The sequence below is a fragment of the Pseudonaja textilis genome, chromosome 5, assembly GCF_049901715.1.
Source record: "Pseudonaja textilis isolate UNSWEBS1 chromosome 5, rPseTex1.2, whole genome shotgun sequence".
NCBI classification, from domain to species: domain Eukaryota; kingdom Metazoa; phylum Chordata; class Lepidosauria; order Squamata; family Elapidae; genus Pseudonaja; species Pseudonaja textilis.
Genome location: NC_141994.1, coordinates 73,718,315 through 73,837,430, shown reverse-complemented (window position 1 = coordinate 73,837,430; position 119,116 = coordinate 73,718,315). Strand labels below are relative to the sequence as shown.

Sequence of the window (119,116 nt, the reverse complement as noted above, 5' to 3'; positions counted from 1 at the left end):
GGTTGTTAAGTCAGTCACACAGTCGTTAAGTGAATCTGGCTCCCCCCCTTGACTTTGCTTTCCAGACGGTCGCAAAAAAGGGAATCGCATGACCCCCGCGACCGCCATACAAACATCTGGAGTTTAATCTCAGGGATGCTGCAACGGTCGTAAGTGTGAAAAATGGCTTTTTCTCCCCAGTATCATTGTAATATTAGTCACTAAACAAATGGTTGTAAGTCAAGTGTCAGGATTCCAGCAATCGCCCTAATTAAATAATGATTCTGGAACCAAACTCCAACCAACTTCGAAGGATTTATTAGGAGCAACATGTCAGCATTGACCTAAACAAAGCCAACTCTGCCCTACGTCATTTACAGTCCTCTGTGACCCTGTTTCCCCGCCTCCCTCCTGGGTGTGTCATAAATCAGATTCTCCAATTGAGCGCCTTCATGGGCTGGGTGTCAACAATCACATTCTCCAATTAAATATATTCTGGTAGTCTAGTTACAATCTTTTAAAGGTAAGAATTGGTGTGATGACCTGGGGCATGACACAAAAATAACAAAGTTACCAAAATAGAATAAATTCCCTTTATTGCCTCCAACTTGAGCCCCAATGTCCAATTATCCTCGGCTGGATATCAAACTCTTAAACAAAAACGGTCTACAAAGAGAGAAAAATACAGTCCAAAACCAAAGTAAAGATAATTAGAAATTTTAAAAACCAACCAAAACGACTGGAGGAATTAACACGGCAGGCCAGGATGATAAATTGCAGACTTCCACAAGATAATGCAGCACCCACAGTTGGGAGGACGCCAAAACCCAGATAAGCCTTGACCAAGATAATGCACGCTTTGCTTCTAGCAAGGAGCTGTGTGCAAACTCCCCACTTATATCCTGTTCTCCGGGCTGCAACTCATGAAAGGGATCAGGGCCCTTTTCTCTCCCCGTAACCCATGTTGCTCCCTTCTCCGTTCCTTCCTGTGTGCCCTAGGATGAAGACAGGGTGGGCCTGGGTCTTCCTCTGAATGCCCAGCCGGACTGGGCCCTTCCCCAGTTTCCTCCACAGCCACCAGAGCCCCACTCCCACTCCCTGTCAGCTGCTTGACCTCCCCCTCAGAATCGGACTCCAACAAGGGCGTGACAGTTGCAATGTACTTCCGCTTCCAAACTGCTGCACTGCTCTTCCAGATTTCCTTCCTCCCCCACCTCTCTTTTTTTTATTATGGCAACTACTAAAACCGGCCTAGGGATGGTTTAGGAGTCGACATCAAGGACTAACTGAAATTCACTTTTAAAAAAAGGTGAATGTGGAGTAGCTTCGGTCACAAAATGGTGGCTGCCATTTTGTCTTTTTTTTGCCTGTTATGGACACACCCGGCAGAAGGGAGCCCGGGGTCCATGTTTTACCAGGGTCTTTTTGACTCAAAACTACTGAACAGTAATGGCCACCCTCACCCCACCCCCATCCAACAATGTGGACTAGTCTCTTGGCTGCCGGAGTCAATTTTAGAAAACAGGTCTGATTTTTTTGTTTTGTTTTACTCCCAGAAATAGAAGCAGGCTAAGTAGAAATAGTGCTGGTTTTTTTCCCCTCAGAAATTATTTTTCCCCCCCTCAGAAATGATTTTTTTTTCAGGAAAGAGAGAGCGGCTTTTTCATCCCCCCCCCCATAAGGCCCCTGATAGACTGCTCCTGTACATGGAGGCTCTCCCGAGCGGTTCCCCAATTAGAAGCCCCAGATAAATCTCTATGGAGTGGCCTGAAAAACAGCTTCCCTCCTTGCATTCCCGCTTCAAACGACCCCCAATTCTCCCAATATTACTCCAATCCTGCCCATTGCTTATCCCCAACCCATCTCTCCGGGGCAAGTCCTCGACTTATGACTGCTTGTTCCAAGTTACAATGACCCTGGGGGGAGGGGGGGTAAAAGCGTCTCATTTAGGACTGTTCTTCACCCTGACGACCTTCCTTGGCAGCTTTCCCCCGCAATGATGAGATCCAAATTCCGATTCTGGGTCCGAACCGACTTGTAGTTACAACCGTGTCCCGAAGTCGCGCGATTTCCCCTTTGGCGACCGTCCAACAAGCCCAAATCAACCAGGGTTGGTGGTGGTGAAGTCAGATTTCCCTTAATCGCCGGGCTTATCAACCACAGGGATTCATTTACTCAACTTGGCGAGAAAGGTCCTTAAAATGGGACTAAACCTGCGAAACCCCCTGTCTCGCTTAGCAACCAATATTTGGGGCCGGAATGGCGGTCGTAAACTGAGGGTTACCTCCGCAATCCTCCTGCGAGACGGTGTGGCAAGAAACGTCATCAAGTCTCCCTTAACAACCGCAATTCTGGGCTCCGTTGCTGTCATAAGCCAGAAAAAAAAAAAGAGTTTCAAGCAGCGAAAATTGGAATTATTTTTTCCCTCCCCGTTTCTTGGCTTCCTGAGATCAGACGGGAAGAGCCAAACAGGGGCTGAAATGAAGATTATGGACAGCGTCATCCATTGTTGATCCAGCAGGTTGCATTCCCTGTCTCTCCCCCCACCCAAGACCTCCCTCCATTTTCTGGGATAATGTTACTGCAATCCTCCAGCAATGCTTCCTGCTCCCTTGGCGAGGCTGATGGCAGATGCCACTGGGTAAGACGCATGGAGCCAGGGAGGGGAGAAGGGGAGGTGGGGAACTGACCGCCTTCCGGATTATGGTTTTCTCCTAAGCCATGGTTTGCTTTATAAGCGGGCGGGGTGTGTGTGTTTCCAACTGCCAGCATGGAGAAGGCAGGAAAGACATCCCTCCAAGCGGAGAGGGTTGGGGGATGTATGGCGATGCCCGAGGTTTGGGTGATGCCAAGGCAGGCCTCCCAGATGCTTCTCTGGTTGGGTTTGGTCCAGCGGTGGGATTCAAATTATTTAACCACCGGGTCCTCCGCCCTAATGATTTCTTCCAACCACCAGTTCACCAAACTGCTCCGAAAGTTGACAACCGGTTCTTGTGAACCGGTGCGAACCAGCCGAATCCCACCACTGCTCCCAACCCGTTTAATCTATTAAATCTAGCTCACCCTCAATGCCTTCTTATCTCCCGTTCTTTTCCCCTTAACAGTCAGTTGGCCAGTTTCTTGCAAGAGAGCTTAAGCTGGCCATAAATATCCATACAGGAAGTCCTCGGCTTACAACTGTTTACTTAGTGACCTTTCGGACGTTGTGGGAGCTTTGTTGCTGGCAGCTTTCAAGAAGAGACTGGACTGCCATGGTGTCGGGTCTCCTGCCTGTGCAAGTGGTTGGACTAGATGACCTACAAGGTCCCTTCCAACCAGGGGTGGGATTCAAATTATTTAACCACCGGGTCCTCCGCCCTAATGATTTCTTCCAACCACCAGTTCACCAAACTGCTCCGAAAGTTGACAACCGGTTCTTGTGAACCGGTGCGAACCAGCCGAATCCCACCACTGCTCCCAACCCTTTGAATATATTAAATCTAGCTCACCCTCAATGCCTTCTTATCTCCCGTTCGTTTCCCCTTAACAGTCAGTTGGCCAGTTTCTTGCAAGAGAGCTTAAGCTGGCCATAAATATCCATACAGGAAGTCCTCGGCTTACAACTGTTTACTTAGTGACCTTTCAGGCGTCATGGGAGCTTTGTCGCTGGCAGCTTTCAAGAAGAGACTGGACTGCCATGGTGTCGGGTCTCCTGCCTGTGCAAGGGGTTGGACTAGATGACCTACAAGGTCCTTTCCAACCAGGGGTGGGATTCAAATAATTTAACCACCGGGTTCTCCGCCCTAATGATTTCTTCCAACCACCAGTTCACCAAACTGCTCAGAAAGTTGACAACCGGTTCTGTGGAACCGGTGCGAACTGTCTGTATCCCATCACTGGTTTGGCCTCCTTGGTTGGTTGACAGTGATGGGAAATGAAGAATTTCCTGGTGCCTTTTCGGAATCAATGTTTTTATTCAAAAAGGAGGAGGTGAATTGTTCCTCCTATCAGGAAATTCCTCCTTGTTTCTAGGTTGTTTCTCCCCTGGGTGAGTTTCCATCTGTTGCTTCTTCTCCTGCCTTCAGGGGCTTTGGAAAATGGAGTGACCCCCCCCTCCCTTCATTGGGGCAGCCCCTCCATCTCCCGGGTTAGGCGGTCCCTCCTGGAATTCCAGTTTTGGGGTGGCTAAGCGGAGCGGCTCAGGAGGAGGTTATCTCCGCTGCTCCATTTGGGGCGTCTCCTGCCTGGGCCCTGGGCCTGTGGGGGTGGGGTGGGGTGGGGTTATTAAAAAGGTCCCATCTGACTGCTTCCTCCTGGGGGAGCCTCCCCCGTCTCCTCTCTGCAAAACGGAGCGTGATAAATATTTCACGACTGCAAGACGATCGCCGGGAAGAGAGAAAGCTAAGATGTTGATCTCCTTTGGTGACAGCTGGGTGGCTGCAGCATCGCATCTCAAAGAGAGAGAGAGAGAGGCGGGGGGGAGGGAGGGGGAGAAAGATTGTGTGTGTGTGTGAGAGAGAGAGAGATTAGAGAGAGAGAGATGAAAGATGAGATGAGATGTGATCAGACAGACAGACAGACAGACAGACAGACAGACAGACAGACAGATAGATAGATAGATAGATAGATAGGGTAAATAGATAGGTAGGTGGTGGTAGGTGGTAGGTAGGTAAGGTATAGATAGATAGATAGATAGATAGATAGATAGATAGATAGATAGATAGATAGATAGATAGATAGATAGATAGATGACAGATGGATAGATAGATTTGATAGTAGATAGATAGATAGATAGATAGATAGATAGATAGATAGATAGATAGATAGATAGATAGATAGATGATAGATGGATGCATGGATAGATGATTGATAGTAGATAGATAGATATAGATAGATAGATAGATAGATAGATGGTTGGATGGATAGATGATTGATAGTAGATAGATAGATAGATAGATAGATAGATAGATAGATAGATATAGATAGATAGATAGATAGATAGATATGATAGATAGATAGAGATAGGTGATAGACAGACATAATAGAGAAATGAAAGTGAGAGATGAGAAAAGAGAGAAAGATGATAGAATAGATGGATAGACAGCAAGAGAGAGATGAGACAGAGAAAAGATAGATAGATAGATAGATAGATAGATAGATAGATGATAGATAGATAGATAGATGATAGATAGATAAATAGATGACAGATAAATAGAGAGATAAATATAACAGAGAGATGGGAGGAGGGGGAAATAGGGGGAAATGGGGCAAATTCACATGTTCCAGCCATCTGTCAAGTAAGTTTTCATTTCGATCCCTGCTCTTGAAAAGGAGCTGAGGTAGACTGGATGGCCTCGCGGGCCCCTTCTGGCTCTATGGTTCTATGCTGTGTCCATTGCAGGAGGCTTTGTACAAGGAACCTTTATCCCGGTTTGTGCGAGAAATGTTATCCCGGTGTGTGCAAGAGACCTTTATCCCGGTTTGTGTAAGAAACATTTATTCTGGTTTGTGCAAGAAACCTTTATCCCAGTTTGGGCAACTTTTTCTAAATCCAAGCCTCTTAGCTACTGGTTTGGGGAAGGGGCCAGAGCTTGGGGCCAGATGGCATGGCTAACCTCCCCCCCCCTCTCTTTTCCCAGCGACACCCCTCCCTCCGGACTGCTGGCATCCATCTCAGCCTCATCCATAAATGATGGCTAACCGATCTGCCGCTCTCATTTTCCAGCTAGGCAAAAGGTTACCCGGCGTAATCCGAACTGGTGGCACCGAGCCTTGCTGGACTATCATGGCACGGTCTCGATTTCCTGGCTGGTTTGAGTGGGAGAGGGAGGGCTAGGCCGCCCCACCCTGAGCCCGGCATTTCAGCAGCTGCCAGCCTCGGCCAGGAAGAGACTGGCAGGCCCCGGTCAGGGGTCTTCGGGGGTGGGGTGGGGTGGGTATTAAAAAGGGCCCAGGGAAGTTAACCCCCACACACACACACACTGGGGTCGGTTTTGTGGGCTGAAGCGGTCTTCCAGGACTGGAGGGGCTACCCCAAAGAAGGGGGGGGGGGTCAAGCTATTCTCCAAAGCCCCTGAAGGCAAAGACAAGAAACAATGGATGGAAACTCATCAAAGAGGAAAGAGGAACCTGGAATTATGGAGGAATTTCCTGACTGTGAGGACAATTAATCTGTGGAACTGCTTGCCACTAGAAGTTGGGGGTTCTCTATCAGTGGAGGTTTTAAAGAAGAGACTGGACAGCCACTTGTCTGAGATGGTATAGGGCTTTCCTGCCTGAGCAGGGGGTTGGACTAGAAGACCTCCAAGGTCCCTTCCTACTGTTATTCTGCTATTCTTTTTCCTTCCTTCCTTCCTTCCTTCCTTCCTTCCTTCCTTCCTTCCTTCCTTCCTTCCTTCTTTTCCTTCCTTCCTTCTTTCCTTCCTTCCTTTCTTCCTTCCTTCATTCTTTCCTTCCTTCCTTTTCCTCCCTCCCTCCCTCCCTTCCTTCCTTCCTTTCTTCCTTTCCTTCTTTTCCTTCCTTCCTTCCTTTCTTTCCTTCCTTCCTTCCTTCCTTCTTTCTTTCCTTCCTTCCTTCCTTCCTTCATTTATGAAGGAAAGGAAAGAAGGAAGGAAGGAAGGAAGAAGGGAGGGAGGAAGGAAGGAAGGGAAGGAGAGAGGAAGGGCAGAAGGAAAGGAAGAAAAGAAGGTAAGAAGGAGGAAGGAAGGAAGGAAGGAAGGAAGGGAGGGAGGGAGGGAGGAAAGAATGAAGGAAGGAAAGAAGGAAGGGAGGGAGGGAGGGAGGGAGGAAGGGAGGGAGGAAGGGAGGAAGGAAATAGAATAGCAGAATAACAGAGTTGGAAGGGACCTTAGAGGTCTTCTAGTCCAACCCCCTGCTCAGGCAGGAGACCCTAGACCATCCCAGACAAGTGACTGCCCAGTCTCTTCTTAAACACCTCCAGTGATGAAGCTCCCACAACGTCTGGTGGCAATGAGTTCCACTGGTGAATTGTTCTCACTGTCAGAAAATTCCTCCTTGGTCCTCGACTTGTAACAGGTCATTTAGTGACTGTTACAAAAGCATTGGGAAAAAAGCAACTTAGGACCATTTTTCACACTTAACGACCGTTGCCGCATCCCTATGGTCGTGCGATCGAAATTCAGATACTGGGCCACTGACTCATATTTATGACAGTCGCAGGATCCCCGGGTGTGTGTGTGTGTCGCGTGATCGCCCCCCCTTTGGCGACCTTCTGACTAGCAAAGTCAACGGGGGAGCCAGATTCACTTACCCACCGTGTGACTCACTTAACAACTGCAGTGATTCACTTGGCGACCGTAGCAAGAAAGGTCATTAAACGGAGCAAAAATCCACCTATCAGCGCTTTCGGGCTCCGTTGCGGTCGTAAGTCGAGGACTACCTGTATGTGGCCCCATTTCAAGTCACCGTCCTCTCCTCTCGATGACCCCCAGGTGGCTTCACCTGACCCCACCTCCCTAAGTCCCCATAAGCCACTTCCAGACCACCTGCCGCTCGTCATTAGGACGCCGGATTGAGCAAGGAACCAGGTCAATCTCTTATCGAGCACCCCGTGTGCCTGCACACACACACACACAGCACACACACACAGCACACACACACACACAGAGCACACGGCTGTCGTTTTTTGCAGAAGACTAATTGGCACCTTTTCCCACAAACCCTGTCTAACTACTTGCAACGGATTACTGTCCAACTGATGGCAGGAAATACGACTTCAGCCACAGATTGGTCAATGTCTGGAATCCTCTACCTGACTCTGTGGTTTTTTTCCCCAAACCCCAAAATCTTTAACCTTAGACGGTCTACTATCGACCTCACCCCTTTCCTAATTTTAGCCAGTGCATAAGCGCACCAACCTGCCTTCCGTCCCTGTCCTATTATTTCCTTTTATTTTTCTTATACGTACCCATTTCATATATTTATAACTATGTATATACTTATACCTGTTATCTTGTAAGCGATTGACAAAAATAAATAAAATAAAATAAAATAAATACTTAGTAAAAGACTGTGTTACTATTCTTCTCATCCTTCCTAGTACCTATTTCTTCCCACTTAGGACTATAACCGTGTTGCTTGTATCTCTATGATTTATATTGTTTTATTTGTTTTCCTAGTATGATTTGATTGCATACTAGTAACCTATGAATATCACTAAGTGTTGTATCTTAGGATTCTGGATGAATGTATTTTATTTTTTATTTTTATGTGCACTGAGAGTTTCTGCACCAAAGACAAATTTCCTTGTGTGTCCAATCGCACTTGGCCAATAAAGTATTCTATTCTACTCTACTCCACTCCATTCCATTCCATTCATTTTCTATTATATTCTCAATATTCTATTCTATTCTATTCTATTCTATTCTATTCTATTCTATTCTATTCTATTCTATTCTATTCTATTCCATTCCATTCCATTCCATTTCTGTATTTTATTCTGTATTCTATTCTATTCTAGTTTTATTTCTATTCTATTCTACTCTATTCTCATTTTTTTATTTTCTCTTCTCTCTTCTCTTTTCTATTCACTATTCCATTCTGTTAGTCTATTCTATTCTATTCTATTCTATTCTATTCTATTCTATTCTATTCTATTCTATTCTATTCTACATTCCATATTCTATTCTATTCTGTTCTATTCTATTCTATTCCTACTCTATTCTATTCTCATTTTTTTCTCTTCTCTTCTCTTCCTATATTCTATTCTATTCTCTCTTCTATTTTCTATTCTATTCTTTATTCTGTTCTATCCTAGTTTTATTCCTTCTATTTCTATTCTATTCTATTTTCATTCTATTCTATTCTCACTCTATTCTATTCTTATTGTATTCTATTCTAAATCTATTCTATTCTCATTCAATTCTAGTTTTATTTCTATTCTCATTCTATTCTCATTCTATTCTAGTTTTATTTCTATTCTCATTCTATAGAGGTCCCAGTGTGGCCATAGAAATCGCAAAAATATCCCGGAAGGAAAAGAGGTTTTATTCTTGCCTTAGAAAATGCAGTGGGTAAATTTACAAAGGCACCAGGACTGGCTCAGAATTACAGGGGTACAGAGTTGGAAGGGACTTTAGAGGTCCCCTAGTCCAACCCCTGGCTCAAGCAGGAGACCCTGTACAATTCTGGAGAAAAGGCTGTCCAGACTTCTCCTTAAAAACCTCCTTCCTTCTCCTTCCTTCTTCCTTTTCTTTCCTTCTCTGCTTCCTCCTTCCTCCCCTTCTCCTTTCTTCTTCCCTTCCTCTTCTTCGCTTCCCTTATTCTTCCTTCTTCTCCTCCTTCCCTTTTTCCTCCTTTTTCCTCCTTTCTTCTCTTTCCTTGTTATCTTCCTTCTTCTCTGCCCCCTCCTCCTCTCCACAAACCCCACTCCCTTCTAGCACTGATGATGTTACCTAGTTGGGTCATGAAACGTCTGCAAGAAAACCACCAAGCTCAGTGACCCCCAAGAGTTATCCTCCTCCTCCTCCTCCTCCTCCTCCTCCTCCCTCCTCCTCCTCCTCCTCCTCCTCCTCCTCCTCCTCCTCCTCCTCCTCCTCCTCTTCACTAAAAGAGATGTTTTTGAAATATAAAAATTAAAATCTTTTTTACCAAAAATTGAAATATATAAACAAACAAACGAGATGAGCTGAACCAATGGTTGCTTTCGTGGTGTGGAGACAATAACTTGGTCCTTCAACACCAATAAGACCAAGGAGCTGATACTGTACTATATAGAAGGAACAGATCAAACATCCAGCCCTTTGCTTCTCAAGGGAGACCGAGGGGAGCAAGTGGCCAGTTTTAAGTTCCTGGGTGTTACCCTAAAAGAGGACCTGACCTGGGGGGGCTCACATTGCAGCCCTGGTCAAAAGGGCCCAGTGGAGATTAGACTACCTGGGACTTCTCAGGAAACAACAACCGAATGGAAAACTGCTGGTGACCTTCTACCGCTACACCACAGAGAGTATCTTAACTCACTGCACCTGTGTGTAGGGTTTGCCAATTGCACAGTGGCAGATAGGACAGCACTCCAGAGGGTGAACATCATTGCCCAGAGGATCCTGGGTTGCCCTCTCCCCTCTTTGGAAGAGCTTTAAGAAAGTTTAAAACATTCTCACCCTGCCTTAAGAAAGTTCAAAACATTCTCAAAGATCCATCTCATCCTTTTTTTTTTTTTGAACTATTACCATCTGGAAGCCGGTACAGAATAATAATAAAAACAAGGACAAATAGGTTGAAAAACAGCTTCTATCCCAACTCTATTGAATTCTACTGTATAGTGCAATATTAATGTAATATCATGGGGTTTTCGGTTCAATGTGTGAAGCGTGAAGGATGTGTCTTCGTGTTTGTTTTCATGGTCATGATGTGCACTGAAGATGGTGTTTGATTTCGTTGTACGAGGTGCAAGTGACCATAAAGTAAACTAAACTAAACTAAAATAAAAACAAGGACAAACAGGCTGAAAAGCAGCTTCTATCCCAGGGCAGTAACTCTATTGGATTCAACTGCATGGTACAATATTAATGCAATATTAGGGGTTTTCAATTCAATTATACAGAACGTGAAGGATGCGTGTTTGGGTTTGTTTTCATAGTCATCAATTGCACACTGAAGATGGTATCTAATTTCGTTGTACCAGGTGCAATGACAATAAAATAAAATAAATGAACAAAAATTGGAGATTAAATTGCACAATTTAATGGGGTGGTGGTGCAAAAATCAGCCCTGTAATTGCACCACAGCTAGTCCTCAGCTTTATGACCACAACTGAAACGAACGTTTATGCTGCTCAGTGAGAAATTTGTTCAGGGAGATTTTACGACTTTTCTAGCTGCAGGCCTTAAATCACTCACACTATCGTGAAATGAATCCGGTTTTCTCCGTTGACTTCGCTCATCAGAAGGCCGCAAAAGGGGATCGGGTGATCTGGGACACTGCAAACCATCATAAATGTTGAGTCACTTGCCAAACTTCTGAATGTAAATCACGTGACCCTCGGGGGATGCTGCAATGGTTATGGGTGTGAAAAACGGTCCTAAAAAGTCCCTTTTTTTTTTCCAGTGCTGTTGTAACTTTGAACGGTCACTAAGCAAACTATAAATTACAAATTTCTCACTTAGCAGCATAAAATTCGAAGACTACCTGTATTATTTCTGCCCCCACCCATTCCAGTGGTCGCCAACCAGTGGACCGGGGATCACTGGTGGTGCGTGAGAAAAATTTGGTGGTCCACAGAGAAATGTCAACCCCAAAGCAATTAATCCAGGCTGTGCGGGAACACAAGGCTGCACCGCCCACATGGCCCATGGGAACACAAAGCTTGCGTCACTTGCATTGTGAACAACACAGAGTGAGGGGAGGGGGGGAAAGGGTGGAAGGGGAGGACTTGCCCCACGTGCCCACGCGCCTCACCTGGCCACCGGGCTGCTTCTTTCTGCTTCTTCCTTCTTCTGCTTTTGGCTGCACGCAAGGAAAGCAGCCAAAGTCTTTCTTTCTCTCCCCCAAACTCCGCCAGAAATGAGTCTTTGGGACCCTGCAGGGCCTCCTGCTCCAAGAGGCTGCAAAGACTCATTTCTGGCGGAGTTTGGGGGGAGAGAAAGAAAGACTTCTGCAGCTTCTGCTGCTTTCCTTGCATGCAGCCAAAAGTCTCTCCCCCTCTTTCTCTCTCTCTCTCTCTCTCCCCCTGAGAATGGAGCTGGAGACGGTATCCTGCGATCCCAAATAAAGAACGATCGATCGGTAGGAAAACGGGGTGGGGGATTTTCCTGCAGACTTTTTTGGGGGATTTTCCCAGGGTCTCTGATCCGCGGGATTTTAAATTATGACTTTGGGGGTCCCTGAGGTCCAAAAGGTTGCCGACCCCGCCCTCTTCTGTTTTTTTAATGACTTAGCCCGCTGTTTGCAACATTGAGTTTGGGAATAAAAAATGCTCGGTTGAAAGAAACTCTGCCAAACCTCTGACTTTTATTTATGAATTATTATTATTTTTTGCAGGGAACCTTTCCTGATAGATATTTTGTGGTTGCTTCCAATTCATCCGACCACTTTGGGGTATGAGCTGCTGTCCCAAAAGCTGAGCTACTTTATAAAGTCTTCGTGAGTAAGGCCACACCTGGAATCCAGTTTTGGTCCCCACATTAGGAAAAAGACAAAAAAAGATATTGAGACTTTGGAAAAAAGGGCAGAGCAGAGCAAGGAAGATGATTAAAAGCCTGGAGACTAAAACATGCAGGAAGAACGGTTGCAGGAATTGAGGGTGTCCAGTTTAATGAAAACAAGGACCATAGAAGTCCTCCAATATTTGAAGGGCTGCCCCCCCAAAAGAAGGGGGTCAACCTTTTTTTTCCAAAGCACCTGAAAGCAGGACAAGAAGCAACCAATGGAAACTAATCCAGGTGAGAAGCAACCTGGAACTAAGGAGAAACTAACCAGTGGAACTCCTTCCCACCAGAAGTTGTGGCTTCATCACTGGAGGTTTTTTTTTTTTAGGAAGAGACTGGACAACCAATTGTTTTGACATGGTATCACGTCTCCTGCTGGAGCAGGGGGTTGGACTAGATGACCTCTAGGGCCCCTTCCAAGTCTTAACCTGTTATTCTTTCATCTCAGATCAATTCATCAGTGGAAACTGCTTGTCTCCAGAAATTGTTGAGCGCACCAACACTGGAAGTTTTTAAAGAAGAGATTTGTTCTGAAATGATTATAAGGTCTCCTGTTGGATCAGGGGGTTGGACTAGACGACCTCTGAGGTCCCTTCCAGCTCTATTCGGATTGAGTCTTGGAAGCCTCTGAATAACCTGGGTTAGCCAGGAAATAGGATGCTGGCTACCAGATCATTCTTGATTTGTGCTCCGTGTATGCCACCTGTCGACCAGTCAGAATATTGCCGGCATTAGTCGACTGGAGAAATTGAGCGTTTGCTTTTAACCAGCCTTGCTGGACTCCACAATCCAGCCGGGCTTGTAATTTCAATGTATTCACAGCCATTCATTGAACGACCGTTCAAAAGAACGACGCCACTCCTAGCGTGTTCCGGGATTTGAGGGGCAGCCACGAGGAGGAGAGACGGTCAACCCAAGTACCAACGCTCAGGATTTCACTGTGTCTGCAGCTTCTCCCAAAGACGGACAACCCTTGTGGTCTGCCCACCTGGCGTAAGATCGATCAGAATAGAGCTGGAAGGGACCCTGGGAGGTCTTCTAGCCCAGCCCCCTGCTCAAGCAGAAGACCCAAGACTATTCCAGACAAGTGGCTGCCCAGTCTTTGGTGGAAAATCTTCAGGGATGGAACCCCCACTAACTTCTGGAGGCAAACTGTTCCGTTTATCCATCTATCTGTTTAATGTATCATTCTTTCTCTCTCACCTACGTCTGTCTGTTTCGATCTGTCTATCCATCCTGTCTTTCTTTCTCTCTACAATTATATCTATCTCGCCATCTATTGTATCTATCTATCTATCTATCTATCTATCTATCTATCTATCTATCTGTTATCTATCCTATATCTATCTATCTATCTATCTGTTATCTATCTATCCTATATCATCTATCCTCTATCTATCTATCCTATATCTATATTAACCTACATCGATATTATCTATCCTCTATCTCTATCTATCTATCTATCTATCTATCTATCTATCTATCTATCTATCTATCCCTATCTTGCTCTCACTCTCTATCTATATCCATCTATCATCTATCTATCCCTCTCTCTCTCCATCTGTATAATTCTATCTATCTATCTATCTATCTATCTATCTATCTATCTATCTATCTATCTATCTATCTATCTATCTATCTATCTATCTATCTATCTATCTATCTATCTATCTATCCCTATCTTGCTCTCGCTCTCTATCTATATCCATCTATCATCCATCTATCCCTCTCTCTCTCCATCTATCGATATCTATCTATCTATCTATCTATCTATCTATCTATCTATCTATCTATCTATCTATCTATCTATCTATCTCTATCCTATATCTATATTATCTATCCTCTATCTATCTATCTATCTATCTATCTATCTATCTATCTATCCACCCACCCACCCAATATCTATCACCTACCTCTCTCTCTCCATCTGTCCATCCGTCTATTTCTATCTTATACAATCATAAGAGATCTAGGGCTCGAAGGGACCTTGGAGGTCTTCTAGTCCAACCCCCTGCTCAGGCAGGAAAGCCCTATACTATCTCAGACAAGTGGCTGTCCAGTCTCTTCTTAAAAACCTCCAGTGATGGAGAACCCCCAACTTCTGGTGGCAAGCAGTTCCACAGATTAATTGTTCTCACAGTCAGGAAATTCCTCCTTAGTTCCAGGTTGCTTCTCTCCTTGTTGAGTTTCCATCCGTTGCTTCTTGTCCTGCCTTCTGGGGCTTTGGAGAATAGGTTGACACACACACACCCCCTTCTTTGGGGCAGCCCCTCAAATATTGGAGGACTTCTATCATGTCCTTTCTTAGTCCTTCTTTTCTCTGGAAAATAATTTTTCTTAGCTTGCTTTGTGTTTTGTTGAAAGGAATCGGCTGTTCACACAACCGATTTAAGGTAAAAAAAACAACCCCCCCAAATGAATTGCATTAAAGCTCATAACTTGCATAATCCCAGAATTTGCAGAGGGGGCCTCTCTATGGATTACTGCTACCTTAAGATGATTGTTGGAATCCATTTTGACCTGGTTTTGCTATTTTTCTGCAGAAAGCTGGCTTGTTAAGCCTCCGCGAGATCTTTTTAAGCCTGTTTTCACAGCCAAAGGTTTCTTTCTCATAAATCGTGTTTATTTAGTTCTGCCTGCTTCGAACGGAAAGTCAGCTCCTCTCTCGCAGGCCTGGGTGGCTTCTAATAATTTAATTTATTTTTTTTTTTTGCCAAAAATGGTATTAGGCTGCAGAAAAGGTATTCTTTTACACCTGCTTTTTGGCAATGCACGAAGCCCACCGATCAAGAACCCCCCCTCCCAAAATACACCCACGTCTCAAACACTGAACCACGGTGGGAGCTGATAGTAAATCCGGTGTAGCTGTGCTTGTACGTGTATTTTAGGAAAACTGCAGTCCTCCACTTACGACCAGAATCGGAACCAGGATTTCCACGGTGAAGCGAAGCAGCTGTTCATTGACTTCTCCCATGTGTTAATGCTCGTTTTGCCCCAGTTGTTAAGGGAGTCACGCGGGTCGTTAAACAAACCCAGCTTCCCCCCCTCATGAACACTGCTTATCAGAAATCAGATGGGCAGGTCACAAATGTTGAGCCGGAAGGGACCCTGGAGGTCTTCTAGTCCAACCCCGATCACGTGACCCTGTCCCAACCATTGTAGATATGTGTTGGTTACTATGCACCCCAGATTTTTGATTCTGTGACCATTACGATGAGCCAACAGTCAGTAAGTGAGGACCTTGTCATAAGTCTCCTTTTTTTTTTTTTCAGGACCATGGTCGCAGAGCAAACCGTTATAAACCGAGGACTCCCTGCATTCCAGACCTTCAACCCCTTTTAAAATAAAATAAAATAAAAATAAAATAAAATACAGAAAAGTGCTCTGGGTTTTATTCCGGGCTCGCAGTAATTACTAGCAGTCCAACCCAACGGCCAAGGTATATACATATTTTATTTTTTAAAAAGTTTACAGTTTCTTTAATTATACACAACTATTCTGAGAGGTTATAATCCTTAGAAGAGGCATTCGCCACGGGGGTGGGGTGTGTGTTTCTGCCCACCTACCCACCCAAACCCTCTCAACGCCGCCGCCAACAGCATCATCTCAATGCCAAATAGGTAGGGAAGAAGGAGGGAGGGGGGGGCAGAGGAGAATTGGGGCAGCCAAGGGGAGGGCCGGGCATCCCGTTTTGACCTCTTCAAGTATTCACACAATGTACCAAATACACTCCGGGAAATTAAAGCAAAAAAACTTTAAAAGAATAATAATCATCGTTGTCATCATCCTGGCAATTTTTAAGGGTGGCCCGCCCACCTCCTCCCTACTCCCGCATGCATGCAAGAAAGCGACCGTCCCAGATCCCAAACCGGAAGGTGCAACGATGCGGTGACTGCCCTTTCGTTCCCGAATCTGAGCTTTTGGACGCCAGCGTTTTAGGACACCCAAAACTGACATGTTTTCTATCTGTCTCGCCCAAGTCTCCTCCTCGCTCCGAAAGACACCAACTAACCAACCAACCAACCAACCGTCCAGGAGAACTTAAACTGAACTTCTCAGAAGGACCCACCGCTGCTCCGAACCACGACATCACAAAAACCTCCAACCTGAATGAAAGGGGGACCAAGAGACCCAGGGGGGTCGTCTGGTCAGTGTGTAAGATACGTCCAGGGTGGCTCGAGGTTTGCTCGACAGATAGTTCGGGAGGAGACGGCGAAAGGAGGGATGGAAGTTTGGCGACCTCCAGAGAAAAATCAGTCACGCCATTCGAAGGGGATGTGGGAAGCGTCCCAGACGGATGGGGCGCGGCGTTCCGAGGGATTCGCTCCACCGACGTAAAGTCTGGATTGTCGTATCTCCACGGGCCGTCCGAAAGAGGGACGTCGTCAGCTCCACCAAGGGTGGGCCGTTTGGGATGATGGCATCGCCAAACGAAGACCGTGGGTCATACGTCGAGTGGAGATTCAACCACCCAGAGAAAGAAGGAACTGGAGAATGTAGCAACTCGATCAAAGGTGGCAAGGAGAGCGGCGAAGAGCTTCGGAAGGGTTCCCTCACCACTTCCAGCTTCTTCTCACCCACATTTGACCAAACGCAATCACTAGGGTCAACTCAACGCTACGTCAAGGGACATTAGAAAAGTTTGGAATGGGGTGTGTGCGTGTGTGTGTAGATGTGTGTGATACCTACGTTGAACAACTAAATTTCAGAAAGGATCACGTTCAACCTTCATTCTCCAGAAGCACCTTCCTTCGCAAATCAAAAAAGTTGGCCGTGCTAATTTCAAAGGGGGGAATTTGGTGCCGAGGTGGGACATCGTTGGAAACGTGGTTAGTTTTCGCTCCTTAATTAAAACCAGAATTGTAGTTTCGCTTGGCCCGGAGGTAGAAGACGCGGGGTGGGGGGAAGGGATATTAATTTATGAGCGGTCCAAAATCTCAAAATATCAGACTTTATTGTTTCGAGGGGGGTGGAAAAAAATGAAAGAAGTTTTGCCTTCGTAAAGGGAAATTAGAACACTAGCTGTATTAATATATCTATCTATTTCTATATTATGTACAATCTTGGGGGGGAGGAGAATGGTTTGTTTTGCTCGAAAGTGGTAGTCCTATCATGATAGATAGCTTGGCACTCACCAAAAAAAAATAATAATATATCTAGAGGTCATTGCACAGGTCAACCAATTTAGCAGCACATTTAAGGCAGACCAAGCCCATCGTGCACTCCTCAACCGCCGGCTGGGGAGGATGGGGATGGGGGTGGCAATTGCAGGAGGGTGGAGAGGTTAGGGACACGTAAACCAAGTCGGTGTTTTCTCCATTTGGGCCGCTTTTAAGAGGGGCGGACATCAACTCCCAGAATCCCCCAGCCAGCAGAGCTGGCTGGGGGATTCTGGGAGTTGAAGTCCGCCCTCTTAAAAGCGGCCCAAATGGAGGAAACTCTGATTTGAAACATCCTTATCTTTCATCAAGATCCAAAATGACAAAAAAACTACAGTCTCCTATTCCAGTATCAGTTCAGCTGCTTACCACAATCCAATTCCACTGCTTCCCCATTTTCAAGGGGGGGGGGGAAGAAAGAAAAAAAAGAGAGAGAGAACTATGAATAATGTTTGTGGGTTGTTGTGTCTTTTTTTTCCTCGCTCTATGCCCAAACGAGACGCGATCAGCCTTTTTTTTTTTTTTGCTTTATTCGAAGAAAAATCGCCGTGCCGATTCCAAAGTCTACTTGACAGATCTTTTCACACGAGGAAGAAAGGAAGGAAGGAAGGAAGGAAATGAAGGAATCGTGGTTGGAAGATTGGACACACACACACACAGACACACACACACAGACCTACGCACCGACAAGCTCCCCAACATCGAACTCCAATGGCATTTAAGAAGGAACAGGTAGAAAGGTGGGAAGGAAGGACGCAGTTCTCTTGAAAGTCAACCTTCTTCTTGATTCACCCAAGTTCTGATGACACTACTAGAAGATGCACCAACCCCCCGAAGTCTCGACTCAACATCCTGTCCCCCCCATCCCAAATCTCTAGAAATCCAGAGGAACCAACATCCATCTCAAGGGGACACGCTTGCCAGAGTGCAAACTCCATCTCAAGAGGACATGCTTGCTATCAACCAGAGACAACCATCATCACTGCTGGATCTGAGGCGCCTTCCGCCTTCCCCGTCGAAAGGGGAAAGGCGGTACTGAGCCGTCAGGAAGCCAATCGGTCAAGGAAAGAGAGATCTGGAACCTCTCGGACACCCGCTTCGATATTCATCCACCCCGCTTCCTTAAAAGGAGCTGCAAGTTCCTGCCACACACATGGTGGGACTTTCTCAGAACGTCCAGCTCACGGCGGGCGCGGCGAAAACAGAGAGCGGAAGGAAAGGCGAGGGACGGCAGTGTGAGGTGGCGAGGAGAGAAAATTACCAACCAAGTGTCGTTTTTTTTCTCCAACAGCTCGGAGCACTTTGGTCAAATCCAGGGGTTTCCCCAAACTTGGCCACTTTTAAGACTTATGGACTTCAACTCCCAGAATTCTCCAGCGAGCATAGCTTGCTCTCTTGGGATCCCTTCCTCTGCACTCTCTCTCTCCGCTTTAGGAGGTTAAGAGAAAAAAGAAACGGACCCGGCTGGCTGGAGAATTCTGGGAGTTGAAGTCCCACAAGTCTTAAAGTGGCCAAGTTTGGAGACCTCTGGTCAAATCCACTTGGGAGCAGAAAGCTCTTCCAGATGTTCAGTGTTTGCAGAAGTTGCCAAGAGAAGGAGAGCGAGTCGAGTGTGTGTAGAATTCCCTACTGCTGGTGCTTTGGATAAAGAGGACCAGAACGGATTGAGTCCAAAGTACTCCGAGTTAAAAAAAACCACCTCACCACAAGTTTGGACAAAGACCGGCTCACTTCCTCGTTCCCTCGAACAAAAGAGAAAGACGACCAAGGCTCCCGAGAGAAAAAGAACGGCTACGTTTTAGACTTTCCACGCTGGCCTTCAAACTTGTCTCCTCCCCACCCTGGCCAAAAAATTAAAAAAAAAAGAACCATTCCCCTCCTCAACCTCCATCACCAGTCTAAGCCGACCGAAAGTCCATTAAGGGAATTTAAAAAAAAAAAAACTGGAGGGGGGGGAAAAGCATGTTATATACTCAGAATCACAGCTGCTTCGTAAAAAAAAAAAAAAACCAAAAAATCGGACACGTCAAGAAACTCCGTGCATTCCATTGGTGGCTCTTCGTTGGGGGGGGGGTTTGTGTGTGTGTGTGTGTGTGTGTGTGTTTTGAAAGACCACAAAAAAAAAAAAAAAGAATGGGAAAAAAAAAAAACCACAACTCCCATTGGAAAAAGGGTTATCATCATCAACCAGCAGCCGAGTTTGGAAAAAAACGAAGCAGCACTGTTGACTTCACGGCCTTACAATTTTTCCACCGATTCAATCGCACGCGTTTAAATCCCCCCCCACCCCGCCAGCTTTCCCCTCCGCTGCCCCCCACCACCCCACACCCCGATTTTTATTTTATTTTTTTTTTTTTTCTACTTTTTACATTCTCACAAGTGCTGTTCCACGTTTGCATCCAAAGGTGTTATGTCGCTGTCTTTGGAACGCTCGACTTAGAAGAAAAAAAAAAAAAAAGAAGGAAGGAAGGAAAAAAAAAAGAAAAAAACGGAGGGCAATTGAAAAACGAGGAAGGAGGCATTATCCAGATTCTCTCCAGAGCAAAGCAGCAGATATTTTTTTTTTGGAGTTGGGTTTGTGTGGAGGGAACAGAAGGAGAAGGGGAGTTTGAACTTAGCTGAAATGGAATTACGAAGAGATGCAGGCATGCACCCAGGTTCATATTGCTACCAAGTGGAATGTCGGAAATGCACCGCGATGCCTTTTTGTTTTTCGAGGTGGGGGCGGGGGATGGGATTGGGCTCTGAGAAATGACCAAAAAAAAAAAAAAAATCAAGATCTAGAGGGTGATATATATATATGTATATATATCTGAATGCTATTATTCATAAAAACCTTGTTTAGTAATAAAAAAATTGCTTTGTTTAAATATGAATGTTATAAGTCTGCTTCTCAGCGCATGGTTAGGAAATCACAGTCTCTCCGAAAAGCAGGAACGCGGCTCCTACTACAACTCCATATCTTGGGCCTCGTCCTCTGAAAAGTCAGACATGGAGCTCTCGGAAGAACTGTCCCCGGTGCCTTCTTCCTGCTCTTTGAGGGCTTCCTCTGTTGCATATTTCTGAATGTATTCTGGAGGGAGGGAAGGGAAGAAAACACAACAGAGGTAACGATCAACTCCAACGGTCCGAGATCAAAAACACATCAATCCATCCATCTTTTTTTTATCGTCCACCTCTCAATCTATCATCTCTATCAATTTCTCTCTCTCTCCCCCTAAGTATCTGTCTTCTCTACTTATCTACCTACCATATCTCTTTGTCTGTCTGTCTGTCTGTCTCTATCTACATCTACTGCATCTATCTACTGTATCTATCGTATCTCTCTCTCTCTATCCATCCAAACTTCTATCTATCTCTTATCTATTCCCTCTATCATCTCTCTCTTTACCTACCTATCTACCTAACCAACCAACCCATCCATCCGTCATCTCTCTACCAACCTACCATCACTATCATCATCTATCATCTCTCTATCATCATCTATCATCTCTCTCTATCAATTTCTAAGTATCTGTCCTCTCTACTTATCTACCTGCCTACCTACCCTATCTCTTTGTCTGTCTGTCTATCTCTATCTACATCTACTGTATCTATCATATCTCTCTATCCATCCACCTAAACTTCTATCTATCTCTTATCTATTCCCTCTCTATCATCTCTCCCTCCCTCTGTCATCTCTCTTTACCTACCTAACCACCAACCAACCCATCCGTCTTCTCTCTACCCACCTACCTACCCATCGCTATCATCTCTCTATCATTTATCATCATCTCTCTATCATCAATCAATCAATCAATCATCTATCTTGGCCTTTCTTTCTTTCTTTCTTTCTTTCTTTCTTTCTTTCTTTCTTTCTTTCTTTCTTTCTTTCTTTCTTATCTATCTATCCATCCATCCCTCTTGGCCTCTCTCTCTCTCTCTCTGTTTTTTCTGTCATCTGTCTATCTATGTATCTATGTATCTATCTACCTACCTACCTACCTACCTCTATCTATCTATCTATCTATCTATCTATCTATCTATCTATCTATCTATCTATCTATCTATCTATCTATCTTTCTACTTACCTATCCATCCATTTGTCATCTCTCTACCTCCCTTTCTCCCTCTTCCATCTATGATCTCTCTCTCTCTCTCTCTCTCTCTCTCAAATTTATGGGCTGCCCATCTGGGCGGGTTTACAATATCAAAAGATAAAACTATATACACAGAATATGACAAAAACATAAAAATGCCAAACACAATAAGCTGAAATGCACTTTCTGACCGACAGTCAACGGGGGGGCGGAGGGAGAGGAGAGCTGGATTCGTCTAACGACCCTGCAATTTGCTTAACGACTGGCAGCGATTCGCTTCAATGGTCGTGGCAAGAACGTTAAGTCGTTAAAAAAATGGGGGCGAGCTCACCCCTGTTGCCTTGCATCGTGACGGAGGTCTGGGCCTCGGGCTGAGGTCGTAAGTCGAGGACTACCCGCCATTCGGTCATAAACCGAGGACCACCTGCCAGTGTTCCCCCCCCCCCCAAAGGGGTCCTTACCTTTAATTTTCTGCTTGTATTCTTCTGGTCGGTGAAGGTACATGGCTGCGGCGTCGCCATTAAGCGGGTCTATGGGGTTGGGATAGGCCAACAACTGAGGCAGGAACGACTCAAATATATTGGTGAGATCTGGAAAGGCCGACACAAAAACGAAGCTTTAGGCTCTTGACGGTTTGGCGATTTGGTTCTGAGGGCCCAGAAAGGGCTCGAAACATTCAGAAACGCACAGCGGGGACGGGAACTCCCTTCAAATATTTGACTTCATGTATCTTTTTTCTTCTTCTTCTACCCCCTTTTGCTTTTTTGAACCTCTTTTGGCGTTTTTTTTCCCCTTCTCTTTCTCTAACTTTCTCCCTCTTTGTTGGTGCTTGTATTTCATTCTAGTGTTAGGAATAACAAGGTTACCTAACGTAGTTTGGGTAAAGTAATATATATAAACTATGATAGTAAGTTTAAGTGTGTGTCGCTTTAAACTGCAAAGCATGTTAATTTTGGGTGCGGTTGTGAAACCGCCATAAGAGGGAGCAAGAGAACCTGCTGGATTGCTGACACTTGCTGGTTTGCTGGATTGATGGTTTGCTAACTGCGTGTTCCCTGCTGCTGAAGGAAGAAAGGAGGTTTGACTTCTTCATATCTCTACTGCGAGGAGATATATTACTGGACTGATATTTGTAAGTTTACTGACCTCTTTTTCAACACTGGACTTTGCAACTGAATAATCCCTGGACGGACTGAACTAGTGAATAATATATGGACGGTTTGACTATGCTAAAACTCTTACCTGGAATAAACTATTTAACTAGCACGGTGTATCTGTTTTACTGAGTGTAAGCTACAAAAAGGTTTATCTCACATATTTTTGCCTGCCTGCCTGACTGCCGTGCAGATTCTGCTAGGGTGGATCCCTAACATCTACGATCAACTTTAAAAAAAAAAGGGTGGGGGAAGAAACTCACAAAAAGGATCTGGAAAACAAAATGGCTTCCAGTGTCCCTTTCCCATCTTGAATTTCCAGGAGAGGGAAGGTGGGAGGTTGTTTCCCTTGATTATTGTGAGGGGAGTAGCCACAACGATGCAAACTCAGCTCTTGACTAGGTTTCCCCCAAAATAAGACCCAGTCTTTATTTTTATTTATTTTTTTGGCCATCAAAAAAGCCACCAGGTCTTATTTTCGGGGGATGTCTTCCACTGACTAACCTCACTTGCGCGCATCGACCCCGGCCTTCTTTTCGCTGTCAGGAATTTCTTCTTCTGTGGCTGGCAAGGCTTTCCTGAAGGCCTCTGCAGCTTTCAGGATCGATCCAGAGCTTGGTTATCAACTACAGAGGCCTTCAGGGGACCCTGGCCAGCCTTGCCGGCTGCAGAAGAAATGGGCCGGCAAAGCAGGCGTCGGGGTGTGCGAGGTCTGGCTATACCTGTCCAAAGGTAAGTAGTAGGGCAGCTCCACCCCCCCAATCCCCCCACCTTAGCTTAATATTTACCTGTCCACTCTGGAGTGGGTGGGATCTTAATTAGGGCTTATTTTGTAGGGTAGGGCTTATATCGGACACACCTGTAAAAACTCAAGCTAGGGCTTACTTTCAGGGTAGGTTGTATTTTGGGGAAAACGGGGTACTGCACCTTGCGTGCCACATGAAAAAAAAAGGTCATTTTTTTTTTATCCCATTGTTGTGGTTGCCATCTTAACTTTTTTTGACCTCCCTCGCTTCCCTGCCACGTCTTACAAATCAGCCACCATTTTCTCGTTTTAAAAAACTCACCGTAGAGAGCTGTCCAAGTCTGATTAATTACATCTAGACATACGGTTCCTGACCTGGAATAAACAAACAAGGATAGTTGAGTGACAGTTCAACCCTGCCCCATGCCCAACGGCAGTTAAGAGCAGCAGCTGACCTGATCTTAAGTTTAAATCCTGCCTCAGTAATGGCACAGACTACGGCAACGGTCTTTAAACGGGGAAAGCTTAAGACTTGTGGACTTCCAACTCCCAGAATTCCTGAGCTAACCTGACTGGAGGAGGAATTCTAGGAGTTTAAGTCCACAAGTCTTAAACCTGCCAAGTTTGAAGAGCCCTGGAATAGATAAAGAGAGGTAGGATAGAGAGAAAGATAGAATGATAGATGGGGGGGGGGGAGAGAGAAAATAAATAGATAGAATAGAGAAAGAGAGGTAGAATAGATAGAGAGAAAGAGACAGAATAGACAGATCAAGGGTCTTCAAAGTTGGTAAGTTTAAGACTTTGTGGGCTTCCAACTCCCAGAATTCCTGAGCTAACATGACTGGGGGAGGAATGCTGGGAATTGAAGTCCACAAGTCTTAAAGCTGTGAAGTTTGAAGAGCCCGGGAATAGATAAAGAGAGATAGGATAGATAGAGAGATAGAATAGATAGAGGGAGAGAAAGATAGAATAGATATAGATAGAATAGATAGAGGTGAAATAGAGAGAATAGAGAGAATAGATAGATAGATAGATAGATCAAGAAGTCTTCAAACTTGGCAAGTTTAAGACTTGTGGACTTCAACTCCCAGAATTCCTGAGCTAACCTGACTGGAGGAGGAATTCTGGGAGTTGAAGTCCACAAGTCTTAAAAGCTGTCAAGTCTGAAGAGCCTTGGAATAGATAAAGAGAGGTAGAATAGAGGGAAAAAGAGATAAGATAGAATAGATAGATAGAGGAAGAGAGAGATAGATAGAATAGATACATAGAGGTGGAATAGAGAGAGAATATATAGACAGACAGATAGAATAGATCCTGGGTCTTCAAACTTGGCCAGTTTAAGACTTGTAGACTTTAACTCCCAGAATTCCTGAGCTAACATGACTGGAGGAGGAATTCTGGGAGTTGAAGTCCACAAGTCTTAAAGCTGTCAAGTTTGAAGAGCCCTGGACTCGGGTATGAATGTGGACCGCAATGCCGATTGTACAGAAGTATTTCTTCTATTTTGAAGCCGAAAGGCCCTTGGTGGGACTGTTGAGCAAGAGGCTCAAAGTCAACATCTCTCAACCTTGGCGAGGTGAAGATGGGTGGACTTCAACTCCCAGAATTCCCCGGCAGGATGAGGCCATGCCGGGCCCCATATTACACGAGACTGGAAGTTGGAAGACCAGCTTAGCTCCTTTGCTTCTCCTTAAAAGATAAAAAGTTGAGAATTCTGGTGCTTAAAACCTCTTTTTTTAAGTCAGTGCTTCTCAACCGTGGGGAGCTTAAGATGGGTTGGACTTCAACTCCCAGAATGCCCCAGCCTAACCAGCCACTGTATCAAAATGGCTCGTTGTAGGCCCAGCCGATCAGAAAGGAACCTGTTTCCTTTCCGAGTCCTCCAAAAACTGTCTCCCATCACAGCTAAGCTGCAATTTTAATTTGTTAAAAAAAAATAACAATTTTTTGTTTTGTTTTAAATAAAGTATCTGGAAATAAAGATCATCAAGAGGAAGGGAAGTTGTTACAGCTCCGCTCGATGCCAAATTCCCCTTCGTGTCCGAGAAAGCAAAGGGAAGCCGCGGGCCCTGGAGACTTTACGGCCTTTAAATCCACTCAAGGTGAGTTAATCCGTGGCGACAGCTGGCATTTTAAAAATAAACCCCTAAGCCAAGTCATTTCTGGTATCGGTCTTAAGGCTAGCAAAGTTTATCTGAAGCCAGGATGATCGCCGGGCCCCGTATTTCAGGAGAGTGGAAGTTATAACAGAATAACAGAGTTGGAAGGGGCCTTAGAGATCTTCCAATCCAACCCCGGCTCGAGCACTGGGAGACCAATTTAGCGCCTTTGTTTTTCCTTCAAGAAAAAAAAAAGAGTTGAGAATTCTGGCGCTTAAAACCTCTTTTTTGAAGTCAGTGTTTCTCAAACCATGGGGAGGAGTTTAAGAGGGGTGGACTTCAAAACTCCCAGAATCCCCCCAGCCAAGGGTGGGGGGGGAATTCTGGGAGTTGAGGTCCAGCTATCTTTAAAAAAAAAGTCCCCGAGGTCAAAAAATACGCTGAGAAGAAAAAAACGCTCATTTGTAGGCCTGGAGAAAAGGGTGGGAACCAAACCTCCCCTCAGTCCCACCTCCTACAAAAAAGGCCGTTGCGAGGCAAACGAGAGTCACTTACGCTTCGTCAATGTTGGGATGAAAAATTTTATTCATGAATCCTGCGAGGAGAGGAAGAAAAAACGAAACAAAACGGGGGGGACGTTAGAAATGGCTTCACGTCAAGCAAAACATTCAACATTTGATTCAAAAGGAGATATTAAGTTTTTAAGGGTGAACATTAGGGGTGAGGTGGGGAGAAATCCTCTTGAATCCAATTAAATCATGGGTATCCCAGCTTGATAACTTGTGGACTTCAACTCCCTCGGGATAAAAGAGTTGGAAGGGACCCTTAGAGGTCTGCTAGTCCAGCCCCCTGCCCAAGCAGGAGACCCTTACAGAATTAGGGATTCGCACACTTGGAAGGGACCCTTAGAGGTCTGCTAGTCCAACCCCCTGCCCAGGCAGGAGACCCTTACAGAATTAGGGATTCGCACAGTTGGAAGGGACCCTTAGAGGTCTGCTAGTCCAGCCCTCTGTTCAGGCAGGAGACTCTTACAGAATTAGGGATTCGCACAGTTGGAAGGGACCCTTAGAGGTCTGCTAGTCCAACCCCCTGCCCGGGCAGGAGACCCTTACAGAATTAGGGATTCACACAGTTGGAAGGGACCCTTAGAGGTCTGCTAGTCCAACCCCCTGCTCGGGCAGGACACCCTTACAGAATTAGGGATTCGCACGGTTGGAAGGGACCCTTAGAGGTCTGCTAGTCCAGCCCCCTGTTCGGGCAGGAGACCCTTACAGAATTAGGGATTCGCACGGTTGGAAGGGACCCTTAGAGGTCTGCTAGTCCAACCCCCTTGCTCTGGCAGGAAACTCTATATACCATTTCAAACAAATGGTTGCCCAATCTCTCATGAAAAACGTCCGGTGTCGGAGCACCCCAACTTCTGGAGGCAAACCATTCCACCGGTTCATTGTTCTGCTAATTAATTAAACTGTAATTAATTGTTCTAACTCATGCTGACTGGGGAATTCTGGGAGGCGAAGTCCACAAGTTGCCGTACTGAGAGACCCCTGCTCTAAGTGGTCCTCTTACCTTTTTCGACGGCCACCCTCCTCAATTCTGGAGTCAAATCTTATCCGAGGTTTGGTCCACCTCCACTTTGTGAAACCACGCCCTTGCGGGAAGCCCTCGACTTACAACCATTTGTTTAGCGACGGTCTGGAGTTACGCCAGACGGCTGAAGAAGCGATTTCCAACCAAGTCCTCGTGCTTACAACGATCGCGCCCCCCTCCACGGTCACGTGGTCCAAATTTAGGCGCTTGGCAACAGGCAGGTACTGATGACAGGTGGCGGAGTCCTGTGGGATCCTATGATCTCCCTTTTGCAACCCATTCAGCTTCCGGCCGGCGAAGTCAACGGGGAAAGGCAGGTCCCGGGGGCAAGGAAGGTCGTAACGTGGGCTGAAAACTCACTTAAAGCAACGGCTTTCCTCGGCGGTGGAAATTAGGGGCTCAGTCCCCCCTAAAAACAACTGGCAGCAGATTCCAGAGCGGAATTGCTGGGTTAAGAGCTGTGGTGGCCCAGGGGTTAAAAGGCAGCACTGCGGGCTGACTCTGCTGACTGCCAGCAGTTCGATCCTCATCGGCTCAAGGTTGACTCGGCCTTTCGTCCTTCCGAGGTCGGTAAAAATGAGGAGCCACATTGTTTTGGGGGCAAGAGGCTGATTCTGTGAACCGCTAAGAGAGGGCTGTAAAAGGACTGTGAAGCGGTATATAAGTCTAAAGGCTGGTGCTAAGTGGGGAGGGAGGGAGGGAGGAAGAGAGGAAGGAAGGAAGGAAGGAAGGAAGGAAGGGAGGGAGGAAGGAAGGAAGGAGGGAGGGAGGGAGGGAGGGAGAAAGGAAGGGAGGGAGGAAGGAAGGGAGGGAGAAAGGAAGGAAGGAAGGGAGGGAGGGAGGGAGGAAGGAAGGACGGAAAAGAGGGAAGGAAGGAAGGAAGGGAGGGAGGGAGGGAGGGAGGGAGGGAGGGGAGGAAGGGAGGGAGGAAGGAAGGAAGGAAGGAAGGAAAGAAGGAAGGAAGGAAGGAAGGAAAATGAAGGGAGGGAAGGAGGGAGAACCATGGTGCACTATTGCAGGCTAACTCGCTATCTCACTGCCAGTTCAATCCTGACCAGCTGAAGGTTGACCCAGCCTTCTGTCCTTCCGAGGTGGATAAAACGAGGACCCAGATTGTTGCGGGGCAAGAGGCTGACTCTGTAAACCGCTTAGAGGGGACTGGGAAGCACTGGGAAGCGGCATATGTCTCAGGGCTGTCGCTATTAAAGAGAAAACTGCTCAGAAAGCAGATTCCAGCATTAATGACTGAATACTTCTAAGGAAGTTGGGTTTTTTTGGTGGGTTGGTTGGCTTGTTTGTTTTGAAAGAAAAAGCGAATTATCTGACATCTCCAACAGAGAAGGAAGCAACGCTCCAGTTGGTTGAGTCAGGCACTCGTGAGGATGAGGCCAGACTTCGAAGCTCAGCAGATGGCCAAATATCTAAAATATCTTAAAACACGGAGCGAAGAGCGCGCTCCAAAGACTTGGGATAGCGTGGCAAGGTACCCAGATCGGATCTCTTATACCTGAATTAATTTTTTTTAAAAAAAAATCTGAAATGGTTTGGTGTAGTGGTGACGGGGCTCGGCTAGAAAGCAGGAGATGGTGAGTTCTAGTACTCGCCTTAGGCACCAAAGCTGGTTGGGTAACTTTGGGTTGGTCACCAGGAGAGGGCGAGTTCTAGTCCGGCCTTAGAGATGAGAGTCAACTGGTGAACTTAGGTCAATCACCAGCAGACTGGGAGTTCTAGTCCCGCCTTAGGCAGGAAAGCCGGCTGGGTGACTTTGGGCCAATCACTAGGAGACGGGAGTTCTAGTCCCGCCTTAGGCAGGAAAGCCGGCTGGGTGACTTTGGGCCAATCACCAGGAGACGGGGAGTTCTAGTCCCACCTTAGGCAGGAAAGCAGGCTGGGTGACTTTGGGCCAATCACCAGGAGACGGGAGTTCTAGTCCCACCTTAGGCAGGAAAGCAGGCTGGGTGACTTTGGGCCAATCACCAGGAGACGGGGAGTTCTAGTCCCGCCTTGGGCAGGAAAGCAGGCTGGGTGACTTTGGGCCAATCACCAGGAGACGGGGAGTTCTAGTCCCACCTTAGGCAGGAAAGCAGGCTGGGTGACTTTGGGCCAATCACCAGGAGACGGGGAGTTCTAGTCCCGCCTTGGGCATGAAAGCAGGCTGGGTGACTTTGGGCCAATCACCAGGAGACGGTGAGTTCTAGTCCCGCCTTGGGCATGAAAGCAGGCTGGGTGACTTTGGGCCAATCACCAGGAGACGGGGAGTTCTAGTCCCGCCTTGGGCATGAAAGCAGGCTGGGTGACTTTGGGCCAATCACCAGGAGACAAGGAGTTCTAGTACCATCTTAGGCACCAAAGCTGTATGGCTGACGATGGGTCAATGGCCAGGAGAGGGTGAGTTCTAGTAGCCCTGAAAGCTGGCTGGATGATGACTCTGGGCCAATCACCAGGAAGCAGTGAGTTCTAGTCCAATTTAGGCACGAAAGCTGGCTGGTTGATCTTGGGCCAATCACTAGGAAATAGTGAGTTCTAGTTCTGCCTTAGGCATGAAAGCTGGCTGGATGACAATTGGCCCAATCACCAAGAGACGGTGAGTTCTAGACCAGTCTTAGGCATGAAAGCGGACTGGGTGACTTTGAACCAATCACCAGGAGACAGTGAGTTCTAGTTCTATCTTAAGCATCAAAGCCATTTGGATGACTTTGGGCCAATCACCAGGAGACAGGGAGTTCTAGTCCTGCCTTGGGCATGAAAGCTGTCTGGATGACAACTGGCCCAATCACCAAGAGACGGTGAGTTCTAGACCAGTCTTAGGCATGAAAGCGGACTGGGAGACTTTGGGCCAATCACCAGGAGACGGTGAGTTCTAGTCCCAATTTAGGCCCGTAAGCTGGCTGGTTGATCTTGGGCCAATCACTAGGAAATAGTGAGTTCTAGTCCTGCCTTAAGTCATGAAAGGTGGCTGGGTGACATTAGCCCAATCACTGGGGCTGGAGGACCCCTGATGGTCCGTAAGAAAATTTTGGTGGTCCGCAGAGGAATGTCCCACCCAAAGCAATTAATCCAGGCTGCACGGGAACACAAGGCTGCGCCGTCCACGTGGCCCGCGGGAACACAAGGTTTGCATCGCTTGCATTGTGAACAACACAAGGGAGTGAGGGGAGGGGGGGTGGAAGGGCAGAGGGGAGGAACTTGCCCCCACTCACCCCATGCGCCGGTCCTGACCACCGAGCTGCTTCTTCCAGCTTTTCTTTCTTTCTTTCTTCTGCTTTTGGCTGCACGCAAGGGAAGCAGCCAACGCAAGCGACTCAAACCTTGTGTTCCCATGAGTTTGACACCGCTGCTCTAGAGTAGCCTTTCTCCATCTCCACGCACCCGTGTGGACTTCAACTCCCAGAATGCCTCAGCTGAGCATGCCCGGAAACGCAGCCGGCTATCCTGATTCCAGTTCAAATGTTTTAAGGGTATGATGTACTACAGGTCATATAATATCTTAAGCCGCTTCTTAAGCAGATAAGGAAAACTTCTTCACGTCTCCGCAGATTAGGGTTCGGTTTGGTTGATTGACGGGAGGGTTGTCCTATAAGCCTCTCAAAATTATTTGCCAGGATTTGAATAGGCTGAATTCGAACCGAACCGCAGCGGGAGCTGCTGCCGTTGGGTCAAGATTTGGAGATTGGGGCAAATTTTGGAAGTTTGCATCCTTGCAAGGCTAAAAGGTTTATTTTATTTACAAAGTCTGCACTACTATTACTATTAATCTTCTCATCCCTCCTTATCACCCATCCCCTCCCACTTGTGACTGTATGACGGTAACTTTGTCGCTTGTATCCTTACAATTTATATTGACTGATTCCAAGTATGATTTCATTGCTTATTGTACCCTGTGATTATTATTAAATGTTGTACCTTCTTGATACACTGACGAACGTATCTTTTCTTTTATGTACACTGAGAGCATTTGCACCAAAGACAAATTCCTTGTGTGTCCAATTCTTTCTATTTTCTATTCTATCCTTATACTTTCCTTATTCTATTCTATTCTATTCTATTCTATTCTATTCTATTCTATTCTATTTCTATTCTATTCTAGTCTAGTCTAGTCTATCCTATCCTATCCTATTCCATTCCTATTCTATATTTTATTCTGTATTTTATTCTCTTTCTATTCTATTCTTTTTAAAAAAGCGAACCAGGAGAGTGTGGGAATTCAATGCAGCTAGTCCTCGACTTACGACCAGAATTGAGCTCCCCAATTTTATTTTATTTTTTGCGCCACGGTCCTCAAGCAAATCTCTGCGGTCACCAAGTGAATTAAACGGTTAAGCAAATCCAGCTGAACCTGGCTTGTCGGAAACCGGCTGGGAAGGCGGCGATTGGCTATCATTCGGACCCAGGGCCCTGCAACCATCGTAAATACAGACTGTAAAGTCCTCGACTTTATGACACCTGAGCCCCAAATTTCCGTTGCTAAGCGAGACAGTTCTTTCCCAAGGTCAGCATTGCCCCATTTTACGGCCTTTCTTGCCCCAGTTGTGAAGCGAATCCGTGCAGTTGTTCAAGTGAGGAAGGCGGTCGTTAAGCGAATCCTGACTTCGTTTGTCAGGAGGACGCAAAGGGGGATTACGTGACCCCCCCGCAAACCGTCGTAAATACGAGTCAGTGGATGAGCGTCTGAATTTTGATTGTGTGATGGTCCCGGGAGGCTCCAACCGTCGTTAAGGGTGAAAAACGGTCCTAAGTTGCTTTTTGCAACACCGTTGTGATTTCAAAAGGGTCTTTAAACAAACTGTTTTAAGTCGAGGACTGCCCGTAAGCTGGAAGACTGAAGCTACCCAAAGATTGATATTGAGCAATCTGACATCGTCAACGTTCTCCAGACCGGCTTAAGTTTGCTGGGGACAGAAAAGCTTGTCCTTGCTCAGGTTTAAAACTGAAAAAAATCCACACATTCTTAAGTCAAAAATTATTCCTTTCAATCAACGTTCGGTAAGCTTAAGATGGGCGGAGTTCAACGCCCAGAATTCCTCAACCAACATGAAAAAAAACATTGCTTTTAAAAAAATAGAGAATAAAGCAGAATTAACAAGAGTTGGAAGGGAGGAGGTCTTCTAGTCCAACCCCTTGCTCAAGCGGGAAACCCGACGCCATTTCAGACGAGGGTCGGTCCAATCTCTCCTTCAAAACTACCAGTGTTGGAGCATCCACAACTTCTGGTGGCAAGGAGTTCCACTGTTGTCCTCACTGTCAGGAAGCGTCGTAGTTCTCTCCTTCGTTAGTTTCCATCTGTTGCTTCTTGTCCAGACCTTCAGGTGCTTTGGGAAATAGGTTGACCCCCAAATCTTCTTTGGGGCAGCCCCACCAAATACAGGAACAATGCCATCATGTCACTCCTAGTCCTTTTTTTCATGAAACCTACTCAGTTCCAGCAACTTTTCTTCATAGGTTTCAGCCTCCAGTCCCTTCATCATCCTGGTTGCTCTTCTCTGCAGTCTTTCCAGAGTCTCAACACCTTTCTTACGTCGTGGTGACCAAAACTGAACGCAGTTTCCCACATGTGGCCTTATAAAGTGGTATTATTATCACTTCCCATGGTCTTGATTCTATCCCTCTGTTAATGCAGCCTAGGATGGCAATAGCCTATGTGGCCACTGCAGCACATATTTAAAGTGATAAGCATTTTAAAAGGTTTTAAGAGGGTTCCTCACAAGCGGAACTTTAAACTTGCTCTTGGCGGCCTTTCGAATTTTGTCTTAGATGGATTATTTAAATATATATATATGGATCTTTGGTTGTTTGGGTTTTCTCCTGCGTAAGATTCGAAGTATCTAGGCGACGTTTCGATAAAGTCTCATTCATCATCTTCAGGCTTGTGTCTTCGGCTCTGTGCTTCTCAGAGTGAGAAGCATTCACTCTGAGAAGCATTCACTCTGAGAAGCACAAAGCCGAAGACACAAGCCTGAAGAAGATGAATGAGACTTCATCGAAACATTGCCTAGATACTTTGAATCTTACGCGGGAGAAAACCCGAACAACCAAAGATCCACATACAAATACCCGCGAGAACCTCAGAAAACACACACACACACACACACACACACACACACATATATATGACAGTTTTTCATCTCTTACCTATAGATGGGGATTTGAAAGGGTATTTGTCAGGAAGGTCCACGCGAACTTTCCACACGCCACCTTCATACGGTGCTGCAATTGGAAGATTTTCAAAAAAAAAAAGATTAATTGTGCATTTCCTTCATGCTTCCAAATATAAGATTATTGAATCGGACATGCAAGACAGACGCTTAATTCTAACAAGCGGGTTGGAAAAAAAAAGAGCTTCCGTGACTAGTTTAGTATTTTTCTTTTTAGAGAGAGATTTTAGCTGCCTGCTCCTAAATACATTCATGTGGTGTTTCTCAACCTTGGCCACTTTTAAGATGGGTGGACTTCAACTCCCAGAATTCCGCAGCCGGCTGGCTGCGGAATTCTGGGAGTTGAAGTCCACCCATCTTAAAAGTGGCCAAGGTTGAGAAAACATGGCACTAACCACATATAAATTGCAAATTTTATAATTAAGAATTACTCTAAATAAATGTAAAGCACCACGACAGTAATACGGCACGAGAATATTAAAACAGTAATGCCCGAAACACCTTGTCTGCATGGCAAAGATAATCCTGGAAAGACGCTTCTAGATTATCGATTTTGGAAGCCCTAAATCAAGTTTAAAAAACAACAACCCACTATTCTCAATTTCCTAAGCACTGCATTTGTACTTTCCTGCTTGAATAAGGGGTTGGACTAGAAGACCTTCAAGGCCCCTATTATTCCATAAATCCATGTCCGTTTAATTTTGCTTCTTCGGTTTTGCTGATTTGAAACCTTGCTGTGAAAGAATCTAACAGGCCACTAGTTTTTTTGGCCGTGTGTGTCTGTGTCTGTGTGTGTCTGTCGGTATGGATGGATGGATGGACAGACAGAGAGATGTAAAAGCTATGCATTTTTCCACTTGGATTTGAAGAAGCTTTTGCAAAAAGGTTTTTTAAAGTACCGTTTCCCCCAAAATACGACCTACCCTGAAAGTAAGTCCTAGCTTGATTTTTGCACGTGCATCCGATATAAGCCCTACCCCACAAAATAAGCCCTAATTAAGACCCCACCCACTCCAGAGTGGAGGGGTAAAAATTAAGCTAGGGTGGGGATTGGGAGGTGGTGGAACTGCCCTACTACTTTCCTTTGGACAGGTGTAGCCAGGCCTCGCACACCCCGACACCTGCCTGGCCGGCCCATTTCTTCTGCAGCTGGCAAGGCTTCCCTGAAGGCCCCTGGAGCTGATAAGAAAGCTCTGGATCGATCCTGAAGGCTGCAGAGGCCTTCAGGAAAACCTTGCCGGCCACAGAAGAAGAAATTCCTGAAGGCCTCTGACAGCGAAAAGGAGGCCGGGGGCGACGCACGCAAGTGAGGTGAGTCAGTGGAGGACGTCCCCCCAAAATAAGACCTGGTGCCTTTTATATATAAAAAACTTACATCTTGAAAAAAACCTTTTTGCAAAAGCTTCTTCAAATCCAAGTGGAAAGACGGCATAGTTTAAACCCTTAAACAAGGGCTTTTCTATGGAGAAGATCAGAGGAGCCTTTCCAGTCAAATTAGATTTCCAAGGCTGCAGAACACCCGGGTTCAAGAATGTTGATAGCAACTGGCAGCCAGAGAAGGCAATGCCCACTTCAAGGGATCTGAGGCTTAACCCAGTATAAAATACCTCCTCTGTCTTAAAAGGCACAGGGGACCTGAGCATTAAACGTCTTTCCAAATTGTCTTCTTATTTTCCCCAATTCTTCTCGCCACCCTCCAGAGATCAATCGCCAAGAAAAAGGGTTTCCTCCCAAACGTCTGAACGCGACTCGGGAGTATACCTACTTCCTTGTGGTCCATAAAACTTCACTACAAATTCGTTGAGTCCTCCTAGGATGGTGACTTCGTGTTTGCTCTCGATACTGGAGGCGTCAGAGTCAAGGAAAACATGGGATGCGCACGCTCATTCAGAAACCCATTCACTTAAGAAAAGCCAGCAAGTCGAGGAATGGCCAAGAATTGAATTCATTCAGATAGCTTCTGAGTCAGCCTGAAATAATTACATAAATCCAATAATATTTTAAAATATCTGTCTGTACTATTTGTAGTTCGGGGTTGAACTGTGGCGTCCTTGGTGCTCTTGGCTGTTTTCTTGCAGACGTTTCATTACCAAACTAGGTAATATCATCAGTGCTAGAAGGGAGTAGGGTTTGCTCTCTGTAGATCATATCAACTATCTATCTATCTATCTATCTATCTATCTATCTATCTATCTATCTATCTATCTATCTCTAATCATATTATCTTTCCCTTTATCTTTCACCTATCATATTATCTATTTATCTACCTATCTATATAATACTATATCTAATCATCTCTCTCTATCATCTATATTATCTAATCATATTATCTATCTGTATACTATCTAATCATATTATCTCTCTCCCTTTATCTATCATCCATCATTATCTAGTCATATCTATCTGTATAATTCTCTATCTATCTATCTATCTATCTATCTATCTATCTATCTATCTATCTATCTATCTATCCCTATCTTGCTCTCTCTCTCTATCTATCCCTCTCTCTCCATCTGTATAATTCATTCTTTCTTTCTATCTATCTATCTATCTATCTATCTATCTATCTATCTATCTATCTATCTATCTATCTACTATCTATCTATCTATCCCCTATCTTGCTCTCGCTCTCTATCTATATCCATCTATCATCCATCTATCCCTCTCTCTCTCCATCTATCGATATCTATCTATCTATCTATCTACTATCTATCTATCCATATTATCTCTCTCCCTTTATCTATCATCATTCTATCTATCTATCTATCATCTATCTATCTATCTATCTATCTATCTATCTATCTATCTATCTATTTATCTATCTACTATCTATCATCTAATTATCTATATCGCTCTATCCATCTATCATCTCCATCCATCTATTCTCTCTCATTCTATCATTATCATTTCTATCATCTATTCTCTCTCTCTCATTATATCCATCCATCATTGTCTGTCTCTGTCCATCCATCCATCCATCCATCCATCCATCCATCCATCCAAGTTGTCTGTCTGTCTGTCTGTCCATCACTTATCATCTCTGGGGCCAGAGTCAGACCCTACCCTAGTTAGTGACAAAAACAACAGGGAATGTTCCGAATTCCACCCAGAGAGCAGCACATCTCTGCACAACTTCTTGCTTCTCTTCCATTACAGCATCTCATCCTGGAACCGACACCAAGGGAGGAGTTAAAGTGCTGCTTTAACTCTTCCAAGACTTGGTGGGGCAAATTATAAGCTTTGAGTCACAGGAGAAGACAAGGAGAGTTGGAGGGTCGGTAGAACTTTTGGCAAAGATCGGATGCCTCACTGCTCACGGGTTTTCGGAGACACCACCCAAGCCTTTTCCCAAAGCCAGAGAAAGATGCTGCTGGCATTGTTTATCTGAAACCTACCCCACCTTCATCGAGAGGCCATCCCAACGAGAGACGGGAGAGTCGGAAAAATTCCACGTTGCCATGAAATTTCTGCTTGCAGAAGGAATGCACAGAAGAAGCCAACCAGGGTAGACTTCGCTAAAGCAAAATGAACGGGGCGTAGAGAAGAGACAGAGAACGAAGAAGACGGAGTAGTTCAACCGCTCTCCACAGAAGACTCAACCAGGGTCCAGAAACCACTGAGCCAAGAAAGGGGTCGAAGCCACCGTCCTTGGAAATGGATCGTCAGGGCAGGAATATCAGTTTCCCATCAAACTCACCATCCTCCCTAACTCCCAAATCCTGGTTTGAGACAATCCTGGCCTCGTTCACGCAGTTGAGAGAGCAATGTTTCTCAAACTTGGCAACTTCCAAGAGGGATAAGCTTCAACTCCCAGAATTCCCCAGCCAGCGTGACCATTGCGGGGAATTCTGGGAATTGAAGGCCACACGCCATGAAACCTGTTAGCTGAGGAATTCTGGGAGCTGAAAGCCATATATCTGAAAACATGTTGGTTGGGGGAAATCTGGGAATTAAAAGCCACCTGTCTTAAAATGCTGGCTGGGGAATTCTGGGAGTTGAAGGCCACAGACCTTAAAACGTTCTGGCTGGGGAATTCTGGGAATTAAAGACCACACATCTTAAAACATGCTGGTTGGAGAATTCTGGTAATTGAAGGTCATGTATCTTAAAACATTCCGGTTAGGGAATTCTGGGAATTAAAGGCCACCTCTTTTAAAACATTCTGGCTTGGGAATTCTGGGAATTAAAGGCCACCTTTCTTAAAATGCTGGCTGGGGAATTCTGGGAATTAAATAAAGGCCACACATCTTAAAGCATGCTGGTTGGAGAATTCTGGGAATTGAAAGTCATGTATCTTAAAACATCCCAGTTAGGGAATTCTGGGAATTAAAGGCCACCTCTTTTAAAACATTCTGGCTGGAGAATTCTGGGAGGTGAAGGCCACATATTGTAAAGCACACTGGCTGGGGAATTCTGGGAGTTAAGGGCACACATCTTAAAACATGCTGGCTGGGGAATTCTGGGAATTGAAGTCCACCCCTCTTAAAACTGGCTGGCTGGAGAATTCTGGGAGTCGAAGTCCACCCATCTCTAGCCTGCTGGCTGGGGAATTCTGGGAATTGAAGTCCACCCATCTCAAAGCCTGCTGGCTGGGGAATTCTGGGAGTTAAAGTCCACCTATCTTAAAGCTTGCTGGCTGGGGAATTCTGGGAGCGGAAGTCCACCCATCTCAAAGCCTGCTGCCTGGGGAATTCTGGGAATTGAAGTCCACCCCTCTTAAAACTTGCTGGCTGGGGAATTCTGGGAATTGAAGTCCACCCTTCTTAAAGCCTGCTGGCTGGGGAATTCTGGGAGTTAAAGTCCACCCATCTTAAAGCCTGCTGGCTGGGGAATTCTGGGAGTCGAAGTCCAGCCATTTTAAAGCCCGCTGGCTGTTTAATTGTGGGAGTTGATGTCCACAATGTTACCAAGGTTGAAAAACACTACAGTAAATAAGTCCGGTAAATTGAATTTGGCATTCTACCCTGGATTGGGGGTGATATATTGGACAACTGCAGAAAAGCTAAGATGACATGCACTATTGCTCACTGGAGGAGGGTGCAGAATCGAGCATTTCAAAGGGAGCTGGCTGGCTTCCAACTTACTCCAAGCCATTCCAACTATTTTAAGAAGCTCCCCCCCCTCACCTGCCGGTATTTCTTACCTTGATATTCATTTTCCTGGGGCCTCCCCTATTAATTTTCCCAACCAATCCGTCTTCTAATTCCAGCGAACCCTTCGCTGCCCGATTAAAAAAAGAGTTTTCTTTTGCAAAAAGAGCTATCAGACTTCGCAGAGGTCATGCGGAAAAACAGAACCGGAAAATACAAAAACGCTTGCAAATCTCTACTCTCTCTCTCTCTCTCACCCCCTCCCCATTACCCACAGGAAAAAGTGATGTAAAAAGCCCAGTTGCAAAAGGAAAAAGAAAAAAGAAAAAAGAAAAGAGAGAAAGAAAACAAGCGTGTGAGTCTGAAATATTCATTTGGCCTCAAATAACCTGCTGAAAGAAACATCTCCCGAAGCCCGGATTGTGCCAAATCTGAAACCAAGCCCTAGACAATAGACGTGTTATTTTCAGAGAGGGCAGCTGCCGATTTCAGTTTTCTTGAGACAATTTAAGAGGGAGGGAGAGAGGGGGAGAACGCAGAAGTGCCTTTTTTTTTTTTTAAGTGCCGTAAAAGACTGGTCCAAACTGGTTTTCAAGGACAGGATTGAAAACAACAAAGGCAAAAAAGGAGACAAACAACGACAAACAACTTCCTTTTTATGCCTAAAGTTCTTCACAGAAATTTAACCTGGAAACAGAGAATTTAACCTGGATCAGAATGAGCAAACCCCCTTCTTGCACTGATGACGTTAACTAGCTGGGTCATGAAACGTCTGCAAGAAAACTATCACGCTCAGACAAGCACCAAGAACCTCAGAGTCTTCCTCCTCCTCCTCCTCTCCTTTTTCTTTTCCACTTCCTAAATCCCTTCTAGCACTGATGATATTACCTAGCAGGGTCATGAAACGTCTGCAAGAAAACAAGTAAGCTCAGGGAGCGCCCAGGACCCCACGGTCCTCCTCCTCTTCCCTCCTTCCTCCCTTTTGTTCCATGTTCCTTTTCCTCTTCTCCTCCTCCCCACAAATCCCACTCCCTTTCCAGCACTGATGACGTTATCTAGCTGGGTCATGAAACGTCTGCAAGAAAACAAGTGAGCTCAGGGAGCACCCCAAACCCCACAGCTCCTCTTCCAACACCACCGCTCCACTAACTCCCACACCCTTCTCATACGGATGGTGTTCCCTAGCTGGGTCATGAAACGTCTGCAAAAAAAAAAAAGCAACAACCCAGCTCAAACAGAGCAACAAGGACCCAACAATTTCCCTCCTCTTCCTCCACACAGAAAAAGCACCGCGGCTCTTTGGGGTTCCAATTCTGACCCTCCCCGACTTTCAGTCAGGAATGTGCAAACTGCTATCCCCCCCAAAAAAAAAAAACCAACGGACACCACGTTGCTATTCCAATCTCTTTCCGTTCGACAAAAACGCCAGGCTTTACACCTTTAGTTTAATTGAACTCGGAGGCAGGGATTTTAGTCAACCCACGATTTCAGAACCGACATCCAGCTGGCCAGGTGCCATACAGGTTGGAAGCTGCACCTCCCATTAAAACATTCACAGAGAAAAGATCAGTTGGAATAGAGCTGGAAGGAACCTTGGAGGTCTTCTAGTCCAACCCTTGCTCAAACAGCAGACTCTATGCCCGTGATGGTGAACCTATGGCATGCGTATGACATGCAGAGCCATTTGTGTCGGCACGTAAGCTGCAGACAAACTTACCTCACTGCGCATGTTCACACCTCACAGTTGATTTGCGGCTGGTTTGAGGCCTTTTTCGGCCTCCTCAGAGGCTGGAGGAAGGCTTTGTAGGCCGAAACTAGGCCCGCTTCGTCACTTCCTGGAAGTGACGAAACGGGCCTAATTTTCAGCCCGCCAAGCCTGCAGAAGCCTGCCTCAAGCCTCTGGGAGGCCGAAAAAGGCCTCAAACCCACCGAAAATCAGCTGTGAGGCGCAGTGCAGGTAAGGGGTGGCGGAGGGTAGGTGAGTGGGTGTGGATTGCGCACGCATGCGTAGGGGGCGGGGGCGCATTGCCTTCACGAGAGCGTGAGCACACTTTTTGGCACAGGAACCTAAAAAAGTTAGCCACCACTGCCCTATGCCATTTCAGACAAATGGCTGTCCAGTCTCCTCTTAAAAACCTCCAATGATGGAGTGCTCACAATTTCTAGTGGCAAGCAGTTCCACTGGTTAACAGTCCTTCCTATTAGGAAACACCTCATTTCTAGATTGGTTCTCTCCTTGAGTAGTTTCTTTTTCTTGCTTTCTAGTGCATTGGAAAATAGGTTGACCCCCTCTTCTTTGGGGCAGACCCCCAAATACTGGAAGGCTGCTATCCTGTCCCCCCCAGTCCTTCTTTTCTCTCAACTAGCCAAGCCCAATTCCTGCAACCGTTCTTCATATATGTGCATCTCCAGGCCTTGAATCCTCTTAGTTGTTCTTCTCTGCCCTTTTTCCATTTCTCTAAATGCTAGAGCCCACTGTAACTACATAGCCAAAAAGGCATTAAGAGTTGCTAACCTAATCCTACGTAGCTTCTTCTCTGGTAACATCACACTACTGACTAGAGGATACAAAACATTTGCTAGACCAATACTTGAATACAGCTCATCAGTCTGGAACCCACATTACGTATCGGATATTAGCACAGTGGAGAAAGTCCAGAAATATTTCACAAGAAGAGTTCTCCACTCCTCTACTCGTTGCAGAATACCTTATGCCACCAGACTTGAAATTCTAGACCTAGAAAACCTTGAATTACGCCGTCTTTGGTCCAATCTAAGTATAGTATATAAAATCATACATTGCAATGTCCTACCTGTCAATGAATACTTCAGCTTCAACCATAACAACACAAGAGCACACAATAGATACAAACTCAAGGTTAATTGTACCAAACTTGATTGCAGGAAATACGACTTCAGCCACAGAGTGGTCAATGTCTGGAATCCTCTACCTGACTCTGTGGTTTCTTCCCCAAAAAACTTTAACCTTAGACTGTCTACTATTGACCTCACCCCTTTCCTAAGAGGTCTGTAGGGGTCGTGCATAAGCGCACCAACATCCCTACCGTCCCTGTCCTGTTGTTTCTTTTTTATTTTTCTTATATGCACCCATTTCATGTATTCATAACTATGTATATACTTATACCTATTATCTTGTAAGCAATTGACAAATCAAAATAAATAAAATAAATAAAAAGACTCAACCTTTTTTTTTCTAATGTGGCGAAATCTTGCAGACCCACCGAAAGTCAGAAGCGGTCTAACAGAAACACAGAAAAACGACAGCAGAAAACGCCTAGTGCAGTGGCGGCTCTTCCGGGTGATCTCTCGTGTGCCAGAGGAAATGGCTCCGCGTGCCACTTCCAGCACACATGCCATAGGTTCACCAACACGGGCCTAGTGCAATGGGTACCTCGTTACTCCACTGCTTTAAAAACTTTGGTCAACTTTGGTTCTCGACGCATTTCGACGTGAAAAATGTTGTGTTTAGTACAGTTAGTCCTCGACTTACAACAGTTCGTTTAGCGATGGTTCAAGTTACAACAGCACTGAAAAAAGCGACCTTATGACCTTTTCCACCCTTACAACCATTTCAGCATTTCAGGGTCACATGATTAAAATTCAGACATTTGGCAAACTGGCTCATAATTACCGGGGGGGGGGTCACATGACCTCCTCTGGCAACCTTTCCGACGAGCAAAAGTCAACGAGGGAAGCCGGATTCACTTAACAACCAGCTTAACTAACTTATCAACTACAGCAAAGGTCCTCAAATTTGGCAACTTTAAGACTTGTGGACTTCAACTCCGAGCATCCCTGAGCTAACTTGACTGGAGGAGGAATTCTGGGAACTGAAGTCCACAAGGCTTAAAGCTGTCAAGTTTGAAAACCCCTGGAATAGATAGATACAGGAAGAGAGGTAGAATAGATAGACAGGAAGATAGAATAGATAGAGGGAGAGAAAGAATATATAGATAGATAGAATAGATAGATAAAGAGGTGGAATAGATAGATAGAGAGAATAGGCAGATAGAGAGAATAGATCAAGGGTCTTCAAACTTGTCAACTTTAAGACTTGTGGACTTCCAACTCCCAGAATTCCCAAGCTAACATGACTGGAGGAAGAATTCTGGGAGTTGAAGTCCACAAGTCTTAAAGCTGTCAAGTTTGAAGACCCCTGGAATAGACTGATAGAGAAAGAGAGGTAGAATAGATAAGAGAGATAGAAAGAGAGATAAAATAGATAGATAGAGGGAGTGGGAGAGAAAGATAGAATAGATATAGATAGAATAGATAAAGAGGTGGGATAGAGAGAGAGAGAGAATAGATAGATAGATAGATAGATAGGACAGACAGACAGACAGACAGACAAAATCAAGGATCTTCAAACTTGGCAAGTTTAAGACTTGTGGACTTCAACTCCCAGAATTCCTGAGCTAACCCGACTGGAGGAGGAATGCTGGGAGTTGAAGTCCACAAGTCTTAAAGCTGTCCTCCACTGTTTCTTGTATCCAACTCCATATTTTAGTCCAGTATTTAAAAGGCTGGTTTTTGAAAGCCTCACATGAGCTCTGGCTAATTGCTTATGCAAAATGTCCTTTCCAACCATCACAACGAAACCCACAAAACAGATTTTTCCATAAGGCACCACAACAGCAATATGCACACACGCCCTGTGGCAAGATGACAAATCTGGCCGTGTCGGCGTGTCTAAGGATTAAAATAAAAAAAACAAAACAAAACAGTAGGCTCAGTTCCCAATACCCGAAGTTTAATTCAAAGGGAATAAAAAGTCCAGCTGGAAGTCGGTTCTGGAACTTTTCCAGATACCTTATGGCCCAGAAATGGGACACGGCAGGCTCCTATGTCAAATGTTTACTCAGGCCGCTGCAGCCGTGGCAATTTCCAGTAAGGAAGCACGGCTTTAGGTTTGATGCCGCCGCATCGAAGTGAAAAACAGGAAGTCTGAATAATTAAGATGAGGTTTGCAGCAAGGTTCCCGCGGGCTTTTCTCCCTTTGTTGTTCCAATTTAAGTCCTCGGCTTAAAATTTAGTTTTTGCTAAACCTGGGAAAAATTGTCCTGCCTCTCATCTCGCTCCCAATTTGGCCGTTTTAAGATGCATGGATTTCAACTCCAAGGATTCTCCAGCCGGCCTTATTTAGATGGGTGGACTTCAAACCTGCCGGCTGGGGAATTCTGGGAGTTGGAAGTCCACCTCTTTTGAAGTTGAGATCCATTTTCTAAGGCAGAGAGGCCCGATCTTTAAGAGGAGTGGATTTTAACTCCCAGAATTTCCCAGCCACAGCATGTTGAAGTCCACACATCTTCAAACACTGGCTGAGGAATTCTGGGAGTTGAAGTCCAGCCTTCTAAAAGTTGCTGCTCTGTTTCTAACTCAATGTGGTCCAATGTTGCCAATTTTGGGTGGACTTCAATTCCCAGAATTCCCCAGCCGCAGCATGTTGAAGTCCACACATCTTAAAAGGCTGGCTAGGAATCCTGGGAGTTGAAGTCCAGCCTTCTAAAAGTTGCTATCCATTTTCTAAGTCAATGGGGTGCAATCTTGGCAACTTTGAGTGGACTTCGACTCCCAGAATTCCCCAGCCAGACTTTTTAAGATGGGCGGACTTCGACTCCCAGAATTCCCCAGCCAACCTGTTGAAGTCCACCCATTTTAAAAGGCTGACTAGAGAATTCTGGGAATTGAAATCCATCTTTCTGAAAGTTGCTACCCGTATTCTAAGTCCGTGTGATTCCCAATCTTGACAACTTTTAAGAGGGATGGACTTGCAACTCCCAGAATTCCCCAGCCAGCCTTTAAAAATAGGGGGACTTCAACATGCTGGCTGGGAGAATTCTCTTAAAGTTGCTGTCCACTTTCTAAGCCGGTATGGACCAATTTTGGTTACTTTAAAAGGAGTGGACTTCAACTCCCAGAATCCCCTGGCCAGCCTTTAAAGAGGAGTGGAGATCAACATGCTGGCTGGGGGAATTCTGGGAGTTGAAGTCTACCCCTCTTAAAATTGCTATCCACTTTCAAATTCAACATGATCCCAATATTGGCTATTCTTTAAGAGCAGTGGACTTCAACTCCCAGAATTCCCAGCCAGCGTTTTAAGATGGATGGGGTACAACATGCTGGCTGAGGAATTCTGGGAGTTGAAGTCCACAAAGTCTTAAAGTTGCCAAGGTTGGAGGCCCCGGGTCTAAAACAGAGTTTCTCAATGTTAAGATGGGTGGACTTCAACTCCCAGAATTCCCCAGCCAGCACTTCGAAGGTCACCCAGCTTAAGACAGTGTGGTCCCAATCTTGGCTACTTTGAAGAGCGGTGGACTTTGACTCCCAGAATTCCCTGACCAGATGAAAGGACTTCAATATGCTGGCAAGTGGAATTCTGGGAGTTGAAGTCCACCCCTCTTAAAGTTGCTATCCACTTTCTCAGTCAGCATGGGCCTAATCTTGGCAACGTTTTAAGAGGCGTGGACTTCAACTCCCAGAATTCCCCAGCCAGCCTTAAAAACAGGGGGACTTCAACATGCTGGCTGGGGGAATTCTGGGAGTTGAAGTCCACGCCTCTTAAAGTTGCTGTCCACTTTCTAAGCCGGTATGGACCAATTTTGGTTATTTTAAAAGGAGTGGACTTCAACTCCCAGAATTCCCTGGCCAGCCTTTTACGGTGGGTGGAGTTCAACATGCAGCCTGGGGGACTTCTGGGAGTTGTGGTCCACACCTCTTAAAGTTGGTAACCACTTTCGAACTCCATGTGATCCCAATCTCGGCTACTTTTAAGAGGGCTGGATTTCAACTCCCAGAATTCCCCAGCCAGCCTTTAAAGAGGAGTAGAAATCAACTTGCTGGCTCAGGAATTCTGGGAGTTGAAGTCCGCCAGTCATAAAAGGCCCAAACGTTCCCCACCTCTGATATACAAAATCGCACCTGTGAATACTTAAGCTCTTTTACTACAGGTAGTCCTCCAACTTAACGACCATTCATTTAGTGACTGTTTGAAACTAGAACAGCACTGGAAAAAAATGACTTTACGATGTTTTTTTCACACTTATGACCACTGCAACAAACTGCCCCCCCCATGGTCATGTGACCAAAACACAGCTGCTGGGCCTGCATTTAGGACGGTTGCACTGTCCGCAGCTCGTGTGACCAGAGTCAACGGGGAAGCCAGATTGGCTTAATGACCCCGAACGATTCACTTAACAACCCTGCGGCGAGAAAGGCGGTAAAATGGGGGTAAAATGGTCTCGCTTAACAACGGGGATTTGGAGCTCAACGGTCATCGTAACGCAGAGGACTACCTGTACAATACCTGTACAATGCAAATGCAGTCTCCATACAGCTGAGGCTGCTCTTCCAACCTGGATGGCGTAACCACCATGAGGTAAACAAACCTTGTTTTGTTTCATCATGTTACTTGCCGGCCAAGCAGGTCTTTCCGGCTGCGGAAGAACCCAGGACAAGAGTGGAAACTTTACAAAACTCATTTTAGCAATAGGAGTGAAGAAAGGGTGAGCGCACCACCGTTTCTACGGTTTCAACATTCCTTCCAGTGGAAGGAAACTTTAACCCGGGTGGTCCTCGACTTACAACAGTTCAGCGTTACGACCTCGCTGGGAAAAAAAAAAAGCGACGTTCTCAGGATTTCTTACATATCCTCGTCATTGAAGCTCCAAAAGTTCTCAGTACTCTTCAATAACTTCATTTACGACTCGGATGAGAGAATAGAAGGGGAACTTATCAAATTTGCAGAGGATTGTAAGCTGGCAGGAATAGCCAACACTCAAGAAGATAGGCTGAAGATCTAAATGGATCTTGACAGACTTGAACCCTGGGCCGTATCTAACAAAATGAAATTCAATGTAGAGAAAAATAAAGTCCTACACTTAGGCAAGGAAAACCCAAAAGGATGCATATAGACCGGGTGAAACCAGGCTCAATAGCAGGAACTGGGAGAGGGATCTTGGAGTCTTAGTGGACAACCAGCTAAATAGGAGCCAGCCGTGTGCAGCAGCAGCCAAAAAAGCCAACACAATCCTAAGTTGCATTAACAGAGGGATACAATCGAGATCAAGGGAGGCACTAATACTGCTCTATAAAGCCTTAGGAAGGCCACACCTAGAGTCCTGCATCCAGTTTTGGTCACCACACTAAAAAAAAAGATGTTGAGACTCTAAGAAAAAGTACAGAGAAGAGCAACCAGGATGATTAAAGGACTGGAGATTAAAACATACGATGAACAGTTGCAGGAACTGGGCCTGGCTAGTCTAGTAAAGAGAAGGACCAGGGGGGACATGATAGCAGTCTTCCAATATTTGAGGGGCTGCCACACAGAGTAAGGAATCAAGCTATTCTCCAAAGCACCTGAAGGCACCAGACAAGGAATAATGGATGGAAACTGAACAAGGAGAGATTCAACCTGGAAACAAGGAGAAACTTTCTGACACTGAGAACAATCAACCCATGGAACAGAAGTTGCCCTCGGAAGTTGTGGGAGCTTCATCACTGGAGACTTTCAAGAAGAGACTGGACTGCCATTTGTCAGAAATGGTGTAGGGTCTCCCGCTTGGGCAGAGGGGGGTTGGACTAGATGACCTACAAGCTCCCTTCCAGCTCTGATTATCTGTTAGGATAGGCTAAGAAAACTCAAGTTTTTGATGGGAAAGTGTTGAAAATCCCCCCCCGCCCGCTGGAAAGCTGCTATCATGTTCCCCTTCGTCCTTCTGTTCACTGAACTAGACACACCCAGTTCCTGTTCTTCATATGTTTTAGCCTCCAGTCATCCTAATCCTCTTGCTTGCTCTTCTCGGTGCTCTTTCCAGCTTCTTGGAGGAGAAGCGAAACATCTTCCAAGGAAAAAAAACCCCCCCAAAAAGTCCACTTGCCTCTTGGGAAAAAAATAATCACATCTGGGACCACCCTGGCCTGGATGACTTGAGAATCTCCCAAGAATATTTCCCTCAATCGTACTTTGATATAATTTTCTATGCGGGGCGGGACTCAAATTTCTTAACAACCTGTTCTGTGGGCGTGGCCTCATTTGTGGGTGTGGCTTGGTGGTCAAGTGACTGGCTGGCTGTGGCTTGTATGTAAATATTATAAATTTTATTTAAAAAAGAGCAACTTTTACCCAAAATCAGACAAAGCAGGCAGGCAGATTGAGTCGCTCGCAGAATCACAGATTCACTCAGAGATCTACTTTTCTGCAATCTGCTGCCCGAGTCTGCACTGAAAAGTAGAAGCTTCAGTCCTAAGGAAGGTTCGGATCTGCTTTTAGATTAGCTAGAAAGCAAGGAATCAAATTGTTTCCTGCTTTCTAGCTACTCCAAATCTCTCGGCACAGAGGAACAGCTGATGCTCAGGGGGAAAAAAATGGAAAAATAGCAACTTACTAAACGCAGGCAAGTTTGATGGCGTGCATGCCAGGTAAGGAGTGGGTGGGTGGGGCGGGGAGAGGCGGGGCCAGCCAGCGCCGCGATTTGCTGGTTCTCCAAACTGGGCAGAATCATAACAACCGGTTCTATAGAGCTGGTCCGACCAGGTAGAATCCCAGCCCTGTTTCTACGGGAATTAATCAGAACTTTAGTCAGAGCTTCTGCAAGGTAATGTGTTGTAATACATAAGAATGTAGTTTTTAAATGGGAATTGAAACTGATATATTTCTTTTTTTCTTTAATTGGATTTTTTTAAAAGGATTATTGTTAATTTATAATAAAACAAAGAATATAGTTAAAATGATTTATGAAGACCCTAGTGAAAAGACTAATATCAGTTTCTATAATTAAGTGAATAGATCAATATATTTGAAATAATAAATAATTTAGAAAGTAACTGAGGGAAAAGAACACTATGCGGAATCTTGCTTAAAATATATACTGTATATGCCCATGTGACATACAGTAGTTAGGAGATTATTGTTGTTAAACTAGAATGTGATAATTATATAGTGATTGTATTACACATTTTGATTATGGATTAAAAAGGAATAAATTGAAGGATGTATAAGATAAAAGGGTGGCACACTCTAAATTGTAATTAAAGGGGGAAATGTTTGGAATTAATAGATTTAAGCTGAAATTTACTGAACAATGAAACAAAAGTATGTGATAAAATTGCAAATATGACAGATAAAAGTATAAAGGAATAATGAATTTAGAATAAAAAATTAGAATGTTTAAACTATAAAACAAGATATGAGCATATTTAAAGAAAAAGGAATTAAGTTAAGATATAAATTGGAGATGGATTTAAGCTTGGCTAGTCTAGTGAAGAGAAGGACCAGGGGAGACATGATAGCAGTCTTCCAGTATTTGAGGGGCTGCCACAGAGAGGAGGAGGAAGGGGTCAAGCTATTTTCCAAGGCACTTGAAGGCCAGACAAGGAATAATGGATGGAAACTGACCAAGGAGAGATTCAACCTGGAAATAAGGAGAAATTTTCTGACAGTGAGAAGAATCAACCCATGGAACAGAAGTTGCCCTTGGAAGTGGTGGGAGCTTCATCACTTGAGACCTTCAAGAAGAGATTGGACTGCCATCTGTCAGAAATGGTGTAGGATCTTCTGCTTGGGCAGCGGGTTGGACTAGATGACCTACAAGGTTCCTTCCAACTCTGATTATCTGTTAATAAGTGTAAAGAAAATAAGAATATTGGAGAAAATTTATGGGAAAATGGAAGTAATGATATGATACAGAACTGAATGTGAAAGATAAATATATATTAAGGTCTTGTTTGTACTGAAGTGTAAAAACCTGTTCGCAGAAAGAGATGTTTTTAAAATATAAAAATAAAAAAATTACACACACACACCGAAGAAAGAAAGAACTTCAGAGATGAAGAAGCTTTTTGGTGGTGAAGCGAAAAGTCTTCCAAGGAAAAAGACAACACCAAACAAACCAGAAAGTCCAGTTTGCCACTTGAGAAAAGGAAAGAAAAGGAAGAAAAGAAAAGAGAAGCGCACCTTTGGGACAACCGAAAAACAAGCTTGCACAGGAAGTCTTGAGAACAACCTCGGTCACACGCAGTCACGCTCAAAAGAGCCGTGAATAACCAGAAGGGAATGAAGAGAATGAGCAACGTTGCCCCAGGATGACCGGAGTTGTCAACAAACCCAAAAGGATGCCAAAGTATTTGAGAAAAGGAGAACGCAGGGAGTCCTCCGCTTACAGCCGTTCGCTTAGTGACCGTCTGGAGTTTCAACGGCGCTGGGGGAAAAAAAGGGACTTTACGACCGTTGTTCACGCTTACAACCCTCCCAGGCATGCGATCGAAATTCAGGCGCTTGGCAAATGACTTGTATTTATGATGGTGGTGGCGGCGTCCTGGGAGGGGGTGTGTGCGGCCTTCAATGGGGAAGCCGGATCCACTTAATGACCGTGTGACTAACTTAACAGCCAAGGTCGTTCGCTTAACAACTGGGACGAGAAAGGTTGCAAAACGGGGCAAAAACCCACTTAACCAAGGTCTCGCTTAGCAGCAGAGAAGTTGGGCTCGATTGTGGTGGTTAAGTCGAAGACGACCTGTAATGGTGGGAGCAGCGGCAGAGCCCTGGGTTCAAATGCTGGCCGACTGCAGCCTTCCCAACTGGCGGTCCGACAAGCTGAGCTAAGTCGGGTTTGTTTAACAACCACACAACTCGCTTAACAACCAAGCAGGACCTCTTCTCCAAATCAGCTGAAGGCAGGAAAAGAAGCAACGGGTGGAAACTACTCAAGGAGAGAGACCAACCTGGAACTGAGGAGGAATTGCCGGACAGTGAGAACAATTAACCAGTGGAACTACTTACTACCAGAAGTTGTGGATGCTCCATCACTGGAGGAAAAGAGATTGGATAACCGTCTGAAATGGTAAAGGGTTTCCTGCCTGAGCAGGGGGCTGGACTAGAAGACCTCTAAGACTGTTATTCTATTCTATTCTACTCTACTCTCCTTTCCATATTCTCTTCTCTTCTCTCTTATTCTCTTCTCCATTCCATATTCTCTTCGCTCTTCTTTCTCATTCTATTCTCCATTCCATATTTTCTTCTCTCTTATTCTCTTCTCCATTCCAAATTCCCATCTCTTCTCTCTTCTCATTCTATTCTCCATTCCATATTTTCTTCTCTTCTCTTCTCTCTTCTTATTCTCTTCTCCATTCCAAATTCCCTTTTCTCTTATTCTATTCTCCATTCCATTCTCTTCTCTCTTCTCTTCTCTCTTATTCTATTCTCCATTCCATATTTTCTTCTCTCTTCTCTTCTCTCTTCTTATTCTAGTCTCCATTCCATATTCTAACCTATTCCATTCCTATTCCTATTCCATTCCATTCTCTCCAAGGTCTCTCCTTCTGTTATTCTATTATCTGCTCCATAAACCAAGGACCAGAAGGAACGTTCATCAATGTAGCTGAAGGTACGGTTTCGGTGGAGCCACGGGGGTTGACTGATGAACCCCCACAGGGGAACGCTCCCAATCCTTTCCAAAGGACCTCCTTGGGGAAACTGAGGCTGGGCGAGGATGTTCTTCCTCCATGCCACCTGCTGTACCAACACAACGAGGCGGGAAGTTGACAGCACCTGAGACAAAGCCACATATTACCGAAGGTCAGGTCCAAGCTCAGCCTGAGCGCCTCCTCCTTTTTCCTTCCTCCTGGGTAGACCTACGACGAGACATAGGAATGTTTTCCAACGTGTTCCAAGCCATTAGGGCAGGAAGCCAAGTCTTCACGCCGCCAACTAAAATGTTCCTTCCAGGTGAACTTGCCTTCCTTCCAGGTGAGCGTGCCTTCACTGAACTATCATCTACCAAGCTTTGGTGTCAACAGAACGGAAATTAATTTTCTACGCTGGCCTTCCAACGTGTTGGCTTCCCAGTCTAGCCTGCAGTTTGGAGATTTCCCGCCGGAGATTAACCAGGGCGGGAGCCTACTTGACATGCCATGATTAGTAAGGTCAACTGAGTACATCCAAGTAGGTGGCCATTCGCTTGGCTTCAAGCAGAGGATTTAATCTCTCTCCCTCCGTCCCTTCCTCCCTCCTGTACTGGATCATCTCAGACTGGTTTCTTTTTGTCAAACTTGGGAACTTGGAGAGGTGGTGACTTCAACTCCCAGAATTCCCCAGCCACCATCGCTAACCCAGGAGGAATACTCCATTACACGGAGTAATCTGGGTTAAGCTGAAGCCCACACATCATAAAGTTGTGTCAAGCACTGATGCTGTTACCTACTTGGGTTATGAAACGTCTGCAAGGAAACAACCAAGTTCAGAGAGCACCAAGGGCCCCCTTTCTCATTTCCTTCCTTCCTCCCTCCCTTCCTCCCTTCCTTCCTTCTCCTTTCTCTTCTTCCTCCTCTCCACAAACCCCATTCCCTTTTAAACACTGATGATGTTCCCAAGTTGGGTCATGAAATGTCTGCAAGAGAACAAATCAACCAAGCACAGAGCACCAAGGACTTCCACAATCCTCTCTTCCTTCTCTTTCCAAACTCTTCCAGCACTGATGAAGTTCCCTAGTTGGGTCATGAAACGTCTGCAAGAAAACCACCCAGCTCAGAGAGCAGTAAGGACCCCACGGCCTTTCTCCTCCTCTCTTTCCTCTTCCTTCTCCGTCTCCAGAAACCCGACCCCTTTATAGCATTGATGATGTTCCCTAGTTGGGTCATGAAACGTCTGCAAGGAAACCCACCCAGCTCAGAGAGCATCAGCCACGAAATCTCAGTTTCTGATGGGGAGGTATTAAAAAGAAAAGCTACGTAACCCATCTCTCTGGCCCTGCGCAGGAAGACACTTTGCAAAGAGGACTGGAAACTTGTTATTTTAAAAACACAAATTGAGACTCTTCCTATCCAGGTTAGTTCCATGCCAAAAGGAAAAGAAGTAATATTACTGGATTTTTTTTTTTTTTTTAAAAAATAGGATTACAATTTTAAGACAGGCAGTCCCGCACGTATCCTTTTAGTGACCGTTCGAAGTTACAACGGCAGTGAAAAAAAATGACTTATGACCACTGTTCACACTTATGACTGCTGCAGCATCCCCATGATCGCGTGATCAAAATTTGGACACTTGGCAACAGGCTCCTATTTACAATGTTTGCTGTGTCCCAGGATTCGCACGACGACTAAACTGCAGTGATTTAAGGACTGCCGCAATTAAAAAAATATCACAAAATGTGGCGTGAATGGCATAGAAAGTCGTAAAATGGGGGCAAAACTCAGCAACTGTCTTGCTTAGGAATGGAACTTTCGGACTCAATTGTGTTCCTAATTCGAGGACTACTTGTACACAGACTGAAAGACTCTTAATTCTTCCTTCTCTACCCATCTCTTAATGCCAACAACTAGCCTTATTCTGACACGTGAGCATCCTCTTATTGATGTCACAATTTTATGACACTAACCCACACACTTTTGCGTAGCCTGGTGAAGGACAACAACTTTGGAAATCAGAAGAGTTTAAAAATATTAATCTGCTGCAATTAGAAAACGCTGGGCTTTTCGCAATTGGTTAGAAAGAGAAACCCCACCGGCCAAATCTAGCTGTAGAACATAGAATAGTAAAGAGTTGGAAGGGACCTCAGAGGTCCTCTAGTCCAGCCCCCTGCTCAAGCAGGAGACCCTATGCCATTTCAGACAAACGGCTGTCCAGTCCCTTCTTAAAAACCTCCAGTGTTGGAGCACCTACAACTTCTGGTGGCAAGCTGTTCCGCTGGATAATTGTCCTCAGATATTTCAGATAATCAGAATTGGAAGGGACCTTGTAGGTCATCTAGTCCAACCCCCCGCCCACCATTTCTGACAGATGCTAGTCCAATTTCTTCTTGAGAAGTCTCCAGTTATGGCACTCCCACCACTTCCAAAGGCAACTTCTGTCTATTGGTTGATTGTTCTCACTGACGGAAAGTTTCTCCTTATTTCCAGGTTGAAGCTCTCCTTGACCAGTTTCCATCCATTGTTCCTTGTCTGGCCTTCGGGTCCTTTAGAAAATAGCTTGACCCCTTTCTCCTCTCTGGGGCAGCCCTTCAAATATTGGAAGATGCTCTCCTGTCTCCCCTGGTCCTTCTCTTCCCTAGACTAGCCAGGCCCAGTTCCTGCAACCATTCACCATATATTTTAGTCTCAAGATCTTTGATCATCTTAGATAGATTCAGATTAACAGAGTCAGAAGGGACCTTGTAGGTCATCTAGTCCAACCCCCTGCCCAACCAGGAGACCCTACTCCATCCATGACAAATGACAGTCCAATCTCTTCTTGAAAGCCTCAAGTGGTGAAGCTCCCACAACTTCCAAGGGCAGCTTCTGTTCCACGGGTTGATTGTTCTCCCCGTCAGAAAATTCCTCCTTATTTCCAGGTTGAATCTCTCCTTGATCAGTTTCCATCCGTTATTCCTTCGGGTGCCTTGCAAAATAACTTGATCCCTTCCTCTCTGGGGCATCCCCTCAAATACTGGAAGATGGTATCCTGTCTCCCCTGGTCTTTCTCTTCCCTGTTAGTTCCAGGTTGCTTCTCTCCTTGGTTAGTTTCCATCCATTGTTTCTTGATTCTGCCCTCTGATGCTTTTGGAAAGTAAGTTGATTCCCTCTTCTTTTGGGGTAACCCTTCAGATATAGGAACACTGCTAACATGTACCCCACAGTCCTCCTTTTCTCTAGACTAGCCAAATCCTGCAACGTGTTCTTTAACCTCCAGTCTCCTGATCATTTCAGTCGCTCTTCTCTGCACTCTTTCCAGAGTCTCAACATCGTGTTTGTTATATTCCGGTGACCAGAACCGGATGCAATATTCCAAGTGTGGCCTTACTAAGGCTTTGTAAAGCGGCACGACAACTTCACCTGATCTTGATTCTATCCCTCTGTTAATTCTATCCCGCTTCTGTTCATGAAAAAAACTAGCTTTATTTAAATCGAAGCCTTCCCCCCCGCAAATTCTCCCTCATCGGTAGCGAAAATCCCCTGGGCGCTGCCATGCCTGCCAGAACTTTCTCCCGATTTAATATGGACTCAGGGGGATTAGCAGGTAGGAGTTTACGAGCTATTGTTATTTGCAGAAAGTCACTATACATGGTTAACTAATGAACCATGCTCTCATCGTTTAACCTGGTTTTTCTGAGTTTATTTGAGACAGTGTACCAGGCAAAATAGAATAGAATAGGAATAGGAAGAAGAACAGAACAGAATAGAATAGGCAGAATAGAATAGAATGGAAAATGCAGAACAGAATAGAATGAGAATAGAATAGAAAATGCAGAATAGAATGGAAAATGCAGAACAGAATAGAATGAGAATAGAATAGAACATGCAGAATAGAATGGAAAATGCAGAATAGAATGGAATAGAATGAGAATAGAATAGAAAATTCAGAATAGAATGAAAAATACAGAATAGAATAGAATAGAATAGAAAATGCAGAATAGAATAGAATGGAAAATGTAGAATAGAATAGAAAATGCAGAATAGAATAGAATGGAAAATGCAGAACAGAATAGAATGAGAATAGAATAGAAAATGCAGAATAGAATAGAAAATGCAGAATAGAATGGAAAATGCAGAATAGAATAGAATGAGAATAGAATAGAATAGAAAATTCAGAATAGAATAGAATGGGAAATGCAGAATAGAATAGAATGAGAGTAGAATAGACTTTGTCCGAGAATTTAGCTGCTCAATCTGCCCTAATCTTTTTAGTTCTACCCCATTTCCTGGCCTTCTTCCAAGGACAGAATTTCTACCTTGAAAGCCTACTACGAAGTCTTCAAAATATATATATATATATCTATGTATTTTTCAGCTGCAAACTATACAGTTGCACGCTATCGCACACAGAAAACCCCCAACACGCTTGTCAAATTAAGGCGCTTCCCAATAGGGCCCGCGGAGGGGTTTGTCCCTTTAAAATCTAGGCTGTTTCAGAAAACTGTGAGAAACTTTTGTTGGCTTAGACAAGTGCCTCTCCCTTTTCCCAAGCCTCAGTTTTACCACCTGAAAAATGGGAACACTGACCTATTTTGCAGAGTTACCGCAAGGGAAGCCTAGACGCAAAAGCCATGCAGCCCAGGAGAAACTCTGTAATTAATGATGATGAATGGCTTCGCACAGGTTCTCCTCCCCTTGCCGCTCCAACTTAAAAGAGAAAATATTTTGCTTTCCTGGTTTGTAACGCAAATTCACAGGAAAATACAAGGAAGACCAAAGCAACATGGAAAGCAAACAGGTCTTTTTGCGGGGGGCGCTGGGATGGTTGCGGCACAAAACAACTTTGACCCTAGCATACAGCTAGAAGATTGGGAGAGAATTTGGACCAAGAACTGCAAATTAACGTTATCAACAGCATATAAAGAAAATTCAATCAAGATGTTTAGATGGCATTTGGCACCGGCGAGATTGGCCAAAATATACCCTAATATGAAACCGCAATGCTGGAAATGTAAGCTCACAGATGGAACATACTATCATATTGTGGTGGCAATGCCCCAAAGTTAAAAAAATACTGGGGAAAAATTGAAAAAAATGGATAAGAGAAATTATAGGGTACGATATTGAATTTAAGCCAGAAGCTTTTGCTGGGGATGATTAAAGGAAACCCAAAGAAACATATCCAATACATCGTTCAACATATATTAACAGCGGTAAGAATTGCTTATGCCCAAAGCTGGAAAATAGATGTACCTTCAGAAAATATGATAATAAATAAAATACTTGATTGTGCTGCCGAGATGGACAGACTGATGAGAAAAGTAAAAGGTAAAGAAGAGTCTATGAGGTTTGAGAAATGTTTTATATATATATATATATGGTTAGATAAGAGAAATAAGGTTTGATTCGGAGAAGAATTGTAAATATTGTATTTAAGTATATAAGTAACCGCTTGACAAAAAACTGTAGTTTGAAACTAAATAAAATTTTAAACAAAACAACTTTGACCCACAATTATACACATTTTTTTTTTACAATACAAAGTCTTCAGTTTACAACAGTTCATTTAGTGACCTCAAGTGACGAGCACTGAAAAAAAATGACTTGCAACCTCAAGTTATGACAATTGAGCCCAAATTTTACACTGATTAGAGAGTTCGATCCCAGGCAGAGGCAGTTATTTCTCTCTCTGGTCACAATGAGAATATAACTGCTGAACAAAACTCCGTGCTGTTGACAGGAAGGGCATCCGGCCAGGAAACACTCTGCTAGCTCCATTCTGTTGCCCAGACTCCCCCCTGCAAGGGATTAAGGAGATGATGATGAAACATTTGTTAAACTGAGTTTTGCTCCATTTTGACGACCTTCCTTGCCACAGTTGTTAAGTGAATCACTGCAGCTGTTGATAACATGGCTATTAAATGAATCTGGCTTCCCCCTGGGCTTTGCTTGTCGGAAGGTCGCAAAACGGGGTTGCGTGACCCCCGAGGACATTGTGACCGTTGTAAATGTGAGTCAGTTGCCAAGTGTTTTGATCACGTGACCACGGTCGTGGGGAAAACAGTCGAAAGTTCCTTTTTCCAGTGCCATAGTAACTTTGAACGGTCACTTAAATGAACTGTTGTAAGTCGAAGACTGTCTGCAATGAGGCCTACCCTAGGAAACTTTTAAATATTACTAGTAGTGGGCTAGGTGTCAGAAACCAATAGGGCTTATTTATCAGGGAGTCGATTTAAAAATAACTCACAGCCATCTCTCCAAGTCATGCCGAATGCACTTCAAGCGTTTACACAAGCGCTTAGGTGGTGCCCTCTTTTCCCTATCTCATGTTGCCCGGGGGCTCACGAGTTGTATCCTGACACTACTAGGCAGCTTAGGATCACGTGGCGTGAATTCCCAAGCCTTTAAACACAACACTTACAATCCTGAAAATCAAGTTGAAGTCCGCCGAAACAAGCCTGCTGGAAAACATCAGACGGGCTTGAGAGAAAAAGACATCCTGAAATAAGTTAAGAATTATTTCAGGAGAAAGAGAGGGAGGGAGGGGGAGAGAGAGACAGAGAGAGAGAGATGTCTTATATATATATGTATTTTCCCACGTCATTGTAGTTGTGCTTTTAACGTTGTAGCAATGTTTCGGCAGAATCTCATCTGCCATCATCAGGCTTCTGTATTGTGTCCGTCCGTGAGTCAGACTTTTACAGTTGTTTGTCTGACTCACAGACGAACAGTCTGACTCACAGACGAACACAATACAGAAGCCTGATGACGGCAGATGAGATTCTGACGAAACGTTGCTACAACTTTAACAGCACAACTACAATGACGTGGGAAAATACCCGAACAAAGCCGAATGCCATACATGTAAGTACCCGCGAAAACTTGAGAATAGAGATAGATAGATAGATATTGATATTGATATTTGTTTTCTGAGGTTCTCGCGGGTATTTGTATGTGGATCTTTGGTTATTCGGGTTTTCTCCTGCGTAAGATTGGAAGTATCTAGGCGACATTTCGATGAAGTCTCATTCATCTTCTTCAGGCTTGTGTCTTTGGCTTTGTGCTTCTCAGAGTGAATGCTCTGAGAGTGAATGCTTCTCAGTGAATGCTTCTCACTCTGAGAAGCACAGAGCCGAAGACACAAGCCTGAAGATGATGAATGAGACTTCATCGAAACGTCGCCTAGATACTTCCAATCTTACGCGGAGAAAACCCAATAACCAAAGATCCATATATTATATTATATTATATTATATTATATTATATTATATTATATTATTATATTATATTATATATATATATATATATATGCCTCTTATATATGCATAGGAGCCTCTGTGGCGCAGCGGTTAGAGTGCAGTACTGCAAGCTACTTCTGCAGCCAGCTGCCTACAATTTGGCAGTTCAAATCCCACCAGGCTCAAGGTAGACTCGGCCTTCCATCCTTCCGAGGTGGGTAAAATGAGGACCCAAATTATTGGGGGCAATATGCTGGCTTAGAAAGGGCTGGAAAGCACTATAAAGCGGTATGTAAGTCTAAGTGCTATTGCTATATATATATATATAGATCCTGATATATATGACATCTCTCTCTCTCCCAATAGATAGGTAGGTAGGTAGGTAGGTAATGGATGGAATGAATAGGTAGATAGATGGAATGAATAGAGATAGATAAGATAGATAATGGATGGAGATAGATATGGATGGAGAGATAAATAGATATGGAGACAGAGGGGGAGGGAGGATGGGGATAAAGAGATATGAAAAGATAGATGGAGAAATAGATATGGAGACAGAGAGAGAGAGGATGGAGATAGATAAAGGGATATGGATGGATAGGTAGGTAGGTAGATAATGGATGGAATGAATAGATATAGATTAGATAATGGATGGAGATAGATAAATAGGGATGGACAGATAGATATGGAAACATAGATACGACAGATAGATAGATAGATAGATAGATAGATAGAAGAGGAAATATAAAGAGATATGGATGGGGAGAGAGAAAGAGAGAGAAGAGAGAGATTGAGATTCTAAAGGAGTATTTTTGAACGTCAGATACGAGGAGGTGAGTGGACTTCAACTCCCAGAATTGAGCATTGCTATCTGGGGAATTCTGGGAGCTGAAGTCGACCCATCTTCAGGCTGCCAAGGTAAAGCCACATTGTTTGAAGAGGTTGGGAAGTCCTCCGGAGATTCTGGCCATCCGCTCTTGGGAGACCCTAACCCTAACCCCTCTGATACGGAGAGGGGCTTCTCCCCCTCCGAAGCCATCCATCCGCCAGCTCACCTGCCAAAATACCCCGTAGTATCTTGAACACAAGCCGGCTGCCTCCCCCACATAATGATTGGGGGTGGGGGGTGTTGGAGGCCAAAATCCAGCCGCAAATCTACAACTTCCACTTAAGTCAATTGCAAGCGGCTAAACAAACCAGAGGCAGGAAGCAGTCACAACCCTTAGTAGTTTTGATGGGGAAAGTGGGAAAATTGTATCGTCCTGCACTGCGCTGGCCGGATTTGACACCCGAGACTTGTGCTCAAGGCTCATTTTTTAAAAAAATTCTTGCTCGCATGTTGGAGAGGTTGGCTTCCGAGGGACACAGGAGGTCCTCGACTTACGACTACAGTTTTTGAGCCCCAAAAATTGACGCTGCTCAGCAGGGACAGTTAAGCTTGGCCCCATTCTACAGCCTTCCTTGCCACGGTTGTTAAGTGAATCCCTGCAGTCGTCATGGATGTTAAGTGAATCAGGGGGGGCACACACTGACTTGGCTCGACGGAAGGACGCAAAAGGGGAAAATCACGTGATGCCAAGCCTACGAATTTTGAGCATGTGACCGCAGAGGGAAAAAACGGCCGTTAAGTCACTTTTTTCAGCACCGTTGTAACTTCAAACAGTCACTACCTGAACTACAGTTATATTGCTAGCTTTCAGTCATTACATACAATTGGTGGCTTTTACAATTTGCGCGTACAGGAGGTACCCTGGAAGTGATAGGCAGGTAGATAGGTAGATAAATAGACAGACAGGATAAATGACAGGTAGGTAGGTAGGTAGGTAGGTAGGTAAATACACTGCTCAAAAAAATAAAGGGAACACTTAAACAACACAATGTAACTCCAAGTCAATCCCACTTCTGTGAAATCAAACTGTCCAGTTAGGTAGCAACACTGATTGACAATCATTTTCACATGCTGTTGTGCAAATGGAATAGACAACAGGTGGAAAGCAGAGGCAGTTAGCAAGACATCCCCAATAAAGGAGTGGTTCTGCAGGTGGTGACCACAGACTACTTTTCAGTTCCTATGCTTTCTGGCTGATGGTTTGGTCACTTTTGAATGCTGGAGGTGCTTTCACTCTAGTGGTAGCATGAGACGGAGTCTACAACCTACACAAGTGGCTCAGGTAGTGCAGCTCATCCAGGATGGCACATCAGTGCGAGCTGTGGCAAGAAGGTTTGCTGTGTCTGTCAGCGTAGTGTCCAGAGCATGGAGGCGCTACCAGGAGACAGGCCAGTACATCAGGAGACGTGGAGGAGGCCGTAGGAGGGCAACAACCCAGCATCAGGACCGCTAACTCTGCCTTTGTGCAAGGAAGGACAGAAGGAGCACTGCCAGAGCACTGCAAAATGACCTCCAGCAGGCCACAAATATGCATGTGGCTGCTCAAACCGTCAGAAACAGACTCCATGAGGGTGGTATGAGGGCCCGACGTCCACAGGTGGGGGTTGTGCTTACAGCCCAACACTGTGCAGGGCATTTGGTATTTGCCAGAGAACACCAAGATTGGCAAATTTGCCACTGGCGCCCTGTGCTCTTCACAGATGAAAGCAGGTTCACACTGAGCACATGTGACAGACATGACAGGGTCAGGAGATGCCGCGGAGAACGTTCTGCTGCCTGCAACATTCTCCAGCATGACCAGTTGGCAGTGGGTCAGTAATGGTGTGGGGTGGCATTTCTTTAGGGGGGCGCACAGCCCTCCATGTGCTCGCCAGAGGTAGCCTGATTGCCATTAGGTACCAAGATGAGATCTTCAGACCCCTTGGGAGACCATATGCTGGTGCGGTTGGCCCTGGGTTCCTCCTAATGCAGGACAATGCTAGACCTCATGTGGCTGGAGTGTGTCAGCAGTTCCTGCAAGACGAAGGCATTGATGCTATGGACTGGCCCCACCTGTTCCCCAGACCTGAATCCAATTGAGCACATCTGGGACATCATGTCTCGCTCCATCCACTAACGCCACGTTGCACCATAGACTGTCCAGGAGTTGGGGGATGCTTTAGTCCAGGTGTGGGAGGAGATCCCTCAGGAGACCATCTGCCACCTCATCAGGAGCACGCCCAGGCGTTGAAGGGAGGTAATACAGGCACGTGGAGGCCACACACACTACTGAGCCTCATTTTGACTTGTTTTAAGGACATTACATCAAAGTTGGATCAGCCTGTAGTGTTTTTTTCCACTTTAATTTTGAGTGTAACTCCAAATCCAGACCTCTTTGGGTTGCTAAATTTGACTTCCACTGATAATTTTTGTGTGATTTTGTTGTCAGCACATTCAACTATGTAATGAGCAAAGTATTTAATAAGAATATTTCATTCATTCAGATCTAGGATGTCTTATTTTTGTGTTCCCTTTATTTTTTTGAGCAGTGTAGTAGATAGATGATAAATGATGATAGGGATAGACAAATAGACAGACATGAAAAATGATAGATAGGTAGGTACTGTAAGATAGATAGCTAGATAGCTAGAGGATAAATGGTAGGTAGGTAGCTAGATAGGTAAATGATAAAAGTTGATATAGATGATAGACAGATATGGATGGTTGGATAGACAGATGATAAATGACAAGTAGGTAGGTAGATGATAAAAGATAGACAGACAGACAGACGTGATAAATGAGAGATAGGTAGGTATGTACCGTAGATAGAATTGATAGAGATGATAGTAGGTAGGTAGATAAGTAGCTAGATAGGTAGGTAAATGATAAAAGATGATAGATGATAGGTGATAGATAGATATGGGTGGGTGGATAGACAGACAGACTGACATGATAAATGACAGATAGGTTGGTAGGTAGATGATAAAAGATAGACATATGGATGTGATAAATGAGAAGTAGGTAGGTAGGTACCATAGACAGACAGAATTGATAGAGATGATAAATGATAGGTAGGTAGGTAGCTAGATAGGAAGTACTGTAGATAAATTATAAAAGATGATAGATAGATAGATAGATAGATAGATAGATAGATAGATAGATAGATAGATAGACAGACAGACAGACAATAAATGATAGTTAGGTAGATGATAAACAACCATTAGCAAACTGTTGTGACTTGAGGAGCACCTGTAAACCGACACAACCTGAGAATTCGGAAGAGGTTAAAAATAAAAGAAAAAAGGAAGCCTAGATAAAAAACATGTTCTAGGTCAGATCTCTGAGAAAATGCGTAGAGAGATCAAAGCCCGTTTCTAAAATAAGCCACCATCTAAACCCACCAGGATTTTAAGCACCTTGAACAACGTGGAACTTTTGATACACACAACGCACACTTGTCAACTGACAAAGACATAGTAACCAGCGGGAGGGTTGTGTGTGCCAGCATCTGAGATAAACATAGCAAGAAAAGAGACCAGTAACATAACCAAGGTTTGCTTGTACGGTAGCCTAAGACACCTCGCTTGTTCATTTTGTGCGACCTGCAGAATTCAAAACCATCCCAAATTGATAAATAGGACTTTCATGCTAAAAATGTCATTGTCCCTTGGCAAATTTTCAGCCTCCAGAGCCGAGTTTCTTAACTTTAAAACGGGTGGACTTCAACTCCCAGAGTTCCACTAGCCAGCCATGTTTCTTTGAGGAAGAAATACTTGCCCGGGGTTCTGAGATACGGTTTCACTCCGGCTGCAGAACCTTTTCCGTCTTGAACAAAATGTGCTTTGCTTAGATCTCTGAGAGATCAGCCGCCCGGGTGTTTCCATAAAAAACCACACTGGTGCAGGCAACGGGCGTGCTAATTCTCCCACGGACACTGGGCTGCTTGCAAAGGAAGCAAAGAAACCCTCAATCTGCCCACTTTCCAAGTCAGTGTGATCTCATCGTGGCAACTTTTCAAGAGGGGTGGACTTCAACTCCCAGAATTCCCTTAGCCAACATGTTGATTTCTACTCATCTTTAAAAGCTGGCTGGGGAATTCTGGGAGTTGAAGTCCACTGCTTTTAAAACGTTGCCAAGTTTGGGATCATGCTGACTGAGAAAGTAGATAGCAACTTTAAGAGGCGTGGACTTCAACTCCCAGAATTCCCCCAGCCAGCATATTGAAGTCCCCCTGTTTTTAAAGGCTGGCTGGGGAATTCTGGGAGTTGAAGTCCACTGCTCTTAAAATGTTGCCAAGATTAGGACCATGCTGACTGAGAAAGTGGATAGCAACTTTAAGAGGCGTGGACTTCAACTCCCAGAATTCCCCCAGCCAGCATGTTGAAGTCCCCCTGTTTTTAAAGGCTGGCTGGGGAATTCTGGGAGTTGAAGTCCACTGCTCTTAAAACGTTGCCAAGATTGGGACCATGCTGACTGAGAAAGTGGATAGCAACTTTAAAAGGGGTGGACTTCAACTCCCAGAATTCCACTTGCCAGCATATTGAAGTCCTTTCATCTGGTCAGGGAATTCTGGGAGTCGAAGTCCACCGCTCTTCAAAGTAGCCAAAATTGGGACTACACTGTCTTAGAAAGTGGATAGCAAGCGTAACAGGGTTGGATTTCAACTCCCAGAATTCCCCAGCCAGACTTTTAAGCTGGGTGACCTTCGAAGTGCCGGCTGGGGAATTCTGGGAGTTGAAGTCCACCCATCTTAACATTGAGGAAACTCTGTTTTAGACCCGGGGCCTCCAACCTTGGCAACTTTAAGACTTTGTGGACTTCAACTCCCAGAATTCCTCAGCCAGCAGGTTGTACCCCATCCATCTTAAAAGGCTGGCTGGGAATTCTGGGAGTTGAAGTCCACTGCTCTTAAAGAACAGCCAATATTGGGATCACGCTGACTTTGAAAGTGGATAGCAATTTTAAGAGGGGTAGACTTCAACTCCCAGAATTCCCCCAGCCAGCATGTTGATCTCTACTCATCTTTAAAGGCTGGCCAGGGGATTCTGGGAGTTGAAGTCCTCCCTTCTTAATAGTAGCCAAGATTGGGACCGTGCTGACTGAGAAAGTGGATAGATAGCAAGTATAAGACTTGTGGATTTCAACTCCCACAATTCCCCAGCCAGCCTTTTTTAAGCTGAGCGACCTTCGACGTGGTGACTGGGGAATTCTGGGAGTTGAAGTCCACAAATCTTAAAAAGAGCCAAGGTTGGAGGCCTCTGGTTTAGACTAACTCCACCACAAAAGTCTGTGAAGTTAATTCTGGCACCGGAGCATTCAATCTTGCCATGGGCTGACATTTCTCCTGGTCTGGAAATTTCTCCCATTGCTAATTAGGGAGAGTCCCCCCCCACCCAAAAAAAAGAAAAGAAAAGCTTGGAAGAAAATATTCTCCCGGCGCTTTTCAGATTAATGATCAACCGGAGATCCCAAATTACCGCCAGTGCAAACAATGGCGCAGCTCATACAATCAGCCCGGTCTTCGTAGGGGGCACCCACCATCGGGGGTGTCTGGTTTTTTTCTCCTTTCAGATTTTTTTCTCCCCTCTAGCCCCCCCCCAGGGGCTCAACTCTCTCACCCCACGGAGGGCCAAAGATGACCAGCCCACTGAGCTCAGCCCCAAGCATCACACGTACACACATTGTCTCCTGGAGGAGGGAAAGCAGGCCTCGCCAGGAGCCACTTCAGTATTGCAGCCATTGGGGGCAGGTGGGGGGAATTTTAAAAAAGCCACCACCCCGCTGTCCTAGCAAGCAGGACAAGAGGAAAACCACGTCAAGGATTTTCTCCTGTATGGATGGACCTTTCAGGGAGCTTGGGGGGGAGGCCTGGCTGCCATTTTCAACGTGCCTTATGCTGTCCCCCCACCCGCCCCCCACTCCTCTGTTAAGACAGAAATCAGCAAACTCTAGAGAGAACGTTGCTAAGGACTGCATTGTGGGGTCCTGGGTGCTCTCTGAGCTGAGTTGATTACTTGCAGACGTTTCATGACCCAACTAGGTAACAGCATCAATGCTAGAAAGAGGTGGGGTTTGCTGAGAGGGAGGAGGAGGAGGAAGAGGGACTATGGGATCTTGGGTGCTCTCTGAGCTGAGCTGCTTGCTTGCAGACGTTTCATGACCCAATTAGGTGACAGCATCAGTGCTCGAGAGGAGGAGGAGGAGGAAGAGGAGGAGGAGGAGGAAGAGGAGGAGGAGGAGAATTGTGGGGTCCTGGCTGCTCTCTGTGCTGGGGGATTTTCTTGCAGACGTTTCATGACCCATGAAGGTAACATCATCAGTGCTAGAAGGGAGAGGGGTTGCTCTCTCTTTATATACTTGAATCAAGTAGTAAACAATACCCTAAAAACCATTTCCTAAGCTATCAACTCAGACAATGAAGCTAACAATAAACAATAGCCTAATCAAGGGGGAACCTCTAACAAACTCCCAACAAATAAGCCACTTGTATATAAACAGGACAAACCCTTCCCTCCCTCCCAGCACTGATGATGTTCCCTAGTTGGGTCACAAAACGTCTGCAAGAAAACCACCAAGCCCAGAGAGCACCAAGGACCCCACAGTCCTCCTTCCTCCTCCTTTTTCTTGTCTTTCTCCATCACTCCTTTTCCTTTCTACAAACTCCACTCCCTTCTAGCACTGATGATGTTCCCTAGTTGGGTCACGAAACGTCTGCAAGAAAACCACCAAGCTCAGAGAGCACCAGGGACCCCATAGTTTCCTAGTGTGATTTGATTGCCTCTTGTATCCTATGACTGTTATTATTAAGTGTCGTATCTTATGATTCTTGACTCTCAACGAATGTATCCTTTCATTTATGTCCACTAAGAGCATTTGCACCAAGACAAACTCCTTGTGTGTCCAATCACACTTGGCCAATAAAAGAATTCTATTCTATTCTATTTTTATATTCTATTCTATTCTTATTCCTATTCTATTCCATATTTTATTCTGTTCTCCATTCCATAGAATAGATCTATCCTTGTTCCTATTCTATTCTCTTATCCCTATTCTATTCTATTCTATTCTATTCTATTCTATTCTATTCTACTCTACTCTCCCATTCCATATTCTATTCTTTTCTTTTCTATTCTATCCTTATTCCTATTCTATTTTTATTTCTATTCTATTCTATTCTAATTCCTATTCTATTCTATTCTATTCTATTCTATTCTATTCTATTCTATTCTAATTCCGATTCTATTATTTCTATTCTACTCTACTCTACTCTACCTTTCCATATTCTATTCTATTCTTTTCTATTCTATCCTTATTCCTATTCTATTCTATTCGTATTTCTATTTTATTCTATTTTCTATTTTTTTATTCCAGACCAAATCTGCCATCCGTTGTGAGGCTCTTTCCAGTTACGGGTTAAAGACTGGGTGCCAATCATGGCACTCTTGGGATAGATAGGAAGAAGAGGCTGGCTGGAGAATTCCTGGAGCTGAAGTTCACACCTCTTAAACTTGCCAAAAATCGAGAAAGACAGATAAGGAAGAAAAGACAAGATAAGGGGAAAGAGTTGGAAACAGGCTCCTGAGATCATGAAATGACAAGGGACGTTATTGGCAAGAGAACCCCTTCCAGTTCTCCTACTGAAGGTTAAAAATAAGCATTGAAGCAACGCTCCCCAGTTTAATCAATAAGCTGCAAAGTCCAAACTACTCCATTTGGAGCTTCTTGTCACACCTTTGCCCAACTTGGCACCCTTTAGATGTGTCGGGACTGCATCTCCCAGAATTCCCTGCGGCACCCTTGAAGAGATTGGGAAAACTCTGCTAAAGGCTTCTTGGCTGCCATTAAAACGTTCCTAAGTCTCTCTTTTTTTTTTGTTCCAGGTATAAGTCCTCGATCTATGACTACACGACGGAGCCCAAAATATCCCACGGCCAGGCCAGGCGGTTGTTGAAATGGGTTCTCTCTCCCATTTTACGACCTCTCTTGCCACCCGTTGCTAAGGGAAACGCTGCCGTCGATCAGTCAGTAACCCCAAAAGTTGTTAAGTGAACCTGGCTTCCCCAGGAGGTTGTAAAAGAGGATCACGTGACCAACCCGGGACCATCATAAATGCAAGTTCGGTGGCCAAGTGCCTGAATTTTGATCACGTGACAGCGGCCGTTAAGTGTGAAAAACAGATATAAGTCCCCCCTTTTTTCCACCCAGCACCTTGCAAATTTTGAAACGGTCACTAAACAAATGCTCTGTAAGCCAAGGACTACTTAGAGACCCCTATTTTTTCTTTAGCTAACCTTGAGAAAGACCTACCCGGAACAGGCCTGGTGAGTCCTCAACAGCCATGCCTGATTTCCTGAGCAAACCCAGCGTAATTTGCAAACCACCATTTAGCAATGGGACAAGCAATAGCAATTAAGACTTATATATCGCTTATTTAACAGAAGAGCAGAGTTGGAAGGCGACCTGGATCCAAGGTCTAATCCAAGCCCCTGCCCAGGCAGGAATTCAGACAAAATTGTCTATCCCATTCCTATTCCTATTCTATAGAATAACAGTATTCTATTGCAATATTAATGCAACATCAGGGGTTTTCAATTCAGCTGCACAGAATGCGAAAGATGCGTGTTTGTGTTTATTTTCATAGTCAGAATGTACACTGAAGATGGCATTTAATTTCGTTGTACGGGGTGCAGTGACAATCAACTAAACCAAAACAGAGTTGGGAGGGACCTTAGAGGTCTTCTAGTCCAACCCCGCTGCTCAGGCAGGAAGCAGGAATTCCTATATACCATTTCCATAGAATAACAAGAGTTGGGAGGGACCTTAAAGGTCTTCTAGTCCAACCCCGCTGCTCAGGCAGGAAGCAGGAATTCCTATATACCATTTCCATAGAATAACAAGAGTTGGAAGGGACCTTAGAGGTCTTCTAGTCCAACCCCGCTGCTCAGGCAGGAAGCAGGAATTCCTATATACCATTTCCATAGAATAACAAGAGTCGGGAGGGACCTTAGAGGTCATCTAGTCCAACCCCGCTGCTCAGGCAGGAAGCAGGAATTCCTATATACCATTTCCATAGAATAACAAGAGTCGGAAGGGACCTTAAAGGTCTTCTAGTCCAACCCCGCTGCTCAGGCAGGAAGCAAGAATCCCTATATACAATTTCCATAGAATAACAAGAGTTGGAAGGGACCTTAGAGGTCATCTAGTCCAACCCCGCTGCTCAGGCAGGAAGCAAGAATTCCTATATACCATTTCCATAGAATAACAAGAGTCGGGAGGGACCTTAAAGGTCTTCTAGTCCAACCCCACCCCGCTCAGGCAGGAAGCCCCACACACTGTTGCATTTCTGGTTCATTATCACATGAATCCACCCAAGTAGTTTGATTCCACAACCCTTGCTCGCACAAAGTACGGACTAGATCTCTCGCGATCTCCCCTAAGTCTTCGCGCCTTCCCCAAGCGGGGATCACCAACCCCCCCCACTCCCAAAAAAGGAGGCCGTTATCCCCATCTTTTATCTAGTTAATAAATTAACAAAAACAAGGCTCAAATCGAGGGCCCCGCGTTTTTATTTCTGGAGAGCAAAGCCTTAGCCTTTCCACGCAGCAAAGTATTTTTTCTATCCTAAAAAAAATAAAATAAATGCATTTCACATACCTAATTAATGCATTAATTGCTCTCATTCAATTCCTGCTCTCTACTTAATTAGGCTGAAACCACCGCCACCCCACCACCCGTATACAAACAAACCCTTATTATAAAAGGGATGAGAAAGAAAGCTTGAAAAAGCTTTGGGCTGCAAGCTCTTTTAAGCCAATTTCCTATTAAGCTATTCCAGCCCCAAATATCCATTTTAATGATATTATAAATAGATGCAAGTCCGGTCTTGGAAGTCTAGGTTTGCAAGGCTTCAGTTGGTGGTGGGAAGACACAGTCAAACTGACAAAGCACCAATGAGACAATTGAATTTAAAAATCAAAGCCAAAAGGCCTTTCCAGCAGGCCACAAACTCAGAAAGAACCCAGTAAGTTCATTTCTTTTTCTTTTCTTTTTTCTTTTAAAGAGCAACAAGGTAAAATCTTGGAAAGCTGCAATTCACGCACAGCTGAGATCACATAAGCAATTAATCAGCCTGCTCAGACAACTCATTAATCGCAGATTAAAAATATGAATTTTTAATCAGAGAGCTGCCCCTCTGCGAAATGATGTTCGGCGCTTACAATATTGTTGTAAACATGCCTCTCCTTTGCTATCCAGACAATAAAGGTTTGGCCACATCAGTTGTGCTTTTTTCCCGCAAAATAAAAATAAAATAAAATCGAAGAAACGGTTCAAATTAAAATTCAACCTGGGCCAAAAATGATAGTCAGGCAATTTATAAACAGGTTGATTTACTCTGTATCATCCTTCAACAAATTCCATATATCTGGACGTTCAAATGAGCTGGAATTAAAGAAGAATACAGAGTAAATCGACCTGTTTGTGAATTATCTAACTATCATTTTTGGCCCAGGTTGAATTTTGCCTCCCTTGTTTAGGATGATTGTTTGTTGAGAAACATACTGAATTTGGGAGGTGTCGGATTAGCTACAGATTGTATGACTTATTTTGTTCCACAAAGAGAAAAATAAAGACAGAATTTCAAAGTCTGACTCACTCAGGGGTATCTTGTGTCACCAAAACCGAGCCTAACGTTGCACAAGGAAGGACGAGCGACTGTAAAAGGAAAATTCTAAACGTCTCACCCGCTGACAAAGCCTCACAAAGAGGGGCCTCGCCCAGCCTCCCCTCCAAGCCCCCAAGTTTGCATCTGTTCACAAGGAAACGTCAAATGCACAAAATGCAAGGCGTCAATTTTCTAATTTTCTTTCCAAAATGAAATATCCTCCAATTACCTTCTATCTATTCTCCCACAACAAATTCGCTTCTGCTCTATGCCTTGTTTCCCTTTTTTTGTCCCCAAGCAAATAATCCAAAGTCTCTTCTTGTTTTCAAAGAAATAAATCTATTTATCATCCATCCATCCATCCAATCTACCCATATCTATTTATCTATCCATCCGTATCTATCCATCTATATTATCTATTTATATTATCTATCTATTCATATCTATCTATCTTATCCACCCATATCTACTTATTTAGCTATCCATCCATATCTATCTACATTATCTAATCTATGGCATTCGGCTTTGTTCGGGTATTTTCCCACGTCTTTGTAGTTGTGCTTTTAAAGTTGTAGCAACGTTTCGGCAGAATCTCATCTGCCATCATCAGGCTTCTGTATAGTGTTCATCTGTGAGTCTAATCTATCTATATTATCTATCTAATCTATATTATCTATCTACAATATTATACATTACCTAATCTATCTAATCCACCCATACCCACCTATCTATATTTTCTATCTACATTATCTATCTACATTATCTATCTTATCCACCTATTATCTATCTATATTATCTACATTATCTAATCTATATTATCTACCTACATTATCTAATCTATCTATTTTATCTACCCATATCTATCTTTCTTTCAAGAAGAGATTGGACTGTCATTTGTCAGAAATGGTGTAGGGTCTCCCGCTTGGGTGGGGGGTTGGACTAGATGACCTGCAAGGCCCCTTCCACCTCTGATTATCTGTTATCTATCTATCTATCTATCTATCTATCTATCTATCTATCTATCTATCTATCTATCTTATTCACCCATATCTATCTATCTATCTATCTATCTATCTATCTTATTCACCCATATCTATCTATCTATCTATCTATCTATCTATCTATCTATCTATCTATCTATCTCGTCTATCTACATTATCTATCAAATTATATCTGTCTGTCTGTCTATATTATCTATCTAATCTATCTTATCTATCTATCGATCACTTCCAAGGTATCTCTTGTACACACTAATTTTCAAAGCCACCAATCATATGTAATACAGGTAGTCCTCGACTTACAACAGTTCATTTAATTGCGGTTTGACGTTACGACATTGAAGTGACCATTTTTCCCAATTATGACCGTTGTAGCATCCCCACGGTCACATGATCAAAATTAAGACTCGCATTTACGATGGCCGCAGTGCCCCCGATTTGGTCACGCGGTCCCCTTTTGCGCCCTTCTGACGCGCAGAGCCAATGCCCTAACACTTAACTGCCGTGTTACTAATTTAACGACTTGCAGCAACTCACTGAACAACGCTTATGGCAAAAAGGGCCACAAAACGCGGCAAAATTCACTTAACAAAATTTTTTTGCGCGGGGGGGGCACCATTGCAGTCGTAAATTGAGGACTACGTGTATACGGGTATATAGCAGGCAGGAGATAAATTTTATTTTATTTACTTACTGAATTTGTTTGCTACCCGTCTCACTACTAGAGCAATTCCAGAAGGAATCTCGGTTTAGAGCAGAGGTCCCCAAACTTGGCCACTTTAAGGCTTCTGGACTCCAACTCCCAGAATTCTCCAGCCAGCTATGCTGGGAGTTGAAGTCCACAAGTCTTAAAGTGGCCAAGTTTGCTGGGGATCCTTGGTTTAGAGCAGAGGTGGGCAAGTATGGCCCCTTTATGACTTGTGGACTTCAACTCCCAGAGTTCCTGAGCTAGCATGGCTTGCTCAGGAATTCTGGGAGTTGAAGTCCATAATTCATAAAAGGGCCATAGTTGCCCACCCCTGGTTTAGTGTGTGATGTATTTTCTGGGCTCCACTATTTACTGCGCCTTTTCACTCAGTTCTGCAAAGGGTGTTTTAAAGATAAATGACAGGAAGGTTCTAGAGAGCCGTTAATGCAATTGTGGTTGGGTTAAAAACAACCACCCCCACCCCCCATTCAGGACAGCCATCACCTTTTATATTAACCCCCGTGAGTGAAACAGAAGAAAAAGCACCCGATACATTGAGAGTAAAAGCGGCCTATAAATCTAAACCAGCAATATTGGGAGACCCTGTCTTAGTTTACCAATAGGTTATCCTGGACTTGGTTCTCTATAAATTAGTAAATGTTTCCTTGTTTTTAATGCTCAAATTATATTCTGTTACCCTCTACAGATCTGGGATGAGGGCTCAATTGATTTGATTCCTACTTTTAATTCATTACTTTATATATTTAATTACAAGTTTGTTAGGCTAGATGGGCAGCAAACAAGTCTAATAAAAAAAAATAGTTTAAGGGAGACAATTCCAGGCCGAAGCCATTTCCTAAAACATTTTGTTTCCCTTTCCCAACACACACACACACACACACACACACACACACACACACACACACACACGGTCCTCGACTTACAACAGTTCATTAAGTGACTGGTCAAAGCTACAACAGCAGTGAAAAAAGTGACTCGTGAGTTTTGCATACTTACGACCGCTGCAGCATCCTCAGGGTCACGAGATCAAAAAAAATCCAGACACTTGGCAACTGGCATGTACCTAGGACAGTTGCATCGTCCCAAGGGTCATGGGATCCAATTTTGCGACCTTGCAACAAGCAAAAACGGGGAAGTCCGATTCACTTTAACAACAGCGTTGTTAACTTAACATCTGAAGTGATTTAACAACTTAGCAATGATGGCGAGAAAGGTTAATAAAACGGAGCAAAACTCACTTAGGAACGGTGTTGCTTAGGAACTGAATTTGTGGGCTTGATTGTGGTTGTAAGTCAAGAAATGAATGAATAGATTAGACAGAGAGGTAGACAGACACATATGATAGATAGATTAGATAGATAGACCAACAGAGACGTAAGACAGAGACATTAGACAGATAGAAAGATAGACACCTTAGATAGATACAGACAGACAGACATAATAGATAGAGACATGATAGGTAGACAGACAGACAGGTAGAGAGATGGACAAACATGTGATAAGACAGACAGAAACATTAGATAGATAAGATAGATATAGATACAGACAAACAGACATAAGATAGGGACATGATAGGTACACAGACAGGTAAAGAGATAGATAAACATGTGATAAGACAGATAAATAGAAATATTAGATAGACAGATAGATAGATGGATGGATGGATGGATAGATGTAGACAGACAGACAAGAAACAGAGACCTAAGATACATTAGAAAGACAGACATAAAATAAAGACATGATAGGTAGAGAGAGGTAGACAGACAGACATGTGATAAGACAGATAGACAGAAACATTAGATAGATAGATAGATAGATAGATAGATAGATAGATAGATAGATAGATAGATAGACAGACAGACAGACAGACAGATATAGAAATAATATAAATACACATAGATGTAAATGCTGCATGGATTTTGGAATCAACTACTTGGATGGATTCGCACAATACGTTATGAGCCAGAAATGCAATGGTACAGAAAAGTGGCACATAAAATATTAATGACATTAATTAAAAAAACAAAGCAGAAATGAGAAAGAATCACCGTTTTGGGAAAAGGTCTTACACCCGGAATCGTGTCCATTAACATGAGGGTTAAATCTCTCTACCATTCACCCAGACCGAAGTACCAATCCTTCCAGAGATCTCATGCCTTGGTGCAATTGCTGTAGCACAGGTGCAAATATCTAAGGTTTAGGTCTCTGCCACTTATAAAGAAAAATACTTAAGATACACTTAGGGGCATGCTTAAAAATACTTCAGCTCTTCCATGGGAGCCAACACCCGTTCCAAAGGCAACCAAAGGTGCCTTCCCAAGACACAAAAAATGAAATTTTAATAATTTCACAATCCGGGAAAAATGTAGCCAATGAGCACCAGTAAAACTATACCACAAAGGAAAGAAGAATTTACAAAAGCTAAATCTCATCTGGTGTCGCATTTTTGCCCTGTTTTGCAGGTTGGGGATATTTTATCTAAGCACACACAAACACACACAAACACACAGCTAGTGGAAATTGTACAAAAGAGCCCAATGAAATCTTGCTGGAGTCAATTTAGACAACACAACATGGTTCCTTGTGCATCAGGAAAAAAAAATAACCCATTGCCATAATTTCCTCTGCAGAAAACTGGAGAAAACACTATTTTGGAAGGGACTAACCTACTACAGATAGTCCTTGACTTACAACAGTTCATTTAGTGACCTAAACATTTAGGTCCGTTTAGTGACCAAGTTACAACAGCACTGAAAATAGTGAATCACGATCATTTTTTTCACACTTACGACCACAGTGGTATCCCCGTGGTCAGGGGATTTATTTTTGGGTGCTTGAAAACCGACTCACAGTTATGACGGTTGCAGTGTCCCGGGGTTACGTCGTGATTCCCTTTTGCGACAAGTCAACGGGGGGGACGGGACGAATGAGTCATTAATTGAACAACTGCATTGATTTAACAAATGCGACAAGAAAAGTGGTCAAAAGGTAACGAATGTCTCACTTAGGGACGTAAACTTTGGGCTGAGATGCGGTCATTAAGCCGAGGACTGCTTGAACCTGAGAATGCTAAAAAAATATACAGATGGTCCCCGACTTATAATCATTTCGAGACCCATTCGAAGTTCCAACTGCACAGAAAAAAAAGGAACTTATGACTGGTCCTCACACTTATGACAGCTGCAGCATCCCCATAGTCACCTGATCAAATTTCAGGCGCTTGGCCTCTATACAGGTCATGTGATCATCTGCTGTAACCTTCCCAGCCAGCTTCTGCCAAGCAAAGTCAATGGGAAGAAAGGTGGATTTGCTTAACGACCATTGGATTCACTTAACGACTGTGGCTGGGGGGGGAGGAGGTAAAATCAGGTACGACTCGCTTTGCAACTGCCTTGCTTTTAGCAAGGGAAATCCTACTCCCGATTGTGATTGTAGGTCTTGCCGCTTTTTAGAATTGCGCAGCTTTTTCGTTAACGATCTGTGCCCTCGTTTGGATAACTGGCATCTCTTCTCACTCCCATTTTGGAGAAAAAGAGTGAAAAAGCAGCAATCGTCTAAAACTGTCCCTTTCCAAGAAAAAAAAAATGGACTCAAATAAGCACCTGGAGAAGAAAGCCCATGCAAACCTATAATTGGAATGTGATTGCAAAGAAAATTGGAATATAATTGCGCTAAGCCAGGAACAAAAATCCACCACGAGCGCAGCGTTCCCACAAACACCTCTAGCCAACTTTCTGGATAGATGCGATGCACAAAATCCTTTGAACTTTTCTGCGTTTCCACCCATTCATCCTCGATATTGAAAAAGTAGCTCGGAATAAAATGGAATTAAGAAGAGCCCCAGGCAGCTTATACCTAGTTATGAGACGAAGATGGGTGAGGGGTGAGTTCTAGTCCCGGCCTTAGCCATGAAAGCCAGCTGGGTGACTCAGAGCCAATCACCAGGAGATAGGGAGTTCTAGTCCTGCCTTAGGAATGAAAGACAGGTGGGTGACTTTGGGCCAGTCACCAGGAGATGGAGAGTTCTAGTCCCGCCTTAGGAATGAAAGCCAGCTGGGTGACTCAGCGCCAATCACCAGGAGACAGGGAGTTCTAGTCCCGCCTTAGGAATGTAAGACAGGTGGGTGACTTTGGGCCAGTCACCAGGAGATGGAGAGTTCTAGTCCCGCCTTAGGAATGAAAGCCAGGTGGGTGATTCAGAGCCAATCACCAGGAGACGGGGAGTTCTAGTCCCGCCTTAGGTATGAGAGCTGGCTAGGTGACGGGGCCAGTCACCAGTTCACAGTGAGTTCTAGTTGGGTGACAGGCTACAAAAAAGGAAGATGGGTGAGTGGTGAGTTCTAGTCTCACCTTAGCCATGGGAAGCCAATTGGGTGACTTTGGGCCAGTCACCAGGAGATGGTGAGTTCTAGTTGGGCGAATTTGGATCAATCACCAGGAGACAGGGAGTTCTAGTCCCGCCTTAGGAATGAAAGACAGGTGGGTGACTTTGGGCCGGTCACCAGGAGACAGGGAGTTCTAGTCCCACCTTAGGAATGAAAGCCAGGTGGGTGAATTTGGATCAATCACCAGGAGACAGGGAGTTCTAGTCCCGCCTTAGGAATGAAAGACAGGTGGGTGACTTTGGGCCGGTCACCAGGAGACAGGGAGTTCTAGTCCCGATCCTAAGCATGAAAGCTGGCTGGGTGACTTGGGCCAGTCCCTTTCTCTCTCAGCCCATCCCACCTCACAGGGTTGTTGTGGGGGAAACAGGAGGATGACAATGTGATAAGATTTCCTTGCCACCTGGAGTTATTTGTAGAAATAATAAAGGTGGAAAAGAAATAAATACTTCTTTGGATTGAAGATAAAAGGTGGCCACTGGACCATCTACATACCCTTGCCTTTACAAAAATCAGCAAAGTGGTTGCCTCAAAAGTTTAATTCTAACCAGATTGTGGGCCGTAAAAGGATCACTGCACATTAAGGGGGAAAAAACGTTGAGACTTTCAGAGAAGAGCAACTCAGACGATCAAAGGCCTGGAGACTAAAACATATGAAGAACGGTTGCAGGAACTGTTACGGCTAGTCTAGAGAAGGGAAGGACCAGAGTGGGACATGATAGCAGTATTTCAATATTTGAGGGGTGCCACAAAAAAGACCGGGTCAAACTATTCTCCAAAGCCCCTGAAGGCAGGAGAAGAACCAACGGATGGAAACGAATCAAGGTTGGAAGCGACCTGGGATTAAGGCGAAACCTTGGGGACAATTAACCAGTGGAACAACTTGGCACCAGGAGTTGTCGGGCGCTCCCAACACTGGAGGTTTTTACAAAGAGACTGGGCGGCAGACATTTGTAGAGGGTGCTCGAGTTAGATTAGATGACCTCTAAGTTCCCTCCCAGCTCTATTCCGAACCGAACACCATCTGCTTCCCGGCCCCAGCTAAAGCCTTGACCTGGCACAGATTGTTCTCGCTGGCTGGCCGGCTGCAACCTTCAGACGAGCCTCCCACCGCACCCTCTTTCCCGGCCCCCTTGCCTGGGGTGTATAAACACCCTCTTGTCACACACTCCATCAGCTGTTTGGGCTGTTCCGCCCAGGGCTCCATTTCCGGGTAGTAACAGAACAGCCAATCAGCTGATTTCTAAGCTGGAGGGGGTGGGGGCGGTGGGGGTGTGTGGGGGGGGCTTCTTTTGTTTTTTGCCTGCAAACACTTTTCCAAAACAAGCCAATTTCTCCGGGCACTTCCAGCCTGGGGAGGGGAGAGAGGATCCACGTGGGGAAGGGGAAAGAGGACAATTCATTCCCCCCCCCCCCCACTGACAAACCTGCAAGGCCCAGGTTTAAATTTCCCAAACCTTTCCAAAATTAAAAATTAAAAAAAAGGGGGGGAGGGAAGAAACTTGCAAAACTTTTTTTTTTTTTAATTGCATGCATCCACTTCCGACCTCTGTATTAAGGCCCCCCGGGAAAGGAACAGGGAAAGCGCCTAGTTTTGACCCGACTTAACAAAGAGGGGGAGCAGGTACACACACACGTTACACACACAGACACCCCAGAAAAAGAAGCAGCCATGCAAAATCACACTCAAAAACTTCTTTTCAGAGGGGTTTGCACAACTGCCGCTGGGGAGAAAGCATCCCCCACCCCAAGAAAACATACACAAGCAGCCACGGGTGACTCAGAGCAACTCGAGAGCCTTTGCAATTACCCAAATGAGGTTGGCTTGTTTTTTTTTTTCCTTTTAAACACACGAGGAGGAGAAGTTGTTTTGCCCCCCCTGTGAATAGAGGAGGGAGAGGCCGGTTAACCAACCTCAAGAGCTCCTGGCTTGCAAGGAAGGGGGTTGTACCCAAGGCCTTGGCCCAGCCAGAGGCCAAAATAAGGAAGGCCGGGAAGAGGAGGATGAAAAAAAATAAAATAAAACAAAACCCAGCCCAAACTAGCCAAGAGAGACACACAGCTAGCTCCCAAAGGCTGGGCTGGCAAAGGCCACGTTGGTTATTTTCTCTACCCACATCCCGTCCTCGTCGTCGTTGCAAAGTCAAAAGACTGGCTTGCCAGCCCGAAATTCAAGATTACAGGGCGAAAGAGGCTGTACTTTCAAAAGCAGGAACGGCAGAAGGAAACAAAATGACAAAAAGGAGGTAGAGCTCGTGTAACACCCAGGAGCAACAAGGCGACTGGCGTCCCAGAGTGGCAAGGTATTATCTAAGAAATTAAGCCCATTTAAGGAAAAGAGCCTTCTTTGGAAGGAAGCCCGAATCAAACTCCACGGCACCTTCCTGGTTAAACGTGGTTTAGATTCAGGCTGGGTTGCGGTAGCCAAGGCCTGCGCAAACCAAACCTTTTTTTTTTTAACTATAAAGAGAGAGAAAAGTGAGCCAGGCTAACCACAGACAACAAAAGAGATCTATTTTGTCATTCCATACATAGGCACAAAAACTTGCAGACCCAGGAGAAATGGGCCTAGCTCACTTAAAATACCAAGAATTATAATCAGAGGCCTGGCCGGAGAGCTTTTTTCCAAAGAATCTCTATGGTTCTTTTGTTGAGCAGAAAAAGACCAGCAGCTTAATCGTCCAACGGGAGAGAATGCCAGGCAATTTTCCTCCCCCCCTTTGCCCCCCCAAAAAATCCACCATCAAATTAAACAGCAACTACACCACCAAAATATCTGCCACACGGAATCTCACATCCACGTATTTCACAGTTCCTATTCTTTGTCTCCATATACATATATTATATAATATATAAATATACATAATACATATATATATTTGCAAAGCCCACAGTGATCTCATAACATCACAAGCCACAAAGTGAAGCGGGGGGGGGGGGAAGAGAGGGAATTGGTAGACGGCGGCACCAGTGGGGGTTCATCTCCCCAGAATCTGTTCAAAAATGTAGATATAATGAGAATTTTTGTCAACGAACAGCTGGAGTTCTAAGCCTTCTCCCCAACCCGCAGAAATTAACCATCCAATGCAATTTGTTATTGGAGGGAGGACATTCATATGCAATTCCCGGATAAAAATAGCTTTGATTCCATTGCAATCACAAGCCACTTCCTATTTATTAAAAACAACATTTATTTTTTTTAAAGAAAGGAAGATCTAGGTGCATTATCAAAGAACAGGTTTTGTTGTTTTTGTGCTGTTGGGTTTTTTTCCCCCACCTCCCGAACAAAACATAAGAGAAAGCTAAAACATCACGCGCGGCCATAAAAAAAATAACAATTTGACCCCGGCAAACCCCAATCTAAATAAGTTTGTTTTATCTCTCCCAACTAAAGGCTATTTGTAAACCCCCAGCCCCCCCTCTTTACATACCTAATTCCTTCACAAATTAAATTCTCCAGGGAGAGGTTAACACATTCAATAAACATCTGCGAAGTGCATTTCTGGCTGATTCTCCCGTCAATTGCAACCAATCTGTCTTTCCCTTCCCACCACCTGATAAACAGGATGAGTAACACAACAATTCTACAAACCAACATAATAATTCAGCAGCTTTCTCCCCCCCCCGCTCCTTGACCCCCCCACCCACCCACCCAAGCCCACCATATCCAAAGGCACCACCGTCAAATCTTATTAGGCCAAGAACAAAACAGGGGAAAAATAAATAAATCCAGATTCTTTAGAAAGAAATCTACAGCGAAGCGTTACATAAACACACACACACACAAAAACCAGCATCAGGACGAAGGAAAGGTAGAGGGGCTCCGAGTTTCAGCATCATTTTTTTTTTCCAAGCCTGGTTTAACCACGGTTATTTCAGGCCCACTAACCAGGTTTAATTTCCAACATCACCCCTCCTCTTAAATTTGGCTGCTTCCTGAACAGCAGCCTCAAACTAAATTAAGGAACTAGTAACACACCAACAGACAAGGATCATCCAATATTAACTGTCAACAACCTCCCCCCCCCTCAAAAAAAAAACCCTGGTTGTCCCCAACTCATTCTGGCTTGTAGCCACCCTTCCCCAATCAGGCTATATATGCAAGCTAGCGGTTGAGGGTGGAAGCTGCTGGAGGGAGCTGTGTATTATTATATTATTATTAATTTTATTATTGTTATTAAATGGATGGTTATACTATCCCACCCCCCGCCAAAAAAAATTGAAGAGGCATTGAAAAACTGGTGAATTAGACCAGCTTTCTTGCTTTTCTCCCTCCATCCCGGCTTGTTTAATCTGAGATAAATGCCTCCACCACCAGAGAGGATAGAGAGGACAATAAAATGTCCCCCACCTCCCTACATACACACACACACCAGCCCCAAAGAGACTGTGCAATAAAGAGAATTGTGATTTTTCTCCCTCTCCCCACAGTGGTTTCTATAGGGAGAAACTGGGGGCTGGGGGGGGGGCTGGGGGGGGGCAGCAGCAGCAGCTGGCTGGGGAAGGTGAGGATAGGTGGGGTTCCATTATTTGCTCATTTGTGAGGAGGGGGAGTTTGACACCTCAGCAATTTCCAGGGAAATGGTGGGTGGGGAGAAGGAAAGGAGAAATAAATATTATTATTTTTTTGGTAATAAAAAGGTCTCTCTTTGCAGGCCAAGTTAAGAAGGGGTGTTGTTGACACCGAGGGAAAGAGCAGGAGGGAAAATGTCTCCTGTTCGGGGCTGGGGAGGGGGAAGGTAGGCCCACCCCCTCAAAGGGGGGGAAATAGGAAGGAGCCCACCTTTTGGCGGGGGGTTAATTTGGGGGGGGGCTTTCCACCATAGGGCCTCTTTTGAGGCCTGGTGGGTTTACCCGACAGATATTTATCCCTGAAGGAATTTGGTGTGTTTGTGTGTCCATTTTCTCTCTCTCTCTAAGGTGTTTACATATATATGTATATATATGTATGTGTGTGTGTGTGTGTGTGTGTGTGTGTGTGTATTTATTTATTTTTTCTTGGCTACCTTAACACCTCTTTAAAAAAACAAAGGCCAAAGATGCCCCCCCCCTCCAGCTCTCTTGCTTCCTCCTTCTTTGCAAACCTATTTGTAAACCCCCAGCCCCCCCAATTTGGGGCTGGTTCTTCTCCCCCTTTTGGGGCAAGGGGCAAAATCAGGAGTTTGGGATTATTGGGGAGGGGGTGGGGAAGAGGAAACAGGGCCTGTTCTCCAGTTTGGGGGGGGTCCCTGTTCCCCAAGGGGGGTGTCCATTCATCCCCAGCAGCTGGAGCCCCTCCCCCAAAGTAAGGTCTCCTGGAGCCCCCTCCCTCTCCTTGCTTCTGCAAGGGGAGCCCCCCCCCTCTCTCAGGCATTCTCCAGGGAGGGGACTCCCCAGTTTGTTTCCTCCCCCCAACTCGACTCAAAGGCGAGAAAGGGGGGGTCAAAGGAGTACCCCTCCTCCTCCTCCCCCCACACACAACAGCCCCCCTCCCCAACTCTCTCTCTCCAGGAAAGGATACAGCTTGACCACGTCGGTGTCCATCCGCCTCTTGCCCGGGCTGGGGGAGGACATGGTGCCCCCGGCCGGCGGCCCCTCCCGGGCGGAGTCTCGAGCGAGGCCTGTCAGGATCCCTCGGCGCGCGGGGACTTGTGGGGGGAGAGAGAGAGAGAGAGTCGCTTCGTCGGGGAGGGGGCCCGCGGTGCGCCCTGCGCGGAGGCCTCCCTCGCGGCCCCTCCCTTCGCGAGCCGGCTCTTCCTGCCCCGCGGTTGCCCCCCTCTCCCCTCCGCTGCTGCCGCCGCTGGCTTCTCCTTCTTCTTCTTCCTCTCCTTCTTCCTCCTCCTCCTCCTGCGCCCGCCCGCACCCGAATCGCCGCTTCTGCCTTCTCTCTCGGCCGCTCGCTCGGCTCTGCCAAAGACCTCTCGCTGGGCTCCTGACGTCACCCACAGTGACCTCATCGCCCGGGGCTCGCCTCATTGGGCGGAGGGGAGCCACGCCCTCCGCGGGGAGGAGTAGGAGGAGGCTTCCTCCCGAGAGGCATGCCGGGAGAGGTAGTTTTCTCCGTCGCTGCTCAGGCTTCGGACCTCTTGCCAGGCCTCAGGCATGGGTTCGAATCCATGGGGGTCCTCGTCTTACGACCACGGCGGAGGCCATCCTTTCCGTGGCTCCACCAGACCGTTAGTTCGGGGAGCTCTGCCCCATGCTACAACCTTTCTTGCCACGGTTGTTAAGGGAATGGCTTCAGTCGTTAAGTGAATCATTAGGGTCCTTAAGGGAATCGGGGCTTCCCAATTGGACTTTGCTTGCCGGAAGGTCGCAAAAGGGGACTGCGTGACCTTGGGACACCAGCAACCATCATAAATAAGAGTCAGTTGCCAAGAGTCTGAATTTTGCTCACTCACAGGAAGATATGGCAATGGTTGTACGTGTGAAAAACAGCCATTGGTCACTTTTTCCAGTGCCGTGATAACTTCGAACGGTCACTAAATGAACTGTTGTAAATCGAGGATTACCTGTACACACCTTGGCCTCTTTTTTTTTGAGGCAAATCTTTAATTTCTTTTCCTGCTCCAACCACGGATTGGGTTTGTACTCATCCCTCATGCATGAGTTAACGACCAGCTGGTTCCTCTTAGCATGTGCAGAGTGCTCAGCACCTGCGAGAGAGGGAAGTCCATCAAAGTTGGCTCTGGGATTGCCCGGCCCAGGCAGCTTCGCCGTGACTTTGAAAACTTTGATGTTTTTGCAGGCAGGTGAGAGCGCCTCTGAGCGTACGAAGAGTGCCAGCCTATTTTCCCAGCCACGGAAAACCCTCTTCCAATGTGGAATAAGAGAATGAGAATGAGAATGAGAATAGAATAGAATAGAATAGAATAGAATAGAGCAAAATAAAATAGAAATAAAACTAGAATAGAAATAAAACTAGAATAGAATAGAATATTGAGAATAGAATAGAAAATGAATTGAATGGAGTGGAATAGGGTGGAGTAGATAGAGTAGAGCAGAAATATGAGTCGGTTGCCTAGAGGCTGAATTTTGATCACGTGACCAGCAAAGGTCATAACTCTGAAAAATGGTCATAAGTCGTTTTTTTTTCAGTGCCATTGTGATTGTGGTCACTAAACGTGGCATGTTGTATGTCGAGGACTGCCTGTACAGTACTGGAAGTTGTCAAAGTGACTCGCGGTGAACTATCAAAGACAAAATATAAGCAGGAAATGAATGCAGTATTAAAAAATTTAAATAATTCGCAAAGCACGGGGAGAAGGAAATAAAATAAAATTAAAATAATTCCTTGGGCACCTCTGCAGGCATGAAGTCAAGAAATCTCCAATAGGTGCTGGAAAGATCTGGCTAAACCTCTTTTAGGAATGGAGACGTCTAGCAAGGGGTGTGTGAAGGCAACCTGGTTTAAACAAAGGGATGTCTCAGTAAAACCACAACAGCAACACCTGCCTGAGTCTTAAATGTTTGCAAATGCCCTACGAACAAGGCTTATTTGTCAGCTGCTGTAGGGCAAGGCTGCTGTAGCCCGGATGTAGGTTTAAAGTGGAAAAATAAATACAGGTTTGTTATCTCACTGGGCCATAAGCTGAACATCTGCAATACTCCCTCGCAGGTTTTCTTCACAGCGGGGCCTCCAAGCTTCTTGCAAAAAGTGATAATTGGAAGCCGAGCCTCTCTCGGATCGGTCTTAAAGAAAGCAAACTAACAAACCGGAATGAACCTGGTTTGTCAATCACCACATTGCGGAAGCCAGGATTCCTCTCTGAACGCGGCCCATGGATGAGAATGGATTAATAAAGTGGAAAATGGGTGTCAATGTGAATCAATTTGCAGCTGTGCAAGATGCTTTAAACCAGAAAGGGGAGGCTTATCCTGGCTTACCACAAATGTTGGTTTAATGTTTGCATTCCAGCAGGAATCCACGGGCCATTCGGACAAGAATATCTGTATTGTACCCTTGATATTGTTTTGTTCGTGTTTGCAATCTTTACCTACAAGCAGTTTTTTTCTCAAACTCAACCACTGTGTGATGCGTGGACTTCAATTCCCAGAAACCCCTGGGCTGCTGTACTACAATCCTGCGGCAATGTCAGACTCCACTTCCCAGAATTCCTTGTCCCAGGCTTGTTAGAAATGGTGGTAGTCTCAGGCCATGTTTCTGGGAAGACACCAACTTGTCAACAGGTAGTTCTCAAATTACAATGATACACTTAGTGACCAAAGTTAACAAAGTACCAGAAATAAAAGTGACTTTATGACCGGTCCTCCAACTTACAACCATTCGCAGCCTCTTCACAGCTTCGTGATCAAAATTTGGGCGCTTGGCAACCAGCATATACAATATAGAAATAGAAATAGAAATAGAAATAGAAATAGAAATAGAAATAGAATAGAATAGAATAGAATAGAATAGAATAGAATAGAATAGAATAGAATAGAATAGAATTAGAATAGAGAATAGAATAGAGATTGAATAGAGAATAGAATAGAGAATAGAATAGAATAGAGAATAGAATAAAATATAGAATAGATTAGATTAGAATAGAGAATAGGAATAAGGAAAGAATAGAATAAAGTAGAGTAGAGTAGAGTAGAGTAGAATAGAATAGAATAGAATAGAATAGAATAACAGAGTTGGAAGGGGACTTTGGAGGTCTTCTAGTCCAACTCCCTGTCTAGGCAGGAAATCCTACACCTCTTCAGACAAATGGCTATCCAACATCTTTTTAAAAACTTCCAGTGTTGGAACATTTACCATTTCTGGAGGAAAGTAGTTCCACTGGTTATTTGGTATTATACGGTATATTATATATTATATTAGGTATTAATATATGATGGTTGCAACATCCTGGGGTCATATGACACCCACCATTTGAGACCTCCTCTAGGCGGCTTCTGTCCCTAATTGTGGTCATAAGTTGAGGACTACTTGTACAGGTAGCCCTCAACTTACGGCCAGTATTGAGCCCAGGATTTTCTGTTGCTAAGTGAGACAGCGAAGTGGGTTTTGCCCCATTTTGTAACTTGTCAGAGTTCTTAAGTGGATCCCTGCAGTTGTTAAGTTAGTCACACGGTCGTTAAGTGAATCTGCCTTCCCTCCTTGACTTTGCTTGGCAGGAGGTCACAAAAGGAGACTCTGCAACCATCATAACTGTGAGTCAGTTGCCAGGCGTCATTTATTTAACGCCTGTTCATTTATTTCATAGTTGTCCTCAACTTACGACCACAAGGGAGCTCAAAGCGAGAGATTTGTCAAGCGACTTTTGCCCCATTTTACGACGATCCGCCTTTGTGAAGTGAATCACCGGCGTCCTTAAACGAGTCCCACAGTCGTTCAGTGTATCCGGCTTCCCGCATTGACTTTACTTGTCAGAAGGTCACAAAAGGTGACACACCCCGGGACACAACGACCATGATAAATACAAATCCGTCGCTAAGCATCCGAGTTTTGATCCCGTGATCAGGGAGAACCTGCAAGCGTTGCAAAGGGTTCGCACCACTTTGGCTGAACCGGTTGTTAAATTGCTGGCTGGCCCCTCCTCTCCCCTTCCATGTCTCCCCATGCAACCCATTTTTGATCCCAGGGGAGTGCAGGGTGGCCTGCTAGGCCCAAAATGGGGCATGGGGGGTGAGGCGTGGCCCTCACGTGGCCCATTTTTGCTCCCAGGGGGCTGCAGGGAGGCCTACTAGGCCCAAAACGGGGCGTGGGGGAGTGACACGTGGCCCTCACGTGGCCCATTTTTGCTCCCAGGAGGCTGCAGGGAGGCCTACTAGGCCCAAAACGGGGCATGGTGGAATGACACGTGGCCCCCACGTGGTCCATTTTTGCTCCCAGGGGCTGCAGGGAGGCCTACTAGGCCCAAAACAGGGCATGGGGGGTGGTGGTGAGGCGTGGCCCTCACGTGGCCCATTTTTGCTCCCAGAAGGCTGCAGGGAGGCCCACTAGGCCCAAAACAGGGCATGGGGAAAGACACGTGGCCCTCACGTGGTCCATTTTTGCTCCCAGGGGGTGCAGGGAGGCCTACTAGGCCCAAAACGGGGCGGGGGTGAGGCGTGGCCTCACGTGGCCCATTTTTGCTCCCAGGGGGCTGCAGGGAGGATTACTAGGCCCAAAACAGGGCATGGGGGAGTGACACGTGGCCCTCACGTGGCCCATTTTTGCTCCCAGAAGGCTGCAGGGAGGCCCACTAGGCCCAAAACAGAGCGTGGGGGGATGAGGCGTGGCCCTCACGTGGCCCATTTTTGCTCCCAGAAGGCTGCAGGGAGGCCCACTAGGCCCAAAACAGGGCATGGGGAAAGACACGTGGCCCTCACGTGGTCCATTTTTGCTCCCAGGGGGCTGCAGGGAGGCCTACTAGGCCCAAAACGGGGTGGGGGGTGAGGCGTGGCCCTCACGTGGCCCATTTTGCTCCCAGAAGGCTGCAGGGAGGCCCACTAGGCCCAAAACAGAGCGTGGGGGATGAGGCGTGGCCCTCACGTGGCCCATTTTGCTCCCAGGGGGCTGCAGGGAGGATTACTAGGCCCAAAACAGGGCATGGGGGAGTGACACGTGGCCCTCACGTGGCCCATTTTGCTCCCAGAAGGCTGCAGGGAGGCCTACTAGGCCCAAACGGGCGGGGGTGAGGCGTGGCCCTCACGTGGCCCATTTTTGCTCCCAGGGGGCTGCAGGGAGGATTACTAGGCCCAAAACAGGGCATGGGGAAAGACATGTGGCCCTCACGTGGCCCATTTTTGCTCCCAGAAGGCTGCAGGGAGGCCCACTAGGCCCAAAACAGAGCGTGGGGGATGAGGCGTGGCCCTCACGTGGCCCATTTTTGCCCCAGGGGCTGCAGGGAGGATTACTAGGCCCAAAACAGGGCATGGGGGAGTGACACGTGGCCCTCACGTGGCCCATTTTGCTCCCAGAAGGCTGCAGGGAGGCCCACTAGGCCCAAAACAGAGCGTGGGGATGAGGCGTGGCCCTCACGTGGCCCATTTTTGCTCCCAGGGGCTGCAGGGAGGATTACTAGGCCCAAAACAGGGCATGGGGGAGTGACACGTGGCCCTCACGTGGCCCATTTTTGCTCCCAGAAGGCTGCAGGGAGGCCCACTAGGCCCAAAACAGGGCGTGGGGGGATGAGTCGTGGCCCTCACGTGGTCCATTTTTGCTCCCAGGGTTCTGCAAGGATTACTAGGTCCAAATGGGCCATGTGGGGGGGGTGCCTCACCCCCCTGTACCTCTCTTTAGGGTTGCAGGGAGGCCTACTAGGCCCAGGGCACTGGGGGGGGGGTGAAGCGTGGCCCTCCCGTGGCCAATTCTGGCTCCCAGGGGGCTGCAGGAAGGCCTACTAGGCCCAAAACGGGGTGCGGGAAGGTGAGCCGTGGCCCCCTCGTGGCCCATTTTTGCTGCTGGGAGGCTGTCACGCGCCCTGGTCACGTTCACCATGGCCACCACGCTCCCGCAGCCGGTCCTTGGGGCCGAGAACCGGTTGTTAACTCATTTGTATCTCACTACTAGTCCCTTTTTGCAGTGCCGTCGTAACTTGGAACGGTCACTAGGAGAACTGTCCTAACTCGAGGACTACCTGTGAAACATCCTTCAGGCTCGAAGGGTTTTACTTTTGCCTTTCAACGGAGCACAATGAATGGGCCGGCCCCCCGGGGAATAACCTTTCTCCATCATCCTCCACCTGTCCGGGGACATCCTGCCACGAGCGATGAGGTCACGACCTGCCTCACCTGGCCACCCAGGTGCCGATGACACGCCGGGGCAGGTGTGTGCCTGGATCTTTGCCCAGAGCACGGGAGGCACGGATGTGCCGCCTTGCCAGGGTGCGACCCTGCCGGAAATGGGGAGGATGGGGAAAACGGCAACCGGCAGAACCGGCCCGGTGGCCTCGGCTTTGCCCCAAGCAGCTACGCCAGATGCTTTGCTCTGCGGCAGGCCGTCTTCGACTTATGACCAACCTTCGTTTAGTGACCGGAGTTAACAACGGCACTGAAAAAAAGGGACTTAGGAATAGTTTCCACGCCTACGACCATCGTAGCATCCCGCATGGAGATAGAGGTAGTCCTTGACTTATGACAGTTCATTTACTGACCATTTGAAGTGAGATCAGCACTGAAAAAAGGCACCTAATTCGGTTGGTTTTTCACACTTATGACTGTCGTAACATCTCCAAGGTGATACAGCTGGTCCTCAATTTACGACAGTTCATTTACTGACATTTGAAGTGACAAGGCACTAAGAAAAGGGACTTATGACCGTTTTTCACACTTAGGACCGTCATGGCATCTCCAAGATGATACAGCTAGTCCTCAATTTACGACAGTTCATTTACTGACCATTTGAAGTGAGATCAGCACTGAAAAAAGGCACCTAATTAGGTTGGTTTTTCACACTTATGACTGTCGTAACATCTCCAAGGTGATACAGCTGGTCCTCAATTTACGACAGTTCATTTACTGACATTTGAAGCAATAAGACACTAAAAAAACGGATTTATGACCATTTTTCACACTTACGATCGTCATAGCATCTCCAAGATGATACAGCTAGTCCTCAAGTTACGACAGTTTTTTTACTGACCATTCTAAGTGACAACGGCACTGAAAAAAGTGATTTATGACCATTTTTCACTTCTCACTGTTGCAGCATCTCCAAGGTGATACAGGTAGTCCTCAATTTATGACAATTCATTTAGTGACCGTTTGAAATTACAAGGCACTAAAAAAAGGGACATATGACCATTTTTCACACTTACGACCATTGCAGCATCCCCCATGGGGATACAGGTGGTCCTCGACTTACGACAGTTCATTTAATGACCATTTGAAGTTGCAGCAGAACTGAAAAAAAGGGAATTTAGGACCATTTTTCACACTAACAACCATCATAGCATCCCCTATGATGATAGAGGTAGTCCTCGATTTACGATAGTTCATTTAGTGACTGTTTGAAGTTACAACGGCACTGAAAAACGAAACTTAGGACTGTTTTTCACACTTAACATCTGTTGCAGCGTCCCCATGGTCACATGATTTGCAGTTGGACATTTGACAACTGACTCACATTTATGATGGTTGCAGTGTCCTGGGGCAACGTGATCCTCTTTTGCGACCTTTTCTGACAAGAAGTCCATGGGGGGGGATGCCAGATTCACTTAACAACCGTAGCAAGAAAAGTCCTAAAATGGGGCCAAACTCCCTTGACAACTATCTCACTTAGCCACATGAATTCTGGGCTCGATTGTGGTGCACTGTGAAGCAGTATTTAAGTCTAAGGGCTATTGATAAGGGTATTGCGAAGGAAGGAAGGAAGGAAGGAAAGGAAGGAAGGAAGGAAGGAAGGAAGGAAGGAAGGAAGGAAGGAAGGAAGATGGAAAAAATGGATGGAAGGAAGAAAAGATGAAGGAATGGAAGGAAGGAAGAGAGGAAGGAAGATGGAAAAAATGGATGGAAGGAAGAAAAGATGAAGGAATGGAAGGAAGGAAGAGAGGAAGGAAGGAGGAAAAGAGGGATGGAAGGAAGGAAAAGATGGATGGATGGAAGGAAGGAGGAAAAGATGAAAGGAAAAGAGGAAGGAGGAAAAATGGGTGGAGAAAAAGAAGGATGGATGGATGGACAGGAGGAAGGAAGGGAGGAAAGAAAGAAGAAAAGATAGAAAGAAGCAAAGAAGGAAGAAAGGAGGGAGGAAGGAGGAAAAGATTGTGGTCATAATTTGAGGACAACCTGTAGAGTTAAAATTTGGATGATTAGCAACTGGCTCCTGTTTATGACGGTCTGCAGAGACCCGAGTCACAAGATCCTCCCCAGCAAGCCAAGTCAATGGGGAAGTCATTCACTTAACGACCGTTTCACTAACTGAATTACCGATCATCCTTGCTTTGCAACCAGAATGGAACGGCCACTTTCTATGGCCAAGCGAGATGTTTCTTACGTGACTTTCGCTCCATTTATTGATCTTTCGTTCCCATGGTTGTGCAGACGTTAAGTGAATTTGGCTTCCCTAAGGAGTTCACTTCATCAGAAGGCTGCCAGAGTGGATTGCGTGACCCGGGAGACTGCAACCGTCATAAATAGGAGTCACTTGCCAGGCATCGGAATTTTGGTCACGGGACTATGGGAACGCTGCAACGGTTGTGTGAAAAAGGTCATAAAGTCACTTCTTTCAGTGCCGTTGTAACTTTGGTCACTAAATGAACTGTCATTTAGTGGCTGGGGAATTCTGGGAATTGAAGTCCACCCATCTTAAAGCTAACATGTTTTAAAAGACTGGCCTGTAAGGGAAGGAAGGAAGGAAGGAAGGAAGGAAGGAAGGAAGGGCCAGGATGGCATGTTGGTTAGAATGCAGTATTGGCTAACTCTACCAACTGCCAGCAGTTCAAATCTCACCAGACTTAAGGTTGACTGGGCCTTCCCTCCTTCCGAGGTCGGTCAAATGAGTTGGGGGCAAAAGGCTGACTCAGTAAACTGCTTAGAGAGGGCTATAAAGCACCGTGAAGAGGTATATAAGTCTAAGGACTATTGCTATGGCTATGCCATCAATACTTGTTGCAGCTTTATAATGCAGCTTAGCACTTTTTATTCGCAACCCATTAGAAAAAAAAAATATCTTAAAAAGAACATTTTCTATAGATTTTCCGTAGCTGAGATTCTGCTTTTGACATAGTGTTGCTACAAAAGAGCTTTGATTTCACTTAAGCCTTCAAAATGCCCAACGACTGAGTTCTTTCAGCGTTCCCTGATTATAGTACTTGAACACCAGGGGAAGAAAAAAAAAAAAGATTTGAAAAGAAACCAGTTTATAAACCTGAAGTGGAAATTTAGGGAAAGCGTTCTTTTTTTTTTGCAGAAATGTTTTTTTTTTTTTGCAGCAATGGAGGAATAATCCCATAATAACAACAGACTTTTCCATATGCAAGTCATACAGATGCAAATGGTTAATGAAGGTATGTAATTAATCAACAAAGGTTTAATTAATTTGGATTTTTTAAAGGTATAGGAGCGGCCTTTAAATGCCATCCGTTGTGAAAAGAGAGGTTCAAAGAGAAAGAAAAGGGAAATACAGGCAGTCCTTGACTTATGACCACAACTGAACTCCCAAATTTCTGTTGCTAAGCGAGACATTTGTGGAGTTTTTGCCCCATTTTATGACCTCCCTTGCTACAGTCGTTAAGTGAACCGCTGCAGTTGTAAAGTTAGGAACGGAGTCATTAAATGAATCTGGCTTCCCTGTTGACTTTGCTCATCGGAAAGTCGCAAAAGGGGGACCTTGCAAACCATCCTAAATACGAAGCCAGCCTCCAAAGTTTGATCACGAGACCATGGTGATGTTGCAAGGGTTGTACGGGTAAAAAATGCTACCGGTTCGGCCAAACCAGTATTTCTCTTTTTTTTTTCTGCCAACGATCAGCTGTTCCGACAATCAGCTGTGCCGGGATCCATCTCGCTGTCTTACTGCTTCACCCAGAGGGCTTCCCTGAGGCCCAGGAAGCCCAAAAAACAGCGGGCTAGGGTGGGAATGCTGCACACACAATACAAAAGAAGCCCCACCCCCCACTCACCTGGCCACTTCCACCTAGCCACGCCCACAGAACCGGTAGTAAAAATATTTGCAACCCACCCCTGGTATTCATCACTTTGGCTCTGGGAGTTGCTGGAATTCTGGGAGCGTTTGAGGGAAACTTGGAGCAATAAAGGGGCGGTTTGCACTGCCAGCTGTTTGTGTTGTCTCTGTGCCACGCCCCAGGTAGTCAGAAGTCACTTTTTTCGGTGCCGTTGTAATTTCAAGATCCAATCTGGGTCTGTCACCGGGACCAGAGGTTTGATCTTCCGAGCTTTTGGACTCGTGCTTGAGCCCCGTTCGAAAGACAAGTCGGGAGAAGATTGGATCCTGCAACCCTATTTTGTCATGCCCGTCGAGTCTGACTCTGAGGAGCAGCTGACAGGGAGTGGGAGTGTGGCTCCGTTGGCTGTGGAGGGAACTGGGAAGGGCAAAGCTCGGCTGGGCAGAGCAGGGAAGAGGCAGAACAAGGGAGAGGGGGAATTCAGAGGAAGACCCAGGCCCACCCCCTCTTCATCCTAGGGCATGCAGGGAAGAACGGAGAAGGGAGCAACATGGATAGGGGGCTTACGGGAGAGGAAAGGGCCCTGATTCCCTTCATTAGCCACAGCTGGGAATGAGGGTTTAAAAGAGATACATGCTGAGTGCGGCAGTTGTTGGGAGCAAATGTGAGTTTATCTTGTGTTGACTTTGCTTATTTGCATTCCTGGAATCCTCCCAATCGTGTTATTGCCGTGTCTTCACATCTGGAATTCTTGCTCCTGCCCTGCCAGACCAATTACCTCATCTTGCCTTGATTGGACTTATAGTTACAGTTTATGTTGACCTTGTTTTGGACTTGATTCTCTGCAGCCAAAGGCTGTTCCTGGGAGACTTTTTCTCCAGTCCAGAAGGTAACCAGGACATTGGGGGCAAATTTGGAGCTAATAAAGGGACTCCTACGGATTATCTGGCTGTGTTGCCGTTGTGCCACGCCACTTTGGGTCATCACTTATTTACCCTGGGAAACATACATTCTCCTGCCTTCATTGGAACTTCAATTGGTCACTAAACAAAGGCTGTAAGTTGAGGAATACCTGGGAGGCTCAGGTGAGCAAAAGCCACGTGACTGGTTATAATTAAACCAGGTGACTGGTTATAATAACAGCATGAAAAGTCGAATTAAACTAACTCATGGCGAGTTACTCGCGAGCATCATCATTACACAGCAACATCTCATGTTTGCAATAACATGATGATGAAGAACAGAGTAATTATTGCCATGAATAATACTGTTAATTATTCCAACCCCGAAATTACAAGGAGAGTTGTGTTCATCTGCAATGGCACAAACATTGGATGGCCCCCTCTTAGCACCTTTTCCGACTCACAAATTTGATTCAAAGGTGTCCGCGGGCATCTTTGTGTAAAAGTTTGTGACTCGGATGAGAGGTGCTAACAGTTGCCTGCGAGTAATACAATAACAGAATCCATATATGGTTGCTTTTATTGTGCATCCAGCCACTCAGTGCATCGCATGAAACCAGTTGTGGCTCCCAACGGCAGATGCCTTTGAATACAATTTGTGAAAAAAAAAATTCTGTATATATATCTTTATCTCTGTATATCTCCATCTCTATATATTTATAATTCTATCTATCTATCTAACCTACTGTCCATCCATCCAATCTATTCTAATCTATCATCCATCTAATCTACCATCGACCCATCCAATCTGTTCTATCATCCATCCATCCATTCTATCATCTATCTAATCTACCATCTATCCATCCATCCATCCTATCATTTATCTAATCTATCTATCCATCCATCCAATCTATTCTATCATCCATCCATCTATCCTATCATCTATCTACCATCTATCCATCCATCCAATCTATTCTCTATCATCCATCCATCCATCCATCCTATCATCTATCTAATCAACCATCTATCCAGCCATCCAATCTGTTCTCTCTAATCTATCATCCATCCATCCAATCTATCTATATCTCTAATTACCATCTATCCATTCATCCAATCTGTTCTATCATTCATTCATTCATCCATATTTATCTACCATCCATATCTGTCTGTCTGTCTATCTATCTATCTATCTATCGTCCTCAACTTATAAGTGTTTAGTGACTGCTTGAAGTTACGGCACTAAAAAAAGTGACTTACCACCATTTTTCACACTTACGACCGTTGCAACATCCCCGTGGCCACGTGATCAAACTTAAGATGCTTAGCAACTGGCTCGTATTTATGACGGTTGCAGGTGTTCCCAGGGTCATGCGATCCCCTTTGGGGACCTTCTGACAAGCTGTCAGTGGGGAAGCCAGATTCATTTAACAACCATGTTACTGACCACTGTAGTGATTGACTTAAGAACGGTGGCAAGAAATGTTGTAAAATGGGGTAAAACCCACTTAAGAAATGTCTCACTTAACAACATAAATTTTGGGTTATGTTATATTAGTATAATATGGCATAGAATATTAATATATAATAAATCTAATAATAGTAATAATAATATGATTAGATGTTGAGTCAATTTCATTATCAAAGATCCCATCTGGAATATTTGTTTTATATACAGTAGTAATATGGTATTCTTGTTAAACAAGGATGGGGAAACTGACCTGTTATATAAGGGAAGGAGAATTTATCACGGTTTTTCTGTATTTTTTTATCAGCATCCAGCTGGGATGGACTCTTTTATTTTTAATGCTAGACTTAATTAACATTTGGGACTTTCTCCCCTTTTCTGTACACATTTTTTCTTTTCTTTTGTTGTTATTCATGTTTTTCTGTTTTGCATTTTATTTTACTGGATAAAAACAAAACAATAAGCGTAAGATATCTCTAAAAACTGAAGGATGGGATTTTTGAGTTGGATTTGAGAAGATCCGCCCGTTTGGGGGGAATCTTCCCCGCGACTCTTTTCCCAAACTTCGGCATGCTCGAACCCCGTTCCTTGGGTTCCTCTCCAGCCTGGGTGATTCCCCTTTCAGGGAAATCTGTAACCTCCTCCTGACTCAGTTTCCTTGGTGGGTGTCCCGTGACACCAGGCACGGTGCCACTTGGCGTGGGCTGAGGCTGCCACGTTGCCTCATGTTAATCCATCGGACTTCCGGGGTTGCGGCCGACATGAAACGCTGTCAGGGAAATGCTCCACGTGTCGGGATTCGTCTGCCAAGGTGTGTCTCATTATCACGCCGTGAAAAATTGTCCTCTGGCGACGAAGCAACGAGTGAGTGGCCGGGATGTTATGTTGTTTTGATTCTCTTTCCGGCCGAGGGAACGTCCCTGCTGAGTGTCTCATCCTGCGACTCACCTGGCAAAACGGCTCCCAGGTGACCCACAGGTGCTTTTCCCAAAAGGCAACTGGGCTTTCTTGTGTTTTTTTTTTACTTTTCTTTAAAAACATTTTGCTCCCTGGCCAAGAAGGTTCTTTGGTTTTGATCAGAATCGAAGAAGCTTCGTGGACGAGGAGCGAAGTGTTTTCAAAGAAAAACAACCTAAGAAAGTCCAGTTGCCCTTTGGAAAAAGTTCTGATCAGAACCGAAGAAGCTTCTTTGATGAGGAGCGAAACATTTTCAAAGAAAAACAACCAAGAATGTCTAGTTGCTTTCTGAAAAAAGTTCTGATCAGAACTGAAGAAGCTTCTTTGAGGAGGAGCGAAACGTTTTCAAAGAAAAACAACCGAGAATGTCTAGTTGCTTTCTGGAAAAAGTTCTGATCAGAACTGAAGAAGCTTCTTGGATGGGAAATGAAACATTTTTTTGGTTTTCATTGCTTCCTTCATAATTTCTACCCCGGCATGAGATAGTAGCACAGCGCCAAAAATGATGGACTAAGTCTAGGGAGATCTGGATTCAAATCTACCCTCAGCCACTGGATGATTTTCTGAATTTTCCCTCTCTCTGCCTAGCCAGCCCCACAGCTCCTGGGAGAAAAGTGAGACAAACATCACAACACGCCAAATAAATAGGCCTGGATTGTGCTATTTATTTTATACAAACATCGCACAAAACATTAGAACATGGGTTTTTCTTAATCAAGGGGTCCAGCTAGGCATGAAATGGGCTTCTTATCCAGATGTCAAACAGCTCTCAACTGTATATCTACCACCTCTGATGTTTTAGGGGGTTGCCCACATACACAACTTAGTATTTAAGGCCGGTGTGTCCAATTTTGTCAACTTTTAAGGCTGGCGGACTTCAACTCCCACAATTCTTCAGCCAGCCAAGCTGCCTGGGGAATTCTGGGAGTTGAAGGCCATCCTGAAAAGCTGGCTAAGGGAATTCTGGGAGTTGAAGTCCACCAGCCTTAAAAGCTGACAACGTTGGACACCCCTGATTTGAGGCAAGCTCTCTCCAATTTTTCCCACCTGTCTGCGGAGGAAAAGCAATTTTTCGATCTTTCAAATGATGAAACAGGGAAGGAGCGTCAAATTATTATTATGTTTTGGCCAGATGAGAGACTCAACATCGTCACAGGGAATTCTGGGAGAGCTTTCTCTTTTTCCCTCTTAAAAATAAGAAGTCAAACAAGTTGTTCCATTTCCATCCTAGTTGCCCCAAGCAGGCCAGGATTTCTACTCATATTTGAATCCTCGGGTAGTCAAAGGATTTTCATGCGAAGCACGTTAACCGGGGGTGGGAGGGTGGGGGGGTGTCCGGCCCCAGCAGGGAGTGCCAGGGGCCGATATTTGTGCTGGTGATGAGAATGTCCAATCAGGTCTCCCCCAACAAATTTTACACACACACACACACACACACACACACACACCCTGAAGAGGGGCAGGAGGAAGGAAGCCAAGACCCGAACTCAGCTCCGAGGATGAACCCAAGAGATCCCGTGGGAAGGGATCTTCTCGACCTTGTTGCTGAACAGATCTGGTTCAGTTTAAAAATGGGAATTTCTCGGGGTTCAGCTGCTGGAGGCCTCCCGGCAACTGGGAACCGGCGCAAGGGTTTCACAAATGCTCGGGTGTCCCTGCCCGCCTTTGAAAGGGCAGAAGGATTTTTTTTCCCAGGATCCGCACCGCAGGTAAGGCCTCTTCTTTGGTGGGAGGCGGGCGACTGCCCCATGCTTCTGTCCGTGGATGGGGGAAGAGGGTGAGACTTGCCACGGCGAGGTGGTAGGTAATTATTCCTCCCTGGGTCTCTTCTTCTCTTACACAACGTCCCTCCTGCTAACCGAATGGGTCATGTTTCTGCTGTGCCCACTTTGCACCGTCCCGATGCTGTCGGCAGGTCTTCAGGAGGAGCAGGCGGCTTCCCACTGGCGGAAAATCTGGAAGACCTTGCGGGATTTGGTCGAGAGACTCTGCGGCCGGGAAGAGAGGGACAAATGAGAAAGTAGAGCGACACGGATGCCAAAGAAATGTTACGAGAGAAGCGGTTTGGTCTATGGTGAAGGCAGCAGGCTAGAGAAACTGGGAGGCGGGAAATTCTAGTCCTGCCTTAGGCATGAAAACCGGCTGGGTGACTTTGGGCCAATCACCAGGAGACAGGGAGTTCTAGTCCCGCCTTAGGCATTAAAGCCGTTTGGGGGACTTTGGGCCAATCACCAGGAGACAGGGAGTTCTAGTCCCGCCTTAGGCATTAAAGCCGGTTGGGGAACTTTGGGCCAATCACCAGGAGACAGGGAGTTCTAGTCCCGCCTTAGGCATTAAAGCCGGTTGGGGAACTTTGGGCCAATCCACCAGGAGACAGGGAGTTCTAGTCCCGCCTTAGGCATTAAAGCCGGTTGGGGGACTTTGGGCCAATCACCAGGAGACGGGAGTTCTAGTCCCACCTTAGGCATTAAAGCCGGTTGGGGGACTTTGGGCCAATCACCAGGAGACGGGGAGTTCTAGTCCCGCCTTAAATATGAAAACCAGTTGAGTGACTTTGAGCCAATCGCCAGGAAACAAGGAGTTCTAGTCTTGGCTTAGACATGAAAAGCCAGCTGGATGATTTTGGACCAACCACCAGGAGATGATACAAAATGTGTTACCGGTCATATCTGTCACCCTCAAGGTTAGCTAACATTTATCCAAATATGAGTCCGAAGTGTTGGAAATCTAAGCAAACGAGGGGCACCTTCTTCCACACTTGGTGGCTCTGCCCAAAAAGTAAAAAATATTGGGGAAAAAAAAATAGACTGTGGATAAAAGAAATTACAAGTATTCAGTTAGAATTCCAACCTGAAATGTTTTTGTTGGGAATGTTAAAAGGGGACTATGCAAATGAAATTAAATACTTAATTCTCCATATAATCACAGTGGCAAGAATTGCGTTGGCACAATGTTGGAAAGGCGAACAAATCCCAACAAAGAATTGGATTACTCAGAAAATATTTGACTGCACTGAAACTTAGGAATAAGGATGACTCAAGATATATCACAGCTTGGGATAAATGGTATAAGTGGATTAAAGAGAAAAAACTAGGAACTTAAAAGATCTGTCTTTGATGAATGGAGTACTTAAATGAAGAATGTTTACCAAATAAGAAATGAATAGTAGTAAAATCATTACCAAGAAGAAAGCACACCATCTTAGTTGATCAGAAGCATATAGAAGTTTTATACGTTCTGTATGTTTATTTATATTGTATTTGTATGTATCAATTTTGTCTATAATGTTAAGTTGTATTCAATGTTTTGTATATACTGTTTTTTCTTTTTTAATCGCTAATAAAGTTTTCTTTAAAAAAAAGAGAAAAAGAAAACTGGCTGGCTGATTTGGAGCCAATGACCAGGAAGACTGTGAATTCTAGTCCCGCTTTAGGCATGAAAGGTGGCTGGATGACTTTGAGCCAATCACCAGAAAGTGAGTTCTAGTCCCGTTTTAGGCATGAAAACCGATTGGATGACCCTGGGCCAATCACCAGGAGACGTTGAGTTCTAGTCCCACCTTAGGCCCGAAAGCTAGCTGGGTGACTTTGGGCCAATCACTAGAAGATGTCGAGTTGTAGGCCCATTTTAGATGCAAAAGATGAATGAATGATTTTTGGCCAATCACTAGGAGCCTGTAAATTTTAACCCTGCCTTAGGCATGGAAGCTGACTAGATGACTTTGGCCCAATCACCGGGTGAGTTCTACTCTCACCTTATGGATGAAATCTGGCTGGGTGTCTTTGGACCATTGACTAGGAGATGGTGAGCTCCAGTCCCACCTTAGGCAAGGCTGGGTGAGGAATTCTGGGAATTGTCGTCCACGTGTCTTCAAGTACCACCAAGGTTGAGAAATGCTGAAGTAAATGACCACCAAAATCCATCCAAATCCTTCTGATCCAACTTTGGGACCTGCATCTGCAGAAGACAGCACCTAACCGGTTCTTGATGTACCTTCCAGAGTTGGATTGGAAGAAGTTGGATGAACTAAGTTGCACAGGGAAACAATCAGGATCAAGGGAGGTATTAATACCACTCTATAAAGCCTTAGTAAGGCCACACCTAGAGTCCTGCATCCAGGTTTGGTCCCCACACTATAAAAAAGATGTTGGGACTCGAGAAAAAGTACAGAGAAGAGCAACCAGGATGAGGGGACTGGAGACTTAAAACATATGAAGAACGGTTGCAGGAACTGGGCCTGGCTAGTCTAGGGAAGAAAAGGACCAGGGGAGACCGGATAGCAGTCTTCCAACATTTGAGGGGCTGCCCCAGAGAGGAGGAAGGGGTCAAGCTATTTTCCAAAGCACCAGACAAAGAAAAAAGGAGGGAAACTGAACAAGGAGAGATTCAACCTGGAAATAAGGAGAAACTTTCTGACAGTGAGAACAACCAACCCATGGAACAGAAGTTGCCCTCGGAAGTTGTGGGAGCTTCATCCCTGGAGGCTTTCAAGAAGAAACTGGACTGTTTTCTGTCAGAAATGGTGTAATCTCCTGCTTGGGCAGGGGGTTGGACTAGATGACCTACAAGGTCCCTTCCGACTTCTGTTAACCTGTTATTATTCTGTTATTCAGAAGTTGTGGGAGCTTCATCGCTGGAAGCTTTCAGGAAGAGACTGGACTGCCTTCAGTCAGAAATGGTGTAGGGTCTCCTGCTTGGGCGGGGGGTTGGACTAGATGACCTACAAGGTCCCTTCCAACTCTGATTATCTGTTATCTGAACTTTGTCAATTAGTACCGTGTTAGACAGTTTACAATTTTACAGTATGGATCTGTAGGAGTGGCAGAAACCAGGGTGTGTGTGGGGGGAGGAGTTTAACTGGGGAATTCTGGGAGTTGAAGTCCACAAGTCTCCCAAGTTGCCAAGCCTGGACACTCCTGCCATAGACCAAGTAGATGACCACTGATGGTCCGACTCACCTCGGACTCCAGGTGGGCTGGCTTTTCTGACTGCCTGGAAGCCTGAAGAACTTTCAGGACCACCTGCCAACCACGGTCTGCCTTCTCCTCCAGGGAGTCCCCTTTGGTTCCAAGTCCTGTTGCTTCTTTCACCTCGTTGACCCACGGACACCAGTCACGGTGTTGGGCCAGGGGGTCGAAGAAAACCCGGGTCAATGAGTCCTGTTAGGGGAGAACAACAGCCTGGGTTCATACAACCAGATTAAGTTGGGAAAGGAATTAGCTCATCTTCACCTAAGCCAGAGATCTCCAACCGTGGCAACTTTAAGACTTGTGGGTTTCGACTCCCACTGTTCCTCATCCAGCCATGTTGAGTTGGTCCACAAGGCTTAAAAGTGGCCAAGTTTGGAGACTCCTGCCATGCCCCTGTCAGAGTCTGAATCCATGGAGGAAGATAAACAGCTGACAGGGAGCGGGAGTGTGGCTCCGTTGGCTGTGGAGGAAACTGGGGAAGGGCAAAGTCTGGCTGGGCAGAGCAGGAGAGAGGTAGAACAAGGGAGAGGGAGTTCAGAGGAAGACCCAGGCCCACCCCCTCTTCATCCTAGGCCATGCAGGAAGGAACTGAGAAGGGAGCAATGTGAGTTGGGTAGCTTACGGGGGAGGAAAGGGCCCTGATTCCCTTCATTAGCCACAGCTGGGAATGAGAGCCTGAGTTTATCTTGTGTTGGTTTTGGTTATCTGTGTTCCTGGCATCCTCCTAACCTGTGTTGAGTTATTGCCGTGCCTTCACATCTGGAATTCCTTCTCCTGCCCTCCTGGACTAATTACCTCCTTTTGCCTTGATTGGACTTATAAAGTTTTCGTTGACCACGTTTTGGACTTGATTCTCTGCAGCCAAAGGCTGTTCCTGGGAGAGTTTTTCTCCAGCCCAGAAGGTAACCAGGACATTGGGGGCAAAGTTGGAGCGAATAAAGGGACTCCTACTGATTATCTGACTGGGTTGCCTTTGTGCCACGCCCCTTTGGGTCATCACAACTCCTGACCTAAGCTAAGTAGATTCAGATGTTCATATATTCCATCAGGTCTCCAGAAACGATCTTTAATTGGACCACTAGTCCTTGGATGAACCTGACCGAGCTTTTGATCTAAGATGTAGTGAAGAAAAATGAAACCGGAGACGAACAAGAAGCTATCTACTGAAGCCTTTCTCAAACTAACATCCATTCTTCTTGCGCTGGGACTTCAACTTCTAATCGGTTGAGAATTCTGGGGACTGAAGTCCAAGGCCTTCTGGAGGCATCTGATGAGAACAATGACTGAGCTACTGACCAGTTGGAACCATATAGGGGAGATCTTGATTGCTACCAAAGACCTCCATCCTCTCCATCTTCTCTCCTGCAGATTAAGGTCCTTTTTTTCACCTTGCTTGATAGAACCTGGAACTATTTTGGCGGATCTTTCTCTGGACGTGTTCCAGTTTGTTCTTGGGGGGATCTTCTCTGGACGTGATGTTCTGACCCAAACCTTGTTTCAAGGAAACAAACACGAATCGGAGGTAACAGCCAAACCTTTTAATGATTCTTTATGAATTCTGTTCCTTCCCGGTGAAAAGGCTGTTTCAAACTAATTGTCTCTGATAAGAATGAGCCTTGCCAAGGTGGTGCAAGGCTGCCAAGAATGCTAGATAAAGTTGCCAAGAAATATTTCACACACACAGAGTCTCCAAACACCAACCAAGATACTCCGAACGTCCACAAGGCTTGAGTGCAAAAAACTTCTTTGCTTCCTGCAAAGAACTCTGGTTTCTCAGCTGGCTTTATCCCTTAAGGGAGGGGCCATTACCTTGCAGCCTTACTCCCGAGTTGCCCGTGCTGCTGCAGCTGCTCTTTCCTTCTGTGCACATGCACTTGGCCCAGGCTCCTCGGGGTGCTCTTCCTCACTGCTGCCAGCCTCCACAACCTCTGAAGGCAGCCTTCCACTCCCTGATGGTTCTCTGGCCCCATCCCTGCATCACAGGCAGGCCCCTCATCTGAGTCCTCACTTTCTGAGACCTCAGCCGTCTGCAACTGCTGCTGGCGAACCACAACATGTGCTCCAGTTTGTTCTTGGGGGGGATCTTCTTTGGATGTGCTCTAGTTTGTTCACATCCTATTTAGATTAAGGTATCCAGAACTGGAGATGGAACTCCAAGTGGGATCTGACCAGATTAAACAGAATGGGACCACCGATTTCTGTGATCTCTTGAGCTTTTCATAATCTTTCATTCATACAATGGGTAGATATATCTTGTGCTAACAATGATAATACTTTTCTTACCAATATAACAATAATCACATTTTCTCTATAAGCCGTTATTTCTTACATCTAATACTTTTATAAATCTTAACTTATTCCTCTATATATTCATCTACTCAGTTTTAACTTGTTTGTTTCCCAACCATTGATAAAATAAATCCCTTAGCATGTTAAAATCTGGTTTCTTCTTTTTAATTGCCAGTGTTAATCTATTAGATCTTTAGCCTTAGGCCAAGTCAGGAAACAAACCTTACAAGAACCTTATGGTTTTGGGGTATAACAACAGGAGTTTGAGCTGCTAAGGTTTCCTTCTGTTTCCCCTCTTATACCAAAGAGAATCAAGGTGATTCTTGAGTTTCTTCCTCCTTCTTTACCAGAGCTGAGATTTTGATTTCGGTCTTTATAAACAGCTTTCCTACAGGTAATCCTCAACTTAAGCCATTCATTTAGTGACAATTCAAAGTTACAATGGCTCTGAAAAAAAAGGGAATTGCCAGGGCCCTCACACCAGTTCTAGACCTGCCTTAAGCATAAAAGCCAGGTGAGTGTACCTGGCACAATCACCTGGTGAGTTCTAGTCACGCCTTAGCTATGAATCAGCAATCACCAAGGGACAGTGAGTTCTAGTCCTGCCTCAGGCATGAAAGCCGGCTGAGTGACCTTCGGCCAATCACCAGGAGAAGGGGAGTTCTAGTCCCGCCTTAATTATGAAAACCAGTTGAGTGACTTGGGCCAATCCCCAGGAGAAGGGGAGTTCTAGTCCCGCCTTAACTATGTAAATGCAGATGACTGACCTTGGGCCAATCATCAGGAGAAGGGGAGTTCTAGTCCCGCCTTAATTATGAAAATCAGTTGAGTGACTTGGGCCAATCCCCAGGAGAAGGGGAGTTCTAGCCCGCCTTAACTATGTAAATGCAGCTGACTGACCTTGGGCCAATCCCCAGGAGAAGGGAATTCTAGTCCCGCCTTAAACTATGTAAATGCAGCTGACTGACCTTGGGCCAATCCCCAGGAGAAGGGAGTTCTAGTCCCGCCTTAACTATGTAAACGCAGCTGACTGACCTTGGGCCAATCCCCAGGAGAAGGGAGTTCTAGTCCCGCCTAACTATGTAAATGCAGCTGACTGACCTTGGGCCAATCCCCAGGAGAAGGGGAGTTCTAGTCCCGCCTTAATTATGAAAACCAGTTGAGTGACTTGGGCCAATCCCCAGGAGAAGGGGAGTTCTAGTCCCGCCTTAACTATGTAAATGCAGCTGACTGACCTTGGGCCAATCCCCAGGAGAAGGGAGTTCTAGTCCCCTTAACTATAAAACCAGTTGAGTGCTTGGGCCAATCCCCAGTTCTAGTCCCTAATTATGAAAACCAGTTGAGTGACTTGGGCTAATCATAGGAGGCAGTGAGTTCTAGTCCTGCCTTGGGCATAAAAGCCAGCTGGGTGACTTTGGGCCAATCACTAGAAGATGTTGAGTTGTAGACCCATTTAAAAGCTGAGTGAGTGACTTTGGGCCAATCACCAGGAGACAGTGAGTTCTAGTCCCACCTTAGGCATAAAAAGACTCTCGACCAATCACAAGGAGACGGTGCGTTCTAATCCCGCCTTAACTCTGTAAATGCAGCTGAGTGACTTTGGGCCAATCCCCAGAACGGGAGTTCTAGGAACGAAAGCCAGCCGGGTGACTTTGGGCCAGTCCCTCCCACTCTATCACCCCAACCCACCTCACAGGGTTGTTGTTGCAGGGAGAACAAGAGGAAGGAAGAGGATTCGACAGGTTTGCCACCTGGGGCCGTCTATAAATGTGACGCAAGTGGGAATACAGACGGACAAACGAATTAACTACGCACGCTCACGGAACTGCTGGAGGAGTACAGGCGTGGCCGCTTGGCTTTCCGGTGGGGGCTGGACGGGACTTCAGCTCCTGGGCCGCAGGCTTCCCCGTGGCCCATGCTGCGGGTCACAGGCCGGCTCCGGGGGGTGGGGCTGGCTGCTTCGGCCTCCGGGTGCTCGCTGAAGCTGTCCCCGCCCCTCGTGCGGCTGATCACTGGCGACGGACTCTTCTCGTGCTGCAGGAAGGAAGGAGACGGACGGAGTTCTGACCCACAGAACCTTAGCAGAACCGAGAAACAGGCTCCTTGTCCCCCAAAACCCCACCATCTATTTAGTTACTGTGAATTCATGGCATTCACACACAGAAAAGTCCCAACAATCATCCTCCCTGAGGACACAGAGAAACCTCCAAGTGGCCTCAACGACCCTCTAAAAGGATGCAAATGACCAGCTGTCTGCAAGGAGTATCAATCCTCCCATTGAACATCATCCAGTCAGAAGGCTCCACACCCATTTGCACCACTCAGGTGTGACCCTGAGGACACAGAGAAACCTCCAAGTGGCCTCAACGACTCTCTAAAAGGATGCAAATGACCAGCTGTCTGCAAGGAGTATCAATCCTGTCCTTCCCCACCATCCAGTCGGAGCTGAAGAACCTTCTTGGAGGAGAAGTGAAAGGTCTTCAAACGAAAAACCAGAAAGTCCAGTTGCCTCCTGAAAAAGCACCTTTGGGACAACCCTGACTGGAAGGGCGGAGAATCTCTACAGACTTTTAGCTATGCCATTTGGGATGGACACCCTTGGAATGGGGTGGGAGCAGGAATGGATTTCCGGGGGGGGGGTGGGGGGTGGGGACACTGAAGACCACAGGAACCATTTGCACCAGTCAGGTAACCCTGAGGACACAGATAAACCTCCAGGTGGCCTCAACGTCTCTCTAAAAAGGATGCAAATGACCAGCTGTCTGCAAGGAGTATCAATCCGTCCATTCCCAACCATTAAGTCAGAAGGCTCCACACCCATTTGCACCACTCAGGTGACTCTGGGGACACAGATAAACCTCCAAGTGGCCTCAACGACCCTCTGAAAGGATGCAAATGACCAGCTGTCCGCAAGGAGGATCAATCCTCCCATTCAACATCATTCAGTCAGAAGGTTCCACATTCATTTGCACCACTCAGGTGTGACCCTGGGGACACAGATAAACCTCCAAGTTGCCTCTATGTCTCTCTAAAAAGGATGCAAATGACCAGCTGCCTGCAAGGAGGATCAATCCTTCCCTTCCCCACCATCCAGTCAGAAGGCTCCACACCCATTTGCACCACTCAGGTGACCCTGAGGACACAGGTAAACCTCCAGGTGGCCTCAACGACCCTCTGAAAAGGATTCAAATGACCAGCTTTGTCTGAAACGAGGAACAATCCTGTCCTCCACCATCCAGTTGGAGCTAGAAGAAGCTTCTTAGAGGAGAAATGAAATGCCTTCAAAGAAAAACCAGAAGGTCTAGTTGCTTCTTAAAACAAAAAAACCAACCCCTTTAGGACAACCAAGACTTGAAGGACGTGGTATCTCTACAGACATCAAGACTAGAAGCACAGGCCTTGCCCTCAGGAGCCTCCCTCGGAAGCTGCGCCTCCAGCTTCAAGCGTTACCTGCTCCGAGCCCAGAGGGACACCCGTGTCCTGGCTCCGGGTGATCATCCGTCGTGGGGAGGAGGTGGGCCCCAGAGGGGGTTTCTCGGCCACAGGGCCAACGTTGGGGAGGTTCTCCAGCTCGGTCTCGGTGGACTCCATCTGGTGAAAACTCCACAGCCCCACTTTCCTTATGCAACGGCAACAGCTGATCAAGGGCAGACGGACAGAGCCAGAGGGAGCACTAGGAAAAAGACATACACACACACAGAGAGACACAGACAAAAATTAAACCTGAGGATCCAAAGCCAGTCTGCTTCACACAAAGCACAATTTAAATACCACACAGCGTATTTTTCAGAGTATGAGACGCTCTGAAGGATACGACGCACCTCTCTGAAGCCGCTTTCAGCTTCAGCACAGCCGGATTGAGCACAAGCAGCTGATGGTCGGGTTGGATCAGCCTCCCGACGATCAGCTATTCCAAGCTGCAGGGATTTGCCATCGCCTGTTGCCACCTCTGCGTGCCCCGTTTTTTGGGGGCCTCCGCGGGAACAATGTTCGGCTCGTCCTGGGCGGCGGAGGATTGGAACAAGCGGAAAACGGGCGCGTGGAGTCCCAACATGGGGCACACGGAGGCGGCAACAGCCAATCCCTGAAGCCTGAAACAGCTCAGCTGCTTGTGCTAAATCAGGCTGTGCTGAAGACGCCCATACATTTTCACAAAAAGTGCGTCTTATACTCCCCAAAATATGGTACATGAAGATGCTACTCGACTTACAACTTGTTGTAGTCCACCGACAGCCCGCAGAGACAGCAGCAGAGTCGGACAGTGGGGAGGAACACGGGCTAGAGTCCTGGAGTCTGGGGTGGACTCGAACGAGGGTCCTGCGTCTGACGCAGAGATGGGGCCAGGGTCATCTGGGAGTTATGTGCTGACTCCGGAGACTCCAGAATCTGACAGCAGTGAGGAGGAGGAGCAGGGGGAGCCTGTTCCCAGTGTGCGTGTGCGCAGAGCTGCCAGAAGGCAAGAACAGCTAAGACAAAGAAGGCAGTAAGGCTTGGAGGTGATTGGTCCTCCCATAAGATAGAAAAAAAGTGCAAAGGGACAGGAGCCTTTGCAGGAAGCAACGTTGTTTTGCTCTGGTCGGTTTGGAACTTGAAATCTCCGTGGTGAATTTATGCTCTGTTTGGTTTTGAAAGACTAATTGGGACTTTAGTGTTGGCAGCACTCCATGAAAGATAAAGGTGCGTGCTTATCAGACTTCTCCGAAGGACTTTGGCAGACTTCTATGGGACTGTTTATAACTGGTTGAGACTCATTATGGGCTGTGAATGACGATCATTCATAGCCGTCGAACTAAAATAAAAAGGTTTTGGATTTAACGTGTGTTGTTTGGTGTTTCAGGAAGTCTTGCTTAGAGCCCAACAGGTTCGGTGGCTATGCCAGACACGCTGTTCAGGGAGCGTTGGCTCATTTGACCACTTTTCTTGCCGCCGTCATTAAGTGAATCACTTGCAGTGGTGAAGTTAGAAACCCATCGTTAAACTAATTTGGTTTCCCCATGGACTTGCCTCGTCGGAAGGTCGCAAACAGGGATCGCGGGACACTGCAACCGTCGGAAGTACATGCCAGTTGCCAAGCTTCTGAATTTTTGGTCACGTGACTGTGGGAATGCTGCAATGGTCGCTAAGTGTGAAAAAAGGGCCCTGTGACTTTTTTTCCGCTGCCGTTGCAACTTCAAACGGTCATTAAAGGAACGGTTTGTAAGTTATCTGTGTTATGTGCATTTTTCATACACTGGTACCCCTTGAGTTACATACACCATGACTGAGCCTGGAATTTTTTCAGTCGTTAAATTGGAATGATCCTTACATGGGTTCATCAGGTGACTTCACCATGGTCATTAAGTGAAGATGGCGGCTGTAATGCAAATCTGGCCGTTGTTAAAGAGAATCCTGGTAGGAATGTGTGCTGTCGCCAAGGTGGGAGGGCGAGTTATTATTTTATTATTTTTATTCTTCACTTTTTTCCTTTATATCAGTGGGCGCCAACCAGTGGGCCGGGGACGACTGGTGGTCTGAGAGAAAATTTTGGTGGTCCTCAGAGAAATGTCCCCAGCACCCAAAGCAATTAATCGAGGCTGCGCGGGAACACAAGGCTGCACCGCCCACATGGCCCATGGGAACACAAGGCTTGCGTCGCTTGCATTGCGAACAACACGAGGTAGTGAGGGGAGGGGGGAAAGGGCAGGGGGGGGAACTTGCCCCACTCGCCCCACGCGCCTGGCCTGGCCACCGGGCTGCCTTTTTCCTGCTTCTTTCTTCTTCTGCTTTTGGCTGCACGCAAGGAAAGCAGCCAACGTCTTTCTTTCTCTCCCCCAAACTCCGCCAGAAATGAGTCTTTGGGACCCTGCAAGGCCTCCTGCTCCAAGAGGCTGCAAAGACTCATTTCTGGCGGAGTTTGGGGGGGAGAGAAAGAAAGACTTCTGCGGCTTCTGCTGCTTTCCTTGCATGAAGCCAAAAGTCTCTCCCTCCCTCTGAGAACGGAGCTGGAGACGGTATCCTGCGATCCCAAATAAAGAACGATCGATCGGTACAAAAACAGGGTGGGGAATTTTCCTGCAGACTTTTGGGGGGATTTTCCCAGGGTCTCCGGTCCGTGGGATTTAAAATGATGAGTTGGGTGGTCTCTGAGGTCCAAAAGGTTGGCGACCCTTGCTTTATATTGTGCTTTTTATCTCCTTGAGTTCCCACGTGCGAGCAGGCGGCAATGTAAAAATTTCTAAGTAATGAATAAGTCATCAAATCAATCCATTTTCCGCAGGGGTGGTGGTGCAAAACTCCACCCTGGTGACTGGAAGAGCATCCGGCCATTAAAACACTTGGCTAGCTCCAGTCAGTGGGCCCAGACTCCACCCTGCAAAAAATTATGGGGTCCTTCAAATAAGATAATGATGAATCCATTTTCTGTGGGGTGTGTGTGTGTGTGTGTGTGTGTGTGTTTGCCAGAGACTAAAAATAAAGGATAGTTTGGGGCACAAATAAAAAATGAAAATAAGACACACACAGACACACACACACCGATTTGATCTTCCACTTACCTACTGGTCCAGCCGCAAAGGGCTAGAATGGAAGCTGTGATGTGGACTTGAAGAAGGTCCGAAGGCGGCTTGGCCGATGTCTTCTCGCCTTCGGTTCTGCAGTGCTCCTCCTCTTCCTTCTCCTTCTCCTCGATCCATTGCAAGAGAAAGCTGACCTTGTCTTCAGTCAAGGACTGAGAAGCAAACAGACTAGAATCAAATCTCTCCACCTCTCCCGAAATGGCGATCGGCCACTTTCGGGTGGGCGAACACGATTTCCAGAAGTTTCCAAGCTAACAGAGATGCCCAACCTGCTGTTTGGGTTTTTTGTTTTTTGCTTTCTCTCTTTTAACGACCACGTCATCCCTCGCCTTGGAATGGAGTAGAGCTAGCAGAGTGTTTTTACTGGCCGGATACCTTTCCTGTCGCCAATGTGGAGTTTTGCTCGGCAGATATATATCCTCATCGTGCTCAGAGAGAGAGAGAAATATCTGCCTCCAACCTAGGATCGAACTCACAGCCTCCTAATTGTGAGGCGAGAGCTCCACCTCTAGGCCGCTGCACCCACACATGCCCAACTAGCTGTTCCGGGAAGGAAACATTCTGGAGACATCTAGAATGTTCTGTCAGTCTTTGAATCATGCTAATCGGACGTTCCAAAGAGAGTTTGGGACATACAGGTAGTCCTCAGCTTACAATAGTTTGGTTAGTGACCCTTTCAGTCAAAAATGTGACTTCTGAATGTTTTTCATAGTTACGACCTTGGAAGTCTCCTCAGGATTGTGGGATCAAAATTCAGAGGCCAGGCAACTGGTTCACAGTTACGACGGTGGCAGCGTCCCCGGCGTCATGTTTCCCCATTTTGTGACCTTCTGAGGAGCCAAATCAAGGGGGAAGCCGGATTCACTTAACAACCAGGCCACTAAGTTACCAGCTGCGGTGATTCGCTTAACAAACGGGGGCAAGAAAGGCTGTAAAAATGGGGCAAAACTCGCTTAAACAAATGTTTCACTGAACGACAGAAATGGTAGGCTCCCTTGTGGTCGTTAAGTCGAGGACTGCCTGTATTTTATTTCATCCTTAAATAATTTAGAGCTGCCTAACCCACATTTGATCATGGAAGTATCAAAAAAGAAAAAAAAAACAATCAAAACCATTTAAAAAAAAAACCCCAAAACCCATTAAAACACAATCGGTAGAGCAAGAATCCCAGGGCAGAATCTTCCGTAAATCTTCATGCCAAGATTGGCTCATTTAACGCACGAGTTACAACCTGCTCTGTCCTAGGCCTCTCCAAAAAGCACTAAAATTCTGAGTCCCGGCCAAAACCTCTTTTGTTGCATTAATAATGTGAATTTCATTCACAATCAGCCGAACAGCTTGGCAAACAGGCTTGCAAAGGTAAACTAATGAGCTCAGACCTTTATCTATCCTGGAAGGGTCTTATTTTCGAGGAAACACGGTAGAGATAGATAGATAGATAGAGATATAGATAGATAGATAGATAGATAGATAGATAGATAGATAGATAGATAGATAGATAGATAGATAGATAGAAAGAAAGAAAGAAAAGATAGATGATATAGAGATATAGAGATAGAGATAGAGGATAGAGATAGATAGATAGATAGATAGATAGATAGATAGATAGATAGATAGAGATATAGATATAGAGATAGAGATAGATAGATAGATAGATAGATAGATAGATAGATAGATAGATAGATAGATAGATGATAGATAGATATAGAGATATAGAGATAGAGATAGAGGATAGAAATAGATAGATAGATAGATAGATAGATAGATAGATAGATAGATAGATATAGAGGATAGAGATATAGAGATAGATAGATAGAGATAGATAGATAGATGATAGATATAGAGATATATAGATAGAGATAGATAGAGATATAGAGATAGATAGAGATATAGAGATAGATAGATAGATAGATAGATAGACAGACAGATAGATGAGATAAATAGATAGATGGTAGAGGATAGAGATAGATAGAGGATAGAGATAGGTAGGTAGGTAGGTAGGTAGGGATAGATGGATAGATAGATATAGATGATAGACAGACAGACAGACATAGATGGTGTGAGAGAGATGATATTAGATAGTAAGTATGAGGTAGGTGGGTAGGTAAGTACACAGATATAGATGAGAAAGATATTAGATGAGATAGATATATACACAGATATAGATGATAAATGATAAATGATAGATAGATAGACGAACAGATGGATGGATGGACGGATGTCTATAGCATCTGTATATGTGTGTTATATATGTGTATGTGTAGATATATATTCTCCGTTTGAGAGCAGGCAAAAGAATTTCATTTATAATGTGTGCCAGTGTGCTCACAGTAAAAAAAAATGACAATAAAAGTTATCTTTATCTGATCTGATCTGATCTCATCACCAAGAGCGTACCACGTTTTTGAGACTGTCCGGCTTCAGGGAGGGCAGCTGAAGCTGCAGCTGACAGAGATTTCGGAAGCGTTCTAGGAAGTCGCTGCAGAGAGCATGGGGTTCTTCCACCAGCAGCACCGAAAACCGATCTAGTCCGAAAGGAAAGAAGCAGAAGTCAGGAAGTCCTCGATTTACGACCGCGATAGAGCCCCATAGTTATGTTGTTAAGCGAAACAGTGGTTAAGCGAGGGGTGTGGTTTTGTTTGCCCCATTTTATAACCTTTCTTGCCGCAGTTGTTAAGTGAATACAGTTGTTAAACTAGCCACACAGTTGGTAAGCGAATCCTTCCTTCGTTGACTAGAAACTTTGGGCTCCACTGTGGCCGTAAGTCGAAGACCAGCTATACTCCGACAGGCACGTGGTTAAGGGACTGTAAGAGCAGCAATCCAAGAGAAGGGCTGCAATTTCATCAGGGCCTCTTTTGAGCATCTCCCACAGAAAATGGCAGAGCATCAAACAGCCTACACACCTGGAAGACCTCATGTCCAGGTGCAACCCAACCTTGCTATTTCTTTCTCTTTTCTTACCTGGGCAAGGACTGTCCGGCCAGAAGCAGAATTTTTCGTGAGCTCCCAACAAGGCCTTCTGCAGCTCCAGGCACCTCTCCTTATCTAGGAAGCAAAGAGGCCCGATGAACAGCAGACCAACCCAAGGCAGAACACTTTTAAAGATCTGTGAAGTCCCAATGACAAGGTGGTGTAAAATGCCCCATCCAGGGTTACTAGGTGCCAAGATGGGCAACTCATTTTGCAAACCAACCAACCAACCAACCAACCACTCAGCCAACCAACCACTCAACTACTCAACCAACCAACCACTCAATTACTCAACCAACCAACCAGCCAGCCAACCAACCAACCACTCAACTACTTAACCAACCAACCAACCAGCCAACTAACCAAACAACCAACCACCCACCCAGCCAGCCAGCCAGCCAACCAACCAACCAACCCTCAATCACTCAACCAACCAACCACTCAACCAACCAGCCAGCCAACCACTCAACCACCCACCCAACCAACTAGTCAACCAACCAATCCACCAACTAACCAACCACTCCATCAACCAACCAACCACTCAACCAACCAACCAGCCAGCCAACCAACCACTCAACCAACTAGTCAACCAACCAATCCACCAACTAACCAACCACTCCACCAACTAACCACCCAGCCAACCAACCACTCAACCACCCAACCAACTAGTCAACCAACCAATCCACCAACTAACCAACCACTCCACCAACCAACCATCCACCAACCAACCAACTACTCAACCAACCAGCCAGCCAACCAGCCAGTCAACCAACCAACTAGTCAACCAACCAATCCACCAAATAACCAACCATCCACCAACCAATCACCCACCAACCAACCAACTACTCAACCAACCAACCAACCAATAAATCCTGTTTCCAGTTGCCTTCCAGATATTAACAGACCAGATTCTCCCAACAGGCTTACATTTGCTGAAGTCGAATGCCAGCTGGAGACTGGCGCAGAGGTACGCTTGGCAGCTGGAGCATTTCAACATGTCGCACTCCACGTTGGTCCATCCATACTTGGCGCAGATCAGGGGCGACAGCTCGTGGGGTTTGCCTGCCCACTTGAGGGAGTGTTGGGCGTTAAGGAAAGCCACTCGAGATTTCAGAATTTAAGATTTAAGAAAAATCTGGGTTTTCCCATCAACTTCTACAGGCCAGCATGAAATCTCCTCCAATTCTCACAGCTCTCAATAGAGGTAGTCCTCAACTTACAACAGTTCGTTTCATGATCGCCGAACGTTACAACATCACTGAAAATTAATGACTGATGGCCATTTTTCACACTTACAATCACTGCGGCATCCCCAGGGTCACATATTTTCCATTTAGATGCTTGACAAGTGACTGTGATGACCCAAAGGGGGCTTGGCACAAAGGCAACACAGTCAGATCATCAGTAGCTCCAACTTTGATTAGCTCCAACTTTGTTCCCCAATGTCCTGGTTACCTTCTGGGCTGGAGAAAAACTCTTCCCAGGAAGAGCCTTTGGCTACAGAGAATCAAGTCCAAAACTTTGTCAACAAAAACTGTAAGTCCAATCAAGACAAGATGAGGTAATTAGTCCGGCAGGGCAGGAGCAAGAATTCCAGACATGAAAGCAGGGCAAAACTCACGCAGTTGGGAAGATGCCAGGAACACAGATAAGCAAAATCAACACAAGATAAACTCAGGTTTGCTCGCAGCAGCTGCCACACTCAGCATGCATTTCTTTTAAATTCTCATTCCCAGGCGTGGCTAAGGGAATCAGGGCCCTTTCCTCTCCCGTAAGCCATGCAATCTGCGTTGCTCCCTTCTTCGTTCCTCCCTGCATGTCCTAGGATGAAGAGGGGTGGGCCTGGGTCTTCCTCTGCACTCCCCCTCTCCCCTCCCCTGCCGGCCTTTGCCCTTCCCCAGTTTCCTTCACAGCCAACGGAGCCACACTCCCAGTCCCTCTCAGCTGTCCGGCTTCCTCCTTGGATTCAGACTCCGATAGGGGCATGACAGTGACTCACATTTTTTAAACAGTTTATTTCTACGTTTTAAGAACTGACTCACATTTATGACAGTCACAGTGCCCCGAGTCACGATTCCCTTCTGTGACATTCTGACAAGCGAAGTCAATGGGGAAACCAGAGTCACTTAACAACCATGTTACTCATTTAACAACTGCGGTTGATTTCACTTAGCAAATGTGGCAAGGAAAATCAGAAAATGGGGCAAAACTGACTTATAACAAATTCCTCACCTTAACAACATACATTTTGGCCTCAATTGTGGTTGTAAGTTGAGGACTACCTGTATTTGGACAGCTCACAGAGAGCGGGGAAAAGGGAATAATTGGATGCTTCACCTGTGGAGAAAACCCATTTTTTATTGAAAATAGCACTCCTTTAAATGTATAGGTAGTCCCTGACTTACAACTATTCAGTGACCATTCCAGGTTATAACAGCACTGAAAAATCACTGAACATTTTTCACTTATGACCATTATAGCAGCTACACTGGCACGTGATCCAAATTCAGACAGCTTGACAACTGACTCACATTTACGACGGTTGCAGCGTCCCAGGGTCACATGATCCCCTTTGGTGACCTTCTGACGAGCAAAATCAACGGGGAAGCCAGATTCACTTAACAACCATGCGGCTTGTTTAACAAGTTCAGTGATTCAGTGAGGGGAGCCGAATGTCAACTCCTAAACCATTCCTAGGCCTGTTTTAGTAGTTGCCATAAAAAAAGGGGGGGGTGAGAGAGGAAGGAAATCTGGAAGAGCCGTGCAACAGTTTGGAAGCAAAAGTACATTCCAACTCTTATCTTTAAAAGATTGTATCTAAACTACCAGAGCTTTTGCCCGCGAATATATTTAATTGGAGAACATGATTGATGATACCGTGAAGGTGCTCAGTTGGAGAATCTGATTTATGACACACCCAGGAGGGAGAAGGGGAAACAGGGTCACAGGGGACTGTAAATGACGTAGGCCAGAGTTGGCTCTGCACACAGGGCAGGGCCATTATGTCGCCTCTAATAAAATCTTTGCAATTTTTTGAAGTTTGGCTGGAGAATCATGATTTAATTAGGGTGATTGCTGGAATCCTGACAGAACCACGGTGGCCAGAAAGGATGTAAAATGGGGCAAAACTCACTTAACCTCACTTAACCTTAAAACTCAACAGCTTAGCAACATAAATTTGGGGCTCCATTGTGGTCGTAAGCTGAGGACTACCTGTACATTTTGTTTCCTCTAGGCACTCCCCCGCCCCCCAAGAGGAAGCAGCCTTAGAATAATTGGGACTCAAAGGATATGGTGAATGTTTCTACTCTGTTGAAGAAAGCCTCTTTGCTAGTGGATTCAAAATGCAGTTCGTTGCTCTGGGGGGAGCCATTGGCCACTTCACCGAAGGCAGAAGAATCTTTTCTGAAACGCAAGCAAGAGCACTCAGAGAAATGATTTTCGATTCACAACAGCGAGTGTTACTAGTTTCTCCCCCATCTCCCTCTCTCAGGCCCCCCTAAAAGTGTCTAAAACGAATAGGTGGCAGAGGAATACATTGGATGGAATTTTTGAATTGGGCTAGGATCTTTGGGGGCCATTCAGTCTGACCCCACTGCTCAGGGGAGAATCAGAATGGAAACTCCCGAAATGAAAAGGCGGCTCGGTCCTAGTTCTTAGGCTTTATGCCTTAAGGTAGGTCTAGAATTCACTGTCTGCTGGTGATTGGCCCAAAGTCACGCTGCCATCTTTCACACCTAAGGTAGGAGTAGAACTCACCATCTCCAGGTGATTGGCCCAAAGTCACACAGCTATCTTTCACACCTAAGGTGGGACTAGAACTCACTGCCTCCAGGTCATTGGCTCAAAGTCACTCAGCCATCTTTCACACCTAAGGTGGGACTAGAACTCACCGTCTCCAGGTGATTGGCCGAAAGTCACCCAGCCATCTTTCACACCTAAGGTGGGACTAGAACTCACCGTCTCCTGGTGATTGGCCCAAAGTCACCCAGCCATCTTTCACACCTAAGGTGGGACTAGAACTCACCGTCTCCAGGTGATTGGCCCAAAGTCACCCAGCCATCTTTCACACCTAAGGTGGGACTAGAACTCACCGCCTCCAGGTGATTGGCCCAAAGTCACCCAGCCATCTTTCACACCTAAGGTGGGACTAGAACTCACTGTCTCCAGGTGATTGGCCCAAAGTCACCCAGCCATCTTTCACACCTAAGGTGGGACTAGAACTCACTGTCTCCAGGTGATTGGCTCAAAGTCACCCAGCCATCTTTCACACCTAAGGTGGGACTAGAACTCACCGCCTCCAGGTGATTGGCAAAAAGTCACCCAGCCATCTTTCACACCTAAGGCGGGACTAGAAGTCACAGTCTCCTGGTGATTGGTCCAAAGTCACCCAGCCATCTTTCACACCTAAGGTGGAACTAGAACTCACCGTCTCCTGGTGATTGGCAAAAAGTCACCCAGCCATCTTTCACACCTAAGGCGGGACTAGAGGTCACAGTCTCCTGGTGATTGGCCCAAAGTCACGCAGCTATCTTTCACACCTAAGGTGGAACTAGAACTCCCGGTCACCTAGTTCTATCCCAGCCCCTACCCCACCTAGACCATAGAAACACCCCGCTCCAATGAAACTCCCCCATAAACCCCCAGCCCCTTCCCCTCACCCAATCCCGCCCAACACGGCCCCCACACCAGGCCCAGAACCCGCCTCTCCTCCGGCCCGCAACCGCCACCGCCCTCCCGCCCGCCGGAGTTGAAGCCACGCGGGGCGGGATGCTGGCTGGAGTCCGGCGGGCTCCGTCCTTCCTCGCTCACCTGTCCTGCCCGGCTTCCTCCGGGGCGATGCCTTCGTCGATTAGTTCCCGCACCTTCTGCGGGGTGATGGCCGGGGACTTCGGCTTGGTCGCCAGGGCGCCGCTCTCGTTCTCCGGGGCATCGGCGGCGGCGGCAGCAGCAGCAGCAACCGCCGCGGGGCTGGGCGCCGCCATCTTGGTCCGACCGTTGAAAGCGTTCCCCACCACCACCCGCCAACCGGAAACGGAAGTTCCGGGGCACCTTTGTTCCTACCTGGCTCAACTGCTTCATTCAGCCGTCCCTGCCAGTCCCCTTACGCGACAATGCTGGGGCTGCAAATGAGGAAGGGGGCTATAGATTGAATACAAGTCCCCCTTTCTGCCCCCTTATAAAACAATCCCTGGGGCTAGAACTGAAGGGGTGGGGATACAGACTGGGAAAAAAAACTCCTCCAATTTGGTTGATTGTACACCGGATTGCACACTGTACGTTGGCAACCTTGTTCAGCCCTGCCAATGAATTTCTGAGATTAATATACCTGGTAGCAACCCGGTTGGGGAAAGCCCCTGGTTAGAACAAGCCACAGGCCATTCCTTTTTTTTATATATAAAAAGTTTTTTATTTTAACAACAAACAAAACCACATAAAACATACAACACAAAACATAAAAACATCATCCTTCTTCATAAATTTACAAACAGTGTATCAGTTGGTTTATCACTTTTTTTGTGCATCCGTTTCCTAAATGCTAATATAGTTATATTACACAATAACTCATATTATCAATCAAATATTTTGGCAAATATTTTTATTCTATTTTATAAACCTTCAAACTCATAAAAAGAGATGAAGGGGGAGGGAAGGAACAGAACGGATTAAAATGTGACAAAAAAAACCCCTCCCTCATTGAGCAAATACAAAAACTTTTATCTATTTTTTGGTTAATTTTAATGATTTTGTTTCATTAATTAATTAACAAACAACAAATAATTCCCTCAACACTGTTCAACTATTACAAAGTCTGCACTACCATTACTTTATTTTATTTATTTATTTATTCTGATTTGTCAATTGCTTACAAGATAATAGGTGTAAGTATATACATAGTTATGAATACATGAAATGGGTTAGGGTTAGGGTAGGGTCCTTATCGCCTATCCCCTCCCACTTGTGACTGTATGACTGTAACTTTGTCGCTTATATCTTATAATGTATATGGACTGTTTCCTAGTATGATTTGATTGCTTATTGTACCCTATAACTATCATTCATTGTTGTACCTGATGATTCTTGACTCTTGATGAGTGTATCTTTTCTTTTATGTACACTGAGAGCATTTACACCAAGACAAATTCCTTGTGTGTCCAAATCACACTTGGCCAATAAAGAATTCTAATTCTATTCTATAGCTGTCCATCTCAATTCATGGTTTACTATTCATATATACTGTATATACTACAATGGGCAGATTAACATTTGAAAAGTATTCTACTGTTGGAATTATAACAACATTTTAAAGCAATAAAAATCTTTTAAAAATTGTTTAAAAATGCTTTTACAATTTCCAGATTCAGATAATCGAAGTTGGAAGGGACCTTGTAGGTCATCTAGTTCAACCCCACAATTTTAATTGTACATTTTGTGAATGGTAAGCCTAATTGGGTCATGAAACCTTTATTATATATTATTTTGCAAGAAAAGAACTCAGAAAGCACCAAGGATCCCAGTCTCTTCCTCCTTCTCCACCTCCGTCCCATCTCCTTCTCGTCCCCTCACTTCTCTCCTTGTCCTCCACCTTCCCCCCTTCTCCTCCTCCTCCCTTCCAGCAATGATGATAGTTGGGTCACGAAACATCTGCAAAAAAAACCCCCACCAAGCTCAGAGAGCACCAAGGACGCCACCAAACTCTTGTCCTTCCATCTGCATTTTTGTTGTTGATATAATTTGTTTTTCCCTTTTGATTATATATTGTTCTGCCATTTAAATTAAATGAATGAATGGTCTGAAGCTTTTCAGCACCTCCCCTGAAAGCTGTAAGTCCCTGGAACATCTGTTGTGTGTTGAAACGAAACAGCATCAGACGGGAACACAAGGGAACACAAGGCTGTGCCGTCCACATGGCCCACAGTAACACAAGGCTTGCATCGCTTGCATTGTGAACAACACGAGGTAGTGAGGGGAGGGGGGAAAGGGGTGGAGAGGGGGACATGCCCCACGCACCTCGCCTGTCCACCGGGCTGCTTCTTTCCACTTCTTTCTTCTTCTGCTTTTGGCTGCACGCAAGGGAAACAGCCAAAGTCTTTCTTTCTCTCCCCCAAACTCTGCCAGAAATGAGTCTTTGGGACCCTGCAAGGCCTCCTGCTCCAAGAGGCTGTGCTGGCAAAGACTCATTTCTGACAGAGTTTGGGGGAGAGAAAGAAAGACTTCTGCGGCTTCTGCTGCTTTCCTTGCATGAAGCCAAAAGTCTTTCTCTCTCCCCACTGCCCCCTGCGAATGGACCTGGAGACGGTATCCTGCAATCCCAAATAAAGAACGATCGATCAGTCGGAAAACGTGGGGGGGGGATTTGCCAGCAGACTTTTGGGGGGGGGATGTTCCCAGGGTCTCTGGTCCGTGGGATTTAAAATGATGAGTTTGGTGGTCCCTGAGGTCCAAAAGGTTAAGTGAATCCCTGCAGTTCTTAAATTACTAACCCAGTTGTGAAGTGAATCCGACTTCCCCGTTGATTTTTCTCGTCAGAAGGTCACAAAAGGGGGATCACAGAACACCCTCCCCCGGACACTGTAACCATCATAAATGTGAGTTGGCTGTCAAGCATCCGAATGTAAATCACGTGACCATGGGGATGCTGCAACGGTCGTTAAGTCTGAAAAGTGGTCATAAGTCACTTTCTCCAGTGCCGTTCTGACTTTGAACGGTCACTAAATGGACTATTGTAAATCAAGGATTACCTGCAGTATCTACTTATCTATTTTCTTCTATTGGTAAAGATTTTTCTTTTTGGGGGAATTGCCTGCAGGTACTTAAACCTATTTTATAAACCCACGTTATAAAAAAGATGTTGAGACTCTAGAAAAAATAGAGAGAAGAGCGACCAGGATGATGAGGGGACTAGAGGCTAAAACATATGAAGAACAGTTACAGGAACTGGGCCTGGCTAGTCTGGTGAAGAGAAGGACCAGGGAAGACAGGAGAACATCTTCCAATATTTGAGGGGCTGCCCCAGAGAGGA

General features: G+C 45.6%; 2 protein-coding genes across 4 annotated transcripts; both read right to left on the bottom strand.

Moving 5' to 3' along the window:
- Positions 1-15,557: 15,557 nt before the first annotated feature.
- On the bottom strand, positions 15,558-81,350 carry UBE2H (ubiquitin conjugating enzyme E2 H). Of its 2 annotated transcripts, XM_087935376.1 has the most exons (9): positions 80,951-81,350; positions 34,866-34,942; positions 33,078-33,152; positions 25,914-25,953; positions 23,582-23,634; positions 21,822-21,950; positions 18,195-20,354; positions 17,562-18,155; positions 15,558-17,436 (listed from the first exon to the last, which is right to left on the bottom strand). In XM_087935376.1, exons 1-7 carry the CDS (start codon positions 81,001-81,003, stop codon positions 20,230-20,232), a joined length of 552 nt encoding a protein of 183 aa, XP_087791502.1. In that variant the 5' UTR covers positions 81,004-81,350; the 3' UTR covers positions 15,558-17,436; positions 17,562-18,155; positions 18,195-20,229. The 2 variants fall into 2 exon arrangements, with proteins under 2 accessions (XP_087791502.1, XP_026578106.1); XM_026722321.2 differs by having other exon boundaries at positions 17,562-20,354.
- A 13,598-nt stretch (positions 81,351-94,948) lies between these two features.
- ZC3HC1 (zinc finger C3HC-type containing 1) lies at positions 94,949-116,086 on the bottom strand. 2 transcript variants are annotated; one of them, XM_087935373.1, is made up of 10 exons: positions 115,906-116,086; positions 114,388-114,498; positions 112,021-112,172; positions 111,085-111,168; positions 110,518-110,645; positions 108,100-108,272; positions 105,017-105,239; positions 103,382-103,600; positions 99,266-99,466; positions 94,949-96,295 (listed from the first exon to the last, which is right to left on the bottom strand). In XM_087935373.1, exons 1-10 carry the CDS (start codon positions 116,076-116,078, stop codon positions 96,227-96,229), a joined length of 1,533 nt encoding a protein of 510 aa, XP_087791499.1. In that variant the 5' UTR covers positions 116,079-116,086; the 3' UTR covers positions 94,949-96,226. The 2 variants fall into 2 exon arrangements, with proteins under 2 accessions (XP_087791499.1, XP_087791501.1); XM_087935375.1 differs by having other exon boundaries at positions 103,388-103,600.
- Positions 116,087-119,116: the final 3,030 nt, after the last annotated feature.

What these genes read in the sequence shown, in the direction of transcription:
- UBE2H (XM_026722321.2), bottom strand. Translation starts at nt 81,003, where the DNA reads ATGTCCTCCCCCAGCCCGGGCAAGAGGCGGATGGACACCGACGTGGTC. An exon ending in GACACCGACGTGGTCAAGCT is followed by an intron (nt 34,943 to 80,950) that starts GTATCCTTTCCT and finishes TGACGCCTCCAG; the next exon opens with TATCGAGAGCAAACACGAAG. An exon ending in GTTTTATGGACCACAAGGAA is followed by an intron (nt 33,153 to 34,865) that starts GTAGGTATACTC and finishes TTCCAATTGCAG; the next exon opens with CACCGTATGAAGGTGGCGTG.
- ZC3HC1 (XM_087935373.1), bottom strand. Translation starts at nt 116,078, where the DNA reads ATGGCGGCGCCCAGCCCCGCGGCGGTTGCTGCTGCTGCTGCCGCCGCC. An exon ending in GGCATTCGACTTCAGCAAAT is followed by an intron (nt 111,169 to 112,020) that starts GTAAGCCTGTTG and finishes TTTGCTTCCTAG; the next exon opens with ATAAGGAGAGGTGCCTGGAG. An exon ending in CTTTGCGGCTGGACCAGTAG is followed by an intron (nt 105,240 to 108,099) that starts GTAAGTGGAAGA and finishes TCTTTTTCCTAG; the next exon opens with TGCTCCCTCTGGCTCTGTCC.